This window comes from Plodia interpunctella, chromosome 20 (genome assembly GCF_027563975.2).
Source record: "Plodia interpunctella isolate USDA-ARS_2022_Savannah chromosome 20, ilPloInte3.2, whole genome shotgun sequence".
Lineage (NCBI taxonomy): Eukaryota > Metazoa > Arthropoda > Insecta > Lepidoptera > Pyralidae > Plodia > Plodia interpunctella.
The window spans coordinates 7099741-7221636 of record NC_071313.1 but is presented as its reverse complement, the minus strand read 5'-3'; the positions used below and the strand labels follow the sequence as shown (position 1 = coordinate 7221636).

The 121896-nt window shown below is 36.1% G+C and overlaps 6 protein-coding genes, 1 long non-coding RNA gene and 1 other non-coding gene across 8 annotated transcripts; 4 read left to right on the top strand and 4 right to left on the bottom strand.

Moving 5' to 3' along the window:
• Nucleotides 1-4523: 4523 nt before the first annotated feature.
• On the bottom strand, nt 4524-4595 carry TRNAE-UUC (transfer RNA glutamic acid (anticodon UUC)). The gene has a single exon. It is a non-coding gene; the product is annotated as a tRNA-Glu (tRNA).
• Nucleotides 4596-15011: 10416 nt separating this feature from the next.
• LOC128678578 (carboxypeptidase B-like) lies at nt 15012-19303 on the top strand. Its single transcript, XM_053760194.1, has 5 exons — nt 15012-15169; nt 16204-16416; nt 17426-17546; nt 17956-18276; nt 18660-19303. The coding sequence occupies exons 1-5, from the start codon at nt 15057-15059 to the stop codon at nt 19200-19202; spliced, it is 1311 nt and encodes a 436-aa protein (XP_053616169.1). The 5' UTR covers nt 15012-15056; the 3' UTR covers nt 19203-19303.
• A 576-nt stretch (nt 19304-19879) lies between these two features.
• LOC128678581 (carboxypeptidase B-like) lies at nt 19880-23945 on the top strand. The gene is made up of 5 exons (XM_053760197.2): nt 19880-20048; nt 20955-21167; nt 21917-22004; nt 22226-22543; nt 22747-23945. The coding sequence occupies exons 1-5, from the start codon at nt 19978-19980 to the stop codon at nt 23296-23298; spliced, it is 1242 nt and encodes a 413-aa protein (XP_053616172.1). The 5' UTR covers nt 19880-19977; the 3' UTR covers nt 23299-23945.
• A 4114-nt stretch (nt 23946-28059) lies between these two features.
• LOC128678577 (carboxypeptidase B-like) lies at nt 28060-33856 on the bottom strand. The gene is made up of 6 exons (XM_053760193.1): nt 33721-33856; nt 31842-32048; nt 30960-31065; nt 29838-29960; nt 28989-29177; nt 28060-28735 (listed from the first exon to the last, which is right to left on the bottom strand). Exons 1-6 carry the CDS (start codon nt 33789-33791, stop codon nt 28130-28132), a joined length of 1302 nt encoding a protein of 433 aa, XP_053616168.1. The 5' UTR covers nt 33792-33856; the 3' UTR covers nt 28060-28129.
• A 2557-nt stretch (nt 33857-36413) lies between these two features.
• On the bottom strand, nt 36414-38335 carry LOC135309919 (carboxypeptidase B-like). The gene is made up of 3 exons (XM_064436605.1): nt 38225-38335; nt 37303-37512; nt 36414-36549 (listed from the first exon to the last, which is right to left on the bottom strand). Exons 1-3 carry the CDS (start codon nt 38287-38289, stop codon nt 36438-36440), a joined length of 387 nt encoding a protein of 128 aa, XP_064292675.1. The 5' UTR covers nt 38290-38335; the 3' UTR covers nt 36414-36437.
• A 1071-nt stretch (nt 38336-39406) lies between these two features.
• On the top strand, nt 39407-44035 carry LOC128678921 (carboxypeptidase B-like). The gene is made up of 5 exons (XM_064436627.1): nt 39407-39517; nt 40234-40443; nt 41186-41288; nt 42377-42538; nt 43408-44035. The coding sequence occupies exons 1-5, from the start codon at nt 39453-39455 to the stop codon at nt 44011-44013; spliced, it is 1146 nt and encodes a 381-aa protein (XP_064292697.1). The 5' UTR covers nt 39407-39452; the 3' UTR covers nt 44014-44035.
• Nucleotides 44036-45849: 1814 nt separating this feature from the next.
• LOC128678579 (carboxypeptidase B-like) lies at nt 45850-51009 on the top strand. Its single transcript, XM_053760195.1, has 5 exons — nt 45850-45999; nt 46821-47030; nt 48731-48833; nt 49347-49658; nt 50325-51009. Exons 1-5 carry the CDS (start codon nt 45935-45937, stop codon nt 50931-50933), a joined length of 1299 nt encoding a protein of 432 aa, XP_053616170.1. The 5' UTR covers nt 45850-45934; the 3' UTR covers nt 50934-51009.
• Nucleotides 51010-80623: 29614 nt separating this feature from the next.
• LOC135309926 (uncharacterized) lies at nt 80624-82900 on the bottom strand. Its single transcript, XR_010370189.1, has 2 exons — nt 81736-82900; nt 80624-80957 (listed from the first exon to the last, which is right to left on the bottom strand). It is a non-coding gene; the product is annotated as an uncharacterized LOC135309926 (long non-coding RNA).
• Between the last annotated feature and the right edge of the window lie 38996 nt (nt 82901-121896).

Here is a 121896-nt window from a genome sequence, read left to right as displayed (position 1 = left end):
GGTAAATTACTACTTTTATTCCACTCTTAAAACAATTTAAATAACATAGAAAATTTAATAACCGCATGTAAAAATTAACATGTAATAAATAAAGGATTCGGTATACATTGCTGGGTTTCCATTGCGGTAAATAAAAGCACTCCTACTATAGTTAGTATGAGTGCTTTTATCGCAATGATCATGCATTCGCGTCGGCGTGTGTCCGAGTTCGGCGACAGTGTGGAACTGACGTTGTAATATAATTTTACCTCTCTTTCTAAAGGGTAAAAAAGATACACAACAAAACGCCAGTCACGTTTATTCCAATTTGATTTGTTTTTATGCGAATATAATCCAATTTGAGGGAGACATACCAGACCACGATTCGTGCGGTCCTAATGGATATTAATATATCTGCACGACCTTTATTTCATGTTTTCTAAAATGTAAAACATTTATAAAACCCATATACTAATGTTATAAACGCGAAAACCTGTCTATCTGTCTGTCTGTTCCGCTTTCACGGCTAAACCGCTGCTGGATCTGGATTTTGATGAAATTTGGTATGCATATAGTTAAAGGCTCCCGTGCAAATAGTTAAAGCGGGTAGTTTTTTTTTCAAAATCAATTCCCCGCTTCAAGTTTCGCAGAGAAAAATGCGGGCTACGCCGCCGGCAAAAGCTAACGTGCTATGTTAAGAGATGATATTCCTCATACTTTGTACAGTGATCTATGAAGTTTGACAAGCGCGCATAGCGTTTCTCAAACTTCATATATCGGATACAATTTAACTAATTCGTATTGCCGCATTGCGATACTGCTAAATTATCGCCCGTGAAACTTGCAATCTCGCCCTCCAGGGATGTTTGGGCCAAAATAAAAGAAATTCTTCCACAAATTCAATTCCATTCATGTATTCCTTGCTTTCGTGTACAGATTCACATTGGTTGTCGTAATAATGTTTGTTGTTTAGTAGGTTTTAGTACAGTCAACAGCACATCTACATGAACCTTTATGGTGCCATAATAGCGACGAGTTATGTGCTGTTGACTGTACATGTACCCGGATTATTTAATATTAGTCGAATGACGACTTCGGTGGCGCAGTGGTAAAAAGCCTCTCAACCGAGAGGTCCTGGGTTCGATCCCCGGTCGGGTCATGACGGAAAATGATATTTTTCTGATTGGCCCGGGTTTGGATGATTATCTATCTATATATGTATTTGTTATAAAATATAGTATCGATGAGTTAGTATCTCGTAACACAAGTCTCGAACTTACGTTGGGGCTAGCTCAATCTGTGTGATTTGTCCTAATATATTATTTTTCATCAATCAAACGTCAGGATGTAAATCAAAATTAATGTCGAACAGTGGTTTTAAAATAATGTCAAGAATATAATAATGTATTTATGGACAATAAAGTTAATTTATTATTATTATCATTTGTATCTCCTTTTGGGATTCACGGCACATAGTCCGGTCCTTTGAGAGGCTTGCGTGGGGATATGGATCCAACACGTAGAGGCCCTTTGGAGAATTTTGATGTTGTGTAGGTCTCCCGCCAAGACCCGCTCCCGGATATACTAATGAAATGATATGACCATGAGCAGGTCTCGGCGGGAGTGTGAACTATTGCAGAATAATGGATAGAAGTACTGGTCTATAGAATGAAATTTGGATGAACTGAGAATGGGCTATTGCAAAGAGTTCGGTCACCTGCCATAATCATGATAACTGACTATTCAGTGGCAGGTGGTGACTCGCCGCTCACTGGATGGGCCCCTCAAATCAGTCGCCGCGATTGGCGACAAAGGGGCAACATTGGCGTGGGCGGCTAAGGGTGTAGAGAGGTGAGTCTGCGGGGCGCGAAATCATGGTGATCATCAAAATTATTATTATTATAATTAGTCAAAATATTTAACCTAGTGTAGGGAGCTACATGCATATCATAAAAATACTTTTTATAAACGTTGGATTAATCTATCTGTCTATGGGTTGGTTTGATGGTTATTCTATGGTGAATCATCACCATTTTCAGACAAAATATCATTATTATTACGTTGCTTTTTCAACATTTGTGGTATCAGATATTTTATCAACGGTGAAATAAGTAGGTTCCAAGAATCCAAATTCAAAGTTTACTTATAAAATGACACAAACAACAAACAATAGACGGTCAATCTGCGCAGAAAAACGCAAAGTACGCCATTTTGTCTAAACGTCAGCGGCGCGCAGGTTAAAGTGAACGTCAAAGTTAATAAAAAATTGTTACTCATTTTTTTCGTGATCTCTCTTTAAGCCTCCCGTGTTGCATGTCGCATTCGGGGCTGTGAGGACGTGGAGCTCGGGATTAGATTTAAAAAAAAATTACGACTTTGAAGATTTGGCTGTGATTTTACAGCCACCAGACGTCAATCGTCTTTGTTAATACTTTTGTCGAGTTAAACCTCATTATTTCGGAAACTACTGATGCAGCAGCAGGCATGGTTTCTTGGAGGTTCATGGTTTCATATTCATATTAAGATACGGTTCCGGTAATTTTACACCCTGTGTGTATGGAGTGGTCCTATACAAAGACACTGAGACGTGGCTTATTACTTGGACCAAACATTACGTCATAGTTTGAAATCAAGGCTGTGGAGATCTCCAAAGGTCTGTCCCCAATCCCTTGATTATTGCTGATTTACGACATTCGGATAAGCTGAGTGATAGTTTGGCGACTAGGACCGCAATAGCTCGCACCGCGGTCCCAGTTGCCGTAGCGTTACGGAGTCTACAATTTTCTCTGTCTACAGATTTTTTATTATTTTTCTTCGACGTCCGTATATGTTTGTTTACTTATTTATTGTTATTTCTATGGTCATGTACAAGTACATAGCACAAATGTACTGTGGAATAAATTCACAATGACATTGCGAAACAGTGAATTGTTAATATATTGAGTAATTGACAAAATTTTATTTTTAACCGACTTCAAATAAAGGATGAGTTCCTCCATTCGTCGCGATGTTTTTTTTTTTTAAAGTATTATTATTTTAAGGTCTTGTTATACCACTTGTTGATAAAGTATTAGATAGCTAACAAATAGTGTTAAAAATTCACATCAGGCAGATTTATCTAGCAATTAGTTTATCTGTCAGATTACAAATATTTTATATAGTGGTGTAGTTTTTTTAGATAGTGGTGAAACAGGCCCTAAATAATCTATTCTTAAACAAGAAAATCAAATCTTCTGTTTTCTTAGGATTTACGAAAAATCGACACGGAACCGGCAAATGTCCCAGACATTCTTAAAGAACCCTAAAAACATGACACTCGTTTTCAAATGTATAAAGAAGAGCAATGTGTATGAATGAACACACAATGTTCGTTTAATACAAAGCCACATCAAAGCGGATTCATCAATTGTGTTTTGGGGTATTCCGTTTAGCGCACCAATTGCACCCATTCGAATCGCATTTTAAAGCTTAGTAGCGTTAAATATTTCTTACACCCGTATTCTTAAATCTTTACTCGATACTCACTCATTGGGCGGGTCAAAAGCGTTGATTGGTCGGACTAAGGCGTTGATCGGACACGCTCGACGCGCCGCGCAACGCCGCGTGAATCTTCCTCATAGTCCGGGAGTAGACCCTTAGGTCTTAGGCCCTGCGAATGTATATATATGTAGCTATGACTAGCTGCGCTCCGGGGCTTTGCTCCCGTGGGAATTTCGGGATAAAAGTGCCCTATGTGTTATTCCAGGTTATATTCTACTCTATATAAATTTCATAACAATCGGTCCAGTAGATTTTGCGAGATACAGTAACAAAGATACACACATACATCCTCACAAAGTTTAGTACATTAGTAGTATGGAAGTATGGATTGACAGAACGAGACAAAACAACGTAGTTTAGTAAAGTATGTTTTAACCTTTTAATGAACACAGGGTAATAAAGTGCTGAATGAAAATGTTTAAGGTGCGATTCGAATCGATGCCATTCAAAATGATGCGCTAAACGGAATATCTCCGTGTTTCACGTGGATTGCTGTTAGTTTATCGCCGTCAGGTCGGTTTTGTGCGCGATTGTGGGTGATCGCCGAGTAGAACAACATAATTTTTAGTTTTCTTTTTAGTTTCATTGAAAATAAACTGGAGCCGTCACTGGTTTGCGTTTGTCAGGAATATATTGTGGTCCCAACTATCGATAGTAGAAAATTTCGTTTCCTATAATGGTTTCCAATACTATAACACTATATGGTCGCTTTTTTATTCTAGAGCATCGCTCCCGTGGGAATTTCGGGATAAAAAGTACCTTATGTGTTATTCCAGGTTATTCTTTACCCGTGTACCAAATTTCATTACAATCAGTCCAGTAGACAAGATAATGCGTGAAGAGGTAACAAACAAGCTTACTTTCGCATTTATAATATTTGTTGGGATTTAACGTCTGACAATCAAAATTATATTGATAGTATTGTCACAACAAATTAAAGAGCTCTTGTAAGAAAAAAAATCGATAAAAAAAAAATAACACAAAACAAAACAAAAAAAAAAGCCTTCCCGTACCGGGAATCGAACCCGAGCCTCCTGGGTGAAAGCCAGGTATCCTAGCCACTAGACCATACGGGAGATGAGTTGAATGTTGAAATTACATCATTTAAATCGAATTGTTTTGTGCTATGCATGCGCTGTTTAATCAGATGTGCTAAATAAAACATATGTCGTAATGGATAAGATATTTATATCAGTAAATATTCAATATCTAGATTCAGATTTCATTAAATTGAAATAATATATATATTTATCATGAAAACAATGTATCTTACAAGTAATACATATTATATCAGTAGTATAGTATATGGTGCCCCACGCGATTGAAACTCTCGTCTCCAAAACAAATGTTAATTTTTCCAAGCGGCTCATCGAATGACATAATTAATTCCAACATGGCTCTGGGGGCATTTAAACTTGTCATTAAACCGAGAAGTGGAGACGGGATCTGGTGCAACCAATTCACTGATACTCTTGTTCGCCATTTAAATTTCAGTACCATTAATTTCTTATAGATTATATTGCCTAAATCATTCCACTTCCGAAGGACTTTGGTGAGAAGCCAGGTTGATGGTCCGTAGTGTTGTATGGTATGATACATACTAAACAATCTAATCATGCGATGGCCAAGTCGATCTGTTTATTTAAAACCTAAAAGATTTTTATTATTTATATGACAATACCTTACGTAATAACTTAAGACAGAAGGTCCCTTAAGTAGAAGGTCACTTGGTATGAGTATTACATGGGTCTCACAACTTCTTACGGTAGAAAAACTGAGATGTGAGACTTGGGTTTTTTACAGCATGTTTTTGATGGCATTGGTATTGACTATAATATGTCTATATAATACCAACAGAGGAGACTTTTCATAAAATCCAGCCTGTGATCAATTTGGTCCTAAATAAACATATTCTAATGGCCGCCATGCCGGAGATCCTGAAATAACAGAGTGATTCGTTTTTACTTCAAAATACGTGCACTGGGACTTTTTTTTATCACGCTGGCCGAAAACATATTTATGTTTAAAAAAAAAATCAATTTGATTTTCGAACTATCTTTATTTAACGTAATAAATAAATCGCGCAAGTAATTTCGAATATTGTGTTATGGGATACTATAAATGATATTTGTTTAATTTTTTTTCTGAAAATAGGTTTATGCTCTTTTAGGTTCGATTTTATTTGAGATATACAAAGGTAAATAATGAATATTGGGACAATTTTTCGTATTCTCGAGTTAGCCTTGAAGTAAGTTCGAGACTTAGCGGCGTCGCAGCCAAGAATACAAAGAGAAGTTCTCTTCCTTACATCCTTATCCTTACATAATATAAAATAAAACCCTCTGACGCGTGAGTCTGCTGCGATACAGTCTAAAACTACTTACTGCACGGATTTTCATGAGGTTTTCACCAATAGCGTGATGCTTGAGGAAGGTTTAGGTGTTAAATTTATATTTTTACTCGAGCGACGCATATCTACGCGCTAAAATTAGTAAATTACATAATTATCATACAAACAATGGTCAGTAATTGAGTAAACTCTCAACCATTTTCCTTTTATCCACAGTTTCAACACTAGAAATAAATTTCAAGATTATATCCGTCATCATTTTCTTTTAAAACATGCCAAGTAATTCATCCCCACTCCAATTTGTTAGAAACAAAGCGCCCTTTTTAATGGACCCGAGGAAACGTGGCTAAACAATGCGAACGAAATCTCATTTGATAACCTCTGTGATGGGCAACAGTCGGTCTTTAACTGGACTAATATTAAAAAGTCCAAATTGCGTCATATTTGATCCTTTCTTAACCTCCGACGCAAAAAGAGGGGTGATATAAGTTTGACCGCTAAGTGTGTCTAACTATCCGTCTACGTGGCACTGTAGCTCATCAACGGGTGAACCGATTTGGATGAGGTTGTTTTTATTTGATAGCTTATTTTTATGCGGCTTTAGGCGACTCGAATGAAATTTGACACAAGTGTTAGCAATAACACATACTCGACATGATGGTGAGTACACAACAACAGACCTCGGTGGCGCAGTGGTAAAGTGCTTGCCCCTGAACCGAGAGATCCCGGGTTCGATCCCCGGTCGGGCCATGATGGAAAATGATCTTTTCTGATTGACCCGGGTCTTGGATGTTTATTTATATATGTATTTGCTATAAAATATAATATCGTTGAGTTAGTATCCCATATACACATGTCTCGAACTAACTTTGGGGCTAGCTCAATCTGTGTAATTTGTCCTAATATATTTATTTATTTAAGTACGTACATACTTCCTTGATGTATTTTGGATTTTATTTTGTCAAATTTGTGTGTAACATTATTATTATTGTAGTGTATGTAAGTATATCACTTTCAGTTGAAATAAACAGGAATTTTGAAACGTTTCAGTGGATTTATTGTAAACATGGAATTTTCAGTAGACTTATTGAATCAGACCAGTTTAGACGGACGGCAGTTTATGGCAACCACACAACGATTATTCGTAATTCCTTGATCAAAAGAGTCGGTTCATTGAGGAATCCAAATATCTGGATGAGCTATTGGATGAATTAGGGCCCTCGCACACTGGTAAAGCAAATAATATTTTGTCGAAAATTGATTTTATTTGGGATTAAATATTTAATGTGACTTTATATTAGTGAAAAACTAGTGCGGATAGTGTAATTATCGAGAACCACTGCATCCACCACCGCAACTTCAAACCGCAAATACTCCAGTCTGGCAGCGACCGTGGCGATTGCAAGGTCGTTGAAACGTCAGCAATATTAAATAAAAAAGGTTTGTGTTAATTTCCGTTAATATAATTCATGTAGTTATGTGTTCGAAGCGCGAAAGTTTACAAACCAATATCTATACTATTATTATATAGTTAGTTAGCGTTAGTGAGTTTGTATGTTTGAGGCGGGTAATCTCCGAAACTACCGAACCGATTTCAAAAATTCTTTTACTATTAGAAAGGTATGAATGATTGCTATAGGCAATATTTTATCACAAAATTCCCACGGGAGCGAAGCCCCGGGCAACATCTAGTCTCTTATAGGTGCCAAAATGTTGTTTATTGATCACGGTGGCGCAGTGGTAAAGTGCTTACCTCTGAATCGAGAGGTTCTGGGTTCGATCCCAGGTCGGATCATGATGGAAAATGATCTTTTTCTGATTGGCCTGGGTCTTGGATGTTTATCTATATATGTATATGTTATAAAATATAGTATCGTTGAGTTAGTATCCCATAACACATGTCACACAGATTGAGCTAGCCCCAAAGTAAGATCTAACTTTGGAGCTAGCTCTTTTTCATTTATTTATTGTAATATCAAGAAAAATATATATTCAAATCCAATCAGCGCCGAGGCTACATCTTCGCGCACTTTAATACGTATCATTTAGAGAATCGCCTTCATTTCCGCATTCGAACGAGATGATTCCCTCTCACGACGAGGGGAGAGATTTTTTATCTTGCTGATTTCTCGCATTAAATTTATATAACACTAGATGTTGCCCGGGGCTTCGCTCCCGTGGGAATTTCGAGATAAAATATAGCCTTTAGCAAACTTAGATAATGTACCTTTTTGATGGTGAAAGAATTTTTGAAATAGGTTCGATAGTTTCAACCTACAAACCGCCTCAAACATACAAACTCACAAACGCATATTATATAATAGTACAGATATGTAAAAATTTGTAATATTCCAATTTCGGGTTCAATACAGTCTTTCCTGCATACCTAAGTAAACCATAACTACTGCAAATATTGCTTGAATGTCTGTACGTATCTCATAAACCGTGTATATCATAGTCGGTGTTGAAGTTAAAACCTGCAGTGTTGAGTAGGGACTCATCGCCCGTGGCTAAGCTTTGAATACGGGATACGGTATCCAGCTTTGCTAAATTCACTTTGCTCATGGTGCATGGTCCAAACTATAAGCGACTCCGTTTTAGATAGAGGGAGTAGTGGAAGCGGTGGTGGTGTAATGGTTAAGACAACCGCCTGTGGATCGAAAGGTTTCAGGTTCGTATCCTACTCGTGCCATATGAGTTTGTATACCAATCTGACTCATATAGGTACTCCTATAGTAGTTTTCATAGACCACCATTTGTTTCCGGTGAAGGAAAACATTGTGAGGAAACCTGCACACTGGTGAACAGTTTAGTTCACTAGTGTGTATGCGACTACCTGCCGCTAGATGGCGGTAAGTAGTTGCAAAAAGTCATGTTAGATGCTTTTAGGCGACTTGAATAAAATCTGACACCAGTGTTAGCAATAACACACTCGATATGATGATGATGACAGGGAATAGTGTGTGCCTGTGAAGAATGATTATATGTATCTAGCACTCTCTGATCTGAGCAATTTTTCAGTTCCTTCCTTAGCCGAGCGTTGGAGCCCAGGGTCGTTTTCCAACATTTTATTCTCCACTTCGCATGGTCGTCGGCATCCATAATATCCCTGACGACTTGAAAAATGATTTATTAATTCAATATATATAAAATAGAATGAGAATTGTGCTAAAAGATGTCAATCGAACGAACAAAAAAGAAACAATTTTTAATGACAACCGAAAAGTAATAGAGACACGAATCGGTACCTATTTTACAAATCGGTACCACAATACAATATAAAGAAATAAAATTAAATTAAATTCACGTCAAATTACATTCGCGTCGCTCCAGTGTGTGTGTTCTATGACTTACGTGTTTCTCTCGCTTTCTCTACAATAATCGCTCGATAAAAAATGCTGCCGCTTGTGTTTTGAAACCGTATCACTTATTTGAGAGATTTGTTCCAGTGTATCGCCGCAACTGTAATGGGAACGCGCAATAGTGGTCAGTACGGATTACGAAGTAATAGCCATTTCCCACCGATTAATCAGATATGTACAGTCGACAGCGCATCAACCTACCCAAATTCATTGGCTGTTATTACAAGCGTCATAGAGGTCTATGAAGAGTAAATGTGACGCGATTGACTGTACAAGTAATAGTGATGACCACAAAATGCGGAATTATAAAGCAAATTGATCTGAATCGATTCACAGGCGGGCGTCTTAACCATTACACCACCACCGATTCAAATGACATTGCAATTGCATAAAAGTTTTTTCTCATCTTTAATCTTCTGCTACTAAACTAAGAATTGATCATGGAAAAAAAATTAAGCCAAGTGCCAAAAATATTAAATAATGTGCCCGGAATACTGACAGCATTTTCGTTATAGAAAAGATTGATAATCAAAAAACATAAAGTCATATTCATTATTGTATTGTATTTTGAAAGTTTCTAAAAAAAAAACACAAAAGACAATTTTTCTCGTGGACGGAGCCGCGGACTACTGATAATCCTTATACTTACATATCCTTACTTATTACAAAACCTGCCACGTCTGTTCACGATAACCTCAAAAACTACTGTACGGATTTCCATGCGGTTTAGTGTGGTTCTTGAGAAAGGTTTAGGTGTTTAGTTTTTACTGATCGAAGCCGGGATGGACCGCTAGTTAGACTATAATTCTCATAAAATACAACGACAAACAAATCCTTCCAGTTTCTGCCAGTAATATATTACTACTTGTTTCATATTGTAAATTATGACGTGTCAACCAAATGAAGCGATTAGGCGCGTGGGATTCGGCGGCCATTGCAGTGTACTGTGATACATCGTTTTGATACTTGTTGACTTTCATTCGAAATGTCAATTAAGGGAAAACGTTTTAATTAGTTTTTTAATTAGTTTGTAACTAGAGATACTTCTCATTGGCGATAGGCTAGGAATGAATCATTATCGAATTGGAATTCCACTAACAAGTCTGCCATACAGCTAGATTTGGTCTTTTTTGGTCTGCCCATTAAATGTATATGATAATCTAACCAGCCCGTACGTGAACACGAGCCTAAGAAGGTATGTCAAGCCGTTGGTGCCTTTTATATTTGCAGTTGCAATCCGCATTGGATTCGCATCGTAGGTCGAGAGAAAGAGATAGTCATATAAGAATAATGAGATAGAAAGGATATCCAGCCTTGCGATCGTATTCATCATAGCTGAGGGTTGTGGTAATTTTAACCTGGGACTTTTTAGTCCACATACCATTTAACCACTCCACCACCGTTTCAATATGTGTAGCAACATAGTACGTTGAATAAAAAGCTAGCAGTGCGGGCTTTAGTGTTATTTATTGCTTCATGATGGAAACACTGAAGGAAACACTGAACTCCTATACTATATAGGAGGTTGAGATAAAGATAAATGATATTAACCATTATCATTTCAATTTACACGTGTTTTATTTGCAAAAACGTGTAAATTGATACATAAAATCTCAAAACTTTACAATAGAATGGTGTGCAAATATAATTACAGTCGCTGCTATACATAATTACGATAAATACTAATGCTTCTGAATTCGACGACCTCGGTGGCGCAGTGGTAAAGTGCTTGCCTCTGAACCGAGAGGTCCCGGGTTCGAAGCCCGGTCGGGTCATGATGGAAAATGATATTTTTCCGTTTGGCCCGGGTCTTGGATGTTTATCTACATATGTATTTATTATAAATATAGTATCGTTGAGTTAGTATCCCATAACACAAGTCTCGAACTTACTTTGGGGCTATTTTCTCAATCTGTGTGATTTGTATTTAATATATTTATTATATTTATTTAATTTAAATGAGGATATAGAAAGATGGAGGGAACATCGACAAGAACTGAAATATTGAATGAAAAATGATCAAAACACATCGGTCGGCGTACAACCAATGGTCAGCTTGCATTCGCTGTGACATGTAGCGAGCGTGCTTCAGGAACTCATTGCGGATGAATGACTGCCTTTTGTGGCCTATTGTACAATAATATGCTTAATTTTAGCATAATTACAGTTATTTATTATTCCGTTGTTGTTGACTGGTAAGATTATTTGTATTGTAGCTTGTTTATTCAAATATTTATTTTATTTGATGGGTTTGACGTTCTTTATACTTTTTTATACTACTAAGTAGGCAAACAGGCATACGGCCTACCTGATGGAAAACGGTCACCGCAGCCTATGGACGCCTGCAATACCAATGGCGTCACGTGCGCTTTGCCGACCCTGTAGAAATATTTTCAAGCCCTTTTAGAAGAACCCCATGATGTAGTCTCTAGGTAAACCATGGCAGGGAGATTATTCCGTTACCATTGAGTACGAGGGAGAAAATTCATTTTGAAGCGTACAGTACGCGACCCTTTGGACTCCAACGTATGAGGATGAACTCCCTGACGATGGCGAGAGGTGCGGTGGTGGTGGTGGATAGAGGCAGTTGGAATCATGTCAAACAGTTCCTCAGAACACAGCCCATTACACACAGTGAGGCGGTCTGTTCTCATTTGTAGAGGCTCGATACCGTCTGAAATTTTGGGGTCGGCGACAATTCGAACAGTGCGTCTCTGTATGGAGCCGCCCACAGGTGTACCTACGTAACGAAAACAGATAACGTTGTGTGATACGCGGGGCTGAGGCAGACGAGTGGGGGAAGCGGTTCCACCATTACTCCTTTCCGAATGGAAGACGAAATGAGCAGTGCCCTGTTACGTGACGTCTGTGATCTCATATACGTACATCATTAAATTAAGCGTCATCTTTTAAATCGTTGTAATCGGATAAAACTGCAGTCTGCAGTCTACAGTCGTAGCAAAGGTTTAAAAATTAATATCGTTGCGCAATGCAAGCTGGATTCGGCCGATTTTAATTTATTACTTAATTTCACTTAACATATTAATTAATTTTGTTAGTCGGGATTTCGGCGGGAGTAATTAGTGGTACGGTTAATGATTCTGCGTAATAAGGTGTTATTTTCAGAATCATTCGCCTTTACATTTCACTTTGCACTTAATTTTTCACTCACATTATTTGCGTGGTGCGCGCGTTTAACCCGACTGTGAATATGTTGATAAAAAAAACTGAAGAAGCTGCGATTTTAAGACCGGCCACTTGCCTGATGTAAACTCTTTGGGAATGCTGATTTTTTTATTTATATATATATATATATTATATACTATATTAACAATCCAATACACATATTGAAGTGGAGGTGGGGCAATGGTGAACCGCTTGTGAACCGAAAGGTCCCAGGTACGAATCTTACTCGTGCCACATGACTTCGTATATCGGAGTCAGGTGTAGTAATTTTCATCCCGCTTCCGGTGAAGGAAACTTGCACTCTGTTTAATTATCAATTGAAAAGGCAACGGCAATCCACTCCATTATTAATAGTGCCAAGGAAGTCGTTATGTGTTTTTTCATTCCACGTAACGACGACCACGACCCTCAATCATGAGGAATACACGACTATTAATGCCTAGTTTAATATTTAGGCATTTTAACATATCATTTAAAATACACACTCAGGAATAGCAAGCGTTCGACTGAAAATTTTCTCAGAGACTGTTATCAAATATCGAAATACTTGCAAGATGACTTTGCCAGTCAATAACGGACGAAAATATCCTAGATTGTGTGAACATAGTTCAAATATATATGTACATAGGATTTAGTACTTTATGTTGTAGTGATAAAGATCAAAATTGCATATAGGTTTGGTCGTGCTTCGACGAAAAAGGCATTTGCTTGGAGACTCCTGTTGGGTGCGAATTATAACGGATTTTTTAAATCCATACTCCAATTACTATCTATGTCCATACTAATATTATAAAGAGAAAAGATTTGTATTTTTGTTTGTAATTAATGAACTCAAACTTTGACCATGTACTTTATTGTGTACTTACATTATTATATTACTGTAAAAAAATTATACATTATAAATTTATATTCAAAAAATTGTAAGCCCTTCTGGCATAATTGGGACCAACACTGTTGGAATGAGTTTCTTTCGGCATTTCTTCTCAGCAGTGGTCGTTCCGAACTGCTAGTAGTTTGTAGCTTTGGTAAACATCATTTAATTTAGAATATGACGTGAAAAAATGCCTGTGAATGCCTAATTTCTGAATAAATGATTTGATTTTGATTTCAAAAAGAACTAAACCGATTTTGATCAAATTTGGCACAAAGGCAGACGAAACCTTCAGTTATTATTAAAGTACAAAATAAGATATCGAACTATACATCAATCTATATATATATATATATATATATGTATATATATTCTTATTTTTAACATTTAATGAAACTATTTGAAAAAGTCTATGAAGCATAAAAATTTAATAGTTTTTAGTGGTCTAGCCGAGTTTATATAAGCTATATTTAGGTCTAGCCAAACATGGCGGTTCTGCCGGCTAATATAGACACAAAAGTATAATATTATAAAACACTAAAAAGTAATTATAAAATTAATAAAAAGTAATTTTATAATATTATATACCTGTACAATTACTATAAAACAGGTAGACAGATAGGAGGAGGATATTGTTTTATTATAATATGTATGGATAAGGATTTTATTAATAAGGTTTTTTTTTATTTTCAAGCCCGCTTTCACTGAGACCCCACCATAAAACGTTGATCGCAAACGACGCCCTCTCTCGGCGGAAATTATCAGCTGTGTACGTTGAAGATAGCGGTTATCAGTCAGTTAGGCTGGATCCACCCTGGATAAGCGAAGATCCTGGAAACATCCGAACTCAGTTTGATCAGATACCAATATTCAGTTATAAGTTATTCTAACTTTATTTTATTTATTTATTTATTTAAACTTTGATGCACAAAATCCAATTAGTAAAAGTACAAAAAGCATTACGTAACAGTGGACCATTAACCATGGTTAATACAGAGAATGTTATGTGAGTGTAAAAATAATAACAATATAGGAATTATTGCCCTTAAATAAATACATATAGTATTATCGTTCTAAGTTTGAAATTTATTTATTTATTTATTCATACAACTACCATTACAGGTATACACCTAATGTGATAGTGCAGACTTATATACTATTCATTACAACACATAACAAATGACAAATAAAGTGACTCTTGTGAATTCCCTCAAGGCGCACGAGAATATGTCGACGCGCTCATGGACCGTATTAATGGTTTAATACCTCGCGTAAAAGCCATTTTGGCCAGCAGATTAGTCCTCGCGGCGGGCACCACCAGGAAGAATGAAATGTGAATGAAAAGAAAAGGAATGCAAAAGTTCAAAAGTTGAAGCAGACCTGGTTCCCGCACTCTGCCGCGCAGAATATTAAAGACAAGTGTAGCGAGTGCAATTTATCTTCTAACTAGAAGCTTGTTATAACCAACCATTCCCAAAACGAAAAGTGTAGGGTACATCAGCGGGTAGTATGGGTACACTCCATAGTGTTTCCAGTCCAGATATGTCTCAGAAACTTGTTCTGAATGCGTTCTAGCATGGTGACATATTTATCCTCATGAAATGAAAAAGACAGAGGGGGCAAGTTTACACAATCAAGAACCTTTTAATCTAGAACATCAACATCTTATCAATTCTTACCAATCCGTATTATCAGTTAATTTGTGCACTCGTTTATCTATTAATATGTCATATATTTGTGGTGTTACATTCGGTTCAGTGAAGTTTTAATGTATGTGGTGTGTGTATGTGGAAATACATCAGTTAAAATGTTAGTTAGATTGTTTTTCATGCATTTTGTGGTTATATGTGCCATTGCTGAAAAAAATGAAGATTATAAAGGGTAAGGACACATCAGTAAATGTCTTTATTTACTGGGTAAAGGGACAACAGTAAAGACATCTTGAATAATTCGTATCTTTCATCTTATTTAAGAGCTATGCTCTTGTCGGTGGAGTATACGCCACGCCTCTCTGTCCTCGGCTTTGCTTTTAAGGTCTCGTTACGACACAACGCCTGCCTTCTCTTTCAGTTGGCTTGCATTACTCTTCCTCGGTCTCCCTGGACCTCTTCTTCCTTTCACGTTTCCTTCAAAAATAGTTTTAAATAAGGCGTCGTGTCGTATCAAGTGGCCAATCATTATTCCCCTTCTATTTTCTGTTTCTGTCAGCGGTCTTCTTTTTCGTTTACTATTCGTATAAAATACCAAAAGATCTATGTAGGCTGTGAAGGCAACACCATTTACCATGCATGCTTCACACACACAAACAATAGTCCTACCAATGTTAACAAGTGCCAACGTTGGGACGTTTCGGTTCACAGGCGTTCTTAACCATTACAGCACCACCGCTTCACTACACAAATATGTTACCAATCTGCGGAACTTCCCAAATTTAATCTATGCTCATTGAACTTGTGACGGAATGATGTCTAATTTAATTTTTTTTATTCAGGAAAACACAACAGATAACAAACACATACAGATGCACAATAATATAACTATATAGCTAGAAGCACAAGTTTGCTACCCTAAACGTGTTTACATAGCATGATATATAGGTACATATACAGGATATATAGGTACATATACAGGATGATTTCTTATACATTGGCATTATTTTATCTACATGCTCTGTCCATGGGACTGAACAGCTTTTCGCATGGAAGCAACCTTGAATTCGCGAAAAAAAAAACATACATGTTCCACAGTTTAATTTTGTATAGAACAGCTGATATTTTTTTCGCGATCTCGGAGTTGTCCATACTAAAAGTTGTTCAGAGTCATGGATTGCCAATGTATTAAAATACCTACCTATTACAATGAAGGATAATACAACTAAGAAAAAATAGAAAAATAATAAACAAAGTGAATTTCAGATATAAAGTATACAACATTGAACTAAAGACGGAATCCCAACAAGACAACTTTGACAAATTGAGAAGTGATGTAGTCGACTATTGGAACTTTCCTAACTTGGAGTTGAAGAAGACTGGAAGGGCTATGGTTCCTGTGTCTCATCAGGACTGGTTTGAGGAAACTCTGAGAGACCTTGAAATTCCAGTGGTAGTTGGTGTTGAAGATGTCTATGAGTGAGTATTTATGAGACACGGATTGATGACCTCGGTGGCGCAGTGGTAAAGTGCTTGCTTCTGAACCGAGAGGGTTCGATCCCCGGTCGGGTCATGATGGAAAATGATCTTTTTCTGATTGGCCCGGGTCTTGGATATTTATCTATATATGTATTTGTTATAAAATATAGTATCGTTGAGTTAGTATCCCCTTAACACAAGTCTAGAACTTACTTTGGGGCTAGCTCAATTTGTCCTAATATATATATTTGTTTATTATTAATAACATTTATTTAGGATCATCTTATTACTAATGGTGAGTTTCACCAATAAACTTGGACGTTGATTTTAAACCGCGTGCTGCCGCTGACGTTTAGACAAAATGGCGTAATTTGCGTTTCTTTGGTGTTGGTTTAATTTAATGTCAAAGTTGGAACCAAAATGGTGGAACCATGTAATTAATAACTACTATCGAGGAGGAACCCATTCTAAGACTCCGTCTGTCTGTGCGTCTGTCAGTCCTTGTGTCACTAGGCTGTATCTCATGAATCGTGATAGTTAGACAGTAAAAAATCTTATCAGTTAAATATATTAAATTCCAGCACACCTGTAAAATTAATTAATACTTTATCAATTTTTATCACAAAATTATCACGATAAGACCGAATAATTTTATTTATATGGTGTTGCTATACATGTTACATATGCTTTTTAACTAATCCTTCTAATATATAATAAAACGCGGCTTAGGACTTTCCTCAGCCGCGTCGGTCTATTCGCGATAAACTCAAAAACTACAGCACGAATTTTCACGCGGCTCCTGAGGAAGGTTCAGGTGTACACTTTATTATATTTTTACCCGAGCGGAACCGGGACTGGCCGCAAGTTTTGAAAATAATAATGAGATGAAAAATTTCACGAACATTGGCTGAGCAGTTAAAGCGAGAAGAAGTAACAAACAAATATACTTACTTTCATATTTATAATATTAGTTAGGATTTTTAGTTGTAGACGATTAATCTTTCTTTAGATTCCTGCTCAAGAAAGAGGAAGAAGACGACTTGGAGATAAATCTGAAAAACCAGTACATGCTTTCGAGAACGGCTACCGATAGGGCATTCAATTTGACAAGGTTCCTTCGTTACGATGAGGTATTTGTTAGGATATATTATATCACTTTATTTTCTTTGTTAAATCAAATAATAAAACATATAACAAAACTGTAAGTAGACTATGTCTTTACGTAGGAGATTTTAAAGAAAATTATTTATGGGAGGTATAATTGAATCCAAAATATTTTTTTAAAACTACTGGGTGGTGATGCGATTTATAGTTGTATATTGGAAGGTCCAACTTAAAATCTCGTATAGGTTTCATCGCGATACGTTGCTTAGAACCCGAGATATCGGTTTCGCTTTGTTGGAGGTTTTGCTACATAGATTTTGTGTTCGGGAGTGGATAGTTATGAGCAGACGCACGAAATAAACGCGGGCGAAGTTGTGGGCTATTGGAGCACTAAAGTTTTATAAATGATGAATATAAATTTCTCCAATTTCACAGGTTTTTGAGTACGCTCAAACTTTAGAAGAAGAGTTCACAACATCGCCTACAATATCTGTGGAAATTGTTGAATCTGGAACAACATTTCAAGGCAGAGTTTTATTCTACATTAAAATCACGTCAAGAACTTCAGTGGCTGAAAATAAACCAACTGTAGTCCTTGAAGCTGCTTCTATTCCTAGAGAATGGATTACAGTATCTTCGGCCATGTATGTTGTTGATATGTTATTGGAAGACGAACAGTATTCGCTTCTAGATGAATTCGATTGGATTGTTATACCCGTTTTGAATCCTGATGGATACGAATTTACTCATACTAATGTAAGTATTGATTTCTGAATGAACCGTTTTGTTTCCGAACGAAATTTTCTGAAAGTGTTTGTATTATTAATTGTAATCTTTGGCAGATGTAATGTTAATATGTAGACCACTTTTATAAGTGACAACAATCACTTATATATACAAAAAATATTCGTGTAAGGGTAGATTGCATCGTCAACTTTGACGTTAATTTTAAAGTGTGTGTAACAGAAAAAACTATTTTCACGCTTAGTGTTCGTCTAGTGTCACGAGCTAGATAGCACAGTAGCATTTACTAAAGAATATATTATTCTGCACATTACCGATGTCACTTCTAACGTATTGAACCTGTACTAGATTGTCACTGTTACTATTTTAGTAATACTCATATTGTTAACTTTCAGACTCGATTGTGGACAAAGTCCCGTCGCACCAACTTGCTGCCCCTCGTCTGCCCCGGAGTCAACGTCAACCGAAACTTCGACATCGACTTTGGTAACTTTGACTCCAGTACCAACAATTACTGTAGCGACATCTACGCTGGTCAATCAGCATTCTCTGAACCGGAGAGCCAAGTAGTCCAGAAGATTGTTGAAGAATGTGGTGATAGAATTAAACTGTACATTTCATTGCAAAACAAAGGTGGATACATTACGTATCCCTGGAACTACGAAAGAGCAGCTTCGGGATTATTCAGAGAACATTTGTTGTTATCATTAGCTATTTCTGAAACAGTTTATGGAAACTATACAGTTGGTGTGTCATCTGTAGTTTTACAGAGGGCGTCAGGGACAAGCAGTGATTATGTTAGGAGAAATGGAGTGAGATATACATTTAATTTAGACATAGCTACTCCTAATGTAGTGGTACCAGTTCAGGATATTCCGGAAATAGTTGAAGATGTTTGGACCGCTGTGGCGTATGCAGCCAGTAATATTGTTTATTAAGTGAAGATTATAAAAAGCATTAAAGCAGATAATGATGGTAAAAATGATGTAGATATATTTGATGTAAGTTTATTTTGTAAATAAAGCTGAAATTGTACTAATTAATGTATTTTAGATTTTAAACAATGACCAATTCAGAAATTCAATGACATTGAAATGGACAGCAAAAGAGCATACGTATGTTTTACATGAGTCACCAAACAAGAAGGTTTGGGTGTTCATGTACTGTACAAACTGTGCATAGTTAACTTCTAACTATCGACTTCTTTACGTCAACAAACAAATATTTCTATATAAATTATTCTGATAATACCAATCATAGTTTTGCTAATTCTATTTCGTCAATACAAATTATTATAATCTGCTTGACAATATTTCATTCAAATAAAAATAAACATAACAACTATTTTTTGATGATTTCGGTGATAAAACACTTTTTTTCACTTATTTGATAGTCTCACTATAATATTACAACCGCGAAACTATTGATATGTGTGAGGATATATGTTAATCTCGCTAATCGCATATTTATCTGTAAGATCAATAAACATTACATCATTGTTTTGTAGTATTAATATTTAAAAACTGCAAAATATACATGTTTGTTACAATGCAGACAGATTAAAAAAATAATCAACATGTTTATTTAGCGTATTAAATAATTATCATCAGTATTACTAAGATAAAGACCTCACACCATAAATTTATCTGCACGAAAGTTATCGGAAATTTTATAACGAATAAATTCATTTTCGATCGAATCTGGCGCAAAGAAATGTTGTTCAAATTGTGTGTGCTATTTTTCGTCGTGTGTCAAACGTTAGCTAAAAATGAATTATATTCTGGGTGAGTGTCTCCTTTTTTGTTATCCTTCTTATTCTTTCACCTCTTCTCCCACTTTATTTGGGGTTGGGTCTCCTCATATATTTGTGCCAGAAGTATCTACCAAGTTATCAGGAGATAGCCTGACTTTTGTGATCTCTTTTTCCATGCTGCTTAGCCATACGACTGGTGGTTAGCTTAAGTGCTTGACTTCGTTTATCATCATCTTCGTTATTAAAATTTAAACGTTCATTTTGACTCTTACACGTTGACTGCTGCCAATTCGCCCACAACGTACATTTTTAGCAGTCAACGTGTTGATACACACGTAACGTGGTCGTACCAGCGCAGACGGTATAATGCCTCTTTCATTTTCCCCGAAATATTTCGTGACAGTATTATTGCGTGTGGTCCTGTGGCATTAGATGCATAAGACCATTTGACTTCTTCTCATGGATGTCGTACGAGGCGACTAAGGGACACATAGCCTTGGCAATTAATGGGAAACAATAATATTCGCAAAAAAAAATATATTGGGACAAATCGATTGAGCTAGCCCCAAAGTAAGTTCGAGACTTGTGTTATGGGATACTAACTCAATGACACTTATATTTTATAACAAATACATATATAGATAAACATCCAAGACCAGGGCCAGAAAAAGATCATTTTCATTGGGATCGAACCCGGGTCCTCTCGGTTCAGTGGCAAGAACTTTACCACTGCGCCACCGAGGTCGTCAAAGAGAGTTGGTTGATGTCTGATAGCAAAATCACAGCCCAATTTCCAAACATTTGTAAGGTTCGCCAACTTCATATGGAACCGCACACGCAAGGATGAGAGAGAGAGAGAAGCTTGTGACAATATAATTTGTATCTTATTTCTGTTTCTAAATATAAATAATAATATTCTAAATAATACCTTTCTCAGTTACAAAGTATATAACATAAAATTGGAGACAGTTGAGCAGGAAGAAAATTTCCGACGACTGAAGCGTGATGGATTAGATTTCTGGAGACATCCATCTTTTGAAAGGAATACAGTTGGTCGTGTCATGGTGGCTGCGTCTCATCTGGATTGGTTTGAAAAACAACTCAAAAATATTAACATAAATGTCGACATACACATAAGTGATGTTTTGGAGTAAGTCATTGTTATTTAAAATTTAAATACTTATTTGTTTTGATTATTGGGATAAAATGGAAACTTAAATATCTCAGTGGCACAATGCCTGGTGTGCCAAGTGCATGAAAGCGCCAACAGCATCCTAAGCATGATTACCAGCAGACTGGACTGTGCGTATGTCAATCACTGCTGTTCAATCTCAAACAGGCTTAAGCGGCAATGAATATATCATCTACAGCCCTCCGTGACCCACTGCTGGGTGTAGGCCTCCTTCCGTCCACGCCAATCATCTCTGTCCTGGGCCATCCATTATCCAGTTGTTGCCAGCAATTTCTTTTACATCGTCGACTCATCTAGCAGCTGGTTGTATTACGCTCCGACTTTACCCCAACTTCCATTTAAGATCCGGCACTACCTGGGCACCGTTTCCATGAGTATTTTTCCAGTAGATAAAAAAAACTCCATTTTCCATTGTTCCTTCTAGCCAGATGTCCAGTGAATGGCTCTGCTTTTCTTTTATTTTATAGTGCTGTGCCAATTACTAACACTAAGCTAAGCATTTATTATAATAAATAATTTTCGTGATACCTCCAATTGGAGACACACATCATGATTTGTGTAGAATTATCGTTGCGAAAAAAATAGTTGTATGTTTTACATTCCACATAATAATTAAAAAAAAAGAATGAATCGAAGATACTGCATTTTTAACTTTATCCGCAGGCAGTTCCTGTAACAGATGTAAAAAATATCAAATTTAATTTTAGCTATCTATGCGAAAAGGATCCAGCTAGAAGTATTGATGAAGAAATTGGTAGAGCATTTGATTATAATGACTTTTACCGTTATGACGAGGTAAACCAATTCTTTAATTATAATATATATATATATATACAAACAGTAAATGCAGTGGAATAATTAACAACAATTATCAAATCAGGTGATGAGAATGTAATTTCAAAGTTTTATAGAATTGTTATGTTGTCTGCGCTGTGTGTGATTTTGTAAATTTTTCATTTATTGAAAATTCAACACGTATACTCGAAATTCAACAATATTTATTGTTTTTCTTTCAGATTCTAAATTATATTGAAGAATTACAAGCAACGTACGCAAGCTCTTTAACAACATCAGTAGAAGTTGTTGATTTTGGTACAACATCTCAAAATCGAAGACTGGTGTATATGAAAATTAATAGAAGAGATTCAGATGTTACTAAACCAGTTGTAATAATAGAAGCTGGTATTAATCCCAGAGAATGGATCACAATACCGTCGGCTCTTAATGTTGTTAATAACATTTTAGATGAAACCCATCCACGGTTTTTGAGCAATTTTGACTGGGTCATAATACCGGTTGTGAATCCTGATGGTTATGAGTATACGCATACTAATGTAAGTTATATCCTATTAACATTATAAGTGCGAAAGTTTCTTAGGCTCTATGTATGTATATATGTTTTTTACTCTTACACGCAATCTACTGGACGGATTTTTATTAAATTTGGTACATCAGTTTCTGAATGTTTTTTACCTATTTGATCAAAAATAATAATTAAAAATATGTTCTTTCTTCAACCGTGTTTTCCTACTTTCAGTTGCGGTTATGGGAAAAGACAAGAAGCACAAATAGCAATTTAGGAGCCATATGCCCCGGGGTCAACATCAACAGAAACTTTGACATTGATTGGGGCTTCTCTGGCTCCAGCTCAAGTCCTTGTAGCAATAACTTCGCTGGCATTGCTCCGCTTTCTGAAACCGAAAGCCAAATGATTGTAGCTCTTATAGAAGAATATGGGCCGAGGGTTAATCTTTATATTTCTTTGCAAAACAACGGTGTAGTTATATCTTATCCTTGGCATTATGAGAGAGCTGCATCAGCTATGTTTGTAAATAATCATATACTTGGCATAGAAATGATTAATTCTATGGTTAGTAATTATACTCTCGGAGTAGCTGCGGTGGTCTTAGATAGAATATCGGGTACAAGTAGTGATTATGTTAGGATGAATGGAGTAAGACATACATATAATATACATATAGAACATAGTGAAGAAGGAAGTGTTGTTATACCAGCTAATGATATTGCGAGAATTGTCGACGATGTTTGGACGGCAATCTCAGTTGCTGCTGATAATGTACTGAACTGATTAAATTAAATGTTAATGTTTTTCGAAAATTTATTTCTTAAATAGAAAATTTCAAAACATTGAATTCAAAATTTTGAATTTCATTTTAAATAAAAAGAAATTAAAATTGACTCATTACTTAAAAAATGGAAGAAACATGTAAATACAATAGTCGCAAGTTTTCTATTAATGATAATAAGTAGAAGTATGTAAATTAACTAATAATAATAATAATTGTAAGATAAAGAGACGTGATTTAATAAGTGAGTCAATGGGTAAGATTTTAATGACAAACAAGTTTTTCATTCACACCCTGCAAATCGTAAGCTATTAGATCAATCCACTTAACCCCTCATTGAACTGATTGGAATCCCTTTAGAACAGGGTGAATTCAATTATAATTCTTGGAATTTTAAACGCTGAAAATAGGCGTTAAATTTAAGAGATTTATTTTTTAATTTTCGCGCATAAATAATAATGGAATGAGGAAATTCTGGAATCGAACGGGAATCGAACCTATGCCTATTTGCCTAACCAGGACAGTGCTCTTAACCACTAACCTATCAGTCCATGTGAAATTAATTCAACTCTTAACGTCTTAATCGTAGGAATTGTTTTGCCTTATCCATTTCACACACTAAATAAATCATCAACAAGTATGCAGGTTTTTTCAAAATGTTTTCTTTCATAGGGGGTAGTTGGTAATGGTCCTAAAACTACACACAAGTTAGATTTTAAAATCATGCGGCAAGAGTGGAATTCGAATCCATGTGAACAGTTACTTTTCCAGGATGAAAGGTACCATATGTCCTTCTCTATACTTCAAACTACGTGTATACAAATTTTCAAGAATATTGGCTGAGTAGATAGGGCGTGAAGAGCTAACAAACAAACTTGCTTTTACATTAATAATATTAGTAAGGATAAGGATTTTCCCATTACCCAAGAAATGGAAGACGGTTGGAAATTGGGAATACAACAGTCGGAAGTTTTCTTACGTTGACATATTCTCCGGCAGCGAGACGTGTGCCCGTTGCATGCTGCCGATGCAGATAGGGATGGGCCAAATAGGATATCCATATCGATATTTATTACAGGAGAAGATTTTTATCGTATTCGTGCCGCTTCAACTTGTAATGGTAGGGCAAGTATTTTACAAATTCAAATTCAAAACTCTTTATTAAATTTAGGATGATAGACATCACTTATTGATGTCAAATATCATTTATTGACGTCAAAACTATATCTCTACTTGAACATATTTTCTTAGCTTCTTTTAAGATTGAAAGAAGAAGCTGAATTGTGAGTTAGCAATACGATTATTATCTATACTTTTCACAGCTAGACGCAGCCAATCACATTGTTACTCTGTGATTGGTTAGCTGCGTCTTACTGCGAAAAGTATCAATAGTGAGAAAAGCATGGGTTCAATAGGTACTCCGTCGGAGTACCTACTAATTCCATGGAGAAAAGTTCCTTGTTCAGTCTTTCATTTGGCTTATTGATCTATTCCCAGCAGGATATTCTGTAACTCAACTCGATAGTGAGAAACGAGGACAAACATTCAAAAATTAACTGAGATCAAAATGCATATATATATATATGTATATGTAACTTTAATATGTCCTCGTTTCTTACTATCGAGTTGAACCAATCACAGTGTGGTTGTCGTTGCGTCACAATGACATACTGTGATTGTTTAGCTGTGTCCTACTGCTAATCGACTCGATGGTGAGATATAAATAGCAGACGCGTTACACAAACAGTTATCGATATAAATCAATACAGTGTCCCATCCCTAGCGTCCGGTTAGCCGTCACGTGCCGCCCGGGGCAATATTTTCTCGCGCCCGATACCTACCCGGACGAGAAGGAATTCCTATTACGGGTACCTGTCCGGCGACAATACAAGATTTTTAACCGATTGCGTTGAAAATAAGGTGTTGGGGAGCTAAATTCTTTTGTATAAACGTGACTATCATAGTCATTAATGGTCGTGCTCTGTAAAAATGTGTTAAAGTTTTGTAGTTTTGGTGGAACATGATCAAGTAATTTCGCTATCTGGTATTTGGTTTATCCGGTATGTTTATTGGGAGTTGAGGTGGTTTTTGCCCAGAAGTGTTTTGGCGTTCAATGGACATGGTTTCTCATGCGCATTCTTATATTCGGACATTTTAATAGATCAATAACAAAATGTTAATTAGCCGCTATAGGGCGTGATTGTAATATAATATGTGGCGGTTATAGCTTAGGTATATATTGCCGTTGTTCGAATACAAAACAACGGCAATAATTGGCGCCATAAGGGCCCTTTTGATTTGGACGGTCAAATATTAGCATACTTATGCATTATACGTGCGTTAAGAAAAAAAATCTTGATAGTGACAGAAAGAGACAAAATTTAGCTTAAAGAATGGGTAGGAAAAGAAGAATTAAAGAATGGGTGGATGGAATAGTGACATCGTCAACTTAAACGACATTAACTTTAACGTGGGCATAAAAATGCATCGTACGCCATTTTGTCTAGTGGCGCGCCGGTTAAAGTCAACGTGAAGTTTGACGGTGCAACCCACCCTTAATCATGAGCAGTGTAGGTGCTTCATTATGAGATTGGCTATACGCCAGCCTCCACCTGGCTCATGTTCCTGGTCTTTGTCCAAAAGTGATGTAACTGTAATAATTTATTGAAATTTATATTTAACTAGCTGTCCCCCTGGGCCTCGCTTCCATCGGAATTTCGGGATAAACGGTATCCTATGTGTTATTCCAGGTTATATTCTACCCGTGTAGATTTTGCGTGTCAAACATACATACATCGGCACAAACTTTCGCATTTATAATACTAGCTGCGCCTCGGGGCTACGCTCCCGTTGGGTATTTCGGTATAAAACGTACCCTTTGTGTGTGTGTTGTTTATTTCAGGTTATATTCTACCCGTGTACCGAATTTCAAAACAATCGGTCCAGTAGATTTTGCGTGAAAGATTAACAAGCAACTTTTCGCATTTATAATATTAGTTGGACCAGGTTTAGCCCTTGGCGTACTTGAATAATCGTAGGGTGTTCTTATTTCATAATGAAAGGTGCTATTAGGCGAGGGTCTTTCCACACGTAAAAGAAAGGTGTAAACCAAATGCAAAATCAAAATCAAATCATTTATTCAGAAATTAGGCCTTCACAGGCACTTTTTCACGTCATATTCTAAATCAAATGATGTTTACCAAGGCTACAAACTACTGAATGCTTATACAGCCTTTTTACAACACGAGTAGGATTCGAACCTTGGTATTTTCGACCATAACGGATGTTTTAACCACTCCATCACCGATTCAACAAACCGTTGCTACTATCATATGCTTAACCTTTCTAATTGTATGGAAACGGTTATAGGGGGCGCAACCTCGCTTTTTACAGTTACCTTAATTGGATGTTTGTTGGGACACCCTGTGCGCTATGAAGTTCCTAATTGGCTATTAAGGGTAATAGACCTTATCTAAGGGATGTTAGTGAGTATATTGTCATATAGTGTTGGAAAAACTGGTTGTACTCATGTCCTATCCGAGTGTCAGCGAAATGTCTTGAGGAGTTGAAGAGAGTTTAATTCATAATGTCGTGTCTACGATCTCCGAGGATTGCCTGATTGATCATCATGTCGGACTGCTACACTGGAGGTCCCGGGTTCGATTCCCGTTTAGGTCAAGAAAATGTAATTACGTTTACGATTGTTATTGCTTTGTTATTGCTAACACTGGTGTCAGATTTTATTCAAGACTTTTACGACCACCTTATTATGTTCGTGTAAATGGATTATGTCTGTAGAAGATATTAAAACAAAATGCAATGCAAAATAATTTTATCTGTATGTTTTGTTATGGTCAATCGCATGTTTGTTTATAAGATTAAATCTTGGAATATCTATGTATTTATGGATAAGAGCCATGCCACATTGATGCGTTGCGTCGACGTAGCACGTCGCGGCTCCGTTGTTTCCCATAGGTTTTGACACTGACGTGCGTCGACGAGTCTCCATATATTTCTAGTTGTCTGTCGACGGACGTTAAAACAACAGAACAACACCGAGCCACGGGACACGGTTCTATCGATAGCACTGGTCACGTGGTCCGACTTCCTTTGTCCGACTAATCGGACCATAGTAAAATGGCGGTGGGAAAGTCTAGAAGAAATTGAAAATTAAAAAAACTACCAGGCAAAAGAAAAGTGCTGCAAGAAAATTTCTATTTTCATTCTTCTTATCTCAGCTTTATATTATTAAAACTCGTTTAAAAATTCTTCGGCATAACAACTCGAGTGCATCTAAATTCATTGGAAAGTTTCACCGCGGCGCATTTCCATTGGAAGTTCGAAACCGGAGATCTTGTAACTTGTAGGGATGTGCCCGTTTCTTCATTTATTTGCAATAGTACCTATCGATGAATAGTTACTATCGATATTTCATACCTTTTCTAAGTATCACTTAGTGAAATATTAAACGCTGTGCTATTATATTTTGATAAAACCTGCCAAGTGCGAAAGGTTCCGCACCCTAATCCTACCAATATTATAAATGCGAAAGTAAGTTTGTTACCTCTTCACGCTCTATATGCAAATTACATGCAAAATTTCAAGAAGATTGGTTGAATACGAATCTTCTTGAAATTTTGCATGTAATAAAATTTTGTCTTGCTGCAGTTCCTAATCCTGTTCTAGCAGCCATTTTATTCAGTTCCCGATTACTGATGAGATCTAAGAACGACGTACCATTCAAACTTTGTGAAACGAGAAACTCAGGAACAATATAAACAACTTTATTTCTTAAACATAATAAAATACAGTCGTCAAAAATATTACATTATATTACATGTTGCGCGTCCTCCTCCAGTTGTCCAAAGCGTGTCTGGCTCCATTCTTGATACCCTCCCAAGTTTCGTATCCAGCTTGCTCAATGAAATCAGTGTTTACCATGAATCCTAACAAGGAATTTCCATTGCCAAGACTTGCGGGCAATTCGTAGGTATAAGAATACGGGATTCCCATTCCAGTACCGTAATCACTGGCGCTGCCTGAAGCAGCGTACAAAACAAGGAACACATTACCGACAATATAGTTAGGTTTCTGCGGAAGCTTCACAGCATCAATGGCTTGAGCCATGTTGACTCCGGCGACATGGATAGCTAAGGAATTAGCTGGAAATTGGCCGTTACCATAGCCGTATAAGATCATGCTACCAAAGCTGTGGATATCGAGGAAGAGCTCGATGCGATTGCCGTATTCATTGATGATGTCTCTGATGATGGCAGTCTCGGGCTCGGAGAAAGGACCACGGCCGTGGAAGGTGTCTGAGCAGGCGTTGTTGCTGGATGCTGTGCTCCAGAAAATGTCGAAGTTACGGTTGAGGTCGACACCAACGCATAAATCGCCGACAGAGTAACCTGTAGCACGGTTCTTCCTCCAGAAACGCGCCTGAAAATGTTATTGTTTATACTAATTACAATTGTAAATTGACAAGTATTGGATACGGCTGGCCAATTCATTCGACCAGATTTATCTAGCATTTACTTTACCTAACAGATTACATTGCAATATTCTATCAGAAAGTGGTAGAGTAGGTCCTAAATACGATAAAAAAGGGGAAAAACGATGACAGAAAATAACTAATCTGTGAGTCTATAACAACACAAGCTTTAGAAAAAATAGGTTTGTCACAAAAACTTACGCTCTGATGGGTGTGGACGTATCCGTCAGGGTTGGCGATGGGGTTGATGATCCAGTCGATGTCTCCAATCAGGTCCTGCTCAGTGACGTCAATGACTAGCTTCTCAATAGCGTAGAGGGTGGCTGGGAGGGTGACCCACTCGCGAGCGTGCAGTAGAGATTCTAGGTAGACGATAGGTTTGTTTTGGTTCTGGTAATAGGAGAGATAAAAGTTTTAAATCTGTGTGTTAAATAATTTTTTTGATCATGAATGCCTCTGCATCTGCACACGCATAGACTTGCACAACGCCGTGGACATTTGGACATAGATTATAAAGAATATTTTCAGATGCTTTTGCAATATTGTTTCATTGTTATTTAAAATTTACGAATCTTTGAATCATTCAAATCTTTTATATTGATTTATTGCTGTATTTTTGAATAATCTCTTTTTTTCTGATACAATTGTATATTGTTAAACAAATGAAATGAAATGCTTTGGCAGTGCCGAACTAGAAAATATTATTAAATAGCAATGAAATGATAATAAATTCTAAATCAATATGTAGGTACTATAATCTTCCAAATAGTACTGTGACTGCCAAAGTTTTTTTTATCTAAAGATCAATAAAACACTTTTGCCTACAGCCTACAGGTAATGTGTCCCACAGCTGGGCAAAGGCCTTTTGTCTTCAAAAGGTCTCTATCTTGAACCGTTTGTTGCCAACCACGCTGAAACTTAGATCTTCCCGCCATGTTGTTCCTAGTTTCCTATAGAATTATATTTGTGAGATATGGATCTACGAAATTGTGTTTACTATGCCTCAACTATGATCCTCTGGTCATTAAAAATGCTGAATTAGGTACAAACTTGAAAGTTGGTCGAGGAAATCTTCAAGTATTTGATCGCCCTGCCTTCAAAACTCCTACCCGCGTCGACGACGGTCACGGTGTCAGGGTAACGCTCACCCAACTCCGTTATATAGTCCATCACCTGGAAACATAGTTCTTTACTAAGTAAATGATTAACAAATAAATAAATAAAATATATAAATATATTAGGACAAATCACACAGATTGAGCTAGCCTCAAAGTAAGCTCGAGACTTGTGTTATGGGATTCTAACTCAACGATATTATATTTTATAACGAGATCATTTTCTTTCATGACCCGACCGGGGATCGAACCCGGGACCTCTCGGTTCAGTGGCAAGAACTTTACCACTGCGCCACCGAGGTCGTCAAAACGAAGCTTGATGATATTTAACTATAATGAGAATGTACTCGTAAAGTCTGTTTTAAGATATTTATTTGTTCTTGTTTTCTCTCCAGAAGTAATATTTTAGTACAAAATATATATATTATAGTATTAAACGTAAATAAAATTCTGAGAAGAAAAAATAGGGCGAATAGAAAAATTTAGATGTGCTCTTCAATGCTTGTCATGTGTTTGGACAGTATTTAATTTTGTACCCACAGAGGGTCCCTAGAGGCAAACTATTTGATGGAACAACACGATTAAATATTTTTTTTTCGACTCAATTTGACTATAAAAGGGGGCAACTTTATACAGATTTTGTAATATTTTTCTCCATAGTCGTTTTATCTGTCTTATTACAACACGATTTTATTACATTTGATATGCATGTAATTAAAGACCCACGTTCAAAGGCTTGTTTTTAAGAATAAACCCTCAAATGGCTAATGGGGGCGAAAGTTTGTATGAAACTCACATGAGTTTCGTACAAGCTGTCCGCTTTCGCAGGGAAATTCACGCGGTCGAAGCTGCGGGCTTAACTACTTTATATTAATGTGATGGTTACATCAGCATGCGTATTTTTGTATTGAAAAATACTGGCCTCTCATTCGTAGTTTCGGTCTAGTAGACCTTTTTTGGGTGGGAGCACGTATCGCGCTATAGTCGCCATGTTTTCCTTCGGCATTCCTTGATTAATAATCTTTTCTCATTTCAGTTAATCTGTAAATTTACTTACAACATCGTATTCGTGGATGGTGTCGAAGGAGAGGCCCCCGCGTGGATTTCTGTTGTTGCTCCGACCCTTTGATGAGGCAAGCAGTTTTTCTTCCAACAATATTTGTCTAGAAAATTGAGAATTTTGTTAACAATACTCTTTCTTCTGAGATTTTATTGTTTGAATTTATTCGGTTGAATAGCAGGAGAACAAAATTCATAGAACACTTTTGACGATGTTTTGTTAATAGGCAAATATTATAATTATACCTATTACCTCAGAGTTCTTAGAAGATTAAAGTTATCAGTGAAAACTTGAATTATTCTATAATGCATACAAATTAATTATATAATTTACAGTAAATAGCATCTACCCTTCATATCCTCCCTTCCGAAGGGACACAGCCTAGGCAGCAATAGCATTTCCAGCCGAATCTTCAAAATATTAAGGTTTCTTTTTTACGCTTACCCCGAGCGGCTTCACAACCCCGAAAGCAACTAGAAATAGGCAGAGATGAGAGAGAACATCTAGCTGCCCCAATACTTGCTGTGTGTGCCAGTATTTTTAAACCCCGACGCAAAAAAGGGGTGTTATATGTTTGACCACTAAGGGTGTCAGTCTGTCTGTCTACGTGGCAATGTAGCTCATCAACCGGTGAACCGATTTCGATACGGTTTTTTTTATTTCATAGCTTATTTTTATGCGGTAGTTCTTAGATATGTTTGATTAAAATCGGTTCAGCCGTCCAAAAGTTATAGCGAAATGAATAATTAAAGTCGAGGGGTTTTTTTTATTTGTCTAACAAAAAATACCTCTCTTTGATAGTTCACTCAGGTTTCAACAACAAAAAAGCGATCTTGGTGCGATCAATTGTCATCGAGAGAATATAAAAATTTAACTTACTCCAAGATGTTATCAGACAAAACTGTGTACTCGATGCCAGCAGAAGTCAAAGCCTCTTGGAACATTTTCCTCATGTTTTTATTCACGAGAACTTGCCCAGGTCTATTGGGGAAGGCATCGGACCAGACGTCTACAAATTGGGACTCCATTTCTCGCAGGATTTTCGCCTGCTGGATGTTTTGTACCTTAACTTCATACAATGCGGACCTGTAAGAGATTTAGATTATATATATATATTTGTTCAATAGCTCAATGGTGCAGTGGTTAGCGCGCTCGGCTTGTGATAGTGGCCGTTAAGACACTCTCAGAATGGTCCGTCATTGGATGGGTGATCAAAAACGTTGTTAAGTTCCTCCGTGCTTCGGAAGGCACGTCAAGACGATTGTCGTAGTCACGGAGTACGTATAGAGATGAAAATTGAGTCAGATTGTTATAAAAACTAATGTGACACACATGTGTACAATTGTACATACGAGTAGGATTCGAATCTAGGTCCTTTTGATCACAGTCGGAGAGGGTTATTGACATATTTAATGTTATAAATGCGAAAGTATGTCTGTCTATCTATACGCTTTCACAGCTAAATACCTGGACTGATTTTAATGAAATGCATCTAGTTAAAGACCCCGTTCCAACATATGCTACTTATTTTTCAAAAATCGAAATAGATTAAAATAGGGGGTGAAAGTTTGTATGAAAATCTTATTTAAAAGATGACCAAGGACGATTTAATATTGTTGTGCATTTACACAAAAACATGAGTCCTAGAAATTTGTAATCTTGTCATGGGTAAACACATTAATAATAAAAAATATAATTATGCTGTCAGAAGTAATTCTATTTTACGCTAACGAAGTCGCGGGAAAATAGCTAGTTATCATATAAATAAGCTTATTTACGTTCCTACGTAATTAATCCATTCTGATTTTAATCTCCTAATTAATATGATATAGTGAGAATAGGTTAATCATTTCTAGCATATCATTCATAATTAGTTGATATATCGCGTAGGTATTTTATATAACAAGTAGGTAAACAAGTTTTTCAAAAATGATATTTCTGCAACAAGATTTTGATGTAGGTCATGGATTTAGTAAGTACTACAGAGCTCCTACTAAATCCATGACGAAGGTAGTCGGAGAACAAGTCAGACAGGTCTTTTTTTTATCTTTATTGCTATCAACACGTGACAAAAAATGACAAAATCTCAGAGCGTTTCGACCGCTTCGGCCGCGCTGTCGTTACGATCGGTCAATTTTCGCAAGGTCATAAATACAAGAATTCGTTTTGCTGTCTGACTTTAAGATAATTAATCTGTAATGTGGTAATGTTAGTTTTGTGAATGATTGATTTCGGAAATGATTCCTGCCTCAAGAAAATTGACGGATCGTAATAACACAGCGCGGCCGCACGCAGAGGTCGAAACGCTCTGAGAACCACCGTCCGTTCAGTAAACTTTTGAAGAGTTGCCTCTTGGGCCTATCCTGGGTACACCATCAGAACATGCTTATCGTAATGATGGAAGTTTCCAGGAGTTCTTCAGTTGGAAAGATGTGGAAAATTTCTAGTCGTTATTACAAGTGAAAATAGACGAAACTACCTTTCGCTTGTAATACAGAGTAGACATTTTAACGGCCACTATCTGTTGCCCGTTTATAAATTTTCCACGGGAACAGTTATTTTCCTGGATGAAAAGTACCCTATGTTTTTCTCCATACTATAAACTACATGTATCCAACATTTCAAGCAGAGATAGTAATTGATTGAAGAGGTAACAAATAAACAAACTTACTTTCGCATTAATAATATTAGTTAGGATTTTATTAGGTATATCTGTGATCACAAGATTTCAGCAGGTAACCATAAAAGTAACACTTACCCATCGTATTCCTCGTGCTTCGCAAGCACTAAATAGACAGACAGACACACAAACAAAATCTCCCTAAACATTTTCACCGTCTGTTTAGGGTCACAACTTCTAAAGCAGTGGAATTAATTATTTATTTCATTTAATTATATAAAGTTTATCATTGATAACGTTTTATCTTTTTGAGTTTATCCTTTTCATATTATTAATAGTCAAATTTGTTTGTGTGTACGTTTATTGAGATAAAAGTGTGGTGTTCAATATTTGTTTGTTTGTTACCCCTTCACGCCATAATCTGCAATACAAAACATCTTGAATTTTTGCATACATGTAGTTTGAAGTATGGAAAAGTACATAAGGTACCTTTCATCCCGGAAAAATAACTGTTCCCGTGGGAAATTTAAGCGGGCGAAGGCGCGGTCAAAAGCTAGTATAATAATAAGAATTGAAGATGTTCGCGCATGGCTCACTAGCCGTAAATACTGTATTTATCATATCGCAATATTCATTCATCTAATCAACACACACAACACACACACAACTACAATCCTTGCATAGAAATATGCAAGGATTGTGGATAGTGATAGATTCATAACATAGATACCTATGTATGTTATGAATCTATCACTATCACCTAAAGGCATCTGTTATGACTCACCATTAACGCCATCTAGTGGCTAGTAGTCACATGCGCACCAATAAACTATTATTAATAAACTATTATTGGTGCGCATGTGAGCGTTAGTGGTGAGTCATATCAGATCCTTTAGGTGATTTGAAAAAGTCTGACAGCTATAATAGATAGATTAGGGAAGAGATTTCACCCCATTATCATAGAAAATTTTATCCCGAGTGTTCTTAGCATTATTCCATGAAAATCGGCTCAGCCGTTCAAAAGTTGTAGCGAAATGAATATTGAAAGTCGGGGGTTTTTTTTAACTTGTCTAACAAATAAACATGTGTCTTCGTCAGCTGAATAAAAAAAAAAGAATTTGTATCTGACTGTAATCGTAATTTAGAAATAAAGCTATATTTAAAAAAAAAAAATACCGGATTCGACTTCCATGTTTAACTTTTATAACATTCACCTTGTTATAATTATAAACTTCGCTCGCTTCGCTTCGCTCCCGTGGGTATTTCGGGATAAAAAGTACCCTATGTGTTATTCCAGGTTAACTACCGGCGTACTAAATTTCATAACAATCGGTCCATTAGATAATAGAAGAGGTAACAAACAAACAAATTTACTTTCGCATTTATAACATTTGTTGGGATGGGATGTAATTTATATTTAGCTATAATGGTATTTAAACTAATTAAGTAATGCTCAAATTTAGAATTTAAATATATAAAATAAAAACTACAATAAAAAATGAGGCCTATGTTACTTCTAAAGGTTTCTTTCGTATTTGTGGCAAATTTTATAAAAATCTGTCCAGTGTTTTTTGAGTTTATTCCATGCTAAAAACTAATATTTTTACTTTTAATGTAAGTATGGATTTATAGTTCAAAATACAATGAAAAACATTAGAAATTGTGCAATTTTTTACCATTGCAACGTAATTACCCAGTTGAAGTAATTTAATCTAATCTATTTATCAAAAAGTCGTATTGATGATAGAACATAATTAAAAGATTAATTTGATTTACGTTATTTATGTAGTGCTTGCCCGCGGTTTCGTCTGAGTGGCTGTTTTTCACGTGTTGTAATATGATCGTAATTAGTGGACGTGTGAAATAAAATGTGTGTACAAAAACCAATGTTTAAGTGAAAACATGGAATAAATATTTACATAATGTACTTTTATGTCTATACAAACACATTTTCTATAATATACATTTTGTGTAATTTAATAATTAACAAGCAAACATCCCTACAAACCTTTGCGTTATTAATATTATCATTTTTCATAATACATCCATTTTGGAACAAAATAAAATAATTTATTGTAATCTAGCAGCACAAATGTTAATATGCCGCTATGTGGAGGAGTCGTGTGATCTAGAATTGGACCATATTCGTCGTGTGATATCGTATTAGGCGTGTAAGGGATAAAAAAAATTAACAGTTTTCAACAAAAGGCCTTCGAAACTTATATCTATCCTAGCTTTTACCCGTGGCTTTTCCCGCGTACATTACCCACGGGAACAGTAATTTTTCCGGAACGGAAGGTTTTGAAGAGTTGCCTCTTGGGCCTATCCTGGGTACACCATCAGAACATGCTTATCGTAATGATGGAAGTTTACAGGAGTTCTTCAGTTGGAAAGATGTGGAAAATTTCTAGTATCATTACAGTATAGTTATTACAAGTGAAAATAGACGAAACTACTTTCGCTTGTAATACAAAGTAGACATTTTAACGGCCACTATATGTTTCCCGCGGCTTCGACCGCGTTTATAAATTTTCCACGGGAACAGTTATTTTCCTGGATGAAAAGTACCCTATGTCCTTCTCCATACTCCAATCTATATGTATGCAAATTTTCAAAAAGATTGGTCGAGCAGATAGAGCGTGAAAGAAGAGATAACAAACAAAATTACATTCGGGTACAGCACACTAAAAATACGGGTCACTCGTGTGATTATGAATGGAATAATCGACTATAATTTCTGCCTTAATAATAGACCATTTTAGGCGAATGAGATTATTCCAATCAAATTATATGTGTCCCGTTTAGTCGCGGCCATTTTCGTACCGTATCGGATGAGGACGCGAGAGAAGGAGCAATCAATTTACCACAGATAAAGGTTGGTAGTTGTCGTAAGGCATCTCCCTTCCACCTCTTGCAACATTCTCCCGTCTTCTTCGCTCAATAAGTACGTCATCTTGATCAAGGGCACTGAAAAAATATAATATTATCCGTTAGAAATTTCCATAAAAACTTCATTGATTAATTATATAATTATCGTCATCCATCCGGTTGTAACGTGGGATTAATTTGATAAAATTACATTACATGGCAAATATAATGATCGATGTGGTTTTTTGTGTGTTTTATAATCGTTGTTGTCAATTAGTGACTATTGGTTCCCGCCCTGGAACAGGACCACTAAACGTTGGGCCAATTTCGATGGAATTTAGAATGGATATAATTAACAACACGAAGTCAAGCATATACTACCGCGGGCGGAGCTGCGAGTTTCAACTAGTATGTTACAAAATATTATCTTTTGAGTTAGTATCCAATAACACAAGTCTCGAACTTAACTGTATTGCATAAGAAAACACAGATGCACAAGAAACAGAAAAATACACTAGCAACGGCTGATTTATCCCATGGAGGGATATATTCCAGTCAACCGCCAGGAAATTAATTAGACATTATTGGGGTTAACTAAATCTATGTCATTTATATCTATATATTGATAACTAGCTTTTGCCCACAGCTCCGCCTGCGATAATCTATGTTTTACCTCGGATCATCAACTATCTTTCAAAAATCGTCTGAGCTGCTTAGCCGTGAACATACACACAGTCTAACTAGTTGTTCGCAATCATAAATACGCACTAATGTACGTATAGTTAGGATAATAAAAATAAATTAAAATACGTTTATTTCAGAGCTCAGTGTGGTATAGAAGTATGGACTTACGCTTTCACATCGTCTCTGTGAACCCTATAAGCAATTCCTTCCATCTGAAGGGCTTCCAGGAAAGCATCATGTACTTCAGGCTTCACCAAGGCAACACCCTCATATCCTATGACGGGGTGGCCCAGAACATCGACGTCATACTCAGATATTAGTTGGCCGATGGCTTTCATTTGACCTGGTGTTGAAGGTCCTAAGTAGTAGGATTTCCATCTGAAAGAAATGTCTTCTTCAGGTATCGAACAGTATGGCCCACCAAATGGTAAGTGTCAACACAGCGTATGGACGCCAGATATATACTTAAGAATATAAAGCGTTTACAACTGATAGACAGCGATAGCATTACAAAAAAGGTGAAGGACATGTAAGCGATCGATTAGATCAAATCAGAGCCGAACTTTTTTACATTTCTGAGCAAGCAAACAGGCATGCGGCCCTTCTGATAGTAAGTGGTCACCGCAGCCTATGGACGCCTGCAACACCAACGGTGTAACGCAATGCCAAGTCTTAATCTCTTTTCACGGCCTTTTGGAAGAACTCCATATTGAAAAAGTCTTTAGGGAAAACCATGGCAGCTCAAAAAGGTCCAAGGTTCGAATCTTACTCGTGCCACATGTATTTGTATAATTAGACACGTGTGTAGAAGTTTTTATATCATATCACATTGTTTTTGTTCACCGAAGAATACCTATAACAACATGGTGTTTTAGACAGTTTAACTCACTAGCGTATTCGACTACTTGCCACTAGATGGCGATAGGTACTCGTAAAATTAAATCAGATTCCTTTAGGCGATTCGGTAATGTCACACCAGTAGTGTCAGCAATAACACACTCTATATGAATTAACGATGCAACTGGGTTCACACGAGAATGAGAGAGAATAAGAGAGAGAGAGAGAGAGAGAGAGAGAGAGAAAGACTCACCCTAAGTACTTCTCGTGCTTGGCACTTACTGCCACCACCAAAAATAAAATAGCCAAGACCTTCATTTGTCTCAATGATGATCGGAAACCGAAAACAGTTTTTTTATACGAAGATAAGATGCTAATCGGGTTGGTGATTACAAATTTAAATTATCAGATAAAAGTCCAGGGTTTCTCAAACTACAAACCTCTATTTGACTTTCAAGAAAACAAGAAACCATTTGGCCGTTTGCAAGACACTTTACATCTACAGACGTTATTACAATTAAACTTCTTTTGGGTCTTGTTTAGTGTCCGTGAATGGGTTAAATACTGAGAATGGATAGGCATTTTAAAAAGTAATTAGTTAATTGAAGATACCCGCTTAAAAAATGAGTAACAAGATTCCAAACAAACATACATATTTTGCAAGTTAAATAATTCTGGACGCATCTAAATTCATACTAATTATAAAGAGAAAAGAATTGTATTTTTGTTTGCAATGGATAAACTCAAAAACTACTAGGCCGATTTCGATGAAATTTGGCACAGAGATAGGCGAAACCTTCGAGAGTGACACAGGCTACTTTTTATCATGGTCACCCGAGCGAAGCCGGGGCGAGCCGCTAGTTACTTATAATAAAAAAGTTATCTATTCATTCAGTAACTCGCATGGAATAGTTTAATCCAGTGTTTCTCAAAGTGTAACGCTTCTAGTGTAATATTTGGAATATACACTCGCTTCGCTCGCTCGCTTTTGTTTTGGACACAAGTAAACTAACAAACCTAACCTACCAATTCTGTAAAAAAGAATTATGCCATATGCGAAAAAATGACAACATAATTATATGCGAAAGTATGTTATGATAAACATGTTATTAATGTTATTGTTTTATATTTATATATTTTATTAATATATATTAAGAAAAAAATTTATTATTCTATTAACTAATTATTTTTTAATAAAATGCCTATCCATTCTCAGTATTTAACCCATTCACGGACACTAAACAAGACCCAAAAGAAGTTTAATTGTAATAACGTCTACAGACGTTATAACAATTAAACTTCGTAAAGTGTCTTGCAAACGGCCAAATGGTTTCTTGTTTTCTTGAAAGTCAAATAGAGGTTTGTAGTTTGAGAAACCCTGGACTTTTATCTGATAATTTAAATTTGTAATCACCAACCCGATTAGCATCTTATCTTCGTATAAAAAAACTGTTTTCGGTTTCCGATCATCATTGAGACAAATGAAGGTCTTGGCTATTTTATTTTTGGTGGTGGCAGTAAGTGCCAAGCACGAGAAGTACTTAGGGTGAGTCTTTCTCTCATGTGTCTCTCTCTCTCTCTCTCTCTCTTATTCTCTCTCATTCTCGTGTGAACCCAGTTGCATCGTTAATTCATATAGAGTGTGTTATTGCTGACACTACTGGTGTGACATTACCGAATCGCCTAAAGGAATCTGATGTAATTTTACGAGTACCTATCGCCATCTAGTGGCAAGTAGTCGAATACGCTAGTGAATTAAACTGTCTAAAACACCATGTTGTTATAGGTTTTCTTCGGTGAACAAAAACAATGGTGATATGATATAAAAACTTCTACACACGTGTCTAATTATACAAATACTTGTGGCACGAGTAAGATTCGAATCTTGGACCTTTTTGAGCTGCCATGGTTTTCCCTAAAGACTTTTGCAATATGGAGTTCTTCCAAAAGGCCGTGAAAAGAGATTAAGACTTGGCATTGCGTTACACCCTTGGTGTTGCAGGTGTCCGTAGGCTGCGGTGACCACTTACTATCAGAAGGGCCGCATGCCTGTTTGCTTGCTCAGAAATGTAAAAAAGTTCGGCTCTGATTTGATCTGATCGATCGCTTACATGTCCTTCACCTTTTTTGTAATGCTATCGCTGTCTATCAGTTGTAAACGCTTTATATTCTTAAGTATATATCAGGCGTCCACAGGCTGTGTTCACACTTACCATTTGGTGGGCCATACTGTTCGATACCTGAAGAAGACATTTCTTTCAGATGGAAATCCTACTACTTAGGACCTTCAACACCAGGTCAAATGAAAGCCATCGGCCAACTAATATCTGAGTATGACGTCGATGTTCTGGGCCACCCCGTCATAGGATATGAGGGTGTTGCCTTGGTGAAGCCTGAAGTACATGATGCTTTCCTGGAAGCCCTTCAGATGGAAGGAATTGCTTATAGGGTTCACAGAGACGATGTGAAAGCGTAAGTCCATACTTCTATACCAAACTGAACTCTGAAATAAACGTATTTTAATTTATTTTTATTATCCTAACTATGTGTAATGTACGTATTTATGAATGCGAACAACTAGTAAGACTGTGTGTATGTTCACGGCTAAGCAGCTCAGACGATTTTTGAAAGATAGTTGATGATCCGAGGTAAAATATAGATTATCGCAGGCGGAGCTGTGGGCAAAAGCTAGTTATCAATATATAGATATAAATGACATAGATTTAGTTAACCCCAATAATGTCTAATTAATTTCCTGGCGGTTGACTGGAATATATCCCTACATGGGATAAATCAGCCGTTGCTAGTGTATTTTTCTGTTTCTTGTGCATCTGTGTTTTCTAATGTAACAGTTAAGTTCGAGACTTGTGTTATTGGATACTAACTCAAAAGATAATATTTTGTAACATACTAGTTGAAACTCGCAGCTCCGCCCGCAGTAGTATATGCTTGACTTCGTGTTGTTAATTATATCCATTCTAAATTCCATCGAAATTGGCCCAACGTTTAGTGGTCCTGTTCCAGGGCGGGAACCAATAGTCACTACTTGACAACAACGATTATAAAACACAAAAAATACCACATCATCATTATATTTGCCATGTAACTTTATCAAATTAATCCCACGTTACAACCGGATGGATGTCGATAATTATATAATTAATCAATGAAGTTTTTATGGAAATTTCTAACGGATAATATTATATTTTTTCAGTGCCCTTGATCAAGATGACGTACTTATTGAGCGAAGAAGACGGGAGAATGTTGCAAGAGGTGGAAGGGAGATGCCTTACGACAACTACCAACCTTTATCTGTGGTAAATTGATTGCTCCTTCTCTCGCGTCCTCATCCGATACGGTACGAAAATGGCCGCGACTAAACGGGACACATATAATTTGATTGGAATAATCTCATTCGCCTAAAAAGGTCTACTATTAAGGCAGAAACTATAGTCGATTATTCCATTGATAATCACACGAGTGACCCGTATTTTTAGGGTGCCGTACCCCAAAAGGTAAAAACGGAACCCTTATAGGATCACTTCGTTTTCCGTCTGTCTGTCTGCCCGTCTGTCAAGACCCTTTTTCTCAGGAACGCGTAAAGGTATCAAGTTGAAATTTATACCAAATACCCAGGTCTACGGTCTTTTCTAGCTGGGAAAAAATCAAACTTGTTCGTTAACGCAATCCAAAAATATGACCGTTTATGTCGCATATTATATAGGTAATTTTACTTACATCAAAGAAAAAACTTATTTTTGTAATTGGTTTCGTACAAAAAGAATGCATGCGCCAGCGAATCTTCAAAATTTTGTACGGAGCCCTTGACCGTTTTTTTTATTAACAAGGACACAGATGAATAGAAGTGGGTGATCGCTTTAAGAGATAGATGGCAACCGGCAGCGAAAAAGAAAGTAACAGGCCGGTTAACAATTTTGTTGGATGACAGATACGGTGAGACGAATGCCATATGAACAACGGCATGAAGAACTGTAAAAAAGCAACATATACAAACTACATTGTATAAAGACAGTTGCCATCCATCTCTGTTCCAAACCTTTTTTCTTTTATACGCAACAAATTATTAATTCTGTCGCTGGAGGTTAAAAAGTAGGATAGCGGATCCTGGGTTCCGATGTCGAAATGGTATAATGGTAAGCCGATCTGCATGATAGGGACCAACACTGTTCAAATGAGTTTCTTTCGGCATTTCTTCTCAGCAGTGGTCGTTCCGAAATGCCAGTAGTTTGTAGCTTGTGAGAAATAACTATAAATATAAAGATTGACGAGAAAAAGTGCCTATGAAGGTCTAATTTCTGAATAAATGATTTGAATTTGAAACAAACCGGGAAGAAGCTCAGATAAGAGAGAAAGAGAGAGAGATATGCAGTGTATGTAGGCTTAAAATAAGATATTTCATTCTAGAGAATGGGTTACAGTTCCGGTAGTCACATACGCCATTCACAAATTAGTTGAAGACGTAACCGAACCAGATTTGTTGGAGAGATTCGATTTCGTCATCCTGCCTGTCGTCAACCCAGATGGATATGAGTTCAGTTATAATTCTGTAAGTTTTATATACATTTAGAAACGTAGTTTCACACATACATAAGTGATATATACATTATAAGGATAATGCCACCTTCAGTGACATTTCTTGTGAGTTCACGTGGGAATTTACGTGGGTACAAAATAATCACTGAACAAATTTTACAAGAAACCTTAATAATATTTCGTGTAATTTTAATCATGCCCACGCCTCCGCTACCACGTAACTGGCGATATAAGAGCCATGCCTCATTGCTCAGTCGTGCTCCGTTATTTCGACAGACAACACAGTACAACGCAGAAATTGTATGAAGTTTCGATGTACGTTAACGCACGTCAGTGTCATAACTTATAGAAAACAACGCAGCAAGACGCAACTACGACGTCCTGCGTCGTAGCAACGCAGCACGACTGAGCAATGGGGCATGGCTCTAAGGGCGGCAGTTACTTTGCGCAGAGTATAGCAGCTAAAACTGTCATCCTTCTTGAGATATTTTAGAATCTCTTTTTTATTTATATTGATAATTTAATATTTGTTGGACTGGATAAATGTCTGGTACCTAAATATTCATTAGATAGAAATTAAAACTAGCGTGTGGTTCCGCCCTAGACTAGGACCACTCTATATTCTTTAATGGATGTCATGATTAAATGATTAACGGATAAGTAACATTGAAAGCTGATGGGAAAGTAATTGTAGCTACACACGTGTTTATGATATATATAAAACTGTATAAATTCTAAACTCTATAATAAATGTTCAAGGCTTTGTTGGATGAGAGTATGTGTGACATCGTATACACGTCGTCATTTTCCTTTGTATTTGAAAAATATGCTCTTGCCATTACGGGGATAGTGCTAAAGCAATATAAAAAAAACATCTTCCAGGAACGCTTTTGGCGTAAGACTCGGTCAACCGACACGCACGCCTCCAGTTCCCGATGCCCTGGCGTCGACGGCAATCGAAACTACGACTTTTTCTGGAACACCGTTGGCGTGAGCCCTTCTCCTTGCGACGATATATACCCTGGAAACCGCCCGTTCTCCGAAATCGAGACTCGAGTCGTTCGTGACATAATCGACGAATATCTACATCGAATGGCATTGTATTTAACTATGCATAGTTTTGGCAGTATGATTTTGTACCCATGGGGACACGATGGAACACTATCTAATAACGCCTTCGCTCTTCACACCGTCGGTATAGCTATGGCTGATGCGATACATGATCATCAGTTACCACATTATCAGCCCTACACTGTCGGCAATGCAGCACTGGTGTTGTGGTATGGAGCGTCGGGTGCTGCAGAAGATTACGCTCATTTGGTTGGAGTACCATTATCGTACACGTATGAGCTGCCTGGGTTCAGTGGGACGTGGGATGGGTTCCATTTGGCCCCAAGTGCCATTGAGCAGGTGGCAAAGGACACATGGGAAGGAGTCGCGGTTGGCGCGAGAAGGGCCGGCGATTTGTTTGTGACGCTCAAAAAGTGAATAAAATTGAATGAAAAATTAATTAAGTTGTGTAGTAATTATATTTTTGGTCTTTGTCCTTCAAATCTTGTAGACTGTAGATGATATCAAGTATTAAAGTAGAAAAATTTAAGAAGCTTTTTTGGTGATATGATCGACCGCTTCGTGTGGTGTGTGTTCCGCCCTAGAATAAGACCACTCCTTAATTTCATTAGATGAGAGATCGTTTCCTTCGTGATAATATTGTGTCACTGAAAATTATATTTGTCTAATTCTTTTTTTTTGTTATTTCATACTACCAAATTATTAGTTTTTTTGTTTTCTAAGAATGACTATGAATATGCTATGAATTCATATTGTGATAATGCCTCGTGCCCTGTAGCAGAGCTAGTATTTGATATTGACTAGCGGTCCGTGTCCGGTTTCGTTTGAGTGAAACCATACAAAATGGTTCTCACTGGAAAAACTCCGTGGCAAATTTAATCGTTATTAGAATTACTGTTTTTTTTGTGTTTATTCATTAGAAACAAAATTATGGCAAATATGAATATGGATTTTATAAATAGTTCAAAAGTACTGATTATCCTAGCGTTTAGAACCCCGCCGTGGGCTGTCATTAGTGTTTATTAAATTGTACCGTACACCACACTAATGCAAATTTAATTATCCTATTTTATAAATAAGTAAAGTACTGGTACAATGTTAATTTTGTAAATGTTTAATTTAAAAAATATATATTCTTTATTTAAAAAAAAAATGTGCGACACTAATGAAACGCTACACGCCGCGTTCAAACAGTCGTGATATTCACCCATAAATGCGAAAGTAAGTTTGTTACCTCTTCATGCTCTATCTACTAAACCAATCTTTGTCAACTTTCATTGCATACATGTAGTTCAAAGTACGGAGAAGGACATAGGATACATGTGATCCCGGAAAAACTTTTTCCGTGGGAATTTCATGCGGGCGAAGCCGCTGGCAAAAGCTAGTGTTTAATAAGTTAGTAAAACGTATAAGTTAATAAAATAGAAGCGGTGGTGGTGTAATGGTTAAGACGCCCGCCTGTGGATCGAAAGGACCCAGGTTCGAATCCTACTCGTGCCACATGAGTATGTATGCCAATATGACTCATGTATAGTAGTTTTCATAGATATATAGATAGATTCTTTGCTTCCGGTGAAGGAAAAGCATCGTGAGGAAACCTGCACATTGTTGATTATTAACTGTGAAATGGAGAAGGCAATGGCAAACCATTAATAATGCCAAGAAAGTTGCTACGTATGTTTCATTCCATGTAATTACCACGACCCTCAGTCATGAGGAAATACGAATATGAAGAAGAAAATAGTAATGCATTCGTCACCTATAAACTACGTATAAACTGCAAAAAATACGCGTCACATATTAAATCTTCAAGATATCAATATCAAGTCCTAACGATAGAGATAATCTTCTATCTTTTGTAAACTTATCACCTACGCCCCCTTGGAAAACCGTCTAAAACTTAAACGCGCGCAGTCTTTCTAATGACCATGAAATATCAGTTTTTATAAGTCAGTCGCTATGGTATCGGCTTTTTATGGACACTGCGATCTTACGATATGATGTGTGTGACGGTTACTTACTCATACGACGTGTGTGATAGCTACATAGGTACTATCGCCGAACTCAGATGCCGACGCGAATTAAGGAAAATTGCGTAGTTTGTGTGACAGCTTTTATTTACCGCAATAAAATACCAACAATATATATCGATCCCGCCGAAATTCGGTGAACTGTTTCGCGATAACGTGTAGCCGGAATAAAAATGTTGATATAGATGTGGAAAATTTTCATTTGCGAATGAATAGCGTTTTACTGTTGTACAGTTTGCGAAGGGGGCTGGTTATAAAACATTGCCACAATATTATTTGGGTTAGTTGGTCGCCATAACAGTGCCGCAATGAAGGTTTTGGCACTTTTGTGTTTAGCCACTGTGGCCTTGGCAAAACACGAACAGTATATTGGGTGAGTACCGAAAATAGTATAATGAAAACTATATATTTATTTCATGAAATATATTTTTCATCGTTTTTTTTATGTGAAAATTACCGAGAAAACAAAATGTATGTAACCAGGTGAATATGACTAGAGGACACTGGGCTCTGACGCTCAACGTCTGGGAAGAAACCGGGAAAAAGCTCAGATAAGAGAGAGATAGCCAGGTACATAGAAAATTACCTATTTAAATTTAAACTTCGAATTAATTTAGTCAGAATTTCAGACATATACTTTAAAATGTAAACATTTTAAAAGCGGATATATTTTTATGATATTATTTTAAATACCAACTTTCTGTCACACTATTTTGAATAAATAAATAAAATAAATATATTAGGACAAACCACACAGATTGAGCTAGCCCTTAAAGTAAGTTTGAGATTTGTGTTATGGGTTACTAACTCAACGATGATATATTTTATAACATATACATATATAGATAAACATCCAAGATCCGGGCCAATCAGAAAAAGATCGCTTTCCACTCGACCGGGGATCGAACCAGGGACCTCTCGGTTCAGTGGCAAGAACTTGACCACTGCGCCACCGAGGTCGTCATTTTGTCACACTAGTGCGACACAGAAGATTTTTGTCTTCACAATGACACTGGAAGGACATTATAAATTTTTATGATCGTGTTTCAGAGCCTATTGCTACTTAGAGTGGGTTACACCAGTCAACTATGACATTAACTTCATCCTGTGCCGTTGTTTTGCGTTTTTTGCGTTAAATTTACCGTCAAAATTGACAGGTATAACGCACCTTTAGTAAAACCTTTAAATTTTCAGTTGGAAGTCTTACTACCTAGGACCAACCACCTTCGAACAGTTACAAGCTATAGGCCGTCTGCATGATGAGTTTGATTTGGACATTTTGAGCCATCCGATACTTGAACGTGAAGGGATTACCTTGGTGAAACCTGAGCATCATGTTGCCTTCATCAAAGCTATAGAGGACGAAGGCATTCCTTATAGGATTCACAGAGACGATGTCAAAGCGTGAGTACTAGTTGAATATTATATTTTCATTCACGAATAGGTTAGATGAAAAGGTCAGAAATATTGTAAAAAATTGTATGCTCTTGATAAAATAGATATTATATTTAAAATCATTGCGATAATTCAAACTGTAACAATGCTATTAATTCATTATACGAACATTTAAAGTTAGTTGGAAAGACCATTTGTAAAAATGTGTAAATAAACACCAGTGTGCAGGTTTCCTCACGATGTTTTCCATCACCTGGATCAAGTGGTGGTCTATGAAAATTACTAAGTATCATCACAGTACATACAGTCAGATTGGTATATTCATATTTATAATTTCAAACTCATATGGCACGAGTATACAGAATACAAACTTGCGACCGTTCGCTCCGCAGGCGGGTGTCTTAACCATTACACCACCATCGCTTCAAAAATTAAAACTGTAAAGATAAACTAAACCATTGTAAAAAAACTAAAAATTTTCACTAAGAACGCAATATTTTGCTATCATGGCAAATTGATTATTAGAAATAGATTTCAGATATTATTGTCTTTTACGTTTTAGACGACGCGCTTATGAGGGTATGTAAGATAGCTGTCAAACAAACAGACTTTTTCCGCTAAAAGATATTGTATATTTGATTTTACTTTTGTCATAACTTTCAAAGCATTTTCATTGGTGTTTCTTATAAATAGGGACAAACACTGTTTGAATGAGTTCCTTTTTTCTCAGCAGTGGTCTCAGCAGTGGTCGTTCTGAAATGCTAGTAGTTCGTAGCTTTGGTAAATATAATTTAATTTAGAATATCATGTGAAAAAGTGCCTGTGAAGGCCTAATTTCTGAATAAATGATTTGATTTTGATTTTGATTTTGATAATAAATAATTCTTTATAATTCTTCGAATAGTCAGAATATCAGGGATTACATTCTAATTGTTTTTTATTTCCTGTTATTAAGAGCGTAAAAAACATATTTTTTGTAAATCTTTATCAGCTTCAGACAAGTTTTTTTTTTAATAAATTGGATGAATGATAAGTATTAGTCACGTATGTACTTAATGTCTTTTAGCTAATGAACAAACTGGATTAATTTTGATAATAATTGTATCAATTAATCGGAAATTCTCGGAATATTAAGCTGATTAATTCATTAAAGGTGCCAGATAAAAGTTAAAAAAACCAATCAATAACTTTTATCAACATTATACATTGTTTATCAATATTATTATGGTGACTTGGAGTCGCGCTACATTGTTGTGCCCTTTGCTGTTGAGACGATGGGCCCATGGGGTCCTGAGGCAAAATCCTTTTTGTCTGAGATTTCAGCGCGTCTCCGTGAGGTAACGGGCGATCCAAGGGCGGGCAGTTACTTTGCACAGAGGATTGCCATAGCGGTTCAGAGGGGTAATGCTGCCAGCCTTCTCGGAACCCTTCCAAGCGGCGACGAGCTGGAATTTCTTTATTATTTATAATTATAAATTTTGAAAATAAAATATATAATTTTTTTTTAAAGAAATTAAAACAAGAATGATATTATTATAGTGTTAGGTACACAATTTTATATACTCTAGGATAAGCTATAAAACGACTAAAATGTATTTTAAGAGACTAGAAATCGTTTTGGGAATATTCATTATCACTTCATAATAAAAAACAAAGTGGTTAGCCGCCGACTAAGTAAGCCATATTGAAAATGATTTAAAATGTTACAGGGCACTCGACTACGATGATATGGTAATCGAGAAGAGAAGAAGCGAGAGAGCCGCCAGGAACTCCAGGGAGATGCCTTATGACAGCTATCAGAGGATTGCAGTGGTACGTTCTTCTCTCTCTCTCTCTTTCGATAGTGTGACTACTTGAAATAAAAACAACCAATTGGTTACAACTATGTAACTAAATGTAACAGAGACAAAGCGGTGTTAGCCCAGTGGTTAATACCGTCCGCCTGTGATCGAGGTTCGAATCGTACTCGTGCCACATGAGTTTGTATACCAATCTGTACGAGAGACACCACTAATACAGCATTATCTGTAGTATTAATTCATTCAAAGCGGTGTTGGCACAGTGGTTAATACCGTCCGCCTGTGATCGAGGTTCGAATCCTACTCGTGCCACATGAGTTTGTATACCAATCTGTACGAGAGACACCACTGATACAGCATTATCTGTATTAATAATTTATTTATTTTAGCGATATACCGATTACTTCCTACGTCATATAGCATTAGAACCTAGTTTTGCTTAGCTATAATTCTTTTGTTCTTCGCTTTGCACGGTTTTTGACACGCTTCATTGTTGACGAGTATATCATGAATCTTTGATTTTCAGATTGACGAATACCTCCAAGACGTTGCCAGCAGGTACCCTGATATCGTCACACTGGTGACTCCAGCTAACACGTTTAACGGTCATCCTATCCAATACCTGAAGATTTCCACTACCAACTTTGAAGACGAGAGCAAACCAGTCATCTTTATCGATGGAGGAATCCACGCCAGAGAATGGATATCCCCGCCAACTGTTACATACGCTATAAGGAAGTTGGTGGAAGATGTCACTGAATCTGATCTTTTGGACAAGTTTGATTGGATACTCCTGCCCGTGGTGAACCCTGATGGATATGAGCACACCTTTACTTCTGTAAGTTACTCCAAATCTTTATCTATTAATATTAATATTATAAAAGCGAAAGTAAGTTTGTTACCTCTTCGCGTCTTATCTGCTAATCAAATCTTCTTGAAATTTTGCACACATGTAGTTTGGAGTATGGAAGAGAACATAGGATACCTTTTATCCTGGAAAATGGATGTTCCCGTGAAAAATCGCGCGGGGAAAAGCTAGTAATCTAATAATATAGACAAAATTTTGTTGTTAGCTATCAATAACGTTAAATATATCCTAAAGACCATTAAGAATGTATACTATTTTAATGTTTAAATGTGTTATTGTCACACGTGCTCTGGAATCGAGCGGGTTTTTAATGTTAGCTATAAATATTATTATTATTACTACTCAAAAAATTTTTCCTTTGAGATTTGATTAGTTTTGAAGATATTGAACAATAAACAAGGTATTGTACTCAGCAGTAAGTAGGAAGTAGATAAGTGTTTGTGATCAGCAATCCTAAACTGTTTTCTTGCTTAAAAAGCTTATTTTATCGAACGATGAAGTGCATCCAGGACTATTTATTCATAAACAAAAATCATTTGAATTAGTCGTGGTTAAAGTGACATTATCTTAGAATAGTAAATATGATGAGTTCGATTACATGGCTATATTCTTCAATATGTTTTTTTCTCCTTCCAGTTCCGATTCTGGCGTAAAACACGCTCCACCGACCAACATCAACTCAGCCCTGCCTGTCCCGGGGTGGACGGCAACCGAAACTACGATTTCTTCTGGAACACCGTCGGTACCAATCCATCTCCTTGCTCCGACACCTACGCCGGCAGCCGAGCCTTCTCCGAAATCGAGACAAGGGTCGTCAGGGACATTGTCAATGAAAACCTTCACAGAATCGCTTTATACCTCACTATGCATAGTTATGGCAGCATGATTTTGTATCCTTGGGGTCATGATGGTACCCTGTCACCTAACGCCTTCGCTCTCCATGTCGTTGGCATAGCAATGGCTGATAAAATCCACGAAAGCCAACTCCCTAACTTCCCAAGTTACGCCGTTGGCAATTCTTTACTGGTTATTGGTTACGGAGCAGCTGGTGCCGCAGAAGACTGGGCTCATTTGGTGGGAGTACCTTTGTCGTATACCTATGAGTTGCCAGGTCTAGATGGTGGCTTCAATGGGTTCCATTTGGACCCCATTTACATTGAACAGGTCGTGAAAGATACCTGGGAAGGTATTGTCGTAGGAGCGAGAGAAGCCGGCGAACTGTTTTTGAGGAAGAAATCATTGTAAATATGTATATGATATATGTATATTGTGATATTATATATTTTTTTATTGTTTTTAAATAAAATGACTTACAATTTAAGAGCAATATTTTGTCTGCAACCACGGATACGTAATTACGTATGGGTAAAATTTTACAGCGTCCTGATTACGTCATATTAGTTCTATTAATCACTTACGTTACGGTAAAACAGAGTTTCCATAATTTCATTCAAATAATTACTATGAACTGAATAAAGAACCGCATAAAATAAATCAATTACGTGATTATTGTATTCGTAAAGTAATTTATACTTCGTCAGGGCAACAAATATACTTGTAATTAAATGAAACAGAAGAAGAAATAGAAACCTAAGTAGTTATTAAACAGATAATGTTAAATGGACAATACTCAACGGCCCACACTAATTACTAAGCTTAGTAAGTCCGATGGACAGGTCATCGAAACTGTAATAAAAATTGCAGTGAACTGATACACGATGATATACATTTTATTCCAACGCATATTTTAATATATAGAATAGAATTGAATATTTTTAATACATACACACATAACATACATTGAGGTATTAAATATTAGTACCTCGTAATCTACTGGAGTGCAGCAATAGGATGGTTCTCAGAGCGTTTCGACTTTGTTTCGACCGATGCGGCCGCGTTGTCATTACGATCCTTCAATTTTCTCGAGGATTGAATCATTTCCAAAATCAATCATTCATAAAGTTGACATTATCACAGTACAGATTATTATTTTAAAGTCAGATAGTAATAACAATTCTTGTCTTTGTTAAAATTTGAAAAATTGTAATAACAGCGCGGTTGCAGCTGTCAATACGTTCTGAGAATCAAATAACTAGTAGGTCAGTGTTACGATGAAATTCAATAGATCTACAAAAAAGGGGAACGAAATGTCCAGCACTGGTTTTCGGCTCGATTTCTGTGGCATTACGAAAACTTCAATATGTGCATAATTCTCAATAATAAAGAAATATGACACACGTTGAAATTACGTATTTATAATAAGTAATTTCTAACAATATCCGTGAGAACATGGATTAAAGAATGCTTTGATTTACCTTCGTTAATATCTAGAACGTAATCTCGAGGAACAGGGGATATTCAACTTGTAGAATTAGCATATTCGTTACCGCGTGTAAACGTGGCGTTAATTGGAATTTCCAGAAATTTCCGGGAATTTTCCCGTCTTCCCGGGGAACTTTTCCCGCGCGGATCAATTTCCAATTCCGAATATTCCACCCGCGTCGCTAGCCGCGTCCCGAGAGATGGGACGTGTTTTGGAGTTATCGATACTTTTTTGTACAAGCTGTGATTTTTGCCTTTTAATTTTTATTTAATTAAGTTTCACTAAAATACTATTTGTACATACATATTATCACAGTTCAGGCAGGCAGAGATTAATTATTTCCTCTTGGCACGATCCTGAAATTTCACTCGCTTCTGCTATCATAACTGACATATGCGAAAGTATGTTTGTTTGTTACCTCTTCACGCTCTGTCTACTCAAACAATCTTCTTAAAATTTTGCATACATGTAGTTTAAAGTACGGAGAAGGACATGGGGTACCTTTCATTCTGAAAAAATAACTGGTCCCACGGGAAAAAACCCGGGCGAAGCGGCGGGAAAAATGGTACTTAATGATATTTATCGCTCTATTTAAGCATGCTCTTCGGTTATGGGTGTCCCTAATATCTGCCATGGAAGGGAAATTCGCTATCTGGTTCCTGTATGTATATCAAGATCGATCCCGACCACAGCTTCATATATTATATATTTATAAAAGTAAATTATATATAAAAAAGGTAAATTAATACGATACGATTTTTCTGTGGGAGGGTTTTATGTTAAGTCCTAATTTATTTAATTGTCTTTTCACCCTTGACTCTCTATGCTAAAAAGCTGTAAGAATGAGAAGGAAGGCTTTATATTGTCGCGTAAAGGGCAGTCCATTAATCACGTTATGTTTTTTTTTTAGCATTTTAACATCGTGCGACAAGAGGTTATATTTAAGAGTAAAGTGGAGAGAAAAATTTGAAGCCTATACCTACCAGTGGGTCGACTTGATGTAGGCTAAGATTGGAAAAAAATCTGTGGATGTAGGTAATAAAAATGAATGAATCAAGGAATAAAAGAAGACAGATAGTTTAACTCCTCATGAGTCATAAATTAATATGGTTATAACAAGGTATTTAAACATTGTTAATGCCAATTTTCTCCCAGCTTAACCTTTTGGTGGAACTTCATCGTATTAAATAAATTAAATAGACAAAAATTTAAATAACAATATAAAAAGGTATAGGCGAAATCGAAGATCTAGATCATCTGATGTTGACGGGCGGATCTCCGTGCGTTTCTACCTCTGGTTAATTTACCTCTTGGTTAATTTTCTTTAGGTTAAGCAATCATTTTCAAAATCAATCATTCATTAAATTGACATTGACCACAGTACAGATTAATGATTTTAAAGTAAAATAGTAAAACTGATTCTTGTTAAAATTTGTCTTTGTTAAAATTTGAAAAGTATCAATGACGCGCGGCACCGCAGCGGTCGAAACGCTCGGAGATCCACCCTGACCCACGATGGTCCAGCTAAACTATAGAAAATAATCAAATGACGCCTTAACAAAAGTTGTTCAGGCTGATTGATGAGCATTCCTGTTGAAGTATAAAAATTTAATTGAAGCCAGATTCTCACTGGGAGAGATGCCATGTGAAACTGTACTTATCCCGCGTATACCGCCTATTGCGACTGTCTCCGCAGAGTAACTCTTCAGGTCTTTCCATATTGGCGTCCGAAGGAAAGAATATATTATACTAGATATTGTCCGGGGCTTCGCTCCCGTGGAAATTTTGAGATAAAATCTTGCAAACCTATAGCAATCTTGGATAATGTACCTTTCTAACGGTGAAAGAATTGTTTAAATCGGTTCAGTAGTTTCGGAGATTACCCTCCTCAAACAATACAAACTCACAATCGCCTACCTCTTCATAAGAATAGTATAGATAATTTTTTTTTTAATCTCTCTAATAATTTTGACTCCTTACCAAAAATTGTTCTGCAGGCGAACAAAGTCGCGGGCATCAGCTAGTAGATAAATAACGTAGTAAAGTATTTTAGTTCCAGATTCGAACTAGAACCCATACGGTCAGACGCGTGTTTGGCAACAGCTAAGAACCGCTTAGTCCTGTGGTGTACAAGTTTCGCCTACAATTAGCCGAAGTCCAAGATTCAATGCCCAAGTTACTGTGTAAATACAGAAATTCGAATATCATAAGTCAAATAGAAGTGGCAGACACGACGTTTTGTTACCCACGTCGGTTGGAAATAACGTGGATGTCGTACGAGGCGACTAAGGAACACAAAGCTTTACAACGATATAATTCTCAAATTGGGTCGACGTCAGTTCGGTTGTAAAATCATAGCTATTATATATTCATTAGATTTATACTACCCTTCTATGTTAAAGCCTTTTTTGGAGTAAATAAACAATTTTATTATTTTTTAAAATTAATTGAATATTGATAAAAAAAAATATTAGACATAAAATAAATAAAATACAGGATTCGAGCCGTGAGACACTTAAAATTTTTATAGAAGTATTTGTACAAATATTTCCATACGAAGTTTCAAATTCAAATTCAAATTCAAATCATTTATTCAGAAATTAGACCTTCACAGGCACTTTTTCTCGTCAATCTTTATATTTATAGTTATTTCTCACAAGCTACAAACTACAGCAGACAGACAACAGAATGCGCTTCTGTCTGTCTTACTATTCACAATTCTGTGGTTGGAAACCACGGCGTGGGAGCACGATTAGATGTGTTCTCAACTTGAGTGATGTTCAACTGAAACACTGAGTAAGTAGGACTACAAATTAATTAATTAATATTATACCAGCCATGGAGACCTTCACGACTCGGCCGGTTACACTTTTAGTCGGTAAAAAGTAACTATACGTAGGCTTCGCTGACTAGAACTTAGCATAAACGTTAGTCAAAGCTCGCTAAGAGCTTTTCCATATGTACAAAAGTTCGCATTAGTATTCAGTCGAGTCGCCAAGACAGAGCGGACATAACATCTCTGTAAGGTATTTATAATATGGGTCGCTGGCGTTTGTATTAGGTTTTTTATATTGTACTCATGTTATTACCTGAAATAAAATTATAATTATCAATTGTATCTCCTTTTGGGATTCACGGCACATAGTCCGGTCCTTTGAGAGGCTTGCGTGGGGATATGGATCCAACACGTAGAGGCCCTTTGGAGAGTTTTGATGTTGTGTAAGTCTCCCGCCAAAGCCCGCTCGCGGGTATACCAATAAAATTATTATTATATTATTATTGTAACTTTTGTCGCAGGAGAATAGAACGTTATTTTGTTATAAAACTCATTATTTTATTTACATTTATATATTTTGAAACAAAGAAAGAAAAATCTGCAAAATGCATATTATATTAATATTAGACAGAGTATATTAATATTAGACATTAGCGTTAAAAGAAAAAGTTAAGAATACATGTTTCACTAATCAATGCAAAAATCAATCAATGATTTTATTCAACGACTAGATTTTACCCGCGGTTTCGCCTGTGTAAATTAGTTATTTTCCGGGACGATGTCCTTCTCCATATTTCAATGTACATGTATGCAAATTTTCAAGAATAGAATACAAATAATTTATTCCAAAAAATATGGTGATGTAAATAGACGACAACAATCAAAATTACAACATATTCTGCACACAGTTGGCGCAGGAATGTCAAGTATTCAAATTACATTACATTATACATATTGAAACTCTAAAATTTTATACATATTTGGCCAGCTATTATAAATCACAAAGGAAAGTAAATATTTCAATTATAAATGAATCTGGAACAATTGCTTAATTTCATAAAAACATTTATTTAAGAGCCAGTCAAATAATTCACATTTGAATTTAATAAAGATGATAGGTTGAGCAGTTAGAGCGTGAAGATGTAACAAACTTACTTTCGCATTTATAATATCAGTTAGGATAATGTCTCCGCGTGCACCCGATTATATTCGCGGCTGTGTCGACTTGAAGTCCTAGGTCTGCTTGAGAAATCTTCCTCATAGTCGTATGCCTCGTGGCTGAGGGTCGTGGTCATTACGTGGAATGAAACACACACAACAACTTTCTTGGCATTATTAATGGAGTGGTTAGCCATTGCCTTCTCCATTTTACACACAATTTAATAATAATCAACCAATGTGCAGGTTTCCTTACGATGTTTCCCTTCACAGGAAGTAAGTGATTGTCGATGAAAACTATTATATATGAATCAGATATGTATACAAACTCATATGGCACGAGTAGGATTCGAACCTGGGACCTTTCGATCCACAGGCGGGCGTCTTAAGCATTGCACCGCCACCGCTGCTTGAGAAATAATTACCTCAAAATGTTTTTAAGATGCGAATTCTAGATTTTACACAAATTTGGTAATTATTATTGTTTTGGAGTAAGTTTTTTTTTATATTAATGTTATTTTTGACATAACCTTTTATCACAGGAGTAAGGAATCGATACAGAGGCTACATTTTCTAAGGAGCGCAGCGTCCGAAATTGTTACCCGTTTTAGTAGGGGTGGCGAAAGAGATTTAAATAATATAAACAAAACATTTATGACATTTACACATATGATTCTAACTATTAACACTTTATTCCACTAAAATATTGCTGGTTTTTCATTGCGGCAATTAAAAGCACTCATACAAAGTACGCATTGTTCACGCATTCATTCGCTTCGGCGTGCGTCTGAGTTCGGTGACTGTATGAAGCTGGCATAAAAAATACTATGTTTACATGCATGCAAATCACGAGAATGGGTGATACAAAATTGGGGTCAAATTAACATGACACAAGCAATATTTTGCCGCCATCAATCAATGCTTTCATTCGGGCCACGTCTCCTGGCATATTTTTTGGGCCTGACGCGAATATATTACGTTTATCGCTTCTTATTATCTCAAGAAAATTCAAAATGGGAAATCGAAAATATTAGCCAATCAGTGTTAAGGCGGCGGCGGGCACTTTTTTTTTTAATTTGCTAAAAATAGAAATTCAATTTTGGAACATTAATTTTTTTCACAGTTTTGTTTCTTACACCTATAGAATTCTTTGTATGTCTCCATTTAGATATTTATCGCGTCTGTCTGTACGCGATTAACTCAAAAACTTTACCAATAGATAGTGTGAATCCTGAGGAAGGTTTAGGTGTGTAATTTACATTTATTTTACTCAGGTGAGTAAAGACGGGACGGGCCGCTAGTTACGTTGAATATAATGACTGCAACTATGTTAGGTTAGGTTGAAATCTTGCAACACAATTTTGAAGCAAATATCTTTTAAACCGATTGAGCTGAAATTTTGTATACACATTTAGTTTGAATGACGATGCATTGTGATTGTGCAGGATCGGCTCTTGGCGAGGGAACTCCTCAATTATATTTTCATTCTCTTATAGATTATTACTGCTAAAGTAACACAATATTCGATAAGAAGAAGAAATTGATAGTGTTTGCAGAGAAGTAGCATTTCTGATCATAGCCAATACGAATTCAATCAACCATCGACACGTAGCTCGTGTAGGGATAAAAATATACGATTTCAGCAAATTATTGTTAGGCGCAAGTCATAAGCGGTAGCGTGTTTTTGAAATTTAAAGGCGAAATTGCAACTCGAGGCGTTTCTAACATTCAACCAAGTAATTTTGTCTCTCTTTCTCGTGTCGATGTTTTCCCGCGTCCTCAGCTATTCCAGAGCCCGCTTGCAATTACAAATTCAAAATTCAAATTTAAAAAATTAGACCTTCACAGGCATATTTATAGTTATTTCTCAGAAGCTATAAACTACTGGCATTTCGGAACGACCACTGTTGAGAAGGAATGCCGAAAGAAACTCATTTGAACAGTTTTGGTCCCTATCATGACAGATCGGCTTACCATTATTGTTTCTTACAATGTTTTTTTCTAATAATGTACATAATAAAAAGATATATCAAAACAGGTTATGATTATAATATATATATGTATATATATTAACTTATACAAAAATATATGAGAAACGAGATGACCAGTTCCCTCTGACAGCATCCGTTCAAGAGTTGCCTTCTTTCTTCTCTGCACTACGCAGTCATAACCCCAATTGCAGCTGTTATTTTGAATTGTCATTAATAATAAACATTATAAACTCTAATGGCGCCATCTGTTACTGAATGAATAAAGTTTACTTCTTGTCTATAACTCGCGCCTTTAATTTATTGGAGGTTATGTGCTCATTGTATTAAATTAGTTTTTTTCTCGCAAATTCCTTGGACTTTTGTTTGTTGATATTAGACTTTGCAGATTGAGATGAACTAACGCTATGAATGTGAAAATGTTGACGAATTATCTTGTCTAATCTAAAAGAAAGAGAGAGGAGAGAACTGGAACTAAAGAGGAGATAAGTGAGACATTTTATGTTCTTACGGTCTTAAACGCGAATGGATGACAGTTCTTTTTTTTTTATTGTCGCAGTCGCTTATAAATTGTCCCACACAAAAGAATTATTAAAGAATTTGAATGACTGCGTTCAGTCAAATCTAATTCACGGAATCCCTCAAATCCAAAGAAATGAAAGGTGATATTGGCTTGCGAAGGTAATTGAATGATTCTTATCAAAATAATATTCTCTGATATTGAAAGGCTATGCTCCAATAAACCGAGTTTAGAATCGATTTTAAACTTCCCATTTTAATATCAGCTTGGTGTTTTATTACTTTTTCTGGGATACTTTTGGTATAATTAAGTTTAGGGAGCTATTTTGTAGTAAGGACAATGCGTAAAGCTTGTAAAAAAAATATCATAAAATACATAAATGAAATTGTTCTAATTTTGAAATTGGGCAGATGCTGGCAGCTAATAACTCGTTTTTTTAGTTTAGCAAGACACGGTTTGTTTTATAAAACTTAATAAAGTGATTACCAGCCAGTAACTGCCGAATTTAAATATTGGATCAATTTCTTTTATTATGAGAATCATATCTGTGATAATTTGTTTTGTTACAAACTGGTTGGCTATAAATTATTTAGACATTTCTGACAAAAAAAGCAAATTGAGTTTTTTCATTACTTCTTCACACTTTTGGGTACGCAATACCTATCCAATAAGTATTATTGAAGTTTCGCTTATGTATTATTATAGGTATATTTATTTACTTCAAAACTTGCACGAATTACAAAAAATCCCATCATGCCCGGGATAATTTATTATTTTATATTCGTCAGTTAATTATTTTTAAAGAAGTTTTAAATTATTTATACGTAGCTTGATTGTTTTTAAAACAAGTCAATGCTTAGCCCAAGGAAAATTGTGGTTTTTATTCCACAAAAGGAGGAATCCAATCTCTTGTTATCGGCTTGCCAATCGGAAAAAAACTAAATTGTAGTACTTTTGCGCAGGAAAAAAAAAACAGTTTTCAATATAACTTTTGCAGTAAGTTCAAGTTGCTCAATTCGGTAAGTTCTAGGACTACAGTTAAGGTGACTTGTGCACAAACAAACAAAAAAAATTTTTAACAATTATTTTGTTTCATATTTGGAATCATCTAAACGCGTGTGAGTGCTCGATTTTTCCATGTAACGCACGGATTCACGACGGCAAAGGGCCCGCCCCATTGCTCCGGCGTCTTCCGTTGCATTGACATCCGACGAATCGGCGTGAAAATTCTGAAAATCTAGATTGGGCTGTCATTTTACAATCAGCCGCCTGACTGACGTCAACCCTGCGTAAGTTGCCAAGCTGCTATGGGCCCTTAGTACGACATCCACGTAAGGATATGGAGGTTCTATTCTTGGGCGGAACCACCCATTTTGTGTCATTGTGTCTATGCCTTAAGCGAAAGTTTTATTAAAATTCGGTCAATAACCGTCTTTGTTACCAAGTTTGTCGTATTATCGAATGCGGGTTTGAGGCCGGTCTCGAAAAACGTAAAGTTTTTAATACAATTCTTAGAATTTTTCAAACAACACAGAGTTGATGATACGAATATGTTATTTTCATTTCACATGTAAATTAATTAAACTGGTACGTAATTAATATCTATACCAGCAGTACCTGCTCAATGGCACAGTAGTTAGCGCGCTCGGCCTTTGGTAGTGACAGTTAAGACACTCTCACAATGGTCGGTCATTGGATGGGTGACCAAAATTATCTTGAACTCCTTTGCGCTTCGGAAGGCACGTAAAGCCGTTGGTCCCGGTTGAATTTGCAGTCGTTAAAACTCAATGGGCCCACGTGGTGGGTCATGGCCCAAATTCCTTATCCATCCGTATGGAAGGCCAGTGCCCCAGCAGTGGGTACGTTGAAATAACTCACTCTATAACTTAAAAAGTATTTGTAGAATACTTTTTTTACGAAATTCTCACGCGAAGTAGCGGGGCGCAGCTAGTGAAATCTAAAGACAAAATATATATAAATAGAAATTAGACCTTAACACGCAATTTTTCACGTCATATTTTAAACAGTATTTACCAAAGTTACAAACTACTAGCATTCGCAACGACCACTGCTGAGAAGAAACGTCGAGAGAAACTCATTGCACTCATTGTGTAAAGATAAGTGGTATAATCCAACTCTAAATAAATCCCAGTCACTTAAACTCGGTCGGATTCATCTCTCGATTGTTATTAACTTTTTTTTCTTCCTTTTTCCCCGTTTGCTCTCATAACTCGCTAGATCCGCCATTGTAGACTCAATACTGCGATTCAAGATTCAATTTTATTTCCAATAGTGTATTAGTTTTTAGTGTGTCTTCAGGAAAATATATTAAACTTCGATTCTTTCAGCTTCATCAGTGTTTTGTTGTTTGCATTTGCTACTATTTCCTGAATATTGAGCGATTGCGAAGTGAGTTTGTGACAATGTATATTAGTATAGTGAGTTTAGCATAAGTTTTAGTGAGTTATCGACAAAATTTGCATGGAAATTGTCACCAACGTTCATTGAAGGAACTATTAATCTATACTATTATTATAAAGAGGTAAGCGTTTGTGAGTTTGTATGTTTGAGGCGGGTAATCTCCGAAACTACCCTACCGATTTCAAAAATTCTTTCACCATTAGAAAGGTACATTATCCAAGATTGTTATAGGCTATATTTTATCTCAAAATTCCCACGGGAGCGAAGCCCCGGGCAACATCTAGTTCTGAATATAAATTTTGACGTTTTACACACGATTATGTTATTTGGACTTTCATTAGTAATTGAAATATCTACTTATCCCACAGAACTTCACATACAATACAAAATATCCAATGTCCTTCTCCGTACGCGAAATTTCAATAAGGTTTGTTGAATAGATATGGTGTGAAGAGTATACAAACAAATTCATCGTTAGAACATAGTATAAATCAAATTCGCTTCCCGCTGTCTGTCCCTATGTATGCTTAGATCTTTAAAAATACGCAACGGATTTTGATGTAGGTTTTAAAAATAAATAGTATGATTTCTGAGGAAGGTTTGTGTGTATAGTTTGTTATGGTTTTACACGAGCAAAGCTGGAATGGGCCGCTAATTTATAATATCAGTTCAAGTTTAAGTAAATCAGTAAAGGGATCTTATACGAACAGACGTCTAACATACACGTAATTTTCAGGATTCGGCTGTGATTTCATAACCTTTCATCTGAAACGATTCAACATTAATTACCATTTCAATACTCGTATTTAAATGTCCAGAAAATTTAGCCGCCATCTTGGAAATGGACAAAATGCATTCCGGACGCAAAAGACTTGAAACGCCTTCAAATGAGAAATTTTAATGAATTCCTGCCATCTTTGAAGAGATGACACTGTGCACTAGATGTGGTTCAAGGAAAATATGATCATTGTTTATTTCATACATACAATTTTTTTAAATGTATATTAGGACAAATCACACAGATTGAGCTAGCCCCAAAGTAAGTTCGAGACTTGTGTTATGGGATATTAACTCAACGATACTATATTTTATAATAAATACATATATAAACAAACATCCAAGACCCGGGCCAATCAGAAAAAGATCATTTTCCATCATGACCCGACCGGGGATCGAATACGGGACCTCTCGGTTCAGTGGCAAGAACCTTACCACGGCGCCACCGAGGTCGTCAAATTGTGATTCAATAAATAAAAATAATCTTCCAAAGCGCCACAGGGCAACGTTTCCTAGCTGTATTGAGAGACTGAGCAAAATAGTCACCTCTCAAACATTATTCGATTTAGATTACCAAATATTTCTTCTATCTGTTGGTAAATGTACTTGCTTACTTATCCGAGATCAGCAACGAGCATAAAATAAAATCTTCGTATATAAATTTATTTTTTGCTGAGGAGCGAAAAAGTAAACTCGTCTCGTCTAATCATCTTATAGGTGGCCAGTAATCTTATTGTCCAAGATAAATAAGCTATATCGAATAATGTCTTAGAAAAATAAGCATTCTATTGTTGTCAATTTCTTCGTAATCAAAACATATATCTCGAAAATAAAGCGATATTTCACGTAGATAGTTAAGCCTCGTCTAAAATTATTTCTACTTGACCACGGTCTCACCTACGTCTGGTCCCATAGTGTGCTTACAAAATAAAATAAGTATTGAAAAAAAAATGTGATTTCCTTAAACAACCAATAAGTAATTTAATTCTTTATATGTGATTGAGACACTTGTAACTACTGGTACGTTTTTGATGTTTTTTTATTTTTATTTATTTTGGTGACGAAAAAATACATAGATTATAAAAAATACAAGTGAAAGCATATTATAATAATAACAATGCTTTCAAGGATATATAATAATAACAATGCTTTCAAGGATGTGACAAAAATAAAATCGCGCATCTTTGCACTCTTCCAAACGATCCGTAATAACATGACGTCACGATAGAGTAATGTGAAAAAGCTAAGTTTGTTCGACAGCTATCTTAAATATTGCGTTCACGGTGATGGCTCCTTATTAAATAAAGTGAATTCAAATTATTTCATTTAGAGTATACATAATTTTTATAATTTTTTGATCTTGTCATCTATCCCATTGTCTATATAGACCTCCCCAAAATGATCCTAAAATTCATACATATCGAAAGAAATGGTAACATTGTCTCTTCCATTAAGTATAGGAGTGGAAGTCCCAAGAGCAGCAGGTAATTAACAAGGACGATTTTAATGAAAATTTTATAATTGGCTGTTTGCGTTTGATTATGCAGAAACTTTTTAAAGTTTTCAGATATCAGCCAGTGTATCGATTTTCAAAAAAATATTTCGTTAAATTTTTTTTTTCATAAATCTAAGAGAGAGAGAGAGAAAAAATATAACGAGCCAGCTGCATCTCCTCCCGCGGAGATACTAATTGTCTCCTCTGATCTGATCCATTTTCTTGTTTGTTTCCTTAGTCGTAAATGACGCTTTACGAGTCGGAACTCCGCTTTCATAAATTATATTTTTCACAAAAAAAAAGTGTAGAAATGGACAAGTTCATTTCTAAATTTTTTGCAGTTCTTTTTATTTTAATAAAAAGTGTCATACATTATATGGAACTTTGTCTAATAATTGCGAGTTCTCTGATGTATGATTATCGACGCCCCAAAGCACGGGCCCGTTTACAAAAAGGGCCATAATTTTTTAAGACTCATCTCTGATTTTAACGCCCACCGCCGGATGTCGACCGTTTTTCTGAATACTGTCATTGTATATTATCAACACTACAATATTCCTTAGTAACCTAATCACTATTTAGACGATGGTGGTGCAGTGGTAAAGTTCTTGCCACTGAACCGAGAAGTCCCGGGTTCGATCCCCGGTCGGGTCATGATGGAAAATGATCTTTTCCTGATTGGCCCGGGTCTTGGATGTTTATCTATATATGTATTTGCTATAAAATATAGTATCGTTGAGTTAGTATCCCATAACACAAGTCTCGAACTTACTTTAAGTAAGTATGTTGTACGAAAGTAAGTATGTTTGTTTGTTACCTTATGGTATCTTTCATGTCGAAAAAATAACTGTTCCTTTGGAAAAATTAAACGGGCGAAGCCGCGGGCAACAGCTGGTTAACTATATTATTAACATTTTGGCGATGTATATTGGAAATATAATAACATTATCTCCTAATTTTACGATAATATTCACTAGTTAACAAGAAACTTGAACTAACAAGATCCCTCATTAACAGGAGAATATGTTCCAATAATAAATAAATATATTAGGACAAATCACACAGATTGAGCTAGCCCCAAAGTAAGTTCGAGACTTGTGTTATGGGATACTAACTCAACGATACTATATTTTATGACATATACATATATAGATAAACATTCAAGACCCGGATCAATCAGAAAAAGATCATTTTCCATCATGATGCGACCGGGGATCGAACCCGGGACCTCTCGGTCCAGTGGCAAGAACTTTTACCACTGCGCCACCGAGGTCGTCAAAGTTAACTAATGTAAGCTATTCATATTTTTTATATGTAAGAGGACAGTCATTTTTGTCTTTGAAGCGGTGGTGATGTAATAGTTAAGACGCCCGCCCGTGGATCGAAAGGTCTCAGGTTCGTATCCTACTCGTGCCATATGTGTTTGTATACCAATCTGCGACTCATATATAGTTGTTTTCATGACCACTAGATGGCGGTCAGTAGTCGTAAAAGACATGTCAGATGCCTTTAGGTGACTTGAATAAAATCTGACATCAGTGTTAGCAATAACACACTCGATATAATAATGATGATTTTTGTTTTATGGTGTGTGGCTCCGCCCTAAAATAGGACCACTCCAAATCCTGTGGATGTCATACGAGACGACTTAAGGGACACATGCCTTAACAGCTGTTAGGAAATAATAGCATCCCCAAAGTGGGTAGACGTCAGGCAGGCAGCCGGTTATAAAATCATAGCCAAATCTTCAAAATTCAATGGAAGATTTTTTACGCGATCCTGGATATGAGGCGTTACAGCTCCGAATGAAACCGAGAACACGCGGGGAAGAGAGAAATATTAATTAATTAAATTATTTTTTTTATGACAATAATTAATTAGATTAATTTAATTTTTTAACACTACAACGCAGTTATAACGTCGAAAGCATTTAAAAGTAGAAAAGCGGCCTCTTGGCTCCGAAACTCAACGGCTCCAGGCAAGAGGAATCTGGAAAAATGCTCAAATGAAAGAGTGAGACAGCATCAGTGTCTGTCCATCACCTCGCTCGCTCAAGAGGCAGTCTTTGACGGCGTCTCTTGTGTTCTTTGATGTAAATCGTGTGACGGGGTGTACGAATGGAGGAATCAATCGTTACAAACATTTACAATCCTGGTATTTTATTATAAATGCGAAAATTTGTGAGATTGTATGTGTGTATGTATTTTTGTTACCATTTCACGAGAAATCTACTGAACGTATTATTATGAAATTAGTTACACGAGTTGAATTATAATCTGGAATAACACATAGGCTACTTTTTAAATGAACGAACGAAACGAAATTCCCACGAGAGCGAGGCCCCGGGGCGCAGCTAGTACTCTAGTAATAAATGCGAAAATCTGTCTATTTGTTTTTCTGTCTGTTCAGCTTTAACGGCTAAATCGCGCTGGACCGATTTTGATGAAATTTGGTAAGCATATAGTTAAAGATTTCCATTCAAACGTAGACTACTTTTTTTTTCAAAAATCAACGCCCAAATTAGTGTTAAGGGGGGGGGATGAAAAAGTTTGTATGAAAATCATGTCAAGGCTAGTGAAAAATTACTATTTTAATATTATGTCGTCACAAAATATAGTCTAAATGTTCGTTAACATTTTCCACAATCATTGTTCCATGTTGGAACCACTCGTATAGTCCTAGAGACAGTCACAGACTTTAATTAAAGTCAAGAATGAAGTGTACTGACAAAGAAATACATCACAAAAGCTAAGCTTTTTGGTTACTAGTTTCTTGTCTCTGTTTTGTTTGTGTCGGACAAAATTTAATCATTATTGTGTATAGATATAGTATAATCCATACTAGTATTATAAATGCGAAAGGCTGTCTATCTCTCTGTCTGTTCCGCTTTCACGGCTAAACCGCTGGACCAATTTTGATGAAATTGGATATGCATGTAGTTAAATATATATAATATAAATATATTCAACACAACAAACACACAGATTGAGCTAGCCCCAAAGTAAGTTCGAGACTTGTGTTATGGGATACTAACTCAACGATACTATATTTTATAACAAATACATATATAGATAAACATCTAAGACCCGGGTCAAAAAGATCAGTTTCCATCATGACCCAACCGGGGATCGAACCCGGGACGTCTCGGTTCAGTGGCAAGAACTTTACCACTGCGTCACCGAGCTCGTCTTGTTATATTTGTTTTGTTGGAGACCGATTGGAGGCTTTCGAAATGTGGTGTTGGAGACGAATGAAGAAAATAAACTGGACAGAAAAGAATATAAATGCAGAAGTATTAAAAAAGTATTTAAAGTTATAGTATTGAGGCGTGGAAAAATGTTTGGCAACCTTATGCGATATGCTAATCTAATTAAAAACACAACAGAAGGCAGAATAGAAGCGATAAGAGAAAAAAGAAAGCCAAGACGGGCTTATGTGGACCAAATAAAGGAGACAGCATGACTGATGTCGTACAGGGACGTCAAAAAAATGCCGAAGGGTAGAAAGAGATGGAAGGAACTCCACCGACAAGAACGACATTCTTAAGTGATGATGATTTATTCACAGTCTGAAATAAATAATTAAATTCCTTCTTTACCGCCTGCCTGACGTCAACCGACTTTGAGTATGCTATAGTTGTCTAACAGCTGGCTTTGTGTCTCTCAGTCGTAGGTACCACACACACTGGATATGGAGTGATTCTATTTTGGGGCGGAAACACGCCACACTGCTTATAAACACCAAGAGAAAATTATTATATTAAAGAACATATAAGAGTGTTCTAATTAAAACGTTAGGCTATGTCTATTGTCTACAGACATGGAAGCCAAAATTTTTTTTTTTTCGAATTTTTGTATGTCTGTCTGTAAGTTTGTTCGCTGCTTGGATTTGAAAACTGCTGCTAGTTGGAATTTGATGCGGTTGTATAGCGGATGGTCCAACTTAAAATTTGGTATAGTTTCCATCGCGTTACGTTGCGTAGACCCCGAAATATTTACAATAATATGTTATGAACGGACGCACAAGATAAACGCGGATAAAAAAATTTATGTAAATAACCGTTTCTAACAAAAGTTCGGTTATTCACTAAACCGAATGTTTACTAGAGAAAAACAAAAAAGATTTTAAAACTAATATATCTTGTATCGGTACAAAAGCGCTTAGCAGGCAAAATAATAGGAAAAGCTTATATTTATTGCAAGCTTTACAAAGAGCGGATCTTTAAGGCCGAAAGTTTCGAACTAGGACAATGAAAGCAACTTATATTGCTTCTCCTAGCCTTAACTACTAAAAGTTTTGCCATAAATTTAAATATGAATATGTCGTTCCCAGCTTATAGTCGCCGAGGATTTATGGAATATACGGACGGATGATTGTTTACAATGATGCTAAACTAAAATTTAAGATTACAAATTCACAAAAAAGAAACTGTAGATTAATCTTTATATAAATAAATAATAAATATATCAGGACAAATCACACAGATTGAGCTAGCCCTAAAGTAAGTTCGAGACTTGTGTTATGGGATACTAACTCAACGATACTATATTTTATAACAAGTACATATATAGATAAACATCCAAGACCCGGGCCAATCAGAAAAAGATCATTTTCCATCATGACCCGACCGGGGATCGAACCCGGGACCTCTCGGTTCAGTGGCAAGAACTATATATAGGATATAAGGATGGTCTTATCTTTATATTCATAATTTTTCCTTATTCTCACTCATTGACAATTACAAATCATAATGTCATTTTATGAATTTATTTTGTCTGTTACATTTCACTATTCCTTAGCATATCTAGGGTCCAAATATGTTCCTATTAAACTGGTATTACAAATGCCAATGTTTGTGAGGATGTATGTGTGTACGTTTGTTACTGTTTCACGCAAAATCTACGGAACGGATTGTTATGAAATTTAGTGCAAGGCTAGAATGTAATCTGGAATAACACATTGTACTTTTTATCCACGGAAACTTCCCACAGAAGCGAGGCCCCGTGGCGCAGCTAGTAAATACATAAAAGGTCGTCATAGTATAAATAAATACTAAATTTTACGCCATCAACGACGGAAATATATAATGATTTCCACAAATCCACATACGTTTCAAGATTTATTTGCGACGGCACAATAGATATGTTCCTAAGGCCGTGTTGCCCAGACGCAGTGAAATCCGAATAACACAAGTAAGATAGAAATGGCATTTACAGTTTACCAAAAAGAAAATGCTAATGGCTCTCACCATCTCTTGGGTATACAGGAGCGATCGAAAGGTCCCAAGTTCGAATCCTATTCGTGCCACATGAGTTTGTCCAATCTGAGTCATGTATAATTGTTTTTTGTTGACCACTACTCGATTCCGGTGAATGGAAACATCGTGAGGAAACCTGCACACTGGTGGACAGTTTAGTTCCTTGGTGTGTATGCGACTAGAGTTAGTTGTAGCGATACACCAGTGAACACAGCGTTCACTAGATGCCCCGTAGTAAGTCGTAAAAGTTATGTCAGATGCCTTTGAGCGACTTGTGCTAACGCACACTCGAAAGGAAAGAGAAAGGAGGCATACACAAGTGTGTACATTAGTTTTTTTTTTAATCTAGCCTGTAGGTGTTGTGTCCCACTGCTGGGTATAGAGATCCCCCTTATTTTTCATTAGTATATAGAAAAAAATAGGTTCAGACTGTGCCATCTTGCGAACTAGTGCCACATCTTTCCTAGTTGTCTTGCTCGAAATTGTATGTATAAATAGATAAATATAATAAATAAATATATTAAGACAAATCACACAGATTGAGCTAGCCCCAGAGTAAGTTCGAGACATGTGTTATGGGATACTAACTCAACGATACTATATTTTATAACAAATACATATATAGATAAACATCCAAGACCCGGGCCAATCAGAAAAAGATCATTTTCCATCATGACCCGACCGGGGATCGAACCCGGGACCTCTCGGTTCAGTGGCAAGAACTTTACTTAAGTTTACTAGTGCTACCCTCACATTTTGAAAATTTGTCTATACTAAATATACCACAGGACATAAGAACTTCAAAATAAATACTATAAATCTCTTACAGATTCTTATTCCCTGCTAGCTTTAGCCCGCGGCTTCGCCCGCGTAAATTTACCACGGCCCCATTTTTTTTTCCGGGATGAAAGGCACCCTATATACTTCTCCATATTTCAAACTATATGTATACAAAATTTCAAGAGTATTGTTTGAGAATCTATCGGTATCAATACTATCGATAGTTATATTATTATATTCGTTATAATTATTGTGTAAACAATCGACAGACCTATCTAAAAGATTGATCTGCTACCAAACTAGGCGTCTGAACACTTTCTAATAGATTTGATATCAGATTTCTGTGGCCAGAAGGCTTCAAATACAAGAGCACACGACGCCATTACGGCGCCGGATACGCGGCCATTTTTCCAACTCGCACTTCCTGTTGCCGACTTGATTCACGTTAGTTTTTGTGGTTTAAAACAAAAGTTACTAGCGATATTTTCGATACTGGTTCCTTTTTTATTCAATTCAAATTGTAAATGAAATCGTGCATGAGCAAGTTCATAAACAAACTCTCACTCGAAGGGTTTTGTAGCATATATTTAGTTACCAAAAACCGATACGCAAATATCGAAATTATACCATATTTCGTGAAATACTTGATAGATTTTCGTATAAGCATAGCATTTATTCTCATTTCACGACATCTTTCACATAAACACATGTGAGGACACGAATTGTGAAAAGCGAATGAGAATCACGATTCCGCTTACAGTTCATGCCTTGTTTACTCGTACACAGTTTAAGAAAATCCTGTAAAAAAAAACAAAATATAGAAAATAAATTATATATTGTCGATCGCATTTCTTGGTTGCTTATTATATCACATGTGAGTCAATTAAATGTTATCTTTTCTTAATGCATCTAGGCATACATATTTTTGGAGTATGATTTATATCAACTCCTTAATCTAGATATTCATGTATAATATAATCATGATTGTAGTCTGTTTTGTATGTTGTTAAATAGATAAATAAACATGTTCAAAACTATAGGCACCCTTGACATTTATACAATTGTTCGATGTTGCTTAAGGCGAGCCAGTCGCCAGCGGTGATATTTCAGTCAGGGTTGACACAAAAAAATGGTTGCCTGTAAAGTCGGTTTTACGGGTGAAGATTTTACGTGACAACGTCTTTTTACGCGCGCGGCAGACCGATCATAGTTGAGTGGGAGAGAGACGCAAGGTATTCGGCGGGCCTCTCTCTCGTTCGGTGACTCATCGTAACGTTACCGGGCGTTACACTTTTTCATAAGTGACTCCCAGCCGCAACCTAATTTAAGACGTTGTCACGTCAATATAAATGAGTGTATCTATATTAATTAGTTTTGTTTTCCAAAAGTTACCGCCCCCCATCCCGCTCCTCTCAGCCCCCCATGATAAGGTTATCATGGGGGGCTGAGAGGAGCTTGCAAAACTTAGAAATTCATTGACCGTTATGGATTAAAAACTTTACCTTTCCTTACTATTATCCTACTAGAGGCCAAGAAATGAAATAATTAACTACGCATGGTATTCTTCTTCTTATCGAGTGTGTTATAATAACACTGGTATTTGATTTTATTCAAATCGCCTAAGGCATCTAACAAGACTTACGATTTATCTACCCACCCATATTCAGTGGCAAGTAGTTGCAATATGTGTTATTTCGGATATTGATTTGATAATTAGTGATGCAGACGACCGTGCGAAGTGGAGACTAAAATCTCTAAGAAAGCAACCCTGGGCTTCGATGCTCAATAACTGAGGAAGTAGCCGGGACAACGCAGTTGAGAGAGACATTTCAAGCAAGTTTAATTATAATTTCAAACAACAATCACAGCTTACTGTTGTCAAGCCATCTTTAAGCCATAGTGTTTAATCGAACCGAAAGGATTCAATCAGGCACCTTTTGGGATTAGGAGATGTAACTATTCTCATCTCAAACTGTGAAGTGATAGTCCAATTTGGATTAACCGATATCGGTAATCACTTCTGAATGCCGGCTTTGAGTGAAAGGTAGGTATTACCTATAGTTACAAACAGTTTATACCAGGGATGTTGCGAATGTCATATTTTCGACATTCGCAAATTGTATGAGAAATACAATTTTTTAAATATTTTAACGACCTCGGTGGCGCAGTGGTAAAGTTCTTGCCACTGAACCGAGAGGTCCCGGGTTCGATCCCCGGTCGGGTCATGATGGAAAATGATCTTTTTCTGATTGACCCGGGTCTTGGATGTTTATCTATTTTATGTATTCGTTATAAAATATAGTATCGTCGAGTTAGTATCTTATAACACAAGTCTCGAACTTACTTTGGGGCTAGCTCAATCTGTGTGATTTGTCCTAATATTTATTTATTTTATATTTATAATATAAAAGATTTTCCACATTCTATGTTTTTATTTCGATCTCCTTTCGATCGACTTTCATTCTAAAGATCACATATAGTTCACATATAGTTTGTGAGAAATATACCCTCTTACCCCAGATTTTGAAATATATAAAGTCATCCCTCGACCGCCTTCAGCAAACCCAAGCCCCGGGATAAAAGAAGTTAAACAATTAAAAGGATATTTTAATCCGTTTTTCGATAATTTGGTGGACATTGCGACTCAACGTTTAGACTTAATTTATTATGTTAATGCATAGCTATCCAAATATATATATAGACTGAGTTTAGCATGGTGACACACTGCTGTGAAGGACGAATATTTTACAAGCCAGCTTCATTATCAGTTTAGGCCTACCCCAAGGGGAGTTTATAGATTCGTTTCATTAAATGCAAGCCTAGCTCCCGTCTATGTAGCTGATCTGCTGTCTTTCTATTCAGCTGCTATTCTCGACATATTATTTATATATTACTAGCTGCGGCCCGCGGCTTCGTTCCCGTGGGAATTTCGAAATACAAAGTACCCTATGTGTTATTTCAGGTTATATTCAACCCGTTTACCAACTTTCATAACAATCCGTCCATTAGATTTTGCGTGAAAGAGTAACAAATATCCTTACCAATTTTGGCATAGGACTATAGATATTATATTATTAGGGCGGTATTTATTTCAATAACCTTTTCATTTTACGATGTGTCAATAAGCATACCATTCTTTACTTTTTTAGTTTTGTCTCTTAAAGCTAAAAAAAAAACTAACAAATTTCTATAAGTAAAAGGCGATAGGGGAAAATGCCAGAAGTAATTGGCCAAGTTCTTTTTTTGTTTAAAATTAACAATGGAATTGCAACAATAACATGAATGTCTCATGAATAATTTGTACTTATTAACAGTAAAATCATTTTAATATTCGAGCTCAGTGACATGGCCTCTAAGTTTTGGCTTGCTCTTTATGTCCAGTGGGGTATTCCGAAATTCCCACGGGAACGAAACGGCGGGCCGCAGCTAGTAATATATAAATAATATGTCGAGAATAGCAGCTGAATAGCCATATAGAAAGACAGCAGATCAGCTACATAGACGGGAGCTAGGCTTGCATTTAATGAAACGAATCTATAAATTCTCTTTGGGGTAGGCCTATGTTCAGCAGTGGGCAGCTATAAACAGATAATGAAGCTGGCTTGTGAAATATTATAAATATAGTTCACTATCCTTCACAGCAGAGTGTCACCACAATGCAGGTCGTGCTGGTTCATCAAAAATCAATTTACTAAAAAAAAACACAGCATTTAAGAGACGTTGAAGATTTGAGCTTGAAACATACCTGATGTTTTCCATTTTTATTTGTCCGTGTGTCACCGTTAATAGCCTGTTTACTCTCGTTATCTGTGCCAAACACACGTGGAGTTACGATGCGTAAGTCTGTTATTATGTAACCCGGTAACTCCTAAACGGTAATGAGCAATACTGAATCACCTATAGGTTCGGCATCGTCAGATTTTATGACGAACTATTAGAATTTATCGATATTATCGATATCGACACCTGTACAGGCCTAAAACGAGTGCTTACTAGTTTTAGGTCTGTACAGGTGTCGACACACAAAACATAACATTTTTTTCATGCCTCCTTAAATTCAATATTACTAGAGCTTTCTAGTGAACACAAAAATGTTTCATGAAACAGATATCAGATTGAGCTAGCCCCAAAGTAAATTCGAGACTTATGTTATGGGATACCAACTCAACGATACTATATTTTATAACAAATACATATATAGACCATCCAAGACCCGGGCCAATCAGAAAAAGATCATTTTCCATCATGACCCGAACGGGGATCGAACCCGGGACCTCTCGGTTCAGGGGCAAGCACTTTATCACTGCGACACCGAGGTGTTTCTTTCATGAAAACAAAAATGTTTTATCTCTATCACACTTTATTGCAATGCTAATGTTTGACATGGACAATGCGACACAAAACAAATTCTATTTAGTTAAGGGTAGGCCTTAAAGTTGTTTCGAATTTTTATTTCACGACCTCGATGGCGCAGTGGTAAAGTGCTTGGTGGTCCTGGGTTCGATCCCCGGTCGGGTCATGATGGAAAATGATCTTTCACTGATTGGCCAGGGTCTTGGATGTTTATCTATATATGTATATGTTATAAAATATAGTATCGTTGATTTAGTATCCCATAACACAAGTTTAGAACTTGGGGCTAGAACTCAATCTGTGTGATTTGTCATAATATATTTATTTATTTATTTATACGAAAATAGGGTAATTTATATTTTTATTGCGTATAAAAATATTATATTAATTATTATCCTTTCAGATAATAAAACAAAGGCCACTCAACACAAAAGTAGTTTTTCATGCAGGAATTTTCATGCGGTTACTGAAGAAGGTTTACGTGTATGATTGATTATGTTCTTACCCGAGCCAGTATAAAATATTTTTGATGACATAAAAATTACTAAATAGCCAAGATGTTCATCTAACATCTAAACTGTTCTGTATCTTCTATCTATTTATCTACTAGCTTTACAGCGCGGCTTCGCCCGCGTCAATTTCTCACAAGGACTGTTCAGAGATCTATCATTTCTTGCAATATTTCACGAATAGAAGAATTGAATTGGAACATACAAAGTTACTTTAACATTTTATCGTAGATATGAAATGAAAACGAAAAATATTAATATTTTTTATGAATTAATAAAAATATTTATTAACGAAATAAATAATTAATGAATAAAAAAATCAATTCATTTTATTATCAATTACATTTTATCACAAGTTTTGAGTGTTTTTGTTTGTAATAACTTTATTATTAATACAAGAAAGATACATTATACAATGGACTTGTCCCATGAAGGGATCTTATTCGGGCATAGAAAATTATACTCTTTTTTCACCAAAAGCGGTCGTTTTTAATCACTCTTCTCGATGCATCAGCAGCTAACCCACAAGCTCGATACTTTTTAACCACAATAAAAATATGGAGAAGTCGCTCAAATCGTCGCGATGTTTTTTCACTGTGGTGTACCCACATTCTCCTTTTCATTCCTATCGTTTTACATAACAATTTTTATTTAATAGAAATTACACTCATTCACTATACTATAGGTATATTATACCGCATTGGAAATTAATATTGTAAATACATTTCAAATTATAAGTCAATTTTTGGATTCACTTATACACGAGTATAAAAATGCGGATAGTGAGATGTGAATTACAAATTCACACTAAATTAAAATGCACTTATTAATTTTTACCCTTCGAATTCTCCTCAGGATTGAATGCTCGACGGGCAAAAAAGCTGAACCACCAAGGTGGTTGTTGTAGATCTAGTTGGTTCCAATCGCGGCTATTAGGTCTGTCCTGGGGCCCGCAGCCGCCATCTTGGGGCCAAGGCCGGCCATGCGAGCACTTTCTACTCTGATTGCAGTTAGAGCAGTGAGAATCTGATCTACGGCAGTGTTTTCCTTCATTACCGATATTGGGTTCACACCGGGAACGGGCTCCGAAGTAAGGTCCGGGCCCATAACTGGGCCCACTAGGTCCAAAACCGGGGCCAAAATGGTGGCCAAAATCAGGCCCAAAACGCGATCCAAAATCAGGTCCTGGTCCGAAGCCGGGACTAGAACGGTTTCCAAAATCATGGCCACAATTGGGTCCAAAACGAGGCCCAAAATTTGGGCCATAATAGGAACCATAGTCTGGGCCAAAACGAGGTCCATAGTCGGGCCCAAAACGGAATCCATAATCAGGCCCAAAATTCTTATATCTTCCAGAATCAAAGTCAAATTCTTCACGATTGAACGGTGGTCCCCTCATTTTAAATGATTGTTTATTTTTTAAGATTGTATGAAACGCTTAATATAGTTTCAGGTTTATAAAAATGTAATGACTATTTTCGTCTAAATCACACAGTTGTTGCTCGTAATACAGACGATGTTTAACTGTAGAAGCATAGGACATGTTCGTTCAGCTTATATTCAAACACAAGATAAAGTAACACCAAATTATTGTTATGAAATCGCACGTGTGTCATCGATTTTGGCGGAATTGCATCATCGCCATAATACAAAGCCTAGTTCACAATGTCTTGCGAATTTGTGGTTGAATATTGGGTAATCTATTACAGGATAATTGAAAAAGTTATACACTTAATCAATGGAAAGAGCTATTAACCCTTTAGTTAATAATTTTTGTTCCATTAATTATCTGTGTCTATGAGAAGAATATATTTTCTTCTAAAATACGAAGGTATTACAAAATATCAAGTTCACTACTATTTAGCTAACAGTGTCTTTCGATTTACGTGACTATTGGTTATGTTTAACCCGTAACAGTTAAATATGAGATGATGTATCTGTGTGTATCTCGAACTGTAGCTATTAAAGGAGTATAACTTCAGGAATAGTTATTGTAGAAACAGGATTGGATTTTAAGGTTAATGTTATAATTTGTACTTAATTCCCATCGAAATATTATTCAATCAAATTTTATTAATAATGGCATTTTATCACACATAGCTACAGCAAGCTGGTACAATCGAAGCTGTTTGTTTAGTTTTTCAATGATATCGAAACATAGATATGTTTAAATCCACAGTTCCTCTTGATCAAGAAGATGAAATCAAGTTCTTTTAAAAAGTATGATTGTTCTAATTGCGATTTTGTATATACACTTGCCTATTCGTGTTTTGTCTGTTATCTAGAATAATCTAGGTAAGTATCGATATTTTATCATATATAGTGCAATATTGGTGATTATTACAAGTATATTTACGTACTACGTAGATTAAATTTTTTAAAATATATATTTGAACTTACAAATAAATCAATTAATCACTTAATAGCAAACCACTCCATTAATATTGGTAAATAATTGTTATATGTATTTATTTTTCGGTTTTCACCAATAGATAATAATTCCTTATTCCCGAATATTTGTGTATCCTTTATTCAGTTTTTAGTCGAACGAAGCTGAGACGGGCCACTAGTAAATATATAAATGCAGACGACTGTACTTTAGTCTTCCTGTTTGTCTGTATGTCACGATAAATTTAGAATAGATATAGGTATATGACCTGGGGTTAAAAATAGGCTTCTTTGAGCGGAGTAGGCAACAACTAGGTATATTAAGTACGATAGCTTCTTTTAACAATTATTTTTTTTGGCGAGACTAAAAATTGAGCCCGAACTATATGAGTTTGCGTCATATGTCCAACACCTCAGATAGATATATAATGTTGTGCAATAAATAAAAACTGAATAGATCAATATTTTCACATCCAGCCACAACATCATGTATGGAAATTATATGTCTCCTTCATAGTCGTATTCCTCATGGCTGAGAGTCGTGGCCTTTACGTGGCATGAAACACATATAACGACTTTCTTGGCACTATTAATGGAGTGGTATGCCATTGCCTTCACCATTTCACACATAAGTTGATAATCAACCAGAGTGCAGGTTTCCTCACGATGTTTTCCTTCACCGGAAGCAAGTGGCGGTCGATGAAAACTACTACACATGAGTCAGGTTGGAATACAAACTCATGTGGCACGAGTAGGATTCGAACCTGGAACCTTTCGGTTCACAGGCGGGCGTCTTAACAATTACACCACCGCCGCTTCTGCTTGCGTTCAATTTACTTACTTAATGTTCACAAAATTTCAGCTCAATTGGATACATATGATTTGACTTACAATACCCGTAGAGACGATCGAGTGCATCCAATTTAATTTACAATATCCACACAGACAGAAAAACAATACAAAAGATTGTTAGTTTTATAAATTCAATATATCCGAACGAACGAATAGCATTACCCATTCTTTGTAAATAAAAAATATGCAGTAATGAATATAGCGCTGTTTTAAATAATACAATAAATTTGTGTGAAAAATAATGTGTATGGTGTAGTGGTCACCACGCACCGTTCGCTATCTCGAAGTCCTGCCTATGATTCCCAGCACGGAAAAATATTAAGTGATCGTAGATTATGAGATCACATTTGGGGTTCGGAATGTGTTGAGCCAATTTCTGTGTTTTTGTCCATCGGAACCACGACTCAAACTTAGTGATTAGTGTCGGCCGTTGAGTGTTGTCCATTTATTAATAGGTACATTGACCTTTTGCTATTGTTTTATTTAATATCGTTATTTAATCAAGTCACGTAATAATAAATTGATCACATTCAAGCAATTTCTCACAAGATATATAAATTCACAGTCGTTCTATAAATCTTCAATGTATTTTTATCAGTTTCACAAGAGACATCGAATTTTCATCAATGATTGGGGCACCCTGTTTCGTTCGTTTTAGTCCAGAACCTGAAATGGAAGAAAAACCAAGGCGCTTCGGGTCCCCGTTTTGGCCCTCTTATGGGCCTGATTTTGGGCCTCGATTTGGCCCTGATCATTTTGGCCCTGACTTCGGACCTCGTTACCGACCCGAATATAACCGGTTTGGCCCCGAATTCAGCCCTCGCTTTAGACCCGAAGACCGTTGTGGGCCCGATTTTGGACCACGTTTCGGCCCCGGCGAAAGACCAGACTTTGGGCCCCGATTCGGACCCAGGTTTAGACCTGAATTTGAACCCCATTTTGGGCCCGAAGGAAGACGTTGGCACGGACCTGACTATTACTGGTACGATCACCGTCTCAGAGGTTACCCAGATGGCAGTCCAATGCCCCAATGGACGTGAGTGGCCCCACCGTGGTTGGCCACATAGTGAGCCACTGGAACCTGCTGGCTGGTTTGGATTTTTCGGCCGTCGAGCATTTAAGTCTGAAGGAGAGAAAACTTGCAACTGTTCTCAAGATAATCTGAAGGAAAAGGCTAATTAAACTTTACTAAATTAAGGCCCTTTGCGTGTGCAAAAACAATAACCCGTGTGGGTGTAATGTTAAATGGGCGTATTACTTACGAGAACATACAAGAACATGTCTCAAGGGCTTTAGAAGAGGGTGGAGATGCATCGGGCATTTCATTATTTTCTATGTTATGTAAGCACTTACACATGAAAAGAAAAGTAGACACAAGTACACAAGAAAAGGAATTTTATGATTTCAAGATTCATTCATTTAGATATTTAATCGTTATTCTAGCTGTGTAAATATCTTAGGCTATAGAAAAAATATTAAAACGAATGATAAAGTGATGATTTAATTATATTGATTATTATAAGTGATTATAATAATATACCCAGGGAATACTCTATGTCAATAATTAAATGTAATTGTCTTACAAAGCATACGGAGCACATTTTTCCTTCAGATACATTGATATTGAATGATCAAATAAAAACATTTTAGACGTGAAAAAAATATATAAACAATCTAGACTGTGTATTAATCTAACTATGTGTGAATCTAACTATGTGTGAATCTAACTATGTGTGAATCTAACTATGTGTGAATCTAACTATGTGTGAATCTAACTATGTGTGAATCTAACTATGTGTGAATCTAACTATGTGTGAATCTAACTATGTGTGAATCTAACTATGTGTGAATCTAACTATGTGTGAATCTAACTATGTGTGAATCTAACTATGTGTGAATCTAACTATGTGTGAATCTAACTATGTGTGAATCTAACTATGTGTGAATCTAACTATGTGTGAATCTAACTATGTGTGAATCTAACTATGTGTGAATCTAACTATGTGTGAATCTAACTATGTGTGAATCTAACTATGCGTGAATCTAACTATGTGTGAATCTAACTATGTGTGAATCTAACTATGTGTGAGTTTAACTTTGTTTAAATACATATTGTAATAAAATATTTATAAATTATAAAATCATTACATTTTTATGTTTAACTTGAATTTGAATCAGGTAATTTTAAAATAAAATTTAAAATTCTCCTCTATGTATTGAATACTCAAGTAAATAAATATGGAAAAATCACACTGATTGAATTAGCCTCAACGTAAGTTCGAGACTTGTCTTATGGGTTACTAACTCATAATATTTTTTATAACATATTAGTCTATATGTGTTTTATATAATTTGATTATGTAAATAGGGAACCATGCTTTTTTTATCAAAGGCTGGCATATGTTTATCTATATATCAAATTATATAAAACACTTAAAGACCTTATATATTGAACTATCTATATAATATCTGTAGTTTTTTTTCCAAATTATCATATCTCAAGTATTATAAGTAGGCACTTATAATTTATTTACAATATAAACGATTGTATCAATAAAACTCAATAAGCTTTAAATTCTAAACGCCTACTTTAATATAATGAAAAAATTACGTCTAGTCATTTTGCTCTCAAATTTTTTATTATACTTATATAACTATATAAAATTTAGAGCCATGCTCCATTGCTCAGTAGCTCTCGATTTGATGTCCGTCGACAGTATAACGCAGTAGTTGTGTAAAGTTACGACGACGTACGTCATCGAACGTCAATATCAAAACCTGTAGAAACAACGGATCGTTAAACCTAAAGAGGTTCAAACCATTATTTGTTTAAAGTTAATTTTATTAATTTGTAATATCAATATATACTTTAATGCTTTTAGGGTTCCTTAAGATAAATTTGAGTGTATGCAAAAATATGTTGTAGGTACATACAATATTTATTAATCATCAGGGCCTCATCACTTATTTTGAAACGATTTTTATAATTTACTTTTGTTTTATATCTTCTTGTTTAACAAAACACGCTAAAAAGCTAAAAGCTTTTTGTAGCAAGTTAATCAATGAGAGACCGGTTTTAATTTATTTATTATTCGTAAAATTAAAGATTTAAAATGTAAACAGATATTATTGAGGTCTATAAGTGTTTTATATAATTTGATATATACATATATAGATAAACATATGCCAGCCTTTGATACTAAAAGCATGGTTCCCTATTTACATAATCAAATTATATAATCTATCGAATAAAGGTGTTCAGTGAATACCTTTATTAGATCCAATTTTTAATGTCTTAAAGTTCTAGGGTTAAAGACCGTAAATAATGAAAAAGTAAATTAAAAGCCATAATGTTTCAATACAATTTATTTATTTCTTTTTGCAAAATTGTTCAATGTTATTGACTGAAATTTTGTGTCGCATTCCTTCATCTGCCGTCTCATTTGGATGAGTCATATTTTCTTCCTTAATTGTTCACTTGGGAGAAAATTACAATTCTTCTTTATCTCTTCTTCATTGTAAAATATTGCGTAGATTATCTTCTTGGAATTTCAAATAATTGAGACAATACTTACGCAAATAAAAATTATTCCATCAAGATTTCTCTTCCAAATTATATTGATGTGTTTGGATAAAGAATCACTTTTAATTTCCAATTCGAAGCAATGTTGGCTAAAAATATATAAAAAGTTAACACAAATGGGCCACAGTAAAAAATATGTAGGATGTATGATTTTAAAGTGCACAAGTATTTTTAAAGCACGAATTACATAATATGTTACAGAGAATAGCTACAGAAATAATAAGGGTATGCGATAAAAATATATAAAAATACATAGCTAATCAGGTAGAACATTTTGATTAGGTTATTTCATGATATTTCAATAACAAAATTGTAAACAAGTAAACATTCACGAAATATGTTTTTTTTATAGAAAACTCTTTACTTTAACCATGGAATTTAGATATCAATTTATTTGGTTACTAGCTTTTGCCCGCGGCGTCGCCCGCGTATATTTATCTGTGAAAGCGGAACAGACGTTTTTATACAAAGTTTCATCCCCAATGATCGTCATTTATGGGTTGATTTTTGAAAAAAAAATAGCCTATGTTTGAACGGGTGTCTTTATCTACATGTATGCCAAATTTCATCAAAATCGGTCTAGTGGTTTAGCCGTAAAAGCGGAACAAACAGACAGATGGACAGGTTTTCGCATTTATAATATTAGCAAGGATTTGTAATGATATTAATTCGTAAAATGAAGGAAAGAGGGTATATTGCTGCAATTTTCTAGCAACAAATGTATTGTGTACTAATACTAAGCCAGCAAAGTACTTTTTTGCAGATAAACCAATCATAAAATAGATAAGATAACACGTCACGAATTCAGTGCAAATAAAATATATAATGGAACAAATACGATAAAAATTAATATTGATAAATACCTACATCGCTTCAAACAGAATTGCAACGGGGTTCGTGGACAATGACCCTTTCTACCAACACAGTTTCATTACTCTTTTCCTTCGATTTATCCTTTTTGGAGCAGCAAGATTTTTCTTTCCTGCAGCATTTTTCGGTCCTGCAACATGGTTCGTCATCTTGAGGTCTGCAGCACGGTGCGCCATGTCCTCGCCGGCTGAATGGGCCAAATGCGTGCGGGCCATGCGGCCCAAGTGGACCAAACCCGTGTGGCCCATGTGGGCCATGGTGACCGTGGTGACCGCGGTGTGGCCCGTGACATCCTCGATGGCGGTCACCATGATGCATATCCTTTACATCAAAAGGTCCCACGTGGCAACTGCTATGGGGCCCATGTCGTCCAAAAGGCCCACCTCTATGATGAGGCCCGTGTCCATGCCGCCCAAATCCAAAGAAGTCTGGGCCATGAAAATGTCTTCCATGTCTGTGTGGGCCAAAATGAGGCCCGAAACGGTTGAATCTCCCGAATTCCATGTCGATTTGTTCGAAACGATCAAAACAATGTCCTCTCATTGTATTTTTGTGATGATTATCAAGCAATGTTGCTTAGAACGCAGCTGGATGTGGACTGAAGAGACACGGGATAAACCCCAGTTTATATCCAATACCGAATACACAATGTTGTGTAAATGTATCGATGAAAATGTGGTGTATGAATCATATCCGATGAGTCATTTTATCACACAAGCCAAGTGTTTTAGACAGATCAATGGCGAGCGACTTTGAAGAAAAAGCCGTTTCTTCTTCGCCTGCGCATTGGGACTTCGATTTGAATATATTTTTGACGTCAATATTGATGTATATCATCCTAAGTTGAAAAAATAATTTTGTATTTGAGTAAAACTTATATTAATAGTACTTGTACAGTAGCATATGTGTTTGTATATTCTGTTGATTATTTAATTTTAATTATTATTAAATGAATATACCTATTTATGTAAGTGATTACTTATTATATGGAATGAAACACAAGCTCGTTGAGTGGTTGTTTCGTTATTTTTCCAGGTAATGTTGACGGATTATCTATAAGTTTAAAGATATCTATTTCTCATAAATAATTACATAATTTACTTGGTATGAGAACTGTAAATAACTAAGTATCTTGTATCTACAATTAGATACATCACGCGCCATACGCCATATAGATATTATAATTGCATTCTCCATTTCACGAACTAGATAATACTTTTAATGATAAATAAATATAAAAAAAATAATAATAAAAATAAAAAAGCCTCTTTAAATAAAAAATAAAATAAAAAAAAAGCCTCTTTATTCCAAAATGGTAATAAATACAAACACATGCTATCGTAACTAGGAATTACATGTTTAATTGATTAAATAAGAATTAATTTTATAAAAAATATTAAAAAATATTTAATTTATCAAGAAATTAATAAAAATATTTCATTATATCAAGTTCAAATTATTAACATGCATTAATCATCTAAAGGTTTATTTAAATTTTATTAAACTCATACAAATTGTTATTTGATTCAGATTATAATAAAAATATGATTCAATTTATTAAATTTGTCTTTTGATTCAGGTTTTAATAAAAAGTTAATTAAATTCATATAAAATTCATTCAATACTTTTAATGAGTACAAGTTTATTAATTTAATGTTTCCTTTATAATTTGAAATTGAACGTGAATTCATTTTTGAGAACCATAACTAACTTAAACTCTTTAATTTCCTATGAGCGTTTTCCTTAGTCATGAATCAATCGGAATTGGCGCCCAGGGACCGCTTTCCTTGTTATACTCGTCCACTATACTCGCAAGATGTCGTTAAAGAACGTATCATGCCGAAGTATGATACGTTCTTTAACGACATCAAACCAACATTTTTTTAGATTTGCCTTTCTGTTAGGATCAAGAAAAATAGAAATGTAGACCCTGGGCTCAGGAAGAAACCACGCAAACGTTCAAATAATAAGCCAATAGCGATAAATACTTATTAATTTTTCAAGTCAACATACTGTAGGATTAAACACTTGACCAATGTGAATAATATAAAAAGTGCGAATTAGATCGTACTGTCGGGTAGAAAATTACTTCCGGAGGAGTCCAGGTTCAAGGTTACCAGTACAGTTATTTGGACGATTAAAAATAAATAATTCTTTGTATGTTATAATTATAATTACTTTAATTTATTATGATAACATTGTTGGTCTCTTAGGGGTCATTTGGAAAAGCGAATGTTTTAAATAATTGTATTTGTTTTTATGTACAAAGCTGGAATTCACCAACGCAGAAACATTTGTATGTAAAAAGTTGATGTAATTCTGACTAACATACGGATATTCTGGATGTATTGTCTATAAATCTGTATGTGTTTTGTGAATACATAAATAAATATAACATAAAAATTAGGCTCGTTCGAACGGCCCTTAAGTTATGCGGTCCAACGACAGATATTAATAAAATTCTATCACTATTACATAAATGAATTCCAGTTGAATCTGTTGCCGTAAATTGAGATCTAATTTTCTCGCATTGTTTGAAACGGACAGAGTACTGCGAAATCAAATAAAGGTTAATCGAATACCAGGAACGACGCCTTGAGGCATTAAATGTAATGAAAATACAGGCATAAAAAACCAATATTTATTTTTAACTTATTAATAAAATTTTGACACTTTTTTTTTTAAATTCGAGTGACCTTTGCGTTTGTTTGCCGTTTATTAAATAGGCTCGGTGAAAATAGTTTTTGCCCTCAACTCCGCTCGCGTATGTTTCAACACGATTCATTTAAAATTTCATCAAAATAACCACAAGACTGCAATGTTAAATATGGATACTTAATACTATAAATGCGAAATTAAATAATATATATTTGGTTTTACATTTTGTCCAAACATCAAAGTCAATTTCAAAACTGACCGGAGCAACGCACTCTAATTTTTTAAAGTATATTAAACTTAGCTGTCATTCACCATGTTATGGTCTTGACAATGTCAAGTAAAGGATAAGATAAGGAAAAAAGATTTTTCTAAAAAATGCTACAATTTAGATCTATTTACCAATACTATTTCTATATATTAATGTGTGTTTGTTCGCTAGATCCATTATACAGATTTTGATGAAATTTACTTTACTTTATTTACTTACACAAAAATAAATAAATAAAAGAATATATTCACTTTTGTGCACGATTGTATGTTGCGCAATATTTGAAATTGTTGTGCAATTTTCGCGAATAATTGCAACATCTTTACATAAAAACTGAAATTAGGACGTAATAAATAAGTCATATTTAGCTAGATAATAATATATCCCGAAGGCCCGCTCCCCTTAAATTTAATGAAATATATAAAAAAAATCAAAATTTTGTCGAGAAATTGTAGCTTCATATGCACTTTTTTCGCCATAGTAAATATTGACTATTTTCAAAGCTACAAACTACTAGCATTTCGGAACTACCACTGAGATGAAACGCCGAAAGAAACTGACAAAAGTCAACCGCAAACTGGCAAAAAAGAAGTAGAAAAGCGGACCCTCTGACATCTTGCGGTTGAGGAAGTACCCGGGAAAACGCTCAGATGAGAGAAAGTTAAATTATATAATACTAGCTGCGCCTCGGGGCTTCGCTCCTGTAGGAATTTCGGGATAATAAGTACCCTATGTGTTATTCCAGGTTATATTCTACTCGTGTACCAAATTTCATAACAATCCGTCCAGTATAGATTTTGCGTGAAAGAGTAGCAAACATACATACACACATCCTCACAAACTTTCGCATTTATAATATTAGTAGAATTAGTATAGGATTTATTAAATCACAAGGTAGAAGTTACTTCTGGAACATTAGAATTTTGGCCATTATATACGACCTGCGCTAGAATGACAATGTGCCAAGCGCTTTATCGTTTCTCGCAACGTAAACCGCAAACTTCAGAATTACTCATACGCCTAGCTACAGTGCAATTTATTATGCAGTTCTGATCTTCATAATATTATTAATCAGCAGTACTAGATCGGCTATAAGTGTTAGCGCGTTAGTGTTGGTGGCGGTTAAGACAACATCGATCGTTGGCTGACCAAAATTATCTCGAGCTCCTCCGTGCTTCGTAAGGCACGTAAAGCCGTTGGTTCCGGTTGTATTTGCAGTCGTTAAGACCCGCCAATCCGCAATGGGCTCGCGTGGTAGGTCATGGCCCAAACTCCTTATCCATCCGTAAGGAAGGTCAGTGACCTAGCAGTGGAGGCGATTGAATGGCTGTTGATGATGATAAGACCTATTATCGTGATAGTGATACAGTGTGCCGAACTTCGGTGGCGTATCAATATCTACCTGATATCCGCGATCTACATTAAGGCTCGGTTGCTCCAGACAATTATGACGTTAACCTGCGCAGAAAAACGGAAAGTGCGCCAATTTGTCTGAAACATCATGGCGCACAGGTTAAACCCAACGTCAAAGTTGACTGGTGCAACTCACTCTAAGCAAGCATCACACCATATTACGTCGTATAGATTCTAATTCAAAACTCGGATCATACTCGTCACCGGCAAACCGAAAGCTGCGGGTAGTCGACGAGACGTGGATAATTCTAGAATCACAGCGGCGCATTCATAGAATTAAATTGTTATATTTGGTTTGCTTGCATTGCTATCTCACTCTCATCTGCAGAGGAATTTTGACATTGTCAAGTGTGTTTCACCTCGTCCCGCGATCGATTGCGTAGAGCTACATTTTATCTCAAAATTCCCACGGGAGCGAAACTCCCGGGCATTTGATGAAATCTATCTAGTATTTGATAAAATAAATTATAAATGTTGTCTAGTATTAAATTTCAGTTATTTTTCTTCTCGCTCCGCTTCAAATTCGCATTTTTCTTTATAATATTAGTATGGATATTTGGTATCGGATATAACGGTTGGAATGTTTCGGGAAGGCCTTTGCCCAGCAGTGAGACGGGCTTGTCGCTGACAAGTATTTAAGGCTCTCTACTTCGATATCCACGGTAATTCAAATGTCTTATTCTACAATGCGAACATCTTGGTATTGCTCCTTATCAAATACCATTTTCAATGGGGTCGATGACATTGCACAATGTCTTTTCCTACCACAACTGTCTTTTCCAGAAATACCGTCATTCAACATTGAAGACTATCATTTCTAACATAACCCTTCCATCTTTTTTCTCTCTCTGGCGCAGTACAAAATCAAAATCAAAATCAAAATCAAATCATTTATTCAGAAATTAGGCCTTCACAGGCACTTTTTCACGTCATATTCTAAATTAAATGATGTTTACCAAAGCTACAAACTACTAGCATCTCGGAACGACCACTGCTGAGAAGAAATGCCGAAAGAAACTCATTCAAACAGTGTTGGTCCCTATTATGTCAGAATTGGCTTACCATTTTTTATTAGTAATATAACATGTAAGTACACAATAAAGTACATGGTCAAAAGGTATACTGAAACATATTATGATTGTGATCAAGTGCTGATGAAAGGAAAATATATATACTTATATATATATATATATATATATATATATATATATATATATATATATATATGTATAATTAACCAAACAAAAAAACTTTTAATAAAAGATCGAGCTGACCAGCACCCGTTCACGAGTTGACGCGTGAGTCAGCCATCGCGAAGCTCAACCACAATAGAGGGAACCTCCCGACCCGATCCACGACGCCGCTACCGGTTTGACCATTTGAATGTGCATGACATACTCGATCTCACAAGGTGACCTGACCCTAAATAAACTGGGAGAAGAAGTAGAAAAAGAAGTATGTATAATTGTTAAAACTATACTAAAGATTTATCTGATAGGATACGACGTGTACACACGCGTTGAAATTGATTGTATAATGAAAAGCCATGATATACCCAAAAACGTAATTAAGTAAACACATGCAATATTTATTGAAATTGCCCACCATAAACCCATAACGGGCTGGAATCATCGTGATAAATGAAACATTAAACGCGGTGCCATTATCCCCACATGCGAATGACAGACATACAGACAGTAAATCAGTCTTGAACTGAATTGGGAAAACGCCCGGGCAAAATTTCTAACAAACCAGTATTCAGTCCAATGGGTTAAGGGCCGGTGGAGAATGAATTTCCTATTACTAAATTCATGTTCATATTATTCAAAGCGTGTATATTTCAACATAATAATTATATCCCGTAAATTGGAACAAGTATTACGTAATTGGATTCCATTCAAATATGTATTTTAAAAATATACATATGAAATTGGCGTTTGGTATAGGAGGAACAAAAAGTCGAATATTTTTTAATATAATATATTTATTTAATCAAAGTAAGAACCATTATTATCTATACACTTTTGCCATCTCATAGGTAGTTCATTGATACCTTTACTAAAAAAATCTGAAAAAAAAAAAGACAAATTAATAACGGTCAACGAAACACAAATACATGTGTAAATAGCTGCATAAATTTGAATTTGGAATTCCTAACCAAAGAGGAGAAATTTGCGATTAAAATGGCCAGTACAACAAAACGCCAATTTCATATGTAAGGACCTAATATTAGTGGTTTCGTCATACTTACAAAATAAACACATGTTTATATGTATATAACCACCACTATATAGCCACCTAAGTTTAAAAATTATAGGTGTGTAATAATTAAAGAAGGAAATAAATTATTTTCTTTTTGTTTATGTTTGAATCACCAGATTCAAACATGTTATGAAAATGTCCGGGAGTTAACCCTTCAGGCTGTTGCATATAAAGCTGCCATGCACGCACGGAAGCCACAATCGGGAAATTAAAACTTGTTGTGTTGCAGTAAATAACTGTTGGGGACAGCTTTTGTAAATTTTTGGCGGGAATTTTGAAACAGGTTCTATTATTTAAAATTGTGTTTTCGAATACCAGAAGTGGCCAGTATGTTGGAATTTTCGAGATAAAATAAAAAGTGGATTATTAACCTGCACGGATTTTTAAGCCGCGTTATTAGGGGCGAATGTAGAATGAATTTGTATAAGGTAATGTGTTGTCGAGTTTACCAGTATGTATAGTACATAGTATTTTATTCACTGCACTTTTATAAGCACATTTGGAAGACGAAACTGTTACTATTTTTACCAGAGGTTATGTCTTTTATTTATAATTTTGTCTCTTAATTTTATGGAAAAAAAATTTCAACCACCATGTCAAAAAAATATTTAGAAATGAGACCTTTCATAGGCACTCTTTCATGTCAAATGTTATATTATATCAAAACGCTACAAACTACTGGCATTTCGGAACGACCATTGCTGAAAAGAACTGCCGAAAACTCATTTTAACATTGTCCAAAATCAAAATCCAAATTATTTATTTAGAAATTAGACCTTCACAGGCAGTTATTTCTCACAAGCTACAATATATATATTTATATATATTTATATACATATCGATGTGAAACACAATTAACTTACATAAAAATATATGAGAAACGAGATGACCAGTTCCCTCTGGCAGCACACGTTCACGAGTTGACGCATGGGTCAGTTGACGCAATGTTGGTCCCTATTATGGTAGAAGGGCTTATCATTATTGTTTCTTACTTTGCCATCATCACAATCGGTGGCTCACCTCACCTATCCCGGGTGTCCAAACACCTGTTCTCGGGCTGACTTGATGGCAGCCATCGAAGTGCACCCAATAGAGCGTTATAGATTTGCCATCGCCACGCAAAGGAGACATTTTTTTTTCTTATAGTATTACAAAGTAAATATAATAGAAATGTACTTTACATAACCATGTAAAGTACATTTCTATTACATTATACAGTTTACATATACCTTTTAACCAAAAGGTATACAAAAAAACTTGATTCCCCTGGCAGTACCCGCGTGATGCTCGATTGCTTGACAAGCAAACGGTTCGAATAAACATTAGAAACCTTTAAACACCCACAAACAATATATTTGACCTGCCGAAACATTTGTTTCGTCCAATACAGCGCGAAATATAACTACAGTGATTTCTCATATCGATACTACCAATAAAACACGTCCCATGAGAAATATGGTTTGTTGCAGTAATATTTTCGTCTTACAAATAAGATTTTATGTGGTTTCAGCCTCAACAGTTTATGAGCCGCCGTGTTTGGCGTTGATCATTAAGTTGATAGACATAAGGTAACTGTACTCTTAAGTAACTGTTTTTTTTTTTGGTCTTGCGAACATATTTTAAAAACGCATGGTAGAATATCGGCATAGACTTATGTATATTTAAATGCAAATGTTTTTTTTTTTGGTCTTGTCAACATATTTCGAAACGCAAATATTATTCCGAGGAAATAAGTGTATGGGACATTAGTCTTACCCAAATCCATCCATTACAAGTCATCTGAGCGTTTGAGCGGTTACTTTTTCAACCGTTGCGCGTCGGTGCCCAGGATTCGCTAACCTACATTTTCGTCTCCACTCCGAACGGTCGTCGGCATCCCTAGTTGTCTGACCATTGTTATATTTTCATTACAAGTATGTTCTATCTTCTTACGCGGTCGCTCGACGACACACATACAATGAATCCATATGTAATCATGCTCTCCAATGTGTTAAGTGCTCCGATATGTAATATATATCAATCAGCACTCGGATCACAATCATAACCTGTTTTGATATACCTTTTGACTATGTACATTATGTACTTTTATATATTATTAGAAAAAAAACATTGTAAGAAACAATAATGGTAAGCCGATCTGTCACGATAGGGACCAACACTGTTCAAATGAGTTTCTTTCGGCATTTCTTCTCAGCAGTGGTCTTTCCGAAATGCCAGTAGTTTGTAGCTTATGAGAAATAACTATACTTAAATATAAAAATTGACGAGAAAAAATGCCTGTGAAGGTCTAATTTCCGAATAAATGATTTGAATTTGAATTTAAGGTAAATATTTATTATTTTTCTGAAATGTAACCAGATTGCGAATCTCCGCAAGGAAGATATTAGTAGCACGCGCAACAGTAGAACATATAGTGACGCGTATAGAGGAACCGAATGAGATTTGTCAGGATAGTGGCAAGCGGAAAATTGTGACTACCCAAAAACAAATTATTTATTTAAACAAATTATTTTAATAATACAGTTTTCAGACCTCAACTAATATCCTAATCTTATCCTTACTAATATTATAAATGCGAAAGTAAATATGTTTGTTACCTTTCAGCGCTTGATCTACTCGACCAATCTTCTTGAAATATTGTATACATATAGTATGAAAATGACACACACACTACTTGTCAAGTCATATTATCTTTCCACTATCTCCTAACTTGTACCTACTTTTTCTTATATATTTGTATGTTTAGGTATTTTCTTTACAAATTTGTATATATATTTATATATTATATGTGTTAGTTTATTTTGTTTACTGCGCCAACGCCTCTCTCCATTATCGTTTCCTCTCACCCCAAGGTCGACTGGAAGAGATCGCTTTAGCGATATGTCCGCCTTTGTACCTTTTATTTTATTTGTATTTGTATGGTTCTATTTTGTAAATTTCGCTTTTGGTACAATAGAGAGTACTTCATAACGGAAAATTAAATGTTTCCGTGGGAAATTTACGCGGGCGAGGCCGCGGGTAAAAGCTAGTGCCTTCACAAGCACTTTTTCACGTCATAAGTAAGTCATATTTTATATGAAATAATATTTGTCAAAGCCATCATAGCTTAAATTTCACCTTGTTATCTAGATATTTTAGTTATCAATGATTTCTATAAGTGAAATTGCCTATGCTTTATTCAGATATTTCATTACACGCTCTGCGTAAAATCAGGCTTAGGTTATCACATTGTTGTACATACTGTAATATGAATAATTTTTGCATTTTTAACCCCAATTAAAATAATCCTGATGCAAAAAACGGCTGTTAAAAGTTTGCCCGCTAAGTGTGTCTGTCTGTCTGTGTGTCTGTCTGTGTACGTGGCACCGTTAACGGGTGAACCAATATGGATGTGTTTTTTTTTATTTGATAGCAATTTTTTATGCGGTGGTTCTTGGATATGTTTGATCAAAATCGGTCCAGCCGTTCAAAAGCGAAATGAATATTGAAACAAATAAACATGTTAACCCCAAAATACAGAAGTTATAAGTTTAACGTGTCTGTGTATCTGTATGTCTGTCCGTGGCATCGTAGCAGCCAAACGGCTGAACCAATTTTGATCTAGTTTATTTAATTTGAAAGAGAATTTAATCGGGAGTGTTCTTGGATATATTTGGAATATGTGCGTTAAGCCGTTTGAAAATTGTCAGCGCTTTTCGAGATGGGATGATGACAGAAACTTTAAATTTATAAATTTAAGAAAACCTACACAAACAACCTTTTGTTTTTTGTTCCAATATTAAAATATCAGTACGACTCTATCCTCTCGCGAATCGGAAAGAAAGTTTTACAGCTTATATGATAAACAACAACCACATTCTTAAAGAGGGTTGACGACAGCCGGCCAATTTCTTTCTCCAGTAAGAAGCATTATAAGCAAGCAAGCGCTTACACCTACCTACACTGACGGCATTAACTGAAAATCTGTGTTTCTGTACTAATGTGCAGAAAGTTCACCGAGTTATATGGCCTTTTGTCTTGCTGCAGCACACTTATTCTTTTAGCATTAAGCTTGTGTTGGCGCAGAGGCCTGAATATAGGTTGTGACTGGACTATATTTATGAGGCGCTGAGTTTGTATATTAGAATTTATTCTTTGGACAATGGTGCGTACAAGATGTAAGTTAGTATAAGATGGCGAGCGACGGAAGTCCGTCGCGATGCCTGAATTCCTTGTGTTGCCAGGCTTCGGCCGCAACAGTTTGTATGTTACATGTAATATCAATATTGCTTTAATGCTTTATATGTTTACATGTTATCGCTTTTAGTGTCTGTGGCAACACAAATAAACGCATTTTTATGTGTATGTTTATGTCATTATTTCTGAATGGTATAGGGTAATTTTATTTCCGATATTTTCACAGGAGCGACGAACACAACACTTATTTTTTTTGACGGTGATTTTAAAAAAAAGGTTCTAGAAAGAAAACAAGCGTTAAACCTCAGCTAAGCAAAGTTTATTATGATCTTAAAAACGCATTGTAGAAAGACGATTATGTAAAAAAAGCGTTAATATACTGATTCGCCGGGTTATACCGGACTGGGGAATGCAAATCAGGCTTATAAAGGTTGCTTAAGAGAAAATATGCAGAGAAGGTTTAATAAAGGTCGCATTGTGAGGAAAAAATGTGCTCAAAATTTTACAATTTTTTTTTTTATTTAATAAATCGTATCCATATTGTCCATCATTTGAGATAAAGTGTCGCGACGATCAACGCGCCATTATAATGGTCACATTATAGATTGTTAAAGCGAATATACAGGATAAGAACGTGTAAAACTAATATCTGTATCCATATAGTCGTTTTCATCGACCACCACTTGCTTCCGATGAAGGAAAACATCGCGAGGAAACCTGCACACTGATTGACAGTTTAGTTCACTAGTGCGTATGCGACTACCTGCCACTAGATGCGAGGTAAGTAGTCGTAAAAGTCATGTTAGATGCCTTTAGGCGACTAGAATAAAATCTGACACCAGTGTTAGCAATAACACACTCGATATGATGATGAGAGACAACGCCTGAATTAATCTAAAACCTTTTTCAGTAACTCAAAACTGCGACGTAGAATATACTCTCATAAGTGCACCGCAATTTTAAATTGTGGGAAATGTTTTAACACTGCAGTAGACGTCAAATAGTATACAGCTTATCTCCCTGGAGTAGACATGAAAGTCTGGCGTTTTTACACAAACTTTTAAACTATACTACACCACAAATTGGTTCAGGCGGGGTGGAAGGCTTCAATTCATAGACTTTTGAGTCATAAGAAAGAGAAAAGGAAAATAATATTTGAGAATTTTTTAGAAATGAGAAATGAGTAAATACAAATATGCGTTCTTCTTCTTCTTTTCGAGTCGAAACAGCAAACAAATTATATTAATTTAGACCAATACATAGCCACAGCGATAGACTAGTCATTGGCCTCATTCAGGTCTTCTGTGGAGCAGAAGGAGGGACAAATTAGGCAAGACAACAGATGAACCGTCAATTGAACCGCTCCATTGTCACACACAGCATTATTCGAGAAGTCTCTTTTAACCAAGTTAAAATCGGTGTTAGAACACGCTAAGCCTTCATCATGTATCAGGCTGGTTATAATATTAGACCCATTCGCAATCTTCAATATAAAACTTATTCTGTGCGAATCCTGGCAGTAAGGACGAGAAAATTTTGAGTGAGTGAAAGATGAATGTGATATTCGACATGTCTACAATGTTGTAAGTCTACGAGTGTGAGTTTATCGTAGAAGATACTTCGTCAATTTAATTCGGTCCCATGTGGGATTCTTTCAAGTGTATAATTTCCTTTGAGCTAGTTTTATGCCCGGACACAATTTGAAGTTGTGTTTTGGACATAAGATGTGGTATTTTAATATATGTAGGATGTGATTTCGTAAGGGAAATTCTTCTTTGACAATGCTGCTAGCCTTTAGGTCTTCCAATTATTATGTGATTTACAATATTATGACACAAATCGTCGCCCGCTGTGTTCTAGAATTTTCTGCTACACAAATTCTCATTTCTTGCCTTGTAATATCCATAAATTGTTGAATACGCCTCTTTGTACAATCGACTGCAAATCGAGTTATACACTATGTTTTATGTAGCGGCAATAGCGGCTATTTTTCTATGTTATTGGGTAGTCTGACGAGCTGTAGATTGTACACGAATTTATTTATACTGGAGAGCGGCGCGCCATTACTTTCTTATTAGACCTGATTTTCACTGAAGGGTTTATTTGGTATTAAATTCAAAGTCAAATATTAACCTTGAATCTTTTGCTTAACACAGCGCGCTTCATTCGAGGATGTGACGCCTCGAAGCCCGGGGTTAGCTGAAGAATAAACCTGAATTATAGAAAAATGAAGTGCCGTAATGTTATAATAGATTAAATTGCAATTTTTTTATTGTATTCCTCTTGTTCCTTATATGTTTATTTGTGTTGTTTTCACTTTGTATTTTGACGTGAGCAAAGTTTATCATATTATGTACACACACATATTGTTGGACAGTTTGGTTAATTCGTAAAAACTATGTAATTTTCATATAATTTATGTACCTACCTAACTTACTGTTTTGTGTACTTATGAATGAATGAAATAAAAAAAAAAAGATTATTTATCTATCATGCTCTCATCCTCTCGTCTTTTGGTGTGACGCCAATACTAAAACAATCCTCCTTGGGAATGTTATTATTGCCTGTCAGCGGCTATGACTGACTATGTGCCCCTTAGTCGCCTCGTACGACATCCACGGGAGGATATGGAGATAATAATATGATCAATAAATCTGAAAAGATTCATTTCCCATCTAAACCCGATGAGGGATCGAACCCGGGACCTCCAGTGTAGCAGTCCGGCATGATGACCATTAGGCCACAGAGGTTAAATTAGTAGGTACTCCCCCTAATAATTCCATGATAGTTATAGAATCTTTAACTCGTCGTCGTCGCTTCTGTCGTCTCGTCGTTTTCTGTCGTCGTAGGTTCTTGCCACTGAACCGAGAGGTCCCGGGATCGATCCCCGGTCGGGTCATGATGGAAAATGATCTTTTTCTGATTGGCCCGGGTCTTGGATGTTTATCTATATATGTATTTGTTATAAAATATAGTATCGTTGAGTTAGTATCCCATAACACAAGTCTCGAACTTACTTTGTTTAGTTCAATCTGCGTGATTTGTCCTAATATATTTATTTATAATAAGTTTTTTATAAAAACGTCATTTTTGACACAAACTTATATTGTTGTCGGAGAGAGATCTTAGTGTATGAAATGTGTGACGAAGTGTGTACAAAATTTCAGCTCAGTCGGTTAAAGATATCTGCTTCAAAATTAAGTTGCAAGATTCCACAGATAGTTACATTGCAAGTTAAATAAAAGCTTGTTAAAACACAATAAAAAAGGAACAAAAGATTGCCTTTGTGCGAGTTATCATTAATAAGCAGCTATAGTCACTGTAAATCCAAACCAAAGCTTGCAAGCTATAGTTTGAGATTAAAAAGCAAGCGATTTCTCATTGATATACTTGCAAGTAGATGATGTCCCTTACGGCATTGTGGTCTTGGGTTCGATTCCCAGCGCGGGAAAATATCTGTACCTGTGACCACGAATATTTGTCTCTCGGACAGTTGTGGGGGCCGTTGAGTGTTGTCAATTTATTACTATTATACGTGACATTAAATATATATTCTCAAAAAATATATGCGTAAAACAATGGTCTAAACAACTAGGTCTATTCTAAGGCGGAAACCTCCCCATACACTTGCAGTATCTATCTGTATGTGTGTCAATGTATTTGATAGTCTTTGTGGATAAAATGCTTTGTACTATTCCTAAGAACTTCTATGTTAAGCAATTTAAAAGAACTAGCTACCCCCTTTGTGTATTTAAAAGCAGTGAATAGAATGTTAGCGAGTAATCTTGATGTAAATATATTTTATACTAGCATTTGCCTGCGGCTTCGCCCGCGTTCAATCAGTGCGTTCGCTCATAACTTATTATTGTCGATATCTCGGGTTCTAAGCAATATATAGCAAATAAATCTGTGGCGAGTAGGCCACTGTCATGCAAGTAAATTCCATCGCTACAACGAGGTATCATATCACGCTCCCACTACGTCATCGATCATACGAGAAGCTACATCTAAGAGCTGCAAACACTCCTGAAGGAAGGCTCGAGTCTCAAGCTGCAGAAGCACAGGATGGCAGGCGCAGATTGCGAGGTATATTGTGACGTGTCGGTAAGTCCCCGCCCATTGGTTCATTACTCGGCCCTTCCGCAAGCAGGTCTTCGACACGCTTCACAACCTCAGCCATCCGGGAGTCAAGGCTACAGTACGACTGATCTCGCAGCGGTAAGTTTGGCCTGGTATTCGAAAGGACTGTCGACAATGGGCGAAACAGTGTCATGAATGTCAACGGAGCAAAGTAACCAGACATACAAAAGCACCTCCAGCAGCAATCCAGACACCATCAGGTCGGTTCCAGCACATACATTGTGATTTAGTTGGTCCTTTACCTTTATCTTCTGGCCACAGGTACTGCTTGACCATCGTTGATCGAGGCACCCGGTGGCCTGAGGCGCTTGCGCTTGAAAACATTACCGCCGAAACCTGTGCAGCAGCATTGACAGCCGGGTGGATAGCGCGCTTTGGGTGTCCTGAGCGAGTCACAACCGACCGCGGAAGGCAGTTCGAGTCGCAGACCTTCAAAGACTTGACCACGCTCATCGGTGCAACACACCACCACACCACAGCATACCATCCAGCAGCTAACGGACTGGTCGAGAGACTTCATCGACAACTAAAAGCCGCCATCGTCTGCCACAACCACTCGAACTGGACTGAAGTGCTGCCATGGGTTCTGCTGGGCATCCGCAGTGCATGGAAAGACGACCTGCAAGCTTCAACGGCAGAGTTGGTGTATGGCGAGCCGTTACGGTTACCTGGCCAATTCCTCACCACGAGTCCAGAAGAAGCAGTAGATACCGACAACATCGTCAGCAGACTTCGCGCGCATATAAGGAAGCTTACTCCACAGCCCACGTCCTGGCGCACAAGTACCAACAGAACGTTCTACGTACCTAAGGACTTGAAGACAGCAACACATGTCTTTCTGCAACAAGGACCTGCAAAGAGACCGCTGCAGACGCCATATCAAGGTCCATACAAAGTACTTCGACGTACCGAGAAGACCTTCGACATAGAAGTAAATGGCAAGGTGCAAAGAGTCACGATCGACCCTCTTAAACCAGCGTACATGGCCAAAGACGATTCCAGAACGTCGGAAGAACACTCTGCTACCAAAGGGCATGACACCGATAAGAAGACCAGAAGTGGACGCATTGTTCGCTTCCCACTACACTATCGCCCGTACTAACGGGCTCAGCGCGGGAGTGATGTGGCGAGTAGACCACTGTCATGCAAGTAAATTCCATCGCTACAACGAGCCATCAAATCACGCCACCACTACGTCATCGATCATACGATACCCCCGTCGCCTGCGCCTACGCGTCTAGGAGCTCCGCGCACACAACGATGCTATGCAAGCTCCGCCCTCTCTGTGATAGCCGGCCAATGACCCGCGGGCCGTGCTACGAGCTACGATGTGCTGGAGGCATCGTCTATTGTCTACGCGAGGCAACCATCTTCGTGAGAAAAGTGTCAAGCGGGAATCGGCATAGTCGTGTATATAATAAGAAATTTTGTATTGTTTTAGGCAGTCAAAGATATACACCACTGGTCGCACACAAGTTTTTATTTATATACTTCCCTTGTCCATTCTCGAGATTAGTAAGTGTTAGGATACCTAGGACACCTTAGCACTTGAAATCTATATAAGATTCGTACCAAATTCCATCCAGGTAGTTTTTACGTTTTGCGCGAACAAACATAGCCTACTTGTAGTTTTATTATTGGTATACACCTTAGACTGAACCGAGAGGTCCCGGGTTCGATCCCCGGTCGGGTCATGATAGAAAATGATTTTTTTCTGATTGTCCCGGGTTTGGATGTTTATCTATATATGTATTTGTTATAAAATATAGTATCGTTGAGTTAGTATCTCATAACACAAGTCTCGAACTTACTTTGGGACTAACTCGATCTGTGTGATTTGTCCTAATATATTTATTTATTTATTATTATTTGACCCGGGACCTTTCGGTTCAGAGGCAAGCACTTTACCACTGCACCATCGAGGTCGTCAGGTAGTGGACGCCCATATCCAGAGATAATAATGACCAGACAGTTTACAGGACAGACATTCCTGGTGCCGTAGAAAGAATAGGGCCGACCCCAATTAAATCGAAAATGGGCATCGTAGAAGACAAATATCATTTGCAAGGCAACGTAAACAAATCCTTTTTTGCACCCCTTAATTAAATTTTTTTTTTCTTCTTGTTACATCGTGATTGGGGGATTGGGGGCGGGGTGTTAGGGGGGGGTCGTTATAACCCATTTTCAGTTCGGACGTTTCATAAAAATAATAACTCGCTTCTCCTTTGTTCCCAAATTATGACGATTGTTGTACAATTGTCTATGTGAATTGTTTTTTGTCTATTTTTAATTGTATTTAAGACATACTATATGAAGAATTTGAAGAAGGCAATGGCAAACCACTCCATTACTAATGCCAAGAAAGTTGTTATGTGTGTTTAATTCCACGAAATGACCACGACCCTCAGCCATGAGGAATACGACTATGAAGAAGATGATACTAAAATTTATTGTCTACAATTGTAGACAATAAATTCTAGTATTTATTGTCTACAATTTATTGTCTAACAATGTATTGTCCAAGTCTAGAATTTATTATCTACAATTGTAGACAATAAATTCTAGTATTTATTGTCTACAATTTATTGTCTAACAATGTATTGTCCAAGTCTAGAATTTATTATCTACAATTGTAGACAATAAATTCTAGTATTTATTGTCTACAATTTATTGTCTAACAATGTATTGTCCAAGTCTAGAATTTATTATCTACAATTGTAGACAATAAATTCTAGTATCTTCTACTATCTGATATGTATGCCAATTGTTGTGTATTTATATATTAATTAAAGAAATACTTTACATCAGTAGATTGTTTTTGTTCAACAAGCTTTATCTCATGAACCGTGATAGTTAGAAAGTTTAAATTTTTCACAGATGATGATATTTCTGTTGCCACAATGACAAAAAATAGAACAAAATAAATATTTTAAAGGGGCCCATACAACATACGTGATTTTTTGCCATTTTTAGAGATAACGGTACGAGCGCGAGTTTTTTTAAGTTAGCCTAAGTGAATATGTATGTTACATATGTGTTCAAAGCGCACAGGTAAAGGAAATATTATTTATTAGCTTTAGCCCGCGGCTTCGCCTGCGTTTATTACGTGAATAAAGAACTTACTTTGGGGCTAGCTCAATCTGTGTGATTTGTCCTAATATATTTATTTATATTTTATTTATTTATTTATAGCCCACTTACAGTATTATTATATGTATAGACTAGAGGTCCGCCCCGGCTTCGCTCGGATAAAACCATAATAAAAAGTATTATATCTTTATCATGACTTATATCACTCCTGAAGGTTTCGTCTATCTCTGTGCCAAATTTCATCAAAATAGGCCCAGTAGTTTTTGAGTTTATTCATTACAAACAAAAATACAAATCTTTTCTCTTTATGAGTATGGATTAGTAAAACAATAAATAAAATTGGGCAAAAAAAGTTAACATAGCTAATTCAAAATGGCCTCCCCTTATTCAGGAGAGGTTTTGAACTTGTTCACTCAAATTTGTTATTTATTTTACGGCTTCAGCTGGATTTTTCCTCTCAAATACACTTTCTTCTTGGAGATTTTGTGTTTACCGCTTTTGTTCGTGAAATATGCACCGTGTCTGTATTATACAAAGACAAAGATTATTTCCAAAAACATGAGTTTACATTTTTTTATAAGGTGTTCAATCGTACATGTTTCACCGTCCACGCGTATGCAAATTCAAATGGAGAGCGTGCTATCATCCCATAAAACAAAATCGAATAAATAACAGTAACTACATTTTTTTTCTGAGTCTATCATTGATAAAATCATTCAAATTATAATGACATTTATCAATCAGTAAGGACATGAGGTACTTTTTAAGCAAATTTATTAAATTTACACAACGTGGTTTTAAATCTTCGGGCAAAACTATAACACATAAATATACACAAGTAAATCTTAATCTTGAATCATTCTATCTATTAACAATCCCGTATCAAATTCCGTTGCGTAGTTTTAAAGATCTAAGCATACATAAAGACAGATAGACAACGGAAAACGACTTCGTTTTATATTATGTAATGATTATTAAAATACAAAATCATTTGAACATGTGACTGTTTTTTACAACCGGTCGCCTGCCTGACGTAAAACCTCCTTGGGAATGCTACTGTTTCCTATCGGCTGAATTTTATAATGTTGAATAGTACTCAAGTGTATCAGTGAACCGTAGAAATTACATCCAACCAAAGCAGGTTTCTTTAATCTTTACATGTTCTCAATTGCATTCGGGTATGAGACGCCCCGAGTCCGGGAACAACGTAAAAAATAATCCTTAAACTTTTGAACATGTGACTGTTTTTTACAACCGGTCGCCTGCCTGACGTAAAACCTCCTTGGCAATGCTACTGTTTCCTATCAGATGACAAGGCTATGTGTCTCTTAATCATCTCATATGACGTCCACGGCAAGATATGAAGTTGTTACATTTTAGACAGTAATATATATGTAATCTACATTATCAGAAAATGAAAGAACAAATAAATTAAAAATATAATTACTAGGAAAATACCTCAGAACGAAAAATATCTTATTATGCCTAAATCAGGGTAAATTATATAAATTGTCTGAATATAATTACATTTCGAGATTATATAACAACGCGCAATATAATAACACAAAATTAGTGCCTAAAGTCTTTGTTTGTATGTGGTGTATGGATTCAGAGAAGAGCGATTTTGAATGAAATAAATGTAGAAGAAAATCCACATGCAATAGATACGTATTTATAGGTTACGGGGTAGACAGAGACAGGAGTTTAGCTGTATGGATGGTTTATTAGTCTAATTGAGATTTTGATATATTGATAGTCTGGTCATCTGGCCTATGAGAAGAACATCCGTTTACTTTCCCTTAAATGACTTTTACGATTTTCGCAAATAAACAGCTCTCAGAAAAGCATAGAAGGTAATTAAAAGATTTGAAGATTTATTTTGTGTGAATGATATAATCATTATCATTTCGAGTGTGTTATTGCTAACACTGGTGTCAGATTTTATTCAAGTCGCCTAAAGGCATCTGACATCACACTATATAGTGAACTAAACCGTCAATCAGTGTTTTCCTTCACCGGAAGCAAATGCTGTTCTATGAAAACAGCTTAACAAATATTGTATCTTTTCTACTATTGGTCTGACAACTGAAGGAGCTGAAGACCATCCTCGGAGAAGAAAAAGCGAAGTAAGATCAGGTATGCCTAGGTATTCTAATATTCGAGGCTATCGTAAAGCTAATATGAGAGGCTATCGTATGTAATGCGTTAAGAGCTCAAACCAGGGCTGTAACTTTTGATACAAACTTAAGTACAGTTACATCTTCATCATTTTCTGACAACCCTGACTTTATAGTCAACGGTGACAACTGTGTCCATTCTGTGTCATTTCTTGCCGTCAAACATCTGTATAAACACCATATACGCAAAAAATGTGTAAACACCCTTGACGCAAAAAGAGGGCTGTTATAAGTTTGACCGCTAAGTGTGTCTGTCTGTGTACGCGGCACCGTAGCTCATCAACGTGTGAACCGATTTGGTTGCGATTATTTCATTTGATAGCAAATTTTTATGCGGTCGTTCTCAGATATGTGTGATGAAAATCGGTTCAGCCATTAAAAAGTTGTAGCGCAATGAATATTGAAAGTCGGCGGTTTTTTAACTCGACAAATAGACATATTATTATATACTTGTTAACAGACACATTACGCTTTTATCTAACCATCGATCATAACCGCTTCAACTCTCAACTCGGACCGACAAAAAATATTCAGGGATGGAATGAAACGGAACGCTCGACAGGTTGTCACATAAATTCAATTTGGTAGCGGGGGCCAAATGAAGACGTCGCTTCAAAATGTTTCATTCCATGCTCATAGATATTGCCTATCTCACTTATTTGTTTTATGCTTAATGGAATCCTGCCGGATTACTGTCCCATAGGCGATTTTCTTTTATTTTATCTTGGATAAGGAAATGTAATGGTTCTGATAATAGACATTATTCTGTTTACATTTTTTTTGTATGTGTTTCTCTCTCTCTCTCTCTCTCTCTCATCTGAGCGTTATATATCGGTACCTTCATCAGTAACAAAGCGTGGGAGCCCAATGAAAGTTCCTGCTTTTTCTTGTCTTTTTACGCAAGGCATCCCAAATAGTTAAATCATTAGCATGTGAAATTATATGAATAATGGGAAGACTGTAGCATGTGTCTACCGAATACATACTATACTTATTATATTATAATTATGTGATGTCTGCCTGTCTGTTCCGCTTTCACGTTAAATCGCTGGACCGATTTTGATGAAATTTGGTTTGTTAAAGAACATAGGCCACATTTTTTCAAGCATAAACCCTCAAAAATTACCTGTAATGGGGGTTGAAAGTTTATGTGAAAATCATGTTTGTTCCGCTTTCGGTGAGTAATTCACGCGGGCGAAGCTGCAAAAAGCCAGTTCGATATAAATTATTAGTAACATAAAATTATGATTTGAAATGAATTTTAATGGTATAATTATGAATAAAAGCCGTTAAAATTCAAAAGATGGTAGCAGCAGATGTCTTCGAAAGGACTTTTGGAAGTTCAAAATCCTTAAGAAATTAGATTCGAGATAAAAGGGTTCGCAGTGATTTGTGGAATGGTTACATTTTATACGAAAATTGGGAAATATGCCAAAAGTCTAATCGTGAAGGTGATAATCAAAAAAATCTTTTGCGTCTTTCAAATTACATTTAAAATATCTCTATGTAACTAAAATTGGAATCAATCGAGCGCAGGTTTTTAGGAAAGCGGTGGTATTTGAAAACCACTTAACATAGGTCAGATTAGTATATACAATCACGTGGTACGAGTAGGATTCGAACCTGGGATCCATTGATTACATGCGGAAGGTCTTAACCAATGAACCTTTAATTTTTTTAACCCCCGACGCTAAAAGAGGGTTGTTATTAGTTTAACGTGTCTGTCTGTGTATCAGTGTATCTGTCTGTGGCATCGTAGCTCCCAAACTGATAAACCGATTTTCGTTTAGCTTTTTTTGTGTCATAGATAATTTAATCCCGAGTGTTCTTAGCTATGTTTCATGAAAATCGGTTCAGCCGTTCAAAAGTTGCAGCGAAATGAATATTGAAATTTGGGGGGTTTTTTGTAGAAATAAACTTGTTATTTAAAAAAATGACAGTATTTTTGCTATGTTTGATTTAGAAAATCTATATTAATTTCAGCTATCTGTGCCATTTTTTTGACCATGATTTCTGACCTACCTATTGTTTTTATATTATTTTTTTATTTAGAAAATAAAACATACTACCAAAGCTTAAGAAAACAAGACATACGTGTGTCGCGCGTATGGTCAAAAGTGAATTACTTTACCCAGCATCGACCCATATGTCGTGGTAATAGGGGCGATGTAGCAATAAATTGTGATGGTCGCCGCGCTGTGGACTGTCCGATGGACTGTCCGAAGTCGCACGTACGACGTTGTAATGGCCACCGCGTTTAATCAAAGCAAATTTTTATTCTTCATTATTATTTGGATTAATTTGCCCTGATGTCCTTGAAACATGTTTATTCTTACAAAAAATAGTTGAAAACATTCAAGACCTTGTTTAAATTCAGGCATTCTTAAATATTATAAAACAATTTAAATATAATAAAACTTAGAAACTATGGTTTAGTTCGGGTTTGTGTTTTCAATTGTCACGATCTAATCCAATCACATTGCGCCATTGTGACGCGACGACAACCACACTGCAATGTGATTGGTTCACTGCGTCTCACTTCGAATCGACTCGATGGTGAGATGTAAATAGCAAAACCGCACTGAGCCTCAAATTTTCAGGCGTTTTTGCCAATAGATAGTGTGATTTATAAGTAAGATGAATAATTTATTATGTTTTTGATAGAGCGAAGCCGGGACGGGCTGCAAGATTTTCAAAATTTTGAGTTATATTTTTTTACCCAGGGCTTCTCGGCTTTACAGCTCCGAAAGAACGCGTGAGAATGAGAGACACTATATTTGTATAAAGAAATATGAACACTCTTTGCTGTCAGCAAAAAAACACATTTTTCCCCAAGAATTTAAATAGGCTTCTCCAAACACAGAGTGTCCGACTTTACTCAAATGATTAATGTTTCAAAAACAAGCGTTTTTAACTTCTTTGTGCAAAGGAGAATAATTTATAAGTACCTCCTATATTATGTATGGCTGTATAAATATTCATGCAGTCCGGTGACCTATTACGTGTATAAGAAACTGAAAAATTATAAAGTATAAATTATACTTAGATCATGGTAATAGATGGGTTAGTCCGGGTTAGCATTTCACTTCACACCGTCGAATCGATTCGAAGTGAGACGCAGCGAACCAATGACGTTGCAGTGTGGTTGTCGTTGCGTCACAATGGCGCAATATGATTGTTTTTCCTTTATTTGATAGCTAAATTTTATGTGGTGGTTCTTGGATATGTTTGATCAAAATCGGTTCAAAAAGGTGTGTTGTTGTTGTCAAAAGTTGTAACGAGATGAATATTTGAAGTCGGGTTTTTTAAATTTGTCTAACAAATAAACTTGTTTATGTTTACTACTGAGTGTTCTATGTACGCGTAATTATCTAAAAAATTACGTCTTTATATACACTGCATAGTAGCGCCTTTGGCTATCAAACTTTTTGACCAAATTCTATGAAATTATAGTTTCAGTCTTATAGAAGACCTTTTTATTGAATGAAAATAATCTTAAGACTATAGTCGACATTTCCGATGATTAAAATTATTTAAAATTTATACATTGTTCTAGTACCAAATATTTCAGTATTGGCAAATAGTAATCCTGGAATTGCTGGAATCGTTGAAAAAAGGCCGAGGATCCGAGGATGCGACAAGCGAGTGACTTTCATTAATAACATTTTCTTAGTCTATTAAAACACGTAATAAGACATTAAGGCGGTATTTATCAAACCTCTATGTGTTTGTGACAGCTTGCGACTTAGTAACAAGAAGTTGAACCGTTATCCGCTTAGCGGTTCAAGTTTTTCAATTATATTCTTTGTACACGCTAATGTTTTAGATTAACTGTCGTTTTTTGAAAGATTTATGAAATGAAATAAATGATCATCGTCATAATCGAGTGTGTTATTGCTAACACTGGCGTTAGATTTTATTCAAGTCGCTTAAAGGCATCTGACACGACTTTTTACGACTACTTACCGCTATCTAGTGGCAGGTAGTCGCATACATAATAATGAACAAAACTGTCCAAACTAATTTATATATGTATATAAAACTCTTGTCTTACTGTGTGACTGACTGACCGACAACGCACAGCCGAAACTACTGGGCGTAGAAAGCTGAAATTTGGTGTGTAGGTTCCTAGGACAGTGTAGGGGAGCACTAAGAAGGGATTTCCTGAAATTCCCACGGGTAACAGATTTTTACACACATACGAAGTTATGGGCAAAAGCAAGTTGATAGATAAATAGTTAAAGGGACCAACACTGTTTGAATGAGTGTCTTTCGGCATTTCTTCTCATCTTGGCTGCAGAGTCATTTCTTCATCTTTGTCGCTTTTTGAAAATCACCAACCGAGATCTAATTTCTGGTAAAAATACCACTGCGTGGGTCATTTGTTTGTTTATTAAGCTTATTGTTCCAAGTAAAAAATGGCAAACTCAATGCTAAAAGCATTATATCCAAACTATTCATTGTTAGGAGAAACAGAAAAATTACACGGTCACCTCACAACCTCCTTATCCATAAGGAAGGCCAGTGCCCCAGCATTGGTTAGCTTTAATGTCTGTAGATAATGATGAAAATTTATATGACTACATAGTGTATAACAAGCCGTCTGTCTGTTTCTAAACTGTCTTATTTATTTATTTATAGGATTATGTAACATATACAAATGACAGAAAAAAGTACCTATACAAATAAAAACTTATTTTCTTCTCGAACCACACAATGGATTTTGATGTAGTTTTCACTATTGTTTAGATAAAACGTTAAAGACCAAGGTACATGGAAAACCTATAAACTCATGCAAAGCCAGTTCTCTAGTAAATGAATAAAATACTACAGAAACTTTATAATAATTTAATACTGCTCACAACTCTGAAACTTTTGGGAGCCGATTACCGAAAAAATTAAACTTGTATTTAAATTGTCATGCCGCTCATTTGGCACTCTAATTAAATGAGTTGGTACTGAAATTTAGATGCGTGAAGTTCTTGGTAATGGATATGGCATTTCCTGACGTCAACTTTATTATAGTAGTCAGCTAATATAATAAATATTTTAATAAAATAAAATATATTAGGCCAAATCACACAGATTGAGCTAGCCCCAAAGTAAGTTCGAGACTTGTGTTATGAGACACTAACTCAACGATACTATAATATAATAAATACATATATAAATAAATATTCAAGACCCGGGCCATTCAGAAAAAGATCATTTTCCATCTTGGTCATGGTGGAAAATGATCTTGAAGATATCGCACTAAGCAAATATGCTTTGTGCGACATCTACGGAAATATGAAAGCCTATTCTAGGGCGCACACACGCTTCGTAATGAAAGAAAAAACTCCTACAATGTGTATTAATCAACAAGTATTACTTTACTACTCCTTACATGTACTTGGCGGATAATTAAAATGGCGGTAGAAGAAGATTCTACCGGGCAGACGTTGTCGCCGTAGCTCGCTGAGTCAGTCGCCCAGTGACCACGGACCTTTGTAACAAGCTCCGAAACGTCTGGGAAATGAAAAAAGGTATGTGCGCGTTTCATACCTGTTTTTTAGTAAATCATTTTGCAACGCCAAAGTTTAAAATTAGCACTAAAATGTGTTTAGAATGATTAGCAGTGCTAAATTATTAATAATAATTCTTTATTTTGGACAGAATCCATAGCAAATGTTACTAGCAATATTCAAGACTACCATTTTAGTAAATTAAATGAATCTGCGTCCAGTAGGGAGCCCATCCACCCTGTCAGCAATAACAGAGGGATAAATCGAGATGCCTTCTCCAAAACATCTTCTCCGTGTAAAAGTTGAGGAAGCCATGAATTCACGGCGCGAGATAACAAAGAATTACCGGCAAAGTCGCCAACTCTCGAGTAATTAAATCCAAATCTGTAAACATTCGCGCTTGCACAGACCCTCCCTAACTAATTACGGGTATTTGGCGTCGCTGGCTGTTTTATACTCGTACAAGCAGCCCGGCCCGTCTTCCCTCGGGTAAAAACATAATAATATACACCTAAACCTTCCTAAGGAACCACAATATCTATTGGTGAAAACCGCATGAAAATTTGTGAAGTAGTTTTGGAGTTTATCGCGAACAGACAGGCAAACAGACCGACGCGGCAGAGGATTTTGTGTAACAGCTGCGAATGCAATCAAAAATATGAGAAAAAGCTTCTAGAAAATTGATAGCTGCGTTCAACAGCGTTGCACCGTAAATATTTCCTGGAGCCGGATTCCGTTCGAGTGCTGAGTAAGCAAAGCCCGGTGCGCAAACATTAGCTTATGATGTCCGACCTAGTTGGTTTTAAACGCTTTTGTTTCCGATGAGCGAATCCATATCTATATACTTCCTACTAATATTATAAATGCGAAAGTTTGTGAGGATGTATGCGTGTATGTTTGTTTCCCTTTCACGCAAAATCTTCTAGACCGATTGTTATGAAATTTGGTACACAGGTAGAATATGACTTGAAATAACATATAGGGTACTTTTTATCATGAAATTCCCACGAGAGCGAAGCCTCGGAGCGCAGCTATATTGTCAATGCTTAAGTCTATTTAACACGCTGTCGTTGCAAAGACGATAAGATTTTTATGTAAATTGGATTAGATATACGATAGACCTACCACGGTGAAAGCGGGTGTAATAACTAGTTGCTGATAAAAAAAAACATAACATTTATAATGTCATATCCCTAGCGGAAAATTTGTGCTCATACAATTATCTACTTATGGGTAACATCATATTTTGTACTGTTTTAAGTGAATAAACATTTCGTTCATTCATTCATTGATACGATACGTACAGTCTGCCACAGAGAAATAATCTGACCCCCTAGAGATGGTGTTTAAATCGCGGTGGGGTCATATTTCTTTTTGGCAGACCGTACCTACATTGTTTTTTAGGTAGCAAATTTTGTTCTTCAGCAGATTAAGAGTACAAAAGCTGACAATTTTATTAGTATATATTAAAATGGCGAGGAAAAATAAACTTGCCAATATAACTTCTCATCCGGGTTTAAATAGATTTTAGCATAAATCAACAAAATTTAATGATTCTCCTGTCATTTTACGACCGGTTCACGTCAACTCTTTAGGAAAATTTGAGTTTTCCATCTTCGCATTAAAGTACAAATTTAAATAGAAAAGCAAGAATAAGCGGAAGCGGTAAAAAAATAAAATATCACACGTAGAGAATTATTGAAATTTACCCATAAAAATTGCACAAAGCAACAGTGAGAGCCATTTTAAATATGAATAATGCAGGTAATATACGAAGTAATTACAGTGGAAAAGAGACGCTACAAGGGAATTTATGGGCTTGACACACGTAACTTTTAGGGAATATTTTTAAATACGTCTCGCCTTCGTAGCTGTTTACAATATGGAGTGGTCCTATTCCAAGGCGGGAATCCCCACTTCCTTTTAAATCCTCATTCCGTATTTTCTATATACTTGATGTTCCACACATTATTTGTGATATATTGACCCATGACGCCACTTGGAAGTTCTGTGTGAGGATGTGTCCCACTTCTGGGCAAAGGCCCTCGCCTCTGCCCAGCAGTGGGACACATCAACGGGCTAGATAAACAAAACTAGTTCATGCAACTGGCTTAAGCAGTATTTTTATAATGCTTGTTTCTGTGTTTATGTCCATCGGTCCTTTTTGTTTTCATTGGCCTATTGTGTCCCACTGCTGGGCAAAGGCCTCCCCTTTCTGCCTCCACATTTCCCGATCCAATGCGGTTTCCCGCCATTCTGCCAGGTAGCGCTGGACGTCGTCACGCCACCCCTTGGTCACCCTCGTTGCCGACGCCCTTCTGGTTCCTAAGTGGCTAGTGTGGCTGCTTTGGGCCGTCTGTCCGGCCTCATTCTGCACACGTATCCATTCCAGTCCCATTCGGTCCTCTTCTTCATAGTCGTATTCCTAATTGGTGATGGTCGCGGTCATTACGTGGAATTAAACACACACAACAACTTTCTTGGCATTAGTAATGGAGTGGTTTGCCATTGCCTTCTTCATTTCACACACAAGTTGATAATCAACCAGTGTGCAGGTTTCCTCACGATGTTTTCCTTCACTGGAAGCAAGTGGTGGTTGATGAAAACTACTATACATGAGTCAGATTGGTATACAAACTCATGTGGCACAAGTAGGATTCGAACCTGGGACCTATCGATGCACAGGCGGGCGTCTTAACCCATTACACCACCACCGCTTCATTCTGCATTCGATCACGAGATACAAAATAATTCCGTGTCAAAGTTTTAACCGTTAAAAACAAAGTATAGTGTGTGCTAAGTAAGACCTTTAGAAATTATTTCTATAATTCCACACGCATTAGGCGAGCTCAAAGTGTTTCCTTTAAAACCTGTTTCCTGAAAATTTCCGATGTACTTTATTTATGCTTGACTGCTCAAATAGGAGTATAATGTTTTCAGTGCACAAATTCGAAGGCCTTTGTCCAGTAGTGGGACATCTAATGGCTCTAAATATATTTAATAATATTATGCGATATTAGTATGTGAACTTTGCCGGCTCCACACTGTTACAATAGTTTATGTTACATTTATATACCTACATGCATTTTATATACGAATATACCTTGCTGGTTTATCATTGCAGTAAATAAAAATCACATACAATTTGATATTGTTTCTTTTGAAATCGACTGAAAGGAAAAATAATTCGCAATATTCAGAAAGTTTACATACTACACTCCGTTTTTCCATACGAGTTGTAACATGTAAACAGTCATAGTAATTATTGTTGAAATATCGATAAAACGAATTCAAATATTACTTCAAAACTATCTTAAACATTTATTAACTACGATGAAGTCTATTTTAATTTATATTCCTCTAGAATCATAAAGAGTTATCATTGTATTATACTGTATTTAAAGTCGTTATTTTGACAAGATCGTCTGTCTCACTTCCCCTCAAATACAAAGTAAACTTGGTCGACATAAATAAATATGACTGTGGAATCTTTAATCACTGTTTTCCTACTTTGATAGAAACGCTTACTGCGCTCGCCTGTGAACCCGCGTTGTAAATGATAGTGCGGTACAAGTTATAAGCGAAAAAAACTAAAATTAAAACTTAAAATTTTAGTTTTTACTTTAATTTTTTTTAGCTTATAACTTGGACCGCACTTCACGATGCGAGATCACGTATTTTTGCCTGCTTCTTTAGAAATCCCTAGTAAAATACTATTTTCTACCCACTGCCTAACTTTCTTCCTTTCACAATTGATTGCTATCGTTGCGATCCATTGTGTAATGAATTGTATTTATTAGTATATACTCTTATATGTTTTATTATTATTTGTATCTCCTTTTGGGATTCACGGCACATAGTCCGGTCCTTTGAGAGGCTTGCGTGGGGATATGGATCCAACACGTAGAGGCCCTTTGGAGAATTTTGATGTTGTGTAGGTCTCCCGCCAAGACCCGCTCCCGGATATACCAATGAAATGATATGACCATGAGCAGGTCTCGGCGGGAGTGTGAACTATTGCAGAATAATGAATAGAAGTACCGGTCTATAGAATGAAATTTGCATGGACTGAGAATGGGCTATTGCAAAGAGTTCGGTCACCTGCCATAATCATGATAACTGACTATTCAGTGGCAGGTAGTGACTCGCCGCTCACTGGATGGGCCCCTCAAATCAGTCGCCGCGATTGGCGCCATAGGGGCAACATTGGCGTGGGCGGCTAAGGGTGTAGAGAGGTGAGTCTGTGGGGCGCGAAATCGTGTTGATCCAGTCAGACGCCCCCGTACGATAATAATAATAATTTATTATTATTATCGTACGAGTCAAGACAACTGATAAATAAAAAATCTTGACAAGTAATATGAAACAACAGAATTCAAGTTGCATTAGGTATAATGAAGACCGTAAAAACAGTGCCGAATCTTCAAAATTTAAAGAAAGACATACAAAATATTTACAAACATGAATTGAGTATGTACACATTGGTGATGAAATAAAAAGTTAAGCCTACATGTCTAGTTACAGTTATTTTTTAAGCGGGGAATCACAACCTAGAATTATGATAAAATGAATCCGGGGATCAGATAGATGAGATGAGGGCTCGTTAAAAAACTGTCAAAGATAATTTTGTCACCACCAAACAGATAACTTTCTTATTAGACAAAAAGCAATCACAAAAAAGTCATGCGCGAAAAACCATGCCGTGTCTCGACCGGGCGAGTGAACCACGTTTTTTCACAACACACGAACAAGAGGCTGAACTCTTGTAAATTGCGCCGGCGCCTTATTTCCATACACTTTGTGTTATTGCGTGCGGATGCCAGATGACACGTATGAGGATTTGTGGCCGCCTGTTACAGTTAAAAACGGAATAATTTCCATAAATTTGCATAAATTCCTCACAGACACACTCTGAACAGAGTTTGAACCCGCATATCGGGGCATTTGCATGTTTTTTTTTTCTGTTTTAGTGGTGCTAACCTGCCAGTAAGTTCTTGTTTCTTGTTTACAGTCTGTTCTCTGAATAGAACATGGATTTACTAAGTAATTCGTACAACCTACTAATTCCATGGAAAACAGTTTGACATTGACCTGCGCCCCGGTGACATACACACAAAATGGCTGACGTTTACACAAATTGGCGTACCTACCTACTTGGCATTTTTCTGCGCAGGTTAAAGTTGACGTCAGAGTTGACAGGTGCAACTCACTCACAATTTAAAGTTTCTATAACGGCTCATGTTAAAATTGCGTAGATAAAAACTCTTATATTTAAAAGTATTCGTAGGGATTTAGTATTATATACAAGTTTTCTACAAAAAGCACAATGTAGTTTCAACGAGAAAGGAATTATATATCACAAAATGCTTTTATATAAATCCTTATTTTGGGACTACAGATAAAAATATTTCTTATAAATAATTAGTACAGCCAAATGGACGTAGAATAATATCAGTAAATAAATAATACTATATTGATAGGTATATAGACCTATATTAATATTTAAATTTGATTAATCGTATATACTTTCGTTAACAATATATTCAATTTTTTTTCAAATTCAAAATTCTTTATTCAATTTAGGATGATATACATCACTTATTGGCGTCCAAAAAATTACTTAAACTAAGTCTAGTGCCGGCTTCCAAAGCGCAGGTGAAGAAGGAGCGGCGCAACAAACTTCACCGCAGCCTTTTCTCCAAGGACGTCAATTAACAAATATAGGTCTTATACATATATTAAAAATTAGGAGGACGAATTTACATAATTATTAAAAATGTCAAAATTTGAATGAATAAATAAAAAAAAACTTCACCGCAGCCTTTTCTCCAAGAACGTCAATTAACAAATATAGGTCTTATACATATATTAAAAATTAGGAGAATGAATAAATAAAATAAAAAGCTAAATGTACAAAACGTACGTAATAATGTCATAAACCAATTACATATGTTATGAGGATACTGCACCATGCTTGGGCCAAACATAAGAAATTATATTCCTGATTTTTGAAAAATACTACTTCCCGTCCCATTCTGCAGCCAGTAAAGTAATAAAAAAATACATATTTTTTTCAGTTCTCGGTGGCTTTGGCCATCGGTCAGCCACCGAAAATGTCAAGCGAAAACTTTTCACTCTCACGGGAGATGAAATATGTTTTTTTTTTTTTATAACAAATGTTAACATCACCTGGGTCCACCTTCGAATGTCGTTGCGTAATATTAGTTTTATCTATGTGTTTGCATATCTGACTCATAACAGTTTTTACTATGATTAAAACTGCACACTGCACTTGCATACTAAATAGAAAATATATATTATAATAATCGGAAATCGTCTCGGAAATATCTTTTAAACTTTATCATAATCTGACAAAAGGCTCAGTTCGGAAGCTTTGCAGATTAAAAGGCAAAGTTTCCTTCCATCTTTCCTTGGGATTTCACCTCGTGTTGCATTGTGCGCTGAAGTTTATTTTCCAGTTGACTTCCTCAAAATACATCATTGTTTTGTTAACACAAAATCCTCTTACATATATATTTTTTTGCACAGTCAAAAAATCAAAATTCTTTGTTTTTCAACAATAAATTTAAATGTCTAATATTTAAATACATTTAGTCTAATCAGACTAGATAGTTATTGAATATTTGTTGAGAAATTATTATTGAAAATATCATTAAAAAATTAAGTGGACTGTACTAAGGTATGTTTGACTCTATATCATGCAAATATTATAAATGCGAAAGTTTGTGTCTTTCACTCGAAAATCAACTGGACCGATTGTTATGAAATTTGGTACACAAGTTGAACGTAACCTGATATAACACAAACAAACAATATTTCCTATAATTAAATGCTCCTAATTCTGTGTAACATAACTATGCATTACAAATCTTGTTAACAGATTTTAACGACTTAATATTGTGGCTTTTATCTCGGCACTTTATGATCTCCAATACAGTAATTAATTATAGGATTTTGGGTGATTAAACCCTTACCCTTATACGAAGTGTGTTACTTTCTGTTTTATACCAGATGTAGTTTCAAATTATTTGACTGCGTCGTAACTAATATTATAAATGCGAAGGTAAATAAGTTTGTTTTTTATCTCTTCAAGCTTTATCCAATCAACATTCTTGAAATTTTGTACACATGAAGTAACCTTTCATCTCGGAAAATTAACGTGGGCCATTTTGTGGGCAAAAGCTAGCAATATTATAAATGCGAAAGTTAGTGTGTTTGTTTGTTACCTCTTCACGCTTTACTCACTCAATCAATCTTATTGAAATTTTGCACACATGTAGTTTGAAGTTTGGAGAGGGACACAGGGTACTTTCATCCCGGAAAAATAACTGTTCCCGTGGGGAAATACACGCGAGCCAAGCAGTGAGCAAATGCTAGCAAAATAATTAATAAAACCTTTGGTTTTACCCGTCGATCCTGGAGATAATATAAACAATTGAATGACAATAGAATCGCAATCCGATCGGGGCGCGCTGGAGCTGAAAGTTTAAAAATGATAGTGGTCGACGATAGTTGGTGGAGTCCGCAGTTATTTTATTAGCTAAATTAGCAATGTTGTGAATATCGTCCAAAGTAGAAAAGAGGATTCTGAGCTCCGACGCTCAGCGGTGGCGGAAGAAGCCAGGCAAACGCTCATGTGATCGAGAGAGTAGTAAATCGTCAACACTTTCAGACTAAATCAAGCCACTGCTAAAGCTTCATTATTCGCGCCACTTCCGACATGGTTCCCTACGAGTCGAGATTTTTAGATTATGGACTGTCAGGTTTATAGAAACAGAGTTTTTCGAATTTTGTTATAAAAATATATCAAACATACGAGTACCATAGAGTTAGTAAATCAGCAGACTACGGAAGCGGCGTTGTACGGTTTGTAGTATAAGATTCATCGAACTAACATAACATCACATAGACTATCGTTAGAACAAAGTATTGTATTATGAAATATTGGGATAAGGTGTTCGGTATAAACAAAATCAATCTATATTATATAAAACTCCTGTTACTGAGTGATGGACTGACAGACAACGTACAGCCGAAACTACTGGGCGTAGGAAGCACAAATTTGGCATGTAGCTTCCCTGGGGAGTGTAGGTGAGTACTAAGAGAGGAGTTTTGAAAATTCTACCCCTAAGGGGGTGAAACAGGTGAAAAACTTTTATATGAAAGTAGTACACCGATGAAGTTAGTGACTTGAAAATGTGGATTTTGGTTATTTACAACAAATTAATGAAAACGTGGTTCAGATTTCTCTGAAAATTAACCCTCAACCCCTTCAAAATGCGGGTGAAAGATTGTAAGGAATAATAAAAATTTCAAAATAAAAAGCTGAAAATTGCTAAACATACTGTTCATCATTTCTCTGAAAGAATGACCGAGATTTTACTATGAAAAATACGCGGGCGATAGATAGTTACAGTATAAAGTTTCGCAGACACGTAGGGGCTTATCATAGATAAAATAAATTTATTTATTATTTATTTATTATGCTAACTTCGCTCCGGGCCTCCGGGTTATATTCTAGGACTTACAGTCCGACGGATCTATGTCAGTCTCAAATGATTGACATCATAGGATACCTGACCTGATAGGATGTTGTTCTAAACAACGTTCACATTTATAAATAATAATAAATAAATATATTAGGACAAATCACACAGATTGAGCTAGCCCCAAAGTAAGTTTGAGACTTGTGTTATGGGACACTAACTCAACGATACTATATTTTATAACAAATACATATATAGATAAACATCCAAGACCCGGGTCAATCAGAAAAAGATCATTTTCCATCATGACCCGACCGGGGATCGAACCCGGGACCTCTCGGCCTCGCGGCAAGAGCTTTATACCACTGCGCCACCGAGTTTATATCAAAATATTGCTTGCCTTCCGTTCCTTATAAAATGTATAAGGAAGAGAACTTCAAATACAGAATTCAATAATTTTCGCTATACAACTGTCAAGGGTCGCATTACTTGCAATAACTCTGTGACCCAACCTTTCCTAAGTGACTCCGTGGGCAGCCGCAACATCGGCAGAGACAAATTTCACGGAAACTTCCCATCAATAGATGAATTTCGAGCGGAAATCGGAATCATTATGACAACTAGAAGTGCTTCAAAAAAATAGACAAGCGGACGATTATTTACTATCATCAACTGTCTCGATGTTTGTTCGTTTGTAATGAAATCTTGCAAGTAACATTTCCCACGTCGCTTCAGTTTCCGGGCATTTTAATATGATAAGCATAACCTGATGGTGCGCCCAGATTCGGCTCACAACGAGGGAAACCCTCAACAGTTAACTGCACGGACGTGTTTTGTTTGTCACGCGTTTAATGCATCTGGATCTCTCTGATGACGTCAAAAAAACTTGTTAAGACTGAAGAAGATGACGTCAAGAAAGACGAATGACGAACAATATTATCTAAAATATTAGATTTTTTAATTGAAGTGGAGGTCTAACGCCAACACTTTTCGACTTCGAGAGGCGTTGTTATTCTGAACAGTTAATGCTCGTAGTAAATTTTAAATTTGCATAATATAATTTTAAATTTGAAGCGTGTTGGTGTTGTGAAAAGTTAATTTTCATACAAAATTTAAAATTCGCACCCCCCCCCCCCCAAGCGTCAACAAAATCGTAAGCGTAACATTGTCACTTCTATATATTTATGTTCAATTCTATGATTTTCAGAGACAAAAGTACTTGATTAACCCTAGTTCTTAAGTCGTTGCAATTGGGACTAATTTTGAATGCAAATAGTGAACATGGACGAGTGTAAATCAGTTTCGCTCATAAACTTTCTGTGTATCTGATAAAATATTGTAGAGGTGCGTTTTGTTCCATTCAATACTGTATAGCCAACCATACCTTGTATGGAATTATTATAGACATATAGATATAAATAAAATAAATACTGTTCATTGAATTATGTTATTAGTACGGGTAGGTTTCCACCACTTTTTTAAATAAAGCTATCTTCCTCCCATCTCGGTATGCTTAAATTTAAATCTATTTAAACAGCACCTCAAGTCTTTATTAACTGATAAATGTTATTATACTTTAAATGATTTCTTTAATGATAGACTCGGATAGAATTTAGGGCTAGTATAAGTACATTATAATTCTTTTTTTGTTTTGGATTTGTAGTGGATATTATTTATATTTGCATACCTATATTCGGTAAAACGTGTAGGTCTAATTCATTTTAATCATCAAATAAATGTTTTCTTTCTTTCTTTGTATGTTTCCGGTTGCGTAAAAAATAACCTTGAGGCGAAAATTTTAAATTCGGCTGTGATTTTACATAAACGTCAACCCTCCATGGGAATGCTATTTGTCTGTCAGCTGCCTAAGCTGCGAGTCCCTTAGTCGCCTCGTACGACATCCACATTATGATATGGAGTGGGGCAATTCCATATCATAATGTGGAAGTGGTATTCTAGGGCGGAACCACACGTCTTTTAAGCACAGCCTCTTGTATATAAAACTGGTATTGATAAATTTTACTTCTACGTGAATCCCACTGATATACTACTACGAAAGTTTGTGACGAAGTGTGTGTATGTTTGTTACTCTTTCACACAAAAATTTTCTGGACAGATTATTAAGAAATTTAGTACATGCGTACAATATAAACTGGAATAACACACCCAGTGTTATTTATCTCGAAATTCCCACGTGAGCGAAGCCCCGGGGCGCAGCTAGTTGTAAATAAACTGTGAACAGCAATCTCCTCTAAAAATTAAAAACAAAACACGATCCACTTTATAATTAGAATTTAAAAATCGATTAGCGTTGGCAAAACTGCTTTCTTCATAGAGCGCGTTGTGGTGTTCGATTTTTGTATTTCACTGATGATTTGAATACGAATTCGAAATACATTAACTTCACTAAAACTACTTCGTTCTAGATTTTCAAGTATTACACTTGTAATTTGATTACGATTTGGAATTACATTTACTTCACTCAAAAGATGTATTGTGCTTGTCATCAGTTCGCAATCAGAAGTTTCATAACAAAGATTTTATTAGTCATAATTATTGTGACTCCGTTTTTTACACATTTTGACCTAACAAAAGTGAGAAAGGAACATATATTCACAAAATATGGATTCTAAGCCGCTATTAAGATCATTCAACAAATCGAAAATGGTCATTGAATTTCATAATAAATTAATTACAAATTCAAATTTCGAATAATATTGGTAAACACATAATTTAATAACTAACGTAACTAAGCGAGAACAGTGCTTAGATAAACAGTTACTGAATTAGATTAAATTACTAGTGACCCGACTCCGCTTCGCTCGGGACTGAAAGTATTATATAATCTGTGACTCGGGTAAAACCATAATAAATTATACATCTAAACCTTCTACTTGAATCACTCTATTAAAAAAACCCGCATCGAAATAGGTTGCGTAGTTTTAAAGATTTCTAAACATACAAAGACAGACAGCAGGAAGAAAATAAAGTTTTATTTTATATTAGCAGCCTGCCCGGCTTCGCTCGGGTAAAACTATATTAAAAAAATAGCCCATATCACTCCTGAAGGTTTCATCTGTCTCTGTGCCAAATTTCATCAAAATCGGTCCATTAGTTTTTGAGTTTATTTGTTACAAACAAAAATAGAAATCTTTTCTCTTAGTATGGACTATGTAATGAAGTGATAGAAATTTTCGTATGCGAATTGCACGACATTCAAAAATAGAGTCGCAAGTTTTTTTATATAGGACGTGGCAAGTTTACATGGTGGCGTGTTTGCCCGCGGGCTGTGCGCCAAAGCGTGCTGATACGCTCCAGCGATGCTCGAGTGAAAATTATGACACCCTGTATAGTGCTTTGTAATTGGTCAGTTTTGGCGAAAGTGCCGTTATGAATTTTTCGAATGAACTTGCGAATTCATTTAGTTGTTTATTAGAAAGTTGGGAGGGTTTTTTTGATGCTTTTTTTTAACCATTTTCTCTCACAACGGTCTAGCTACAGACATCTATCGATAGATGATCCAAAGTGTATGTACTTTGTGTGTCAAAAAGAGAATATTTCAATCACCTTTTCCTCTTGCTCCAGTCAATACCTATGTTAGACGTCATTAAAAGATATTAAAAGTAGGGCATAACAAAGCAATTAAAATAAATATACAGGTTTAACTGGTATCTAACGCATAACCTTCCAAAGGCGCACAAGGTACATAGAGACTAACATCTTTTGTTCTACGACTTTTATCTAAACGTAATAAATATTTAAAAAAAAAATCCTTTTTTTTTTAGTTTTAATGTCGTTTCTAAAAAACGTTAACTCTATGTTCGATTCCGCTACATAACGTTACTGTACTGTCTCGTGTTGCTTGGCTATTACGCTACGGCCACATTATAACGCGAAGATTCGCGTTCGCATTGTCACGACAAAAGTTCGTGTTCGATCAATGTCGAAGATCTTGGCCACATCAAAAAAAAAAAAAAAATTCGTTACGCCGCCATAATTCATTTCGCGAATAACATGGAAGAATTTTGACGACCTCGGTGGCGCAGTGGTAAGGTTCTTGCCACTGAACCGAGAGGTCCCGGGTTCGATCCCCGGTCGGGTCATGATGGAAAATGATCTTTTTCTGATTGGCCCGGGTCTTGGATGTTTATCTATATATGTATTTGTTATAAAATATAGTATCGTTGAGTTAATATCCTATAACACAAGTTTCGAACTTACTTTGGGGCTAGTCTCAATCTGTGTGATTTGTCCTAATATATTTATATTTATAAAAAAAAGCGCTGTACAACATGGCGGCTAATAATTATTTACTGCATCTTTATTACTTAAACAAAAATAAAAGATCAAAAAGAAGAATATAAGGCGATGGTGGATATTATCTATACACAAAAATCGGACAAAATAATTACTTTTATATTGTTAACTATGCCGAAATTTGCTAGTTTTTAACACTATTTAGTACCTACCTACATAACATCAAAAACTATGAATGAACCCTATCATAAAAATACGTTTTTTTTTCAGATATTTCACGGATAATATGTTTACAGAATTAACGGCTGAACCTGAGCAATTTTTTAATTATGTCCCGTATGTCTACAACTGATTTTGAAATTCTACTTCATAAGCTAGCACCTTACATTACAAAACAAGATACAACATTCAGGATGTGAAAAATAATTTGCAGATGCCTGTTAATGACCAAGAGTGGTTAGGAAAAGAAGCGGAATTTCATGACATTTTTCCGCATTGCTTAGCTGCTATGGATGGAAAACATGTAGTTACTTTATCACCAATAAATAGTGGAAGTGAATACTTCAATTACAAGCATACATTTAGTATTATCCTCTTGGCTTTAGTGGACAGAAATTATCGCTTCCTGTTTGCGGATGTATGTTGCCAAGGAAGAATTAGTAACGGAGGCGTCTTCCGAAATAGTTCGTTATTTCGGGCATTTGCAAATAATACTCTTAATTTACCAACTCATTCAACACTCCCCGATTGTAGTAACCATGTGATGCCTTATGTATTTGTGGCAGATAATGCCTTACCACTGCACACAAATATTATGAAACCAACCTATTATATATTATGAAAACCTATATTACCAACCTATACTATGAAACCAACCTACCACCCTATATTATGAAAACCTGGTGACCATCAAGAAGGAAGTGCTAAAAGAATTTCTAACAAGCAATTATCTAGAGCTCAGATTGTAGTTGAGAACGTATTTGGTGTGATGACAGCCGTATTTCGTGTACTACGGAAACCAATCTCCCTTCAACCGCATCGTGCATCGAATGTTGTGATGGCATGCGTATTACTGCACAATTTCTTGAGGATTAGTAGAATATCAAACAATTTCTACACGCCACCTGGCTTTATGGACTCAATTTTAAACGGAGAAGTAGTTCTAGGTACCTGGAGACAGGAACAACAAGCAGATGGTGCTTTGCGATCACTGCCGGCAGTCGCTAGGCGAAGTGCTCTTATGCCAATGCAAATAAGGGACAAATTTGCTGAATATCTCGCAACCCGTTACAATTAATAATAATTAGATAGATAAGCAAAAGCATGTTTTTATTTACTTACCTGTGGAGTTGATATAGCAGGCTGGCACTCATACACAGGAGCAAGAAAAGTATTCATTGCCGAAAAGGCGAACCAATTTGTTTGGTAAATGTCGTTCTTGCCTGCTCCAGACTTAAACGATTTTTTATATTTATTTAGATGCGTTCTATAATAAGCCATTAGGGATTTTATTTTTGCTTTTAGTTCCACCACCGTAACAGGTCAGCTTATAGCTTTAATTCTCACCCATGCATCGTAATTTAAATGTTTTTTCTTGTAGTTTGGCTCTTGCGGGTTCCATAAAACTGGTTCAGATTCATAATTTTGTATGAATTCTAATATCCTCTCATTACTCCAATCCATGATTAACAAGTACAATCAAAGAC

What these genes read in the sequence shown, in the direction of transcription:
- LOC128678578 (XM_053760194.1), top strand. Translation starts at nt 15,057, where the DNA reads ATGTATGTGGTGTGTGTATGTGGAAATACATCAGTTAAAATGTTAGTT. An exon ending in AAAAATGAAGATTATAAAGG is followed by an intron (nt 15,170 to 16,203) that starts GTAAGGACACAT and finishes AGTGAATTTCAG; the next exon opens with ATATAAAGTATACAACATTG. An exon ending in GGTGTTGAAGATGTCTATGA is followed by an intron (nt 16,417 to 17,425) that starts GTGAGTATTTAT and finishes ATCTTTCTTTAG; the next exon opens with ATTCCTGCTCAAGAAAGAGG.
- LOC128678581 (XM_053760197.2), top strand. Translation starts at nt 19,978, where the DNA reads ATGTTGTTCAAATTGTGTGTGCTATTTTTCGTCGTGTGTCAAACGTTA. An exon ending in CACATAAGTGATGTTTTGGA is followed by an intron (nt 21,168 to 21,916) that starts GTAAGTCATTGT and finishes ATTTAATTTTAG; the next exon opens with CTATCTATGCGAAAAGGATC. An exon ending in ACTTTTACCGTTATGACGAG is followed by an intron (nt 22,005 to 22,225) that starts GTAAACCAATTC and finishes TTTTTCTTTCAG; the next exon opens with ATTCTAAATTATATTGAAGA.
- LOC128678577 (XM_053760193.1), bottom strand. Translation starts at nt 33,791, where the DNA reads ATGTTTAGGGAGATTTTGTTTGTGTGTCTGTCTGTCTATTTAGTGCTT. An exon ending in TTTCCTCGACCAACTTTCAA is followed by an intron (nt 29,178 to 29,837) that starts GTTTGTACCTAA and finishes TCCTATTACCAG; the next exon opens with AACCAAAACAAACCTATCGT. An exon ending in ACGTCCACACCCATCAGAGC is followed by an intron (nt 28,736 to 28,988) that starts GTAAGTTTTTGT and finishes TAACATTTTCAG; the next exon opens with GCGCGTTTCTGGAGGAAGAA.
- LOC135309919 (XM_064436605.1), bottom strand. Translation starts at nt 38,289, where the DNA reads ATGAAGGTCTTGGCTATTTTATTTTTGGTGGTGGCAGTAAGTGCCAAG. An exon ending in AAGCACGAGAAGTACTTAGG is followed by an intron (nt 37,513 to 38,224) that starts GTGAGTCTTTCT and finishes CATTTCTTTCAG; the next exon opens with ATGGAAATCCTACTACTTAG. An exon ending in CACAGAGACGATGTGAAAGC is followed by an intron (nt 36,550 to 37,302) that starts GTAAGTCCATAC and finishes ATATTTTTTCAG; the next exon opens with TGCCCTTGATCAAGATGACG.
- LOC128678921 (XM_064436627.1), top strand. Translation starts at nt 39,453, where the DNA reads ATGAAGGTCTTGGCTATTTTATTTTTGGTGGTGGCAGTAAGTGCCAAG. An exon ending in CACAGAGACGATGTGAAAGC is followed by an intron (nt 40,444 to 41,185) that starts GTAAGTCCATAC and finishes ATATTTTTTCAG; the next exon opens with TGCCCTTGATCAAGATGACG. An exon ending in ATGAGTTCAGTTATAATTCT is followed by an intron (nt 42,539 to 43,407) that starts GTAAGTTTTATA and finishes AACATCTTCCAG; the next exon opens with GAACGCTTTTGGCGTAAGAC.
- LOC128678579 (XM_053760195.1), top strand. Translation starts at nt 45,935, where the DNA reads ATGAAGGTTTTGGCACTTTTGTGTTTAGCCACTGTGGCCTTGGCAAAA. An exon ending in CACAGAGACGATGTCAAAGC is followed by an intron (nt 47,031 to 48,730) that starts GTGAGTACTAGT and finishes AAAATGTTACAG; the next exon opens with GGCACTCGACTACGATGATA. An exon ending in GCTATCAGAGGATTGCAGTG is followed by an intron (nt 48,834 to 49,346) that starts GTACGTTCTTCT and finishes TTTGATTTTCAG; the next exon opens with ATTGACGAATACCTCCAAGA.